Source organism: Vanellus vanellus (genome assembly GCF_965231255.1).
Source record: "Vanellus vanellus genome assembly, chromosome: Z".
In the NCBI taxonomy this organism is placed as follows: domain Eukaryota; kingdom Metazoa; phylum Chordata; class Aves; order Charadriiformes; family Charadriidae; genus Vanellus; species Vanellus vanellus.
The window spans coordinates 13317825-13462003 of record NC_138908.1 but is presented as its reverse complement, the minus strand read 5'-3'; the positions used below and the strand labels follow the sequence as shown (position 1 = coordinate 13462003).

Sequence of the window (144179 nt, the reverse complement as noted above, 5' to 3'; positions counted from 1 at the left end):
AGGGGAAGGGAGATGTCAGTTCCCCACTTTAGCCTACAAATGTGCTTATTTCAGTGTGAAAACGTTGCTCTGGTTTTGGTCAAGCTTTGTCTATTAGACATTGCAAGGGTTTCCAATACAATTTCCTATTTGTATCTGAAGGCTCATTCTTAGGGGAAAAATATTGAACTTCTGTTTGAAAAGAGCATGTTCTTTACTATTGCATGCCTAGCTTTTCTGGAATAGCTAGTGAATTAACTTCCCTATTGTTTAGTGTCTTTGTTTCAAATAATACTTCATCTCTAATCACTTCTGATTGTTCTGAGGTACGAGCATATAGTTTTTGCATATAAACTTTAATGTGTATCTTGTAATTTCAGTTGTGGGTGTTTTTTTGGAAGTACTAGGATATTTAAGTGCTCTTACATTTGTTCTAACAATGCTTAAGCTTTGTGTTTGTTTACTTTTAGGTTTGGGTGGTTGTTCGGTGTTTTCTAGCATTTACAGGTGGTGCTCTAAATGAACTTCTAAAAGATTATCTTCTGACTGAGGAAAAAATGAATGAAAATAACTTCCCTTGACCAAATCCCAGAAAAACTGGTAGTGCTATACTTACTGGGGTTGTAAAAAGTGCTAAATATGACGGTAAGTGCCTACTGTACTTGCAAAAAAATTGAATTTCAGTCAGTGGTTCACAGAACAGTAAAATACACGTGTCTAAAACTATACGTTACAGTAGTGTTCTGTATCTAGTGCCTGGACTACACGTGAATTCACAAGCTTTCATTGCTAAACCATGAAGCTTCATAGGTCTCCTTTGATTTATACTTCAACATATTAATTTAAGAAGTTGCTAGTAAACTTGAATTTCTTATTGTTCTATAGAGGAACTTGTTTGTTTTGCTAATCTTGGGAGGCTGCTTATGTATTGATACTCTGCTCTCGCAGTTACTCTTCATGTAGCTTTTTTTATACTTCAGCATGTTTTAACTTAATAGCAAGCCAGCTAGGAACTATGCTCTGTTATCATTTTTTTTTTAGCTTTCAAAAGCGTGTGCTGTAGGTGTGGCGAAGTATATGCTGTTACTTCTTCAGGGCAACATAGAGGTCATCTAGTTTCCTCCTCCTGGAAACCCTGCTGAGGCACATAGGAAACAAGGAGGTGATTGGTGACAGCCAGCATGGCTTCACCAAGGGCAAGTCATGCCTGACAAATTTGGTGGCCTTCTATGAAGGGGTTACAGCGGCAGTGGACAAGGGAAGGCCAACTGATGTCATCTACTTGGACTTGTGCAAAGAGTTTGACACTTGTCTCACATGATATCCTGGTCTCTAAATTGAAAAGACATGGATTTGACAAATGGACCACTTGGTGGATAAAGAACTGGCTGGACGGTCGCACTCACAGTTGCGATCAACGGCTCGATGTCCAAGTGGAGAGCAGTGACGAGTGGCGCTCCTCAGGGGTTGGTACTGGGACCTGTACTGTTCAATATCTTTGTCAGCGACATGGACAGTGGGGTTCAATACACCCTCAGTAAGTTTGCTGATGATACCAGGCTGTTTGGCGAGGTAGACTCGCTGGAGGGGAGGGATGCCATCCAGAGGGACCTGGACAGGCTGGAGAGGTGGGCCCAAGCCAACCTCATGCAGTTCAGCAAGGCCAAGTGCAAGGTCCTACATCTGGGTCAGGGCAATCCCAAGCACAAATAGAGGCTCGGCGGAGAATGGCTGGAGAGCAGTCCTGAGGAGAGGGACCTGGGGGTGCTGACTGACGAGAAGCTCAACATGAGCCAGCAATGTGCAATCACAGCCCAGAAGGCCGACTGTATCCTAGGCTGCATCAGCAGAAGTGTGGCCAGCAGGTCAAGGGAGGTGATTCTGCCCCTCTACTGCACCCTCGTGAGACCCCACCTGGAGTACTGCATCCAGCTCTGGAGTCCCCAACATAAGAAGGACATGGACCTGCTGGAGCATGTCCAGAGGAGAGCCACGAAGATGATCTGAGGGCTGGAGCACCTCTCCTGTGAGGACAGGGTGAGATAGTTGGGGCTGTTCAGCCTGGAGAAGGCTCCAGGGAGATCTTATTGCGGCCTTCCAGTACCTAAAGGGGGCCTACAGGAGAGCTGGGGAAGGACTTTTTCCTAGCGCATGTAGTGATAGGACAAGGGGGAATAGCTTTAAACTGGAAGAGGGCAGGTTCAGATTAATCATTAGGAAGAAGTTTTTCACTTTGAGGGTGGTAAGGCACTGGAAGAGGTTGCCCAGAGAGGTTGTTGAGGCCCCATGTCTGGAGCTGTTCAAGGCCAGGCTGGACATGGTCTTGGGCAACCTGGTCTAGTGGGAGGTGTCCCTGCCTGTGGCAGGGGCTTTGGAACTCTATGATCTTCAAGGTCCTTTCCAACCTAAACCATTCTATGATTCTATGAAAGAAGAATGCAACTATCACTCTAGTAGAGTCTTGGAACAAAGAGGTAGGTATCCTTGGCATTCAATCTTTGTGGAAGCTGTTAGAAGTTACAATGCCTCATGTCAAACATGGTCAGAGTATGAAACTTTTTGTACAAAGTTCAGCTGAGATGCATTCTGCCATACTTCTGGGAATGTGGATAATTAGTCAAGCCTGTTGTCTCTGAATATGTCATAACTTTACGAAAGCTGATGTTAATAAAACCGTGTGGGAAGAAGCTAGAAAAATGTTCATTGTGTGGCCTTTCACTGACTTCTAAGTGAACCTTGTCATCTTTTCTGAGAGACACTTGAATACTCAGAAGTTACATTAAATAGTTCCCTCAGGAGGAACCTTACAGACCGTACTACAACTTTCTCTCTTCCATTCATTGGTATTTCTTTTTTTTTTTTTTGATAAAAACCTTGTCTCAGGAGGGAATGAGGTACAGTTTGTCATTTTGGCATAGGTGGGACCTGTAGGTGGGGCTTCTTTCCATATTGCAGTCTCAGGAGAAAATGGAAAAGAAATTTGAGAGGAGTGAGGGTACTGATTTGTTTTTGCTATTGCTAGTTGCTGCAAAAACTGCTCAATTTTCAACTTTTCTTTTTGGCAGTTCCTGGTGGCATGGAAAAATGCTATAGCTGTTGTGAGAGAATAGTTGGGTCTGCTGGATGTCAGATTACAATGGTAGGAATAATGTTCTCAAAAGGTTTATATAATGTGGTGTCTTGAGTTTTGCTTTCTGTGTCTTTTTGACATAAAACTGGGTCATAGTTTTCTGTGAATGGTTTGGTATAAGTCTTTTAGGTTTACTTACTAGCATTTAGTAAATTATGCGGCAAATATTGACAAGAAGTATTATATATGCTCCTGAGTCTGTTAGAGAAACAAATTGTCTGGTAAGATATATCTAGCAAACTTGCACCTAAATATTGATAGAAATTTTGCAGCTTCAGGGTCATGATGGAAGAAGCAACAAATTGGAAGGCTTCATGAAGACATTAATTAAATCACTGCCTTTTGATGGAAATTATGGTGTATATGCTCTGAACTGCGAGACGATATAAGCAACCTAAAAAGTTTGGTTCAATTAATAGAAAACTATGTTGCTGTTTATGAAGCAATTTCCTAGCTGTAGTAGTTTGGAACTTGTCTCAGAGGTCTGCAGAACCCAAGTAGTAGCTCTACATGACTGGACCTTCAGTTTGACTAGGCACTCTATGTGACTAAACATCTAATGTTGAATATGCAGTAGAATCATAGGGTTGGAAGGGACCTCTGGAGATCATCTAGTCCAACCCCCCTCCCAGAGCAGGGTCACCTGAGAGCAGGTTGCACAGGAACATGTCCAGGCGGGTTTTGAATGTCTCCAGAGATGGAGACTCCACCACCTCCCTGGGCAGCCTGTTCCAGTGCTCTGCCGCCTTCAAGGTAAAGGAGTTCCTCCTTATGTTTAGGTGGAACTTCCTATACTCAAGTTTGTGCCCATTACCTCTTGTCCTGTCACTGGGCACCACCAAAAAGAGCCTGGCTCCATCCTCCTGGCACGCACCCTTTAAGTAGTTATAAGCATTGATCAGGTCCCCCCTCAACCATCTTTTTTCCAGACTAAAGAGACCCAATTCCCTCAGTCTTTCTTCATAAGAGAGGTGTTCCAGTCCCCTAATCATCTTGGTAGCCCTATGCTGCACCCTCTCCAGCAGTTCCCTGTCTCTGAGCTGGGGAGCCCAGAGCTGGACACAGTACTCCAGGTGCGGCCTCACCAAGGCAGAGTAGAGGAGGAGGATGACCTCCCTTGACCTGCTGGCCACACTCTTCTTGATGCACCCTAGGATGCCATTGGCCTTCTTGGCCACAAGGGCACGTTGCTGGCTCATGGTCATCCTGTTGTCCACCAGGACTCCCAGGTCTCTTTCTACAGAGCTGCTCTCTAGCAGGTCAGCCCCCAACCTGTACTGCTGCATGGGGTTATTCCTCCCCTGGTGCAGTACCCTACACTTGCCCTTATTGAATTTCATAAGGTTCCTCTCCACCCGACACTTCAGCCTGTCCAGGTCTCTCTGTATGGCAGCACAGCCTTCTGGTGTGTCAGCCACCCCTCCCAGCTTTGTGTCATCAGCAAACTTGCTGAGGGTGCACTCTATCCCCTCATCCAAGTCATTGATGAATATATTGAGCAGGACTGGACCCAGTACTGACCCCTGGGGAACACCACTCGTCACTAACCTCCAACTAGACTCTGCCCCTAACCACTGAGCTCTGTCTTGCAACCAGTTTTCTGTCTACCTTACTGTCCATTCATCTAACCCACTCTTCCTAAGCTTCCCTATGAGGATGCTGTGGGAGACTGTCGAATGCCTTGCTGAAGTCAAGGTAGACCACATCTACTGCTCTTCCCTCATCTATCCATCCAGTCACACCATCATAGAAGGCTATCAGATTAGTCAGGCATGATTTCCCCTTGGTGAATCCATGCTGAGTACTTCTGATAGCCTTCTTTTCCTCCACATGCCTTGAGATGACACCTAGAACAAGCTGTTCCATCATCTTTCCAGGGATGGAGGTGAGGCTGACTGGCCTGTAGTTCCCCAGGTCCTCCTTCTTGCCCTTTTTGTAGACTGGAGTGACACTGGCTTTCCTCCAGTCCTCAGGCACCTCGCCTGTTCTCCAGGACCTTTCAAAGATGATGGAGAGTGCCCCAGCAATGACTTCCACTAGCTCCTTCAGCACTCACGGGTGCATCCCATTAGGGCCCATGGACTTGTGAATATCTAATTGACCTAACTGGTCCCTCACTTGAGCCTCCTCAACCTAGGGGAAGTCTTCCTCTTTCCCCGTTACTTTCTCCAAGGCCTGGGACCCCTGAGGGCTCGGCTGGGTCATAAAGACTGGCGCAAAGAAGGCATTCAGTAACTCTGCCTTCTCCGCATCCTCCGTCACCATGGCTCCTGTCTCATTCAACAGTGGGCCCACAGCTTCTCTGGTCTTCCTTTTGCCTCCAATATACTTGAAGAAGCCCTTTCTGTTGAGCTTGACATCCCTTGCCAGGTTTAGTTCCAAGGCGGCCTTGGCTTTCCTTGTTTCATCCCTGCGCACTCTGGCAGCATTCTTGTAATCTTCCCAAGGGGTTAGGCCATTCTTCCACTGAGTGTAAACTTCCTTCTTCCACTTGAGCTTGTTCAGAAGCTCCCTGCTCAACCAGGCAGGCCTCCTGCGTCCCTTGGCCAATTTCTTGCTCTTCAGGATGCACCGATCTTGAGCTTGGAGGAAGTGGTCTTTGAATACCAACCAGCTTTCTTGAGCCCCTTTGCCTTCCAGAGCCCTAGTCCGCGGGATCTCCCCAAGCAGTTTCTTGAAGAGATCAAAGTTAGCCCTCCTGAAGTCTAAGGTTGTGATTTTGCTTCTTGTTGTTTTGTGTGTAGTACCCATGATCCTGAACTCTATCTTTTCATGATCGCTACAGCCTAGGGTGCCCCCAACCTTAATATCCTCCACCAGTCCCTCTGTGTTGGTTAACACTAGGTCCAGGAGTGCTCTTCTCCTTGTTGGCTCCTGCACCACCTGTGTGAAAAAGTTATCATCAATACACTGGAGGAGCCTCCTGGACATGACAGGCCGTGTGGTCTACCCAGCAGATGTCTGGGTGACTGAAGTCCCCCATAAGAACCAAGGCCTGCGATTGGGAGGCTATCTTTAGCTGTCTGTAGAAAGCCTCGTCAGCTACCTCATCCTAATCAGGTGGTCTGTAATAAACTCCCACAACAGTGTCCCTCAAATTTGCCTGGCCCTTAATCCTTACCCATAAGCTTTCAACCCTCTCTACATCTGCCCCCAGTGAGAGCTCGATGCATTCCAGTTGCTCTCTCACATAGACTGCAACTCCACCACCACATCTCATTGGCCTGTCATTCCTGAAAAGGACATAGCCATCCATGACGGTATTCCAGTCATGTAAGCTGTCCCACCACGTCTCAGTAATTGCAATGAGAGCGTGGCCTTGTGATCGTGCATAGATCTCCAGCTCCTCCTGCTTATTCCCCATGCTGCGTGCATTGGTGTATAAACATTTTAGAGCGGGAGTCGTGTGTGTGGTTTGGACCCTTGACATGTGGTGAGCCTTCTGGCTCTCAGGAATACTGGCAGACTTTGCCACAAGTGCCGAGCGACTACGCCCTGGCACCTCACCAGCTAGCCCAGTACCATCCCCACCCTCTGGTACCTCACCAGCTAGCCCAATACCATCCCCACCCCCCTTCAAATCTAAAGACCTGTTAATGAGCCCTGATAACACTTGTCCTAGGTCCCTTTTCCCCCTGCAAGACAAGGTATGTCCACCTGTTGCCGGCAGGCCTGGCACTTTGTAAATCGGGCCATGGTCAAAGAACCCGAAGTCCTGCCGGTGGCACCAGGCTCGAAGCCAGTCGTTGATCTGCTGGCTCCTCTTGTTCGCCCCCTCATCATTCTCCGCAGCTGGGGGGATAGGGGAGAACACAACTTGTGCTCCCGATCCCTTGACCAGCCGTCCCAGGTTCTTGAAGTCTTTCTTCATTACCCTTGGATTTCTTTTTGCTACCTCGTCGCTGCCTACCTGAAAGATCAAGAGTGGATAATAGTCTGAGGATCTTACCAGGGAAGGCAGCATCCTCTTCCCATCCCTGACCCGGGCCCCAGGGAGGCAGCAGACCTCCCTGTGCTCCGGGTCTGGCCTGCATATTGGGCCTTCTGCTCCCTTCAGTAGGGAGTCACCTATGACAATGACCCGTCTCTACTTTTTAACTGCAGAGGTTTTGATGCGCGGGGAGGTCTTACTAGACCTTGCTGGCACCTCCAAGGTAGAACTAACATGCCTGTCATTGTCCTGGTTCCCTTGTAGTGCACTGTACCTGTTACACAATGGCACCTGGGAAGATGGTGTTGCCACTAGGCATTTCAGAGTGTGGCACCTCTTGTGCCGGGCAGGAACTTCCTGCCATTGCCCCCTGTCCTTCAAGTCACCACCTTCAGTTGAGGTGAGAGAGGATAGGGAGTCCTCTACTGCAGGGGTGCTGTCTGCCTGCTGGGTTTCTGTCTCAGGATGTAGGATTCTACTCCAAGCATCTAATCTATCTCCCTCTCACATTCCCTGATGCTCCTCAACCTACTTACCTCCTCCCTGAGCTCCGTCACTAATCGGAGGAGATCCTCTACCTGGGCACATCTCCCACAGGTGTGCCCATCACTGCCAACCATTACCAGCATAAGAGCAGGGCACTCCCTGCAGTCTGATGTGTGTGTGGCTGCATTTTTCCACAGGAGCTCCCTCTGACAGGTTTCATCAGACCTAGTGGTTCTGGAGCTCATGGATGCCAAGGTCTTCTTGCGAGTAGCTACCATTGCTACCTGGCCGGGTTGGCAGTCTTTCCACACTCTTTTGTGTGAACTGCTGTGCGAACTGTTGGGGCCCGACTGGTGTATCAATCCCTGTTTGGCCGCCCTTTTCACCAGCTTTTCACAATTATATTTTGGGTAGAGGAGGGGGGCTGTGTTTGACTTTAAAGTTGTGTCAGGCACAGTCTGTCCACAGAGGAGTAAGAAATATTTCCATCATTTAAGACCAGATGTGTGCTTCCTTTGGGGTTACTGAGGAGTAGAAGTGCAGCCCTTGAGTGGATTAGCTGAATTCAGGTATCTCCAAGGGTTGTTATACCTTACTTTTCAGCCAATTTACTGAGGGTAAAGGTGCTTGTTTGGCATTTTTATTGCCCTTCCCCTCGTGATGGTGTCTGGTGAACCTTGCGTTACGCTAGCCAGTGCTGTCTGTTCTCAGATCATTTCTCAGCTTTCCTGCCAAGCGCACTGTGTTCTTATGTAGCTCTTGAGTTTTGCTTGGACATATTAAAGACTTTTTTGTTTTCTCTGCACCCAGATTGTTGAACAATCAGAGCTGCTGGACTAAATGGAAGTTGAGAATGGTGAGGGAGAAGACTTGGGGGAGAAGTTATGTGGAGGCTTTACCTATGTCTTTTTGTTCTTAAAGGCTCCACTCTGTCTGATTGGGTGTCTGATAATTTCTTTTTAAACTATAGATAATGGTTGACTTTAAGTAGTTACGTGCCATTCTGAGTCACATAATCCTCAAAGCATGGCCAACTGCACTTGTCTGAAATGCTGCTTTTCTTTCTCAGTTGTACTGAGTATGAGCATGATAACTGTATGTGAGAGAACATGGGAAAACTAATGGTGTGATATCAAAAAACAACATAGGGAATAGCTGAGGATACTCTAAGCTTGTGCATAGATGTCAGCAGGTGTAAATAGGTAGAGATGTATAAAGAATGTTAGGATGTGTGGTATTTGGAATAATGGAAGACTGCTGGCAGTGGTAGCATTATGCTTTTGACAGCAAAGAAACAAATAGAAGACACTTGGGAAAGAGGGGTCATGGGGTCTGACGTATTGCGCTGTGGAAGGCAGGACATACAACCTGCTAATGGTTAGGCTGAAAATCTTTATATGCTGCCTACTGTCATAAATAGGGCTTTCCAGCACTGAATAACAGACAGTAAAATCTAGCTATTGAACCTGGGATACCTCGTGCACATTGCGAGTATAGAAGCATTTCATCTATCTGAGACTCTGACACAACTAGTGGATGATTTTAATAGCTGTAGTTCTGTGAGGTGTTACCTGAATAGAGACATCTCAAGTTGTGTATTGGAGTTACTGATTTCTTTTGTGTATTTTTTAAAATGGCAATTAAAAAAAATAATTATAGCAGATTAGTAAGTTAATGCATGCCACAATGTTAAATGAAGGTGTGAAGAACATTTGTAAGACACATAAATGACCTTCAGCTAAATTTACGGTGAGACTTGCATGCTTAAAATGCAGAGAGTATTAAGACCTATTGGGTTGGCAAATGACTCTCTGATTCTTTCCTTATGTAGCATATTGATCCAAGTAAAAGCTTGCCACAGAAGAAGGAGTTCATATCGTATAGCAGGATAGTCAGTCATGTCTGCTTGTTATAGGTGTGTAAGACAATGAGCTGTCTTGGACCCATGAAAAGTCCTGTGCAGAAAGTGGAGCAGTTCCAGCAGAAGTAGTGAGCTAGCTTTGCCTGGCAGCCTAGAAAACCCCCATGGAGGTCCATTCCTGTTCACCTTGCTGACCTGTATGAGCCTGGCTGGACTGCAAAATGCAACACCGATGCTTCAAAAGTGCCCTGTTAAGTAGTCTTTTATGAAAAATACATTTTGGAGTTGTTCCTTGGTCCAGTGAATATATGCGCCCTTTGTAAACTCAGATTGTAGCACCTGTACTTACAGTGCAGGCTCTGTCTATCTCAAGGCCACACAAGTGATCTCAGCATCCTTGTTTGTTGTCTTATTCCCTTCTAACAAGGTTCTTGGTGCTTCTCTTATTTGAGTCAACCTGGTGTATGCCAGTAATGTTACTCCATACTTTGCTGTGATATCCCTGCCTTGTAACCAACCAAACACCCACCCACAAACTAAGTATCAGAAGGGGAAACCTTTTTCTCTTTCTCTCTCTAGCATCTTCCTCCAAGTCCTGGAGGAAGACCTGATCCACCCAGCTGGAAAGTCACTGCAGTCTGATGGTCAGTTATGAGCCGGGGGACCACGGGAGGATGAGGGGAACATATATGCAAAGCATGAGGTTAGCTGATGTGTGAAGTGTGAATAGGGTAAGTCCACAGGATCCCACATGGCTGACTTGATGCCAGAAGCTCAGGCCAATCCTGCCTCTATTTGTCTAGCCTAAGGACTAGAAGATCTTTCTGGCAGGCCAAATATCATCGTTTTGAAGCATTTCTGTACAGTATTTTTAAGAGGCCATACCACTACAGACTGCATAATGGATAAAATAAGCAAAAGTAAGTAAGCCCTGCTTGTATATGATAGGTAGTAATTTATAATTATGCAGGCAAATTATTAAATGAAATACAAATTGAATAAGCCTCATGTATATCCAGGCTAACTGTGAAAATGTGGTTTACAATACGTAGTATGTTCCTCAATCCTATGCTTCATGATAATTACTGTATGGCTGCCTCTGATAGCATGAAATACTTCAAAATATATGTGTATTTTGCATATAGGCAAACACTGACTATTAAACTGGACAAAGAAAGAGCAGTAGCATGCCTTATATTTTACAAGTGTCAGTAGAATTTTTGAATGGATTATTTCTATTAACTTACTTTTACATTCAAATAGAAGTCTTGCTTAATAGTTATCCTTGGTGAGCCTACTGGATTGACATCTACTTGTAACTCCCATTGTCACATTGAGCTTAGTTTTTTTGTTTTTAATCACAATGAAATGTCTATGAAGTACTGCTATAAGATACTGACTTTGCTATCAGTAGCTCTTGGAAAGTATCAAAAATATCTAAGATGGCAATACCTAATGCATTACAGTAATTATATGTATACACTATATCTACACGACTAGGAAAAAAGAAAACCCTGCATATGAAACAGCAGATTTCATTACTTCAGTCTATTCCTACTCTGAACAGTATATACACTTCTACAGCCTGTGGAGGCAGAGGTTACTGTGTGATATACACATACATATCTGTGGTAAAACAGTATTACTGTATTATATACAGTTAGAGCTATACACAGTTCTACACAGCAGATCACATTTTGGGCTCCAGCAGATTGAGTTTTGGTTTTCTTCAATACATCATTCATTTATGAAGAGTTCTCCTGTCCTAAGCAGCTTCTTCAGCGGAGCAATCAATGCCTGCGTAAGTAAACTTCTCATATAGGGTGGTATTCACATAGGTCTGGGAAGGAAATAAACAGAAAGAGCATGATGCAAGGTGTGTTACCCAAAGAATCCTAAACTATACTGGAATTATTCATGGCCTAATTATTTTCTAGGCATTCATTTTTACCTTCCTTTCTTCTAACATCCTGTTCAGTGACACCAGGATCTGGGCAAATGATGGTCTTTCATATGGTTTTTCTCTCCAGCACTGTCTCATTAGGTCATACCTTTAAAAATCAAACACCAACATCTGATGGTTTAGATACATAGCTTAAAACTACAAATTCATGTTTGCTGGAAGATCATGCACATTCTATTTTTCAAAGAAAATGGATTTATACACAGCCAGACTTACATTACCCACAGCTGGTTGCTGTCTGAAAAGAATTTTCTTTTTCCCTGGAATAATTAAAAAGCTCTCCTTGAGCTAAAGCCTGGCCATGTTGTGTAAAGAACAGGGTATTTGGCAGAAGCGAATGCCTGGGAAAGGGTTCATGGCAAATAACAGTGTATGCTGGGTACAAAAGGACTTAAGTAAATATTTCCAGTTGTGCACCCTTTTAAAAATGTTTTTGTTTTTTTTTTTAATGTAGTTTTTATGTTTTCCTGAAAAAAAAATTCTTTGCTTTATTAGTTTCTTGTAGACACTATATATTTCCTATAGCAGATGTTATTCTATTTCATTTTGTTTGCTGAGGCAGTTACTTACACTTCATCATCACAGTTGAGAGGCTTTTCCAGTCTGTACCCTTGAGGCAGTTTTTCGTAGAGTTCTGCACATGTCATTCCACAATATGGTGTTCCACCTAAAACAGAGTTTAACCACTGTCATGAACACCTGGTGGTTTTGGTAAAAGAAAGTTTAATTTCATAGCAGAAATGAAAAAGAATGACTGACTCAGTAACAGGTAAATTAGTCCAATATTAGGGAATATTTTGAAGCTACGTTTTTGTTGTTAATGTTTCCCTACTGCTTAATGCACGGTATTAAAGAGAAAAATAAAAGTTAGTATAAATTTTTATCATCTGTGGGCCTGGCCTGAATTCCTCTACAACTCTAAGGGTCTACATCTGCTTGTATTTGAACTGTTTTGGTAATACTCTTGATGGCAATAGGCAAGTCATTCCCTCATTAGCATGGTATTAATAAGATCCAGTATGGACTCATGGAGCTATTACTGTCAACCTGGTTTTGACCCTTTTTGCAGAAGTTTGGTTGCTTAGATTCTTGATTTTCCACACTGCAGTTTGTTAGTTCCCATCCATATCTAGGGCAAACCCACTAAGTGAGGAAAGCTGGGAACAAGTCAGAAAGCAAGAGTTCATGATTAGTCCAGTACACAACGTGCACCTCAGTCAGTAAACATGTCTTGGCCAGCAGACGATGGGGCACACTCTGAGGCACATCATAAAGTTATTTTGAATGGTTTGAGGCTGTATCACGTACATCATGAATAGAGGTGTGTACAGAAATGAACTCTATATTTTATTTGAAGATTAATGTTCAAAACTTTTCTTCAAGAATACTTGGAGTAAAAGATGTTTTCCTCTTACCAGCCCCAAGTTATTAAAATACAAGTCTTGATCAGGAAGACTGAGGAAAAGCCACCCATCAAACTCAAAACATATTGGATTGGGCGTATAATCATCTGATATCTGGATTTTATATTTAGATATGGCCTAGGTTTTATAGTGCAATGAAACCATGGTCATTATATTTTTCCCATTTAGAATGGTACCTGAATTGAAAATGTGACAATTCAATTTTCAAGCATACTAAAGCTAAGTAAAATTTAGTAAGTGAAACAGAAGAAATTGAAATAAGTTGTAAAGGAATAAATTTTGAACAGACTGAGTGAATAGGGCTGGCTTGGCTCAGATTGGTTTATTTGTGCAGTACAAAATTCAGATACTTACCTAAACTAACAATTTCCCATAATAGGACACCGTATGACCATCTGCAACAGAGGGATGTTATAGAGTGCAACAAGAATGCAACAAGGCTTCATATTTTAAACAGTAGATAGTTTTGCTAGTATTCAGATAACACAGAGAAGTATGATTCATTCTTTTAATTTTTTTAATTAATTTTTTTATAACGATAAGGTTTGTAGAATCAGAAGGCAGGAGTGAGATCTTTAGCAAAATTAATTCGCTGTGAGTCCATCAACCAGAGCCTTTACTAGACCGTGACCTCTAAGCAAATAGTGTTATTACAGAACTGCTTTGCAGTTATCACTTCCAGTTTCCTGACTAAAATACTGGGTTTCTCTGGGTCTCCCAAGGATTCATCAGGTTTCTGATTTCAAATGAGAAATATAGCTAAAGTGGTGGCCCAAATCCAATTAGCTTGTGAGCATGGAACTTTTTCAGATGCTGAAGAAGAAATAAAAGTACCTTTTTTTGTTGTGGGTTTGATTTTTTGCTTCCATTGCTCACTCATGCTGATACAGCTACTGAGTCTTTTGTTAGGGGTGGGTGTCTCATCCTGGCTGTCAAACTTTTCTTGATATTGACAAGTATTTATTAAAAAAAAGACCACTTGAAGACATACTTACACATCGCTGTTTGTGGTGTAAACACTGTAATTCAAAGATTCAATTGCCATCCATCGCACTGGAAGCCGTCCCTGGAAATTATTTCATGAAAGTTTATCTGTTGGTAGTTGGAATAGCAGTATTGCAACTTGTACCCCAACAATTGTTCTGCATGTTACCTTAATGAAAACTGACTTTATGCAAGTAAACTTTATCAAGTAAATAAACTTGAATAAGTTGTGCATTTACGTCATGGAATCACGGAATTTTCAGAGTTGGAAGGGACCTCTAGAGATCATCTAGTCCAACTCCCCTGCTAAAGCAGGAGTGCCCAGAGCACATTACTCAGGACTGCACCCAGGCGGGTCTTGAAAATCTCCAGAGAAGGGGACTCCACAACCTCCCTGGGCAGCCTGTGCCAGTGCTCTCTCACCCTCACCATAAAGAAGTGTTTCCGTGTATTTGAACGGAACTTCCTATGTTCTAACTTGTGCCCATCCCAAAGGGGCAGTTCACACTAAAGCTAATACAAAATTTATCCAACCAGCATCAAGAGGAAATGGGAGTAATATCTGAGCAATGTCTTATGATGCTTTTAACCAATCCTGTTCCCTTGACTACCCGGTGTTATTTCTGATCTATGACTACACGATGCTTATTACACAACTTCCTCTTTCAGATCTTCCAAAGCATTGGTTTTGCACAGCTGTTTTTTATTTTTGAGCTGACAGGTCCTGAAATGCCTCTGTTTACCATCTTGCTAACTTTGGCCCAGTTCAATACAATTAGACCAGCTTTCCTCAGCTGGACAAAATCTGGTACAAAAATATTGTTTTCATAGCTGTGCAGATCCACCTGCATGCATATATTGTCTTTATATGTCAAATGTATATTATATGGGTTTTTTATAATGCTTTTTTACTAAATTTCATAACTGGCTGCAAAATTGGTTATTTTACTGTCATCCATACTCATATAAATAATTTTCAATAATATTGTCTATTATAAGCATGGTATAGAATTGATTTGCAAGTAATGCATGTATATTAATACAGTATAAATATTTATACATGTTAATATATAGCATTTAAATAATCAGTGCTGTAGTACCGCTAACTTTGCATTTTTGTTTAGATGAAAACACAAAATAAGGGACAAGAAAACAAAAAATGAGGAAAACAGACTATATCAGTTTCTTTTGATCCTTACCATGGTCTTTTTAACGTAAACTTCTTGACCTCTTGATAAGCCAAAGTCAGCTATTTTTGCAACATAATTTTCTCCAACCAAGATGTTTCTTGCTGCCAAATCTCGATGAATAAACTGAAATTAAAAAAAAAAAAAAAAAGGAAATCACCACAGTATCCACAGTATCTATGAGCTTTACATGTATTATTTTAGTGCTATATTGAAAAATGTAAACATTCAGAATAAGAACAAAACCCAAATGAAATGGCTTGGTATGTCATTACCAAGAACATTTTAAACTTTATCTGAAGATAAAAGCAGTTAGTTATTTTGTCGTTTGCAAGCTTTAATGCCTCTTCCTTGATCCTCCATGGCATAGTGTTTGATCAGGTTAAATGAACACAACAAAATAAAACTCATCCAGGAGGTGCTACAGAAGCTCAAAATAAAACCGTATTTTGATTTCATTAAAAGGCATAGCCCCTGAAAAAATGAATTACCATGCTTTCAGTGGATAACGAGTTGAGGACTGACCTGTTTCTGGCTCAAGTAGTCCATCCCTCTAGCAACGTCTGCTGCAAAATGCAGAAGTTGCTGAGAGGAAAGCGTAGATGCAGTACTGTTGGCAATAGCAAATGCGGGGTCTGTCTCTAGCACTCTGCTTTTCCGAAGGAAGTCCAGTAAATTTCCATGGGGGGCATATTCGATAGCAAGGTAAAGATATCCTAATGAAACATCAGATAGTGAGCACATCACAAAGGAAAACACAGTGAGTAATAGTATTTGGACACTTACACTGCTTTGAGTGAAAAAGAAATAAATATAAAACAAGCTGGAGGGGAAATACCAAACAACACAATTCCTAGTACAGTGGAGAATTTAGAGCTATTGATGAGATCATTTCTGAAGGATTAATGTCGACTTGTAAGTCTAAAACCAAGTTTATTTGTCTTTTTAACAATTGTTGCGGAAAGACCTACTTATGAACTAGTGTTTCTATGGGCTGTAATTCAAGAGTATCTTACCCCGATGTTCACATGCTCCCAAAAGATTTATGATGTTGGGATGATGACCAAGTTTACAAAGAACTTCAAGTTCTCCAGCAAAGTCTCTGTGATCATCTTTTGAGGCGTACTCTGAAAATCAAATAAGCATGTGTTTATATTTTCCTTTGAACTGAATTTATGACCATATCATTGTTAATTATGAGGACTCTGGGCTGCCTGGGACACTACTGCTTCAGCCTCAATAAAAAGGGAAAAAATCTAAGATACATTAATATTTACTGAAAAAAGTAGGACTTTTCAATCCAAGAAAAATAAAAAAAGAACTTAATGTCTGTAGCAGCCACCTGCAGAGAAAGAAAGCATCTTACTATACCATACCACTTCCCTTATTGAGAACATAAGATGTCGTAGCAGACCATACAAAAACTAGCTGCCTAAAAATCCTTTCAGGTGTGTGCTGTTGACTAGTTCTACCTTCATGCAGACCTTGGCTCTTTTTTATATGATAGTCATCCTTAAGAATGTCTCCCAACTTTCCTAGAAAATGGTCTAGTGAATTTCGAGAAAATATGTACATTATTGCAGTATTCTACGTATTGCGGTTATACCTAATGAATACAAAGAAAATGGGTGACCCTCATAGTATGTGTGTGTGTGTATATATATATATATATATGCATGGATACAGTAGTCTCTGAATGGCTAAGGTAAAGCAAGGTGAGCGAATGCTGTGCCCCAAGGCTTGCTCTGTGTTCCTCACTCTATTAAACGCATCTTTTAATGGCTCCTTCTTTGCAGGTGAACTCACACATGAGGTTCATACTGACCTATGAATTGAAAAATACATAATAGTTAATTATATTAACAATTAGACATATAAACCAACTTGACTGCAGAAATATAGTCTTTTCCAGGTCACAAGTCTTTTCCTAGTGACAGCTGATACAATTTCACTAGCAACTTTGAATATTTATTTCAGCTTTAGGAGAGGACTACTAAGCATTTCTTATGACAGAGAAACACTTGGAACAACCAACCAAGAAAAGTCTTTAGTCTCAGAGTGTCTGATCTTTACTACCTTTCATCCTTTTAATTGCAGCATCCATGCGTAAGCCATCTTTCTTAATGCGTGCTTTCAGGACTTGCCCAAAGTTACCTTCCCCAATCACATCTTGAAATTTTATGTCATTCCACTCAAGAACTGGATAAATAGTGGGATCTGGGCTGTTTTTGGCTTTCCTGCTCAGGGTGAGAGTACCTGAGTTAAACTGTACGGCTGGCTCTTCCCTCTGTAACAAAGTTAAGCAAATGACATTAACTGTGATTTCTACTTTACTGAGCAATGCTCTGGTTACACTCCCCAAATACATGTGTGCTCACACATGTACACACACACAGAGCCTGATCCATCTCTTGCTTATGCATGAGCGAGTACAGTAGACAATTACACCTACTTTAGACACTAACTGCATCAAGCACTTCTCCCCAGATCCACGAAATTAATCAGGCTCCTAATTTATGCATATATACCTTTGTAGACCAAGGTCTCCAGAACAGTTTTGTAAGCATCTTGAAGATGAAGGAGCTAGGCAAAAAAGATTTGGTAAAACTGATCTCAAAACCAGTTTTAGGTCTTAGATTTGGGACTAATATTCTCAACTAGGCTTGACTAAATCCTGTGCTGATCAGGCTCAGGAAGACTGAAGAAAAAAAAAGTGAGGAAACAAAAAAGAGAGGAAATTCTGTTCCTCCAGGCTTGAGGAGACATCTCTACTTCAGTTACACATTCCCATGAAATACTTCTGTGGGAAAAGCTTCAGGACAAGGAGCAGGAGCTATTCTGTGTGGCCTGAGGACCGATCACATTTTTGGATGATCCCTTCCCCCTGTTTAGGAAACAACCTATGCAGAGCTGTATGGAGGAGCTCTTTGGCCTAGCTTCATTCTGCTTTGCAAGTTCCTCTCTAAAGTGAGAGAGAACAGCACCAGAAAGCAGAGTGATAAAGAGACTACAGCAGGATACAAATATATACATGAATGTGTATAGGGAGAGATTTCTCTACATGATGTCACAGCCTTCAGCAATGTCCTCACAGCCGGAACTATGATGCTGTTGACTGATCCTTGGCATGCTCTCCCCAGGTTGAAAAGCCACGATGGAGCAGTTGCTGATGCTCTGATGCTCAAAAGCAATGTTAAAAAATATTGTCGTTTTCAAAATCAGGCATAACTTCACAGGGGGAGAAAGGGCCATTCTGTCTGGCTTGGCAATTGTCATGTAAAGGTGTGACAAGGCAGAAAAGGGAGAAGGATTAAAAGTGCATCTTTTTTCTTCAAGTCATGTTGCCTACCTCACAGCCTATAACAGTAATTGCTTTAGCATTAGCAGAGGAGCTTTACGACAACAGTACTAATTGCACACATGAGGAGAAGACAATATTTGGGAAGGCCAAGGAAAAAGTGGGGCCAAAATTAATAACCACACTGACACAGGAAAGTTGGAAACCCACCACCACATTTTGGAAAGCCTGAGCCATTCGGCGCTGGAAATTGGCTCGCTTTAATTGCAGCATGATGAGAAAGGCCAGGAGAATTGTCACACAGGTCATCCCTGCAGAGCCAAGGATAGCAATAAGCAGCATTTTGCCTCCTTTTGATTCATACGGAGCTGTTGAGGAAGCACATAAAGAGTTCATCGTTATGTCCAGCTAATTCTGAAAAAGCCATGAACAAAGTAGAGCTAAATACTCCAGTCTTGTAAACTGTATAAAGACACAGGGACACGTCCCTTTGTTTTCCAAAAATGTCACAGATATTGGATGCTCTGATTTTCAAATGTATGAGCACCTGCAGGTCCTGCTGAATTCAGGCACAGCAGAGCTGAGGTCGTGTTCAGTGACCTAGTAGTCCTACTACGTGCAGCTCCTTTAATTTGAGAGCTGTTGGGCACTTTCTAGTGGATACAGACAAACTGTTGCATATTGTCACTTCACCAATGCCATGCAGTGAACTGAGAATTAAATTTTGGTGATGCTGTGTTGTGTGTCAAAATTAAGAGCAAAACCCCCCTAATATTAGAAAAAAAAAAAAAAAATTGGCTAACTAGTTCGTACCACTGGCCCTGGTTTGTGCAAGTCCAGCATGCTGGAATAACCAACCTTTAGTTTCTGAAAGAGTCTTCAGTTCAAACGATGTGTTTGGGTTGCTCAAGCCGATGTTGTTCTGAGCATTAATCTGAACCTGGTACACAGTGTTTGGCTCAAGACCCTTGAGATGATACTGAGTAATGCTGGTGTTCTTTATGATGATATCGATGTGGTTGTACTCAGCCTTGCCATAAATTTTGTAGCTGATGATGATGGAGGAGATGGAATGACCCTCAGCAGTTGTCCAAGAGATGACTGAGGATGTGTCTGTGGTGTTGGAAAACCTGATGTTGTATGGTGCCGGAGGGATTCCTGAGAACAAACACAAACACACACAAAGCATTGGAGTGTATGTCCACTTCTTTCTCCTTCCCACAGTGAGCCAAACACTCCTCGGTGCTTTTGCTATGCTAAACAGAAGCAGAACTTTGTTGATGAGCTATGGCAACTGAATGCAATAGTTCTATGAACCTGATGTGCTGTCACCCATATTGCAGTACTGCATACTTCCAGCAGAGGTTGGAGGGGCATTCAGTAAATTCCCGTCCTTGGATGAAGATACAAATTCCCTGAGCGGTACGCAAGGACAACATGATTGCTTTCAAATTAATGCAGAAACGGTTAATTTCCTTCTGTACTGAATCATCAACCCCATGTGATTCCCAGGTCCCATACTTTCACTGCTTCGGGGAGCAATTCCCTGCCAGGATACAGGCTGTTAGAAAGAAGGGAAATCGGTACCAGCATTTCCACAAACTTAATCAGAAAACCACCAGCAGGGGTCAGTGCCAGACTTGTGGACACACCCATGACTATCCAGTTAAGTACCATCTCCTGGAAAACAGTACCCTTGTGTTTTTCTTAGTGCAGTTTGGCATCAGAGCTCAGGAAACTGGAGCGTCCCGTGACAGCCGTTGATACATCTGTTAATACATGTAGGACCTCAGTGAGGGTCTCCTCACGTGACCTGTAAGGAGGAAGAAGCCCACCTTTCCAGTGTACGGTATGGGCAGTGGCAGCCATCAGCCATTCAGATGGACATCTGTTCAGGTGGTACTTCATTCAGATAGGGCATTTGTTGTGGCAGTGTGAAAGGACCCTACTCACACTCAGGGAATTCAAGCGCAGTCTCTTGGTTTTCAGTGTAACACACTTCACTTAATTACTCTTTGCTTACAGAGGTTTTACCTTGCATTGTGTCTTCCCTTCCTTCTTTAACTGCTGAGTATTTCTGTATTGACATACCTGAATTGCAGGGTCTGAGTGGGTTTTTTTTTGAGTAACAGAAGAGCTGGGAGTAGGGAACTCTGTGTTCATCATTATGAGAAGGAAAAAAAAAGCTACATGTGTCAGGAGCATGAATGGCACTGAGATGAAGAAGTGGATTACCAAGCTTTTAATTTTTTCCCCCCCTTTTTTTTTTTTAACTCATTAGTAGTTGCTGTTAATTTCCAGCATAATAATTTCTTTGCACACTGAGCTATCTTCATAATAATAGCAATAACAACCACAAGTGATCATCAGGATCTGAGTGTTACCAGAACAAAGGATTACATTTAATGTGGTCGTTAACTGACAATCAGTCTGATCACTGGGGGAAAGAGGAAGAATTAAACAGAAGGATGTGAATCAGCTACTTACTGTCACTGAAAGTCCATGCATAGAGATAGTTGCTCCATTCTCCTTGGGACCTGGTATTCACCCGTACCCTGCACATGTATTGCTGTCTAGGCTCAAGATCTTTAATGATCAGGGTGGACATATTTCCTGGCACTTGAGTAATAACACTGCTCTCATCACCGTTGTCATTCACACTCTTTCTTTCCACTTCAACACGAATGTCATCCTCTGTCCTCAGTGTTAACGGATGCCATGACAAGTTCAGTGATGTCATACTTTTTGGAAAAAGAGCGAGACCTTCTGGTGGAGGAAGACCTTGGAAAAACCACAGTGAGACAGGGAACAACATTTCAAGTCTGGTATGCAAGCTAAAAGAGAGGTACCAGTTATTCCCAACCACTTGCCCTAGCTTGGAGTGACAAAAGGTGATTCTCCCTGCCACTGCACCCAATTTGGCAGAAATTATATCTAAGAGATGTTGATAATCCCAAAGTATCTTATCAACAGCTGTTGTGTCAACAAAAAGATCTCTTTACTGAGCTGTTGTTGCAGATGAACCTTTTAGATGTGAGAAGTCATCTTTCTTGCTTTCTTGTTAGGTAGTTCCTGGTGTAATCCTCATTTATTTTGTATGTCTGTATTCAGTTTGGGCTGTATCCTCAGTGGGCTAAAGGCTGTTCTGCTTGTTCAGACATCTTCATTTTTGAAGTAAACCGACCTAATACTAAGAGGAAGGACTGATCTTGTATTAGGAGGAAGGACTGGCATGCAAAAGATAAGGTAAGATAGGTATCTTTAGAGAAGATATTTAGATAGGTATCTTTAGGTAACATATTTGTCTCACCAGAGGGCACAAGAGACATGTAGGAATATTGTATAGGCTCCAGGACGTCTCCATACTGCTTGCTACTTTTGAAAACCTGCTATTTACGTATAATGATTTCTGTCTCCAACTGCTGCACAGCCAGGCAAAATATGTAAATTTTCCTTTCCCAGATCCCCCATCTCTAACTAATAATAGCTCTGCCTTTTCCAGGTTTTCTTCATCTCTGATTTTTTTTTTCTTCTTTTTTTTTCTTTGCCTGAAATTATTTTGAAAGACTCTACATAGTTTTCATATGCAGCCTTCTTTGCTCAAATGGAAGTGCTCTGGCAGACATCAGGGAACAGACCACAAACAAAAACAGCTGAAACAGCCCTTTTGTGAAAAGCCAAGATGATGACTTACCAAGCGCGGCTGTTGTGAAGCTAGCCTGTGGTCCGGGATGGCCTTCCCCACCTTCCCCTTGCCGACTCAGCTGAACACAAAACTGATACTCTGTTTTTGGTTCCAGATTGTCCAGTCTTTTGGTTGTGCCTTTTACTGACAACGAAAGCAGAAAGTAAAGCTATAGCCCATGCTGAAAAATGTTAAGGAAGAAGGCTTGGAAAATGTTTCTGAACCACTAACCATGGAAGGTAAGATACTCGGGGCCTTCTTTTGTTCATTAATTGCTAAGGTAAACTATTTAGCAGTACAGAATACTTATTTCTAAGTTGAGCTCCAACCCAGCCCAAAGGATGTTTCCATCTGCCCGCCCTTCAGGACAGAACAGGACTGGTTGCTTAGGCAGTATGCATTGTGTATGCAGATCTTGAACTATCTTGAATTAATTGCAACAGTTGTTTGTTACCTGTTAAAGTTCCTTTAATGTTTCCTATAATATTTTAGGTCTTTCATAACACATTAAAAACAAGCAGGCTTCATTTTGCCTATACCATTCCTGTTAAGTATTTAGGTAAGATATTTGTCTCAACAGAGGGCACAGTAGAATAGTAGAATCATAGAATTATTGAGGTTGGAAGGGACCTTTAAGATCATCAAGTCCAACCTTTAACCTACCCTGACAAAACCACTTCTAAACCATGTCCCAAGTACCACGTGTACCCTTTTTTTAAACACCTCCAGGGATGGTGAATCCACCACCTCCCTGGGCAGCCTATTCCAATGTTTAATAACCCTTCCAGTGAAAAATTTTTTCCTAATATCCAGTCTAAACCTCCCCTGACATAACTTGAACCCATTTCCTCTCGTCCTATCACTTGTCAGCAGGGAGAAGAGGTCAGCCCCCACCTCTCTACAACCTCCTCTCAGGTACTTGTAGAGAGTGATAAGGTCTCCCCTCAGCCTCCTCTTCTCCAGTTTAAACCACCCCAGTTCCCTCAGCTGCTCCTCACAAGACTTGTCTGCCAGACCCCTCACCAGCTTTGTAGCCCTTCTCTGTACATGCTCCAACACCTCAATGTCCTTGTAGTGAGGGGCCCAAAACTGAGGGGACCTCACAGTACTTGAGGTGGGGTCTCACCAGTGCCGAGTACAGGGGGACAATCAGCAGACATGAGGGGAGGTTACAGATGCTCCAGGATATCTCCATAGTGCTCGCTGCTTTTGAAAACTTGATATTTACATGCGAGTTTTCAACAGCTGGACCCAACATTTAGCATTGTTTATCTTAAGGAAGGAGAGGGGGGGAACCCTTTGGTTACTGAAAACTGAATATACACTTTTGACTACTATTGATGTACCACATCCACATTAACATTATACATTATGATATACAAAGAGTCACACGTTCAGTCATAAAAGATTTAACTTTTATGTGTTGTAGACTATTTTGAGTCTAGTGAAGAGCAGACACCACATTATGTTTCAGCGTGCAGCTGAAGTTCATGTTAAAGGGAATTAAAGAATGTCCTCTTACCTTCCACAGACATCCAGGACTGATAACGTTTTGCTGGCTTGTACAGGAGTTTTGTTGACACAACAGGTCCATCTCCAAGATGTGACTCAGCATTGATATCAATTATGAGAAAATTATGTCCACTGTCTCTCAGCCTTGGAGCATACTGTGGCACAGGAGGAACTGAGCAAGAACACAAGTATTAAACCAGCCTTTTAATTCCCTGTATCAGTAAAACTCTGGTATCTTCCTAGACATACAGTAAAATTGGAGATCTTCAAAACTCTTAGAAAGCAGACAGCTTACAGTTTAGATATTTATAAAAAAAAAATCCTCGGATTTTCTTCTAATTCTTACCGTCACACTTTTTTTTTCAATACACATAATGGGTGTTTTGCTTATAAAGGGTTTCAGTTCACATTCTGACTATAGATATTTATCCAGACATTGTCCTGCAGTGCAGCAAACAGCAAGCTCTGCCACGTTAGAGTATAAAGCTGCCCTTAAGCAGAGGGGCAAAGACACTTGAAGAGATTCATGCTTTTACCTTTGACTGTAACTTGAAATGGTTTCTCTGCCATTCCCGCCACTGTCTGCACGCTGCAGACCCATGTTCCTGTATCACGGGGCTGGATTCGATTAATTGTGAACATGGCTTCGGAGCGATTGCTGGTAACAATCAGGGCAGGCTGAAATGACAAAAGACATACAGGGCCCGAAAAATGTGGGCATTTAGGAATATTCCCATGACTCTTTCTCATAATTTAGGAACTCATCTAGAGTTTAGTGATATCAATGGAAAGGGTCTACAATGGTAAATTCCATAGTTTTATATGTGCTCCAGTTCATGAGTTCATGAGGTATCTCAGAATATTGAAATTTCACATTATGCTTGAGAAACATAGTGTGCATTAGCTACAGATAAAGTCAATATGAACATTAGAAATAGTAGGAAGCAATTTATTTGGAGCCTACCCTTAGGACAGTTCCATCTTGCTTCAAAAGTTTAAATTCTTCAGATTTAGGAAGTGGCATCCCCGTTGCTATGCAAAAAGGCTTGAACTCGACACCAGAATTGAGTTCTACAGGATCTAGTAAGTTTTCTATCTGAGGTGAAAGATCTGCTGAACCTAGGGAAGATATATAGTATTTTAATGTCAGCCTTCAAAGACAACTTTAAAAAGGCAGCACCAAAACAGGTTTAGGTGTACAATGAGCACAGGCAGCAGAGGTCAGTGGTTCTCCCACCATCCATGTGGGCATACGCAAGGATCACGTTTACCAAAGCCAGCACTGTTACATCAATGTAAATGTCATGTGAGAAGGAACAAGCCCTGTGTCCACTCTTCTTTCTCTTCCTCCCCTCCCCTTCCCTCCCCTCCTCTCCCCTCTCTCTCTTGCTGGCACTGTAAGCACAGAGAGCCTAGCTGTGGCAAAATCATGCACACATTTTGTACTGGATGTACAGTATCTGTTTGCTCTCCATTTTGTCTGTTTACAAGAGCGGTCAGATCACAATAGTATAGTTTGGCTGGTTTGATCATGGTCTTCTTTCTCTGCTTGTTTTGCATTTAAAATCTTTCACAGGTTAACAGTGGGTTTGTCACTTTATTTGTCAAGCAGAAATAATAGATGCTGAGTGCATCTTATAAAATATTGTGTGTAAACCTTGTCTGAATCCAAAGAGAGTCTGAATGAAATGTATTCAGCTTTGGAAGCTTAAGTCTCAGAGAGACAGAGCTGTTCTAAATTCTGACCTTGTCTTGGTGTCTGTCATCAGTTTCAGATCACGAGGCACGTGGTATAGGAGTGTGTACAGGTGAATAAGAGGTAGGTAATGGTAAAGGATCATGAGCCTATCCAAAAGCTGATCATGCAGGTAGGATGTACAGCTTCTGTCAGTCATTGATATTAAGGTCAGTGTCAAATCGTCTAGACTGAGTTTTGCAAATCTACCTCTAGTGAAAGCAAAATCAGATGAAATGAGGCATACCGGCCTGCTAAATGCAGCATACAGGGCAAAGGCTTAAAAACACTGCATTGCAATAACATTATTGCAATGTACAGAAGTGCCTGGGCCCCTGGAATGTGATTGACAGAGCAAGGATACCAGCCCGGGGTGGAAATGTTGTACCAGCATGATCTGTTTCAGTTACACTGGGAAAAGCCATTTACTACCGTGTTACCTTGCTTTACCTTCTTTTTCACATTGCAGACCATGCCATCCGAGGGAGCAGATGCAGCCCTTAAATCTGTCACATGTCCCTCGATTGTGACAATTACATTTGAGTTTGCAATCCGACCCATAAAAACCAGGTTTGCATTCTGCAAGTACATATGTTTCCAGTTAGTGTAAAGGTACTAGAGAATGTCTTCCATTAGTTTTCAATCATCTCATGCGTCAATTCTCCAGTAGAGTTTAGTTCCCTTGGTTAGCTTTAGTTTGAAATTCTATGTATTAGCACCAAATCATCGACATAGCATCCTGAGAACACACTAACATCAAAAAAGAAGAGCATATGTGTATCCATGCCTGTCATTTGTAGACTAACGTTTCCAACGTGGAAACGTCTTCAATCTCCACTGTTTTTTCACTTGCACTGTGGCAGTGTCCAAAGGCTTCATCAGAGTTATGTCACCATTGAACAAGATGACCCATATTCATAAAGGAAGATGTGCTTTGTGTCCCAAAGAGATTGCAGTTTAATTGAAATGAACAAGGCTGATTATGCTCAGTATTGCTTAGCAATGGATGTACATGGAACTGCAGCTATTGGAGGATTTTTAACGTCTCAGTAGCACATCAATTAATTTTGCAGAATAATTTGAATAGTTTTCAGCTTTACTGTGTCCTTCTTCTGACAGTCTGGCATGGTCCTCTGAGATGGGTAAATATTATTATCCCTCTTTAACAGAATGTAACCCCCCCCCCCCCCCCCGTCTTTTACTCTCCTCTGTTAGTTCCCTTCTATATTTCCCATGTGCAGCACACTAAGGATTCTTCACCATTCCTCATATCCTTTACCTTTATCACATTCCAGTCCCATCCATCCTGTTGCACAAGAGCAACCATATGGATCTGGTAGACAGAACATGTAGTTTCTGCAGCCATAGTTTTCTTTACAGCTCTCTTCACATGTTTTGCCAAATGTATTGGCTCCACAAGCTGTTGAAGGGAGAGAGGGAAAGAGTAGCCCCAACGCATTAAGTCCATAAAAGAGCTAATGCTTCTAGACAACAGAAAACATGAATTAAAATAAAAAATAGCATTTTTACCCTTCGGATACCAGATACATTAACATCCATAGCAACTTAAGCCACAGCTGCACTAACGGGTAAATTTGGGCAGCAGAAACAAACGTCACTTTCTGCCATGTGAGGATCCATCAGCAAAGCACCCATTGCTTTGGATATGTGGGGACAGAGCTTCAGCAATAAACCATCTTTATAAGTCTTTTTAATATAAAGTGGACAAACAGTGCCATGAAAATCAAATATTCTTCTTAGAGGCCAGTACATATGAAACTTCCAAGCTCAAGATTTTGCTTTTCTGATATGATCAGTGCTTCATTAGTAGCAGATGTCAGCTGTTCACATTACATGTCGTATTAGTTCAGATGTCAACCATTCCAATAGCTTAGCTCTAGTATTTACAGCATTGCAATTCAGTTAAAATATTAGGATACATATTTAGCATTGGACCCAAAATGTGCTTGGAGAAATCAGATTAATGGTGTAATTATTTCAGAATCCAAACTAATTGTCACAGATACACACACACACACAGAGACACGTACTGTTGATATGCCCTTACAAAGACAAATCACCCTGTGAGCATGTTAGCAGCTTGTTCAGAAGTAGCTGGGGAATCTGTAGTGCAGGGCTTCATTTCCCAGTGCCAGTGTATCCTTAAGATCATATTTTGTTGTCAGTCAGTAGCTGTGAGCACACTGAATTTCAGGGTAATCATGTAACAGCCCAGGTTGGAAGGGACCCCTACAGATCATCTGTTCTGGCATCTCGTGGGAAGGGGAGCCTGGATGAGATTACCTAGCACACTTTCCAAGTGCATATTGATCAAGGAGAGTTGGAAACATTCATCTTCCCTGGCAATATAATCTCTACTAGGAGAAGAGAGGGCAAAGGTAAATCACAACTTCGAGAACAACCTTACTAATTCAGGGTTCATCTCGCCCAACACTGTCTTGTCTCCTGCATCAACAGTTAAGGCTATAGCTATGAAGAGCAGTCCAAAGCTACTCCATTTGATGCTTCCCTCAATAATCTGCCAACTTCTGCCACTGAGAACAAATAAATAAGAAATCTGTGAAAATAATATTTGCTTACCTTTCTCACATGTTTTTCCCATAAAACCTGGAGGACAGATGCATTCCCCAGTATCTTCATGACAAATGCCATTGTTTGTGCAGGAAGGGCAGTGGGAGCTACAGGAAGGGCCCCATTTCTGAGCTTCACATCCTTTTATGCAAAAATATAATGACATATTTGTTGTCTTCTTATTAAGTAACCAATCAACCAGTAAAATTCTTTTTAATTAAGACGAACAGTAAATACATAAAAAATATGGTCCATATGGACCTGCCAAAATCCCAGCCAACTGACCTAGTGTAAGGAATCACTTTTTTCATTGTGGAAGTGCCTCTATTTCTGGAGCAGAACTGCTGCGTAGTATGCAACTACTGTGTAACATCTTCAAGGAAGGATCTGAAAGTCTTCCATTTTTGAAACTAGATATAGATTTTTTTAGTTTGGAAGAGTAAGTTTGGAAGTTGACAGATGTTATATTTAAGATTTCTATTCTTGTAGCAGTAATCCGAGACCTACAAAAGGTCCAGGCTTCACCTGGAGCTGACTGTACTGGTAATAAGCCAGCAGGACCAAGCTTGTCATCGCTGGCATTGTTCCAGCATTTGGCAAGTCATGACTTTTTTCTGTAAAAATATTTTTCTTGAAAGTTCATTAGACTGGGTTCACATCACATCTGTTGTATCTTTACTGTCTTTACTGGGTCTTTATAAGAAGGATCAATCAACTGGTGACCTGTTTCTGGAATAAATGGACTAAGAGCAATTGGTTGTTTTAATGCCAGTAATGATTTTCTTTCCCACTTTATAACTTAAAAAATTACTGCTACCATTAATCCTGCCAGAGAGATTTCTGATACTCATTTCTTAGAAGCAGACCTCAAGCTCTAAACACATAAGTATGACTTCATCATGCAAATACCTTATCTATTCCTACAAGATGCAAAATTCTCTGAGCTGCTTTTGAAATCAGTGGGAGCTGAGAGGGCTTAATAATTTTCAGTATTCGATTTATAACAAAGTTTCTTACATCACAGAAACTGACCTTCACGACTTCTTATAGCGTAAATCTAGGACTGAGAAGGCAATAAACTGGAAGTCTCTTTATTGCCTGAGGTAGGCTCACTAAAACTGAGTAATACAGACTTGGATAAGCTTTTTCAGATTTCAGCAAGCATTTAATGAATCAACATGGCACTTGGAGCTCTGTCTTCTTCTCCCACTGTGAAATTGTTACATGCAAAAAAAAGCTTGCTAAAAATCATCAGCCTGTGTCTATAATGCTAATTCAAAGAAAGACAGGACATGTGTTTGAGCAGTAACACGTAATCATCCGCTCTCTTTATTGATAGTGCGCTCCCTACCACTGTCCCAGACTATGCCCTGGGAGTTTTCCCAGTGGGCAGGATGGGCAAGACAAAAACGTATTTCAAGGCAGGGGGCAGAATTTCTGGGTAAGTCTTCAGCTGTGCAGCTTGGTACTAGAGTAGAGAACAGATCTTGGACCATTTTCTTTAGAAAGGTGGCAATAGCTTCAAAATCCAAATTTGGGGCATTATATTCATTCATTTGTGACTCCTGGAAGTATCCCTTGAATGTTAGCAAGTAAAATACATTTTACCGTCAGAAACATTTTCTCCATATAGATATTTGAACAACTGTTTGTTTTCACATATCGGTTTTATATTTCTATCCAAATTAATAGAATATAATTTCATTTATAGCTGATGAAAATGGACATAGCAGCATAAGCTACAAGACATGTACAATACTTAATGGAAAGTATCTGCCTCCATTGTTAACTGGTCCTGTCATCCACTGGGGGGTAAACCTTAGGAGCTAACTAAGGCTGGGGGGGTAGTTTGTGAAATTACAATAACGTGTGCTAAAGATGAGAAATCTTAGGATAAATGGCATTTGGATATAGTCCACCATAGAGAACAGAGATATTTGAAAACTCCTATTTCGTGAGACCCACACCTCTTATTCATGGGAGACCCAGTGCTACCGTCTTTGTTCGTGCTTATTTGGTGTTTGAAAAGCTGAGAGGCTGAGAAAAGAGCTAGCTGTCCTGGCAGTAGCTAAGATGAATTCAACCTAAATCTGATTTTTTTCTCTGTCAGCTGATTAAATCAGTACCAGCTTGTACCAAAGATCCTTGGGAAAAAATTTTTTCTGACATAATCTGATGGCATCTTATGCCAAGAAAGATTTTGGCCCTTATTTGGGCACAGTATAAGTTTCATTTCAGATTCATTACAACTTTAAACAATTAATCGTCAGCACACATTAATGGAACTTACGTCTTACAATAAGCCTTGTGTAAGCAGAAGTAAAGAGGTTTCCTCCTATGTATCTGGCAGAGTAAACCCCTGCGTCCTGTGGTTGAACTTGAGGATAGGAGACTTCCAGCTCCCCCGGTACTTCATGCCTGGGCACAGAGTGGATGAAGGAACCTGGGGAAGAAGCACACGGATACAACAGACAGAAGCCATTCACTCTCTACAGACAGAAGTGAGTTTGCATTGATTACTGAGGAAGGACAGCTGGAATGAACGAAGGAGCAGAATCTGTTTATCAGTTATGAATTTGCTGACAGCTCTTTAGCTATAGTAGTTTTTGGTAACTGGAGAATTGCAAGAAGAAAGGAAGCCAAACCTTGAGGAGATTTAGTAGATGAATGGGACAAACAACTTTGAGTTCAACGTTGCCTTACAGGAATGTTGCTAAGAGTCTAGTGGTTAAAGCTGTTCATTGTGTTTCTTGGCCCTTCCTGAAGTGAGGGGTGACCATCTGTAAGGACTCTAGCGTGGCTGGAAGGACTCATAGAAAATGCCAGCCAGGTCCTATTTCATCTGATTAGCACAAAGATTTACTTAGCAGACCAAAGCAGGAAGAACACAGCACAGCTTTATCTTTTCTTCGCAGACTTAACATGTTTCTGTCTCTTCTGTTTTTTTCACCAAGGGAGCTTATCTATGTTATTTTAGGTTTGCTGTAGTTGGTCATACATGCTTGCTAGGTAGGGAAATAGCATTTGGTCTTCTCCCATCCCCCTGGATCACCATGTAACAGCGTTTGAACATTGGTTGTTGTCAAAGAGAAGCTGCATCCAGTGGCCTTCAGGACCCCCTTCCACTCCAATCTGTTAGAGCAAGGCTGCTATGGTCGGCAAGTGCCAGGTCCAGCCAGCTGTCACCAAAACACACATGCACATGCTCACACACACAGTACGGACAAAGCCACCCACCAACAGGCCCACACAGAAGAGCTATGCATTTACAGGTACATGTGTGCACACAGGACTCACGTACACGTGAGTAACCCAGACAGCCCAACCCTTGCCAGCTGGTCAGGCTTGCTAGCAGATCTCATACACTCAGACACCCAGAAAGGGGTCTTAGCTGGCCTGGGCCTACAGTCTCTCTAATAGCTGGCTCTCAGACCTCTTATCCGACTCACCGGTTAGCCTGGCTTAAAGTTTGCTGGTGTCACACACATTTACACACACGCACACAGGTCCCTGTCGTAACTGGCATTAGACAATCTCTACGGTTGCTGGCCCCAGAGAAGCCCCTTTGACCCCTGGCATGTGTTTCCAGTTACCAGGACTCAAACCTCTTGTGCCTTCTAGTCTGGCCTGAGGGTCACTAGCAGATTATACATACACGTACCAGGTGGAGGACACAATTATGTTGAAGAATCATTAAGAAAGGAGTTTAATAAGATTGGTCCAACTGTAGTGAAGAGCTTGGCCAGACCAGTGGCACTTTTTGCCTGCCTTGCACTCCATTTTCTCATGCTTCTTCCTTTCCCATTACTTTAACCCCTCCCATTCTTGTGTTTGGCTCTTTCTCTAAATATGCCATTATTTCACACGTGCTCACAGTCCCCCTCAGTCATGCCATAAGTTTTCTCTTTCCCCCTGAGACCCACAATAATCCTGCTCCCTGCTTCTTATACCTACAAAGCTCTGGCTGAAGCTGCTCAGGTCTTTGTGTTGTTCCTTCAGAGGCTCCCAGAACCTGGAGAGCTCTGCACTTTGATGTTTTCTCTATCATCTGCTACTCCTTAGGGCTTATGTGTCTGTCTATTTTTTACTTCTCTTGTTTCTTGTCTTAGTCTTTTATGCTGAATGGCTATTAACCAGATGATGCTCCCACAAATTTAATGTCCTTACCTCCTACACCCCCTTACAGTTACAGTGATAATGAAACAACTTTTTTTCACTTTGCTGAAATAATTTAGAATGTAAACAGTGTCAGGCAGGGCCTTTACTGTCTGTGATCATACATACTATCGTATTATCAATTTGACCATAGTCAAATTTCAGACAGCCTAGAAACATAAAACTTTGCAGAGAATCATAATCAAAACAGCAAAAAGATCTTGAGTCAGTTTAGTCCATGGCAACACATAACAGTTCTTCAAAAAAGAGCAAAGAATAAAAGGGATTAGTTCTGAAACTGGGGGGCTTTTTTTTGCATACCGTTTGAGTTACAAGCTGCAGAACAAACTTGGCAGCAAAGTATTAAGCAAGCTTTATGTTCACGGTCTGTCAGCAAGTTTCAGTTTTTGAGGTTTGTTTTACAAGATGGCACATGTTATTCCAATGTCTTAAAGCAATCTTACTTAGCAGAACAGTTTCATTCTCTAGACAGCCCTTGTGAAGGTCTGCAAGGAGGAAACAGTACTTTAAATGACTGAAGTGAAAGACTGCAACAGTTAAATATAACAGTACAAGTATTTTCCCTTCTTTGCCAGCTGCTGCGTCAGGAATCCTCAGGGATGCTATTTCAGCTGCAATCTCAGGTGGAGAACTTGACCTACTGTCCAGAGACATGGTTAATTTGAGGCTTTTTGCCAAATTTCCAGTTGGAATCCCAGCTAAGGCAGCACCATAATGTAAGCACTCCTGCTCCGACATATCGGCTGGTTCCTGTATAAGATGTCTTGTGTGTATGATGTCTTGTGTGTATGTACGTCTTGTATGGCAGGAGATCACAAAATTTCCCTGGGGACCCTGAAAGGACAAGTGATGGCAAACTTTCTCCACTGCACACTGCCATAGCTGAATCCCTGAAGAGCAAAGAAACAGGTCTTCAAGGAACTTGGCTTTGCATATTGCCTTTTTAAAAGATGTCTTTTGGTTATTTTTCTCTTCCAGCCTGTGGAGAAGTGCTCCAGCCATTCAATGACTGGGGTTTCCCCCCTGCATGCATGCTTTTGCAGTGTGCTGAAACTTCCTTACCTCATCCTGCTCTGTTTACTCCATGTTTTCTGGTAGCTCACTGTACTGTAAGCTAGACTATCAGTAGACAAAGATGGAGCAGTAGTACATCATGTGTGCTTTTGACAACTGTAGTTTGTTGGGGTCTAACATTCTGACTAAGTATGAAAACACTGTGAGTTTTAGTGACCAATATTTTCCTACATTTCTACAGGAGGCAGATAGCAAACTGCACGTGCTTCCAAGTGTCAAGCAGTAGCAACACACAGCTGAACAGCGGGTGACGAGACTTAGGTGCCACGTTAGATAGAAAAGTTGGTGTCATAAATTTTACAAACTAATTTTTGTAGTTGAATGAAATAAGGATTACGTTTTGTTGACAGTTTTGCCTTTCTAATAGCAGCTTACTAGTGCTTAATTTCTTAGCCTGAAGAACATCATAGAATCTAAATAGCCTCTAAAAGCCATTTGAAGAAGGGAAGGTACGCACTTGAAAAGCAGTAGAAATGCAAAGAAAGATGCAGCAATGAGGCCTTCACAGTGGCTTAGCAAAAAAAAAAAAAGATGCTAAAATTAGCCAGGCAAATATATGAGGGCAGATAGAAGGAAATCCAAAATGAAAATGAGAAACAAAGCAAAGGTATAAACAGAGAATTTGGTATTCTGGTAGAAGAGAAACAGGTCAGCTCAATACATTGGTTATGGCAAATGGCTCCTTTAGGGAACATTAAATGCATGAGGAATTACTTCTGCTCCAGTTGCACAGCATGGGCATCATCAGCAATCACTTTAAAACCGTTACATGGCATTTGGCTAAGACGATAGCAGGAAGAGAAAAGACAAGAGAGAAAGGTTAATTACCATTTTTGTAGATCACTGCATCTTCCTCTTTTGCTGCCATTCTGATGAAGGAAATATTCACATGCTCTCCCTTATTTGCTGTAACAGTTAGTGCCACCGGGTGGAATGAGGCTGAAAACAGAAAAGGACAGAATTATGGCATAAATAGCAGCAGTTGTTGTCTCTATCTGGTCTCTGGGACGAAAGCTGATCATGGTTTATAGCATGACCCTGACTCAGATTTTGACATTTAAATTTCTTTAGGACACACACTGACTCCTTATCGCCAGCAACGTCAACTCTATATTTTGGGAGAGACAAAGGACTCACCTATACCCTGAAAAAACAGACTGCTACTAGAAACAGGGGCATGAAATAAAAAAAATAAAAATAAAAAAAAAAAAAGGCTTTTGGCTGAGTAACTGGAAACACTCCCTGACTAGGAGCTCCAACTGGCTGTAAAACACTTTCCCAAGTTTCTTCATCCCCTGAAACATTTTTAAAGCAGACTGCATAAAGTACTGGAAAACGTATTGTAGGGAACAAACTGGCATTGGCAACCAAATACCCTGAGTGACTCAGTTCTCTTCTGTTTGAGCTTTATGATGCAGAACAGTCAAGGTAGTTCAGGAGACCACAGTCATGCAGGGTCTGGGGGAGATGTGGTACAACAGAGTGGGTCTGTGCTTGTGTTAGTTCACCATGCTCCCTGTAAGTACCCAGAGTGTTGGCTTGCACTAAGAGCAAAAGAAAAAAAAAACAACTATTGACAGCCAGTGGTAATTTTACTAAAATATACTCATCTGAAAATGTGGCTTAATTAAAATAAAAATTCTGTGGGAGGAACTGTCTAGATCGGTGATATTTTTCAATTTTCCAGTTGGGAAATTGAAATTCATTTTCCTGCTTAAACAGAAAAGTACTTTTATAAGATTGTTTATAGCTCTTGATTTTAGGAAAAGAAGAAAGTAGTAGATAGAGGTATTTTCACAATTTTTTTTCATTTTCTTTATCATTAATAGTGGGAAAAAAGATCAGAAGGTAATTAGGGAAGGGACAGAAAAATCTCAAGAAATATTACTCTTTGAAACCAGTGAAATGATAATTTAAATTGCAACATTACTTTGAAACAACTTTGAAGTTAAAGACACTTCCTTTCCTTTAGTTAGAAAATTCCGAGGGAAAGCTGTGAAGTTCTTTGAGGACAAATTCATGCTTTCTGACCATTTTTATCTTGGAGTTTTTATGCCATACTGTCATTGATACGTCATACGGCAAAAAAATTACAGAAACTCTTCTAAAATTAGGCAAACTTAACTTCCAAACTATTCAACTCGTTATCTGAGTGAGAAAGTCACACCTTTTTATTTTCCCTTCTAAATCACCCAGGGTAGTGAGGCATTGATTTTCACCAGTCCCTTTTCTTTTTCTGTTTTTGAGGCTCTCTAGCCCTAGAGTAGAAGTTCCTCTTGGGTAAGTCCATCCTGCATCTTGTTTTTGTTCAGCTCCTGGGAGCTTGGTTCTGTTGCCACCCACCTGCCTGCCCAGCAAGGTGAACGGGACCTTTCCACCAGAAAGACCCACCTGCTCAGATGGAAGGAATCCTTGAAGAGCCATTCATGCTCATAGTCGTTTCTGCATTTTCACAGGTTCCATTTCTATTAAAGTCACACTTATTTCACAGGGAATATTGTGTTTAAGGAACACATACACAAATTAGTATGAATGTTAGACAACTTATTCATAAAAAAATTCATTTATCTATCTATACTCATGCTTCTTTTTTTCAGTTCGTTTTTAGAAAACTGTCAATAAAGTATACTTTGGTTCATACCAATGGTGGCAGAAAACAAATTTGAAGGCTGTGGTTGAAATTTGGTGGCAAAGGAATACACAGAGATAGGGTCAGAAAGCAGAGAAAAAAATTATGAACTAACTTCATGTTATATCATATATATAATAGAGCTGTGAAAAACTAGCAGAGCAGATAGATGCTACATCAAAGTTTGTACGAGGCTGAAACCATGTTAGTATCTCCAAAATACGATTTTGTAAAATCTGAGGGGGAAAATGCAATATTTGAGGAAAGAACATTTTAATACTTCCATTTCAGATGGCATTTTAACTAAAAATCAAATTTTTTGTATTATGTTATGTGATGTAAAGAAAGAAAATTTGAGTAAAATTATCGATTATCATTTTATCAATCCAAGCCAACCTCTGTCCCAGAATTTTATTTCCTTGAGAATTTTAATGTTTTATTTCTGATTGGAAATAAGACAATTATTGAAAACTCACAATGTCTGCAGAATGGCCTTTCCATCCCCTGTGCAGTTCTAGTGTTTATGCTCTGAGCCTCTGCCACATGTTTTCATTCCTTTGTAAGTGCTATCCAGTTGATTTCAGCAGGACTTTTCCGGCACTAAGCACGTGTATGGGAATCTGCTGAGCATTTGCCATGTTACCTACACACTCGTATCTGAACTTATGTCTTAGAGAAACAGAGATTTCTAATATAGAATAATGGAATAAGATCTCGTTAGAAACAGGCAAACAAAAACTGAAAGCAGTCCCAACTTACTGTCAGCTCCCGACTTAGAAGTTATTTATGAATAACAAATGCATGGTGGAAATCATGATCTATTTAGGAAAAGAAAATTCAACAACTTTCCCCAAAATGAATTGCTAGTTATAAATGATCCTAAGTGGTTTAGTTGAAGTGTTTTTTGAACCAAATTTAGTGAGGCATTACTACATTGTTTTAACAAGATATTAGACTTTTGTATTCCCATTTTCTTTTCTTTGTATGTTGTTTAGCTTAACCACAAGACTTTTTCTTCAGAGTATGGTTGCAATGGAAAGGCATCCACACTCCCTGGTGGGCTCAGTTCCAACGTATTTTTAGATTGTGACTTGTATTTCATGATTTCACATCTCGAGTGTGCCAATTCCTTATAGAGACATAATGAACTGAGTTGCGGGGCAAGTGCCATAATACTCTGTTGCCAGCATTGCCATTATTGTCCCTTTGCCCACTCTAGAGAGTTTCTGTGGGGGAAACTCAATATTGTATATGAAAATACACATTTATTGTGTAGAGAAATTGCATAAATTATATTTGACTTGATGCACAACAGGCTATGTAGTGTTCTGTATTAGATATGTGTGCTGTATTCAGTATAAGCATCACTCTCTATACACATATAAAGCATAATCTATTCCCTCTCATTGCGTGTGTGAATATTACTTATGCAACCATAATGCTAAAATATAAAGAATTCAGAAGAATGGGCTTGTTACTTTCAGAATGGCACATCTGTAGAGTAAAATAGAAAAATGAACCTGTTATCTTTACATATTACTCAGCAAAAATCTTCACTGTATCTGCATATCTGATAATAGGTACATAATCAGGCAGATGAGAGTTCCCACTAAAGTCAGTGTGGCTACCCAAATGACTAACACTTAGTGGGTGTTTCACCAACTTCTTGCCCTGAGGCTGCAAAACATTGGCTGGATTTTCGGAAGTGCTGCTCCTTCCCGTGCCTTTTGTGTCCTCAATGGGAAACTGCACATTTCAACTCTTGCTCAATATTTGGTGTTGAAAAGCACACTCTGTCTTTAAAAATTATCCAGACAACAACAGTAAAGGGGAAAAAAGGCTTGTTTTCCAACTACAGATGCTTTGCCAAACCTCACAGTCCTTCACTGACCTCTTCTTCCTCTTTCTGTGCACTTTAATATCTTTGAGAATTTGTGTCGCGCCTCTTTCTCACCCAGCTAACCTGATTACATTATATGCCTTCACCGACAAATTGTTGTTAGTGCAAATTTCGTGAGTGAAAGCTTTTGCAGAGAAAATCTGAGAAATGCATTCAAACCCAGAAATGATTCAAGGAAACCTGCCTACTGCTGGCGTGAATGTTGTGTTATTTCTGGTTAGAACAACTACTGTCACATAGGAAGCTCTCAAAGTTTGATTACTTTAAATTCTCTGCTTTTAGGTCCACAGATACCAAGTGCAAAAAACTGATTGATTCAGAAGATGCTCTTCCACCCGTGGAGGCTGTTCTGCAGGACAGCCAGAGATGTGCTCAGCTCGCTGGCATGCTGCCACAGGCAGGGTCACATTGGCTTTGAACGGACTGTTATCTTATCTCCTCCTCATTGCAGCCTCCTTTGAAACAAGGGAGTTGTCACCCTGCATCTGCAGAGCTTTCTTGATGACCCACCCAACCCTTCAAAGACCGCATTTGGTCAGAGAAAACATAAGCCAAAGAAAAATACACTTGTCCTGCCCACCTTTCTTCTAACGTTCCCATACTAAAAGAAATAAATAGAGATTTATAATAAAAAATAGACATTTTTCTAAATTTGCTATATAATTTTAGGAGATACCAACAATGATAATTGCTCTTACTAAAACCTTATAAAGAAAGATTAAATCTGTTGAACCTCCTCACAGACCAGCTGCCATGGCACAAAGCATTAGCAATGCAGTGAAGTCTACTAAAAGTCTGCTAAAGTTTTGAAAACTTGATTTCCTGCAGAAAATTAGCCAAAATTTCTTACACTTTTTTGTAGTTTATTGTGATCTCTGATTTGGAACTTGTCCCAGAAGCTTAATGAGGTCCAGAGACAAATGAATTTTTGCACATAAGAAAAGGTAATTTAATGACTAGAGTGCTGGACCTTGGAAACCCCACCTTCTCATCCCACCAGCTCCCTGCCATATTTGCTTTTTCTGCTATGCGTAGCCTTAAAACCAAACCCGAGTCAATAGTGAAATCCATAGTGAGTTTTTGTGAATAACCTTCTGAGGTTTTGGGAAACTTCTCTGGAGTTTCTTTCCAGTGATGAGCGGGATTGTTTGCTTTTTTCATACTGACACAGACTGTGCAGATCCAATGTTGCTGATCTGTAGTTTTACTGAACCTTAGGCAAGGTAGTTATTTTCTAGGCTCAGGTTGCACGTTTATTAAAAAAAAGGATAGCGATGTTTAGGTATCTACATCTGAGACCTATAAAGACTTTAAAATGGAAGTTTGTTTAGAAATCAGGGGTCTGAGATGTGAAAACCCAGTGCAGGAGTCACCATATGTGTTTTTTCATGGGGTCAGTGAAGCCAGTACTTACCTTATTTGCCACCTGACTTTGTGTTCCTGGCAGTAGCCAGATACAGGCAGAATTCCTACAGATGTCTGACTAACTTCCACGAGGAAATGACTAGCAGCTAGCATCGACCATTTGTCTCTGAGCTTTAGGAAAAAAAACACGGGCTTGAGGCAGGTCTGGTTTTGTTGACTCCAGAGTCTGCCTCGCCTGCTCTGGAGACGCGTTTGTGCCCATTTGTGTCAATCAGGGATAACTGCCTGTCTGCAACCAGTGACATGCACAATTCAGATCTGACCACCATACAGTACCTCCCAGCGGCATCTTCATGGTATGTATCCTTGTCACCTCATCCTTGAGTTTCCCTTCACAGTAATACGCTCCAATAGTTTCACTGGCCTGTTCCCTCTTCCACACCACTGTTTTGGCTGTGGCTCTCTTTGAATCTTCATTAACTTCCAGAGGTTCCCGGTGCTGGTTTGTCACATCTTCCTGGTCTCGGTCTATTGTGATAGACTCACGGGAACGCCATTTGGAAGTGATACAGATAAGTGATGTCTCGGAATTGCCCACCAGAGGGAATGAATTGATCAGTATGAGGTCCAGTGCCGCTTCCACTTTACCTAAGGAAAAAAGCAGCAAGTGAAAAAATTTTACTGCAGAGTTTGAGTATGTGGCCAATCAAACCACCAGATAAGCTCTTTCACCCAGAACTCAGGGTTTCTCTGGCTGGTGTCCTGCACAGCTTTTGTGCAAAATAGGAAGGCTGTAGATAGCTAATAGTAATAGCTAACTATTCTGTTACACTGGTTTGTTTTTTATGTCATGTCGGATTTGCTTTTTATGTCATGAACAGATGGATTTTGTTCTTCTCAGAAGAGGAAATAAGCCTTGCAAACTTGTGGAGTTTCTTTTAGAAGTTGTTGCAGAAGCCCAAGGAAAAACATGACTTGCAGAAGCAGATAGGTCCTTGGATAGTTAGACATGTACATAAATGCCTCAAGTATGGTGCTTTGCTGGTAACAGGCTCAGTAGGTCATAAGGTTGTCAGTTTAATAGTGTTTGGTTTATGTCCTTTATGTGGATTTAATATGTATGAATTGATGTAAAGCAGATATGTCTTTCAGTTTATAGGAGTTTGTACTACTTTGAACACTTGGAGTATTTTTTTTTTAACTGTTTCATGAATTTGGCATAATGATTTCATAATAATTTCATGTCAACCATTCAAAGGCCTTTTTTTCTCAGCTGTTTTATGAATTTGGATTAATGATTTCATAACGATTACATGTTAAACTTTCAAAGCCCTAACAGACAGAGGCAAGAACCATGGCACAAGGAAGCTTTCTCAAAAACGAGGAGCAAGCTGGGGGCACTAGTAAAACCATTTTTTATGAGGTTAGGCTTAAATCAATCTAAATGGCTCCTGTGATAATGGAACTGCCAGAAATACACGGAGATGGAAATTCTTTGAAAATGATAGATACAAGCCTAATTAAAACAGTCTCTGGCAGAGCGCTACAGATTTAGTCGTTCAAATGCACGTAGCAGGAGGGAAATACAGCTCTCCTATAATAGAAAATTTGCGAATAACAGGCGTTTCCCTTTACTTTTGAAATTCAGGGTAAGGAGAAGGGAAACAGTAACATTTTTTCCAGCTGAAACAGGAAGAATAATTGGTTTCTTTTATTCATCACAACTATTTTCCTGCTTTGGACACGAGTGTATTTTGTATTTACACAGAAAGACCCAATATTTAGCGCCACTCAGCTTCCAAACATTTCTCTGAGTGGAAGGAAGGGGTATAGCCTTAGATAAAGGGGGTGAGAAGGTCTCAGTGCTGACTGCAGTCTTTGCGTGTGTCTCCGCAGTGCTCGGGGCCAAGGGAGGAGGTCCTCCTCTGCTTTCAATGCCAGCAACCGCTCTGGGGACTGAAGTATCTTGACAGCACACTGACAGTCACCACACCCAGCCCGGCTGCCACCGCTGCCACCCTTTAATGTGCCAGCACAGATAACTTGCAGTTACACAGCAGAGGAATGAAAGCTTCGGGAAAGGAAAGGACGCGGCGGGCTTTAAAGCAAACATTACACAAAGGTGCAGGTCAGTGAAGTCAATTCATCCTGCTGCGCGTTACAAAAATTCGAGCAAAGTTAAAGAAGTATGTGGCAGAAATGAGGCCAGACTTGCGCATTCATGTCATACGGCATTTACTGCGACATTTTTACTTCTGTATGAGGAACATTTGTGCTCTTTCTGTGGGTCTGAGGCAACAGCTGAAGGCAGAGGTAATTCAACCGTCACCAACATTGAAAGCAGAGGGCTTCAGTTTGTGTCAGCAACGATCACGTGCCAGGTAGAGATATTCTTAAAATCTTAAATTGCAAGATCCTAATTTCTGCAAACTTTTGTGAAACTGAGAACCAAACCTGGATCCAAACTCCGTGACCTGATGTGATTATCGGTGTTGAGGCCAGGCACAGTGCTGCAGATCAGAAATGAAATATTTTGACATTTCTGCCCACCATCCACAGGGCACAGAGCTGCAACTGCCTTTCTGACACAGAGGTATGGGCTCCTTCAGAGGATGGCTGCTTCTCCAGGGCTCCAGTTCCATTTCTCTACCATTTCTCTGTTCTTCTGACTTCCAACACAGATTCAAAGGTGAAAACAACACCTCTTTCCACCCCTGCATCTCAACCTTGTAATGCACTGAGAAAAGGCAGTACAAAAAGTCTGAGTTTTGAGGGCCAGCTTTCATGTTGCCTTTGATCCCTATGCAAGACACAGCAAAGCAATATCATATCAGGTTCAGGGCATTTGCTGCGTATTTCTCTGTTTCTTTGTAGTAATACAAATAGTGGAATCAAGGTATAGAACAAGCATAGCTCAGGCCTGCTGCTTATTTACACCTGTGATTATTCCCGATGAATCAAAATCTAGCCACTGGTGGATGGATAGTGTTCTGATTGTCTAAATATAGGTGTTTTTTTTGTTTTATTAGACACTGCAGAGTAATCCAGACATGCGTGAGGCAGATAGAGCACAGATTTTCACAGTGTTTCATGCCTTCCTGGAGAAACTCTGGAAGGCCTTTCTGCGTATCAAAGGGAGTAATATCTATGCATAAGTATGGAACCATACGCTGAGCATGACGTGGCAGCTAAGGTTTCACAGCTGGAAGATATTGCAAGCAGAAATCAAAATATATCCAACTGAAAGTTTTGCACTAAGAAAAGCTATGCTTTAGGTGTATTTTGAAAAAAAAAAATCATGCTAGCAGCACATTGACGTGAAGGCAGCTCAGTGGTTCACCTCAGAAGGTAGCATGACTGGTGTTTTAATGTCAGCCTAACGCCTCTGAGGTGATAGGAAGGCTTTCTTTGACTCTACGGGGAGTTACTGCCCTCAGATTTTGGAAAAAAAAAACAACACAAAAAAGTGTAAAATCCACGTATGCTTTATGCTTAGGTATTCCTACAGCATCTCTCTCTGGTAATGCAGCTTAAACTAACCCAACTGTCCTTGCTAAAAAGGAATTTACCTAGTCTGGCAAAAGTTAAGCAAATCCTACCCTTGATGTTAATGACGACTTTGAGTATGTAAGGACCAAACAAGGACAACAGGATTTAGCTCTCTGGGAAAAGCACAACAAATGCAGACAGGAAACGTCCTGTCTCCGTACCAGTGACAGTCCTCTGCGCTTCCTTGAAAATGTCCTTTGACTCCTGCCCTGGTCCTTGAAGAAGTGACCTTGTCAGGAAGGCAATTTGCTGCGTGTGCAAATAGACTTTGAGCAGAGAGAGCACTTGCAGAAGGCCGATGCTGGAAATCAGAGATGCCGTGCAGAGAGGATTCATTGCCCGGTGTTTCTGACACACACTTATTGTGGTGCAGTGCTTTGAGCCCTTCCAGAACAGGGAAAATAGCATCCTCTAGGGCAGCAAGTTTAAATAATGGCACACCTACTATAACACAGACACCAAAACGAATGTAGAGAGACCTTTGCAGTTCCTCTTGGCCCACTCCTAACTACAGGATTATGCTCTCTCTTGCTAGGAGGTGGCTGGCTGTATCTCTCACAGCTTCCCTAGTACATATTTGCCTGGGGAAATTGTGCAGAACAGATAATAAGTGTGTATCATACTGTCTCTGCAGCCCCTGTGTGTTGTAATTCCCTACCAAATTGCCTTTCATACAGGCACACAGTCATCACGTTTTCTGTGCTGTGTTGCACCTGCAAAACTCAGCCAGGACCAGCTGGAAGAAACAGCTCTCAAATCCCCTGGAACGCATCCCAGACACAGGTCTGCTCAAAGAGACAAAAGTCTCTGATAAAGTTTAAAACCTCACTTCCCTAGATTGGACGGTAGTTTGGGAATAAAACAATGTGGCCATCTTGAACTGAGATAATTTAATGCCATGGAACATGGAATCATAGAATCATAGAATAGTTTAGGTTGGAAGGGACCTTTAAAAATCATCTAGTCCAAATTCCCTGCAATAAGCAGGGACATCTTCAACTATATCAGATTGCTCAGAGCCCTGTCCAATCTGACCTTGAATGTCTCCAGGGATGGGGCATCCACAGCTTCCCTGGGAAACCTGTTCCAGTCTCTCACCACTGTCTTCCTTATATAGAGTCTGAATCTACATCTTTTAGTTTAAAACCATTATCCCCTGTCCTATCACAACAGGCCCTGCTAAAAAACTTGTCTCTTCTTTCTTAGAAGCCTTCTTTAAGTACTGAAAGTCCTCTATAAGGTCTCCCTGGAGCATTCTCTTCTCCAGGCTGAGCGACCCCAGCTCTCTCACCCAGTCCACACTGGAGAGGTGTTCCAGTCCTCTGATCATTTTTGTGGCCCTCCTCCAGACCTGCTCCAACAAGTCCATGTCCTTCTTATGTTGGAGGCTCCAGAGCTGGATGCAGTACTCCAGGTGGGGCCTCATCAGAGCAGAGTAGAGGGGCAGAATCACCTCCCTTGACCTGCTGGCCACGCTTCATTTGATGCAGCCCAGGATGTAGTTGGCTTTCTGAGCTGCAAGTGCACAGTGCTGCTCGTATCCAGCTTTCCAACCACCAGTACCCCCAAGTCCTTCTCAACAGGGCTGCTCTCAATCCCTTCATCCCCCAGTCTGTGTTGATATCAGGCGTTGCTCTGACCAACATGCAGAACCCTGGACTTAGCCTTGTTGAACCTCATGAGGTTCACATGGGCCTACTTCTCAAGCTTTTCCAGGTCTCTCTGGGTGGCATCCTGCCCTTCAGGCAAGTCAACCACATCACTCACGTTGGTGTCACCTACAAATTTGCTGGAGGTGCACTCTATACCACTGTCTGTGTTATTGATGAAGACATTGAACAGTACCAGTCCCAATACAGACCCCTGAGGGACACCACTTCTCACTGAGCTCCATCTAGACATTGAGCTGTTGACCACTACCCTCTGGATGAGCACACACAGCAACTCTTATGAGAAGAGAAAAGGGTTATGATTTGTCCTTTTGTCTCAGAAAGTCCCTGCCCAAATACTTCCAGTTTTACATTGTTAACCCTTGTCTGGTTCCCAGGAAATCACAGAAATGTTCAAGACAATTTGTACCTAATGTAAGGCCTTTGCACAATTGCCTGTTAATTGGAAAAGTGTTCATTACTGCGAGGTGGCTAACGCTCCTCTACCATAGCAAGCAGCCAGTGGTCAGTTCCACCCAGGTAAAGGACCACCATACTCCACTGGCCCCCAAAGACATTTATCAGTGGTGTATTTGCAAGGTGTATTGAGAATGCAAATTTCTGAGTAAATGTTTTAGCTATTAATTAATACTGAGTAGTAGTGGAAGGGCAGACATTCTTTAGACATTATAAATCTAGTGAGGTATTTATATTCCTTATATTTGTAGAGTTTTATTATTAATTGCTTGAAGTGACTATAAGCTGGAAGTCCTTCCCTTGGCATTTGGAGCTTAATATAGGAAAAAGAAGAGCTGTGGTAAAAGGTAAGTGGAAAGATTAATACTTTTAAAGTACTAATTATTTAAAAGAAGAGAGGAGGACAGAAAATTCCAGTAAATCCCACCCTTTTTTTTTTTTTCGTCAGATGAAGCAAGGGGAATAAAAGGTGCTGTAATTTGATATGCTTAGGCCATTCTTATTTTTTTGACTGTTACTTCTTGGAGCACAAATTATTTCTGCTAGTGACTGTCTGGGAATATGAATGTAAAACATATAGATACTATACAAGCAGGGAAAAAACAGAATCTGTGCTTAGCTTAGGTTTGGTGTTATGCTGAAAGTAAAACCATCAGTTGCATATGACACTCACTGCAGGATTTAAAAATCGTTTTGAGACTGAAGGAGGCATATATCCCAGTCTGTGAAGTCATCAACCCCTTCTCCTTCAAGTCTCTTAAAAAAACAATACCAAACACTCCCTTTGCTTGAAAGAATAAGGTTTTGATTTAGAACAAGCCTAATTTGCTAAATAGCCTGCACCTCAGTATTTCTCATTGAGTCTTGTTTTTTAGTTACAAGTTCAGCTGTACCCTCCTTGATTGTATTTTCTGTATAAAATCACACACACGATTAAAAGAATGTAATGAATGTGTTTAGGAATAAAAATGGCAATCATGTAAGCAATTTTGCTGAAAAAGTACAGCGTTTGATTAATTCTTATTGAAGTACTGAATAAATTACACCGATTTTTTTTTATTAACTAATTAGCTAATTTAGAAGATAATCAGAAAGAAAATAATGTAAGTGAAATATGAAGTTAACAAAATAGAGACCCAATCCCCATGTCTCCACTCCTTTTAAGAAAAAAAAAAGAAAAAGAAAAGGTAGAGTACCCCATACTTAATATTAAATCTAGTCAGAAACTAAGCCAAAACATTAGCTGTTTGGGGATATTTTTCATATGGGGAGTGGAACATATACCACTTTGACAATCTTTATTTCAACTTTTTCTGTGCATTCAACATTTCTCTCATCAATCTTGGTTATTTTTTATTCATTCTCTAAAAAAATAAATAATTTCGGGGGACTTTGAAATCACACATTCATTTTACGGGATCAGTAGTCTCTTAGTGTCCTGGACACTTCGTGTGGGATACAGGGATAGCAGCAGCTCAGGTAATTTCTCCCAGTGAGTCAAGTTCTCCTCTGACAGCTCAGTCCTCCACAGGAAAACAAGGCTGAAATTATTATTACCCAAACAGATTAAGATTCTCGGCCACATGGCAGCAGCAGCAGGGCAAAAAAAGAGAGAGACAGAAATGCTGCTGAAAAACAGATCATAAATGAGCAAAAAGTCAGCTTTGCCAATAAAACGTATCTTGTTGTCCATGGAAAGAATCTTAATGCTTCTATCTTACGTGATGCTATTGGGGGCCACTGTCCGACGACTCACAGCTCAAAGAATACTGAGACCTCTTGCACTTAGGAATAGGGCATTATTTGTGGAAGGAAGGTATTGTGAAACTAACAGGAGACAAAAAATTAGTGAAAGAACATCACTTTGCTACTCAGTAGTAGTGGGAAGACCAGAGCCCAAGTGGGAAAAATAAAATAGTCTGTCAAATCTGCTAGGGCCAATGGTTTCTTACGGGCCCTTGGGTACACCAGGAGCAGCTGAAGGAAATGCAAATGACTTCTTGTAAAATAGAGTTAAATTGTTTTCTCTGCATTTCAGTTGTTTCACAACCCATCAAAGCAATCTTTTAAGGTGAAAAAGCTAGAAGAGAAACACTGGTGCAGCTTGGGGGGGGGGGGGGTTCCCAGTGAGGGTGCCTAAATATGTGTGTGTGTGTGTATAAGTAATCAAAATGTAGAAAGACACTTTCTCATGACTTCTCCTTAGGCCTGGTTGACCATAAGGAAGTAAAGCAGAAAACAACATATCAGCAGAAATTTCCTGTTGAACAACGAGCTGACAATGTGCTAGGTAATGCTGAAAAAGGACGAGGAATGTGGGAAAGCTCGAGTAGGACAGGCTTGTAGCTCAGCTGCATCTGGCTGGATTTGCAGCTAGCCAAATACGGGTACTACTGTCAAGAAAGCTACTTGCAAGCCAGAATAAATATGTCCATAACACGGGCAGTTCTTGTAAGTTTCATTATGAATCTAGTATGTATACCGGATATGTCTACCATGTGTTGTTTGCGCGCATGTGCTGAGCTGAAGTATGGAAAATGACATAGGTAATCAGTTAATCTTCATAGGGTGTATCAACGCAGACGGAACTACATTGTCGAGAGGGACTTGTTGCACTCTGAAGGGGTAATTAACCAGGCCACTTCATTAGACAGGCTGACACAATGCAAAAATAAATAAATAACAGGCAAGCAAAATTTCTGAATACAGAAATGTCATTTGTGGACCTGTCTTTCAAAAATCCTTTCAGAACTTAGTAAAAGGCTAATATCTGCACACCCTAAATGTGCTTGCGTTTCCTAGTGATGAATTACAAAATGAATTTTGATGGTTGTTTTTACTTCCTTATGATATAACACTTGTTTAACATTATTAGTGCATGTTCTTTGTTTGGGTGTTAGTTGGAGAACAGTTATGAAATCTGTACCCTAAAAAACAATCAGCTTTTTAAACTCCTTACAGAAAAGTCTTCAGTTCAGACACAGGCTGGTTCTTTGCTATGTGTCTCCACTCAAACCACAGTGGAACATCATCCTAAATGCAATCTTGCCACTAGCACAGGGTACGCAGCATCTTTGGAGGACAGTTCTTCATTGCAATTTCTCTAAGATTTTCATCCCTCCAGTCCCAGATAGATTTTACATCACAGTGGGAGCTGACCATGGAACTATACCTCTGTCTCACACAAGTGGTAAGTGCATCCATTTTTGGTTCATTTCTTCTGTACCTACCCAACACCCTCCACACCACAATGACTTTCCAAGGTCTTCCATGGAAAGGTGAACAGGGGGGGTTGTGTGTTTAAGTGACAGGTCTGGGCCAAGCAGGCCCAAGTCTATGTGACCGATACAGAGCAGGTTTCCAACCCAGGTAGTTCTCACTGTGAGCATATGAAGGACCAAGTCCACATCTGCCCTGCCTTAAAGCCAGCTGCTCAGCTACCACCAGTTCCTCAGACTTCTATGCTCCCTGGGCTCCTAAAGTCTTCCTGATGAAATTCTTGTTGGTACCAGACCACCTCTGCAAAATGTTACAACTTTGATTTTTTTTCCTGAAATGAAATTTCAGCAAAAAAGTAATCCATCCAACCAGTTAATTATGACTGTATACACAAACAATCTACTATACATACATATATATATATGAAATCTGCGTCTAAAACAATAGCATATGTTAACAGTTGTGAATGTAGTGTGATTTCATTTCACCCTTTTATTTTGATTCCTTCGGGTCTGATGCAATGCCTTTTCACTCCTGACTATTCCCAGCTGCTGAAGTGGCCTTTGGGAACACAGGCTTCCTGAGAGCTACTCTACCTCTCACTAGGTCTGAACCAAAAGCAAATTCTAAAGCTAAAAAAATAAAAGAACTGGAGATTATCAGCCCACTTTTGTAATTCCACTTAGGGTAGGTGCACAGAGTTGTCTGCCCAGGCTGGAGCTGTTGTTTTTGGCTTCCAGCTGCAGAGTTAGGGAGCAATGAATTAGGTCACAGCGGGAACGTTTTTTCTTTGCAAACATATAGCCAACAATGTAACTAAACCAGAACAGCTCTCTTTCACCAATAAGACAAATCCATTGATTTTGTAGTCATAAGCATCCTAAGACAACTGTTCAGAAATACCAACATTCAGCAGGTCAGAGATTCAACCAGTGATTCCTGTGGCAGTCCCGTCATTTGTGGGTTAGGTGAAGGCTACATCTCAAGAAGAGTCTAAATTTCGTGTAAATTTCAGACTTATGAAAAAGGCACCAGGATACTGTTCCCTCTGGGTAGATAACCTAGGTGTGGCAGGCAGGTGCAATTGCTGGGTCTCACCAAAAAAATACACTTCAGGAACAGAGATGAAATTAATTTAAAAATTTGTCTTGCAATTCACCTTAGCAGTTTGATAATTTAGGTGTCCGAAAGGTTGTGTGTCAATGTGATATCCAGTCAGCATAGTTTTGAAATACCTGAAGTTAAAAGCTCAAATGTGGTTTATGTCCAGTGTTTGGCTGTGGGAGGCTGAAAACCCCAGCTCCGCAACCATAGGACAGACTATTTGAAGTTTAGGTGCCATTTTGGTCTGACAACAGCATATTTGAAGATACTCACACAGGCCTTACTCCTTTTAATTATGTGAAGAATGACACTTATGTTCACTGTCACAGGCATGTGTTAACCAGAGGTTTTCTTTAGGTTGTTAGGCTTCACAAGAGGAAAACAAATCTTGAAACAGAATTATTAGAACTTTCTAATCTAATTAAAAATAATGATTTCTTGTAATGTTGCAGAGCCTATGGCATTACCCAACCACACCCTGGGCTGCATCAGAAGTGTGGCCAGCAGGTCGAGGGAGGTGATTCTGTCCCCCTACTCCACTCTGTTGAGACCCCACCTGGAGTACTGCGTCTGGCTCTGGAGCCCCAACATAAGAAGAACATGGACCTGTTGGAGCGGGTCCAGAGCAGGGCTACAAAGATGATGAGAGGGCTGGAGACTCTCTCCTGTGAGGACAGGCTGAGAGAGTTGGGGCCGTTCAGCCTGGAGAAGAGAAAGCTCCGGGGAGACCTTATAGCCCCTTCCAGTAGCTAAAGGGGGCCTACAAGAAAGATGGAGAGGGACTCTTGATCAGGGAGTGTAGCAATAGGACAAGGGGTAATGGTTTTAAACTGAAAGGGGGCAGATTTAGATTAAATATCAAGAATAAATTCTTTACTGTGAGGGTGGTGAGACACTGGAAGAGGTTTCCCAGGGAAGCTGTGGATGTCCCATCCCTGGAGGCATTCAAGGCCAGGTTGGATGGGGCTCTGAGCAACCTGGTCTAGTGGGAGGTGTCCCATGGCAGGGAGGGTGGAACTCGATGATCTTTAAGGTCCCTTCCAATCTAAATCGTTCTATGAGTCTATGGTTATAATGGTGTTTGTGTGTCTGGTAATGTATGTTAAAAACTGCTTAACTTTCTAAATATGTAAATGAGTCACATATTGATGATAATATATACAATTTATGGTTTGGGTTTTTTTTTCATAACACCTACTGATCCCAAGGAAAATGCAAGGGATGAATGCCACTACACTGTTAGCTTCACTGTTACCCTTTTGTAAAAGGCTAATATAACCTTTTGAGTCTTTTACCATATATGGGTCCAACAGCTAAAACACACACACAAAAAAATCCAGTATTTTTAGAAACCCACTGGATATAAGATTATTGGTAGAGCAAAGCTATAGCACAGAAGACTCTGTCTTGGAGAATGAAGACATTTGACAATATATTTGTTTCCTGCCAGAAACAGTCAGAGAAATGTGCTTGAAACTGGTTTTAATTGTTGCTGGTTTCCACAAATCTCTTACTGACAGTGGCTATCTTGCTAAAATAAGGCTCACACATGAACATTTCTGAGAGTTAGCCCACTGTGTGAAGCTGCAAGCAACTTTCCAGACCATCTGAGGCTGTTAAGAGGCAAAGGGCAAGTCCTGATGTTCATTCCTTGCTTTGTCCTGAGCGTTCCAAGGGAATGGGTGAGTCTGTGGCTCTTCTTTGGTCAGGACTTAACATATTATACCTAGCCACAACCCTGGGGTCTGAATCCATACTTCAGGATGGATGCCAGGATCCTTTTGATTCTACAAAATGTTTTATGGGGTAGAATCAACCAAAAGAAAAACATGTGGTAATGCTCATTCTAGTTTCAAGAATCCTAACAGGATTAAATTCAACCCCTTGTCAATTTAATTGAACATTTGCTATGGCAAGGAGTGACTGTATACACAGTGCAAAAGCGAGCATTTTTGTGTATTTGAGGGTTACCTTCCAAATCAGTTCTTTAGCTCTAGCTGTGAATGGAGTACTGTTATTAAAAATGAAAAAAAAAAACAACACATTAAATCGAAGGCCATTTCTCGTAACGAGAGCCAAGCCTTCACCTTGGAAAAGGGTGGAGTGGATTTTGTGCCGACCCAGCAACACACCCAGAGTAGCCCACGCTCGCTGGGGACGAGGCTAAGCCAGTTCTCTGTCTGCGCTGAGTGTAATGCCTCCCCTGCTTGGGGAATGTCAGTCCTGCTTTCCTGAACTCCGCCTGCAGTATCTAGAGGAAAGCGGGCTCGCATTGTCTTCCACCGCTCGCCCCAGGAAACATGATATCATTCTCAAACAAAAGCGGGAAAGCTGACAGATCTATTGAGATGGGTGTGACTACAGCACACACCTCGCTGGTCAGCCCCTGTGGAAAAGGCAGTGACCGGCAGCTCGTCAGTACTGAGCTGTCGGCACTGTCCATGTTTATAGCTAATCTCTGCAGCCGACTTGTGACTTAATGATTGTTTCTGTGTCAATCAGGTACATGTCATCACGTAGAGAAATGGGAAAGAGGCAAAGAGTCGTGGTAACTGGGCTTTTTGTTCTTCTCCATCCATAACGCTTACAGCACCAAGTATCTCCTTAAAGCGAAAAGCTGGAAGTGATCTGAGTTTGAATCAGTGTGCAGCTAAGCAATCAAGTAACTTAAGCCACAAAAGAGGAATTGGTAAACAATACACAGCCTGTTACAGCAATGGCTAGATACGAATGCTTCCAGACACGCATTCAGCAGATTTTAAACACATTTTTTTTTGGCCTGTATTAATCTCTAGTATTTTAAAGATGCCAGAATTAACATCTCATACTCATCTGTTCATAATCTCGCTTAGCTATTAACGTGCTGGTAATCAGGAAGATCTGGAAATTGTAAAGCGAGTTACATCGCAGTGAAGACTCCTGCTTTTTCTTGCTACATTCTGGTTTTCATTGTGTTACAGCACATTACCTTTTTACTGTGAGATGGACTGTAACACCTTATGTATATCTCAATGAAATGGTTCGGAGTGACTTTAGAGTCTAAGATTATTCTGTGAGTTGTACTTCTCTTTCACAGATTTTCCTTGGTATTATCCTGAAGAAACTGTCTAGAAAATCAAAATATGGATGGTAAAAGCAATACTAAAATTCTGAGCAACTAAGAATCCGGTGGGAAGGGTGCAGGCTTCCTCAGGGCTCTGCTTGTGATAGTTTCAGCCAAGCACCTCTAACATTAATACTCTGAATACTGTAAACTAAATTTGCATTAGTATAATCTTACTGTATACCTTTCTGCAGATGTATCTTATGGCTAACTTCTGGCTTGCTGAACTAATGATATTTGCTCATAATACTGAATTATTCTTTAGCTATATTTGAAGTGTTATTAATTGATCTTATATAATGTACATTATTCTGCCCTTCTTGTCCACTGAATTTCATCTAGATACCAGTTGTGGAATCTTGTATAAAAACTTGTCTAAAATCAGATACGGGAATGCCTAGAAACGTCAACATTTCCCACTGCTCAGCCAGTTCATAAAGTCAGTCACAGAAAAAGTCAACATTTATTCTGTATTTAGAGCAGGTATTCTTGGGGAAAGACATCAATGTTTTTAAAGTAACGAGCTTTATGAAAAAGTTAGTACCACAAGGCAGAGGAGAAACCCTGTTGTGATGCGCGTATGTGTCAACAAATGACTTCAACAATTAACAAGAGGTAGCAGCAGATTCTACATGTAGCTAAAACCTTCCCAGTAGCTTGGCCACAGTCCTGTGAGAGCACTGCACAGAGATAAGTAGTCTCACTGAAACAAACACAAATACTCGAATCAATAAAGATAAGTGCTGGAGTAAGGAGTAGAGAGTCATGCGTTCTGCCTGCACATCATGTGAGAAACGAGAAAGACATGACAGGTCGACTACAGACATTAAAGCAAAGGCTTACCTGAAATCATCAGGCTGAATCCGTAGAGAACTAGATGTGCTAAAGGGTCCATGCTTTCCAAAATTTATCCATCCAGTTCCTACAGTCGCACATGGAGTAGCCTTTTCTCGGGGTAGACGTTTACTGGTTACTCCTCTGCATGGTACGCTGTTTACAAGTCACAGGCAAGAAATCACAGCGCTGGAGCAGGCTGGAACAGTCTCATTGCTGTCTGAGTACAGGGAGTTTAAGTTCCTTTTTCCTGTTTCCTTTGTAGATTAGGATGGGAAAGGCAGGATCTTAAAGGCATTTTTTGTATCAGCAGGACTGCAGGGCAGTGCAAATCCTGTCCATCCAGCAATACATCAAAACAGTTATCTGGAGCTGCTGGAGAAGCAGGGGACTGCTGTTGGTCACAGTCAGCAAAACAGGAACAATGATGGCATCCTCCAACAGGCGGGAGAGTGCAAGTAGAAAGTCCTCCACCTAGGTGGAAAGTGTCATCCCCTTCTCAAAGGGCAGATCTGCTAATTTCTCAGGGTGCTATCATCTTTTCCCTTATTTATTTGATCCACGTGTAAGCTGCTGGCTGCAATGCATCTCGGCGCACAGTAATAAAAATATGAAGTAAACAGTAACAAAACAACCAGCTGAATCCAGTATAGACCAAAGCCAGCCGCAATCCAGCTAACTACTCCATTAATACATGTGCCTTATTGGAAACAATTTTTCTCTACACTTGACAATTGGAAACAGGCTGAAAACTTGTTGCAATAATAAATCACACCCAGAGTTATTATGACTTCAGTGGGATCAAAATGCCACATCACTCAGGGGGGTCTCAAAACTCAGAAGCTAAAACAGAACATGAGGAAAAAAATACAAAAAACCCCACAAAAAATAATGAAATAGATGGAGAAGCAGCACTTAGATACATAAACAGAATTGCAAATAAAAGGCAATCTTATTTACCACTCGACTAAATATAACCCATGACAATGTAGCATTTGAAAGTCCTGTAGTCCTGCCAAGATGCTAACACCCACAATGACTTTTACGGAAGTATAGAAATGTTAATGTTCGGCATCATTTTGGAAATGGGGTATGGGTTGGTCTTACTTTGATTTAATTTTCTTAGGAAGAACTTTTAGCCTTTGACTGTTGTAGATTTTGCAGAGGAAGTCCTTTACACCTGAAACCTATTGCCATGTAGACAGAAAGAAGGGTGTCACCTACAGCATATTAACCCAGAGCAGCTCCTTCCATGCCACAGCCCCCCCCCCCCCCCCCCCCAAAAAAAAAAAAACAACCCCAAACTGAAAGTGAAACCAAGTAGGAACTTAAACTGAAAATACTCTATGAGTGCAAAATCACAGTGTGAGGTCCAAACACTACTAAAATTCCATTTTGAGGCTTAAAGAAAGCAGAGTATGAGATATTTACCTGGTCTGGCTCCAGATCAAAATACGTACATGTGTTTTGTCCATCTTTGTTTTTTGAGAAGATGTATTCGACTCTTAGACATGTAGAGGCAGTGATTATCCACACAGCACATTAGCCTTTATAAACCAGCTTGTATAGGGCCCTCCAATATCAGATTAGTTAGCGTTTTACCAGATACTGTTACCATAATTTCTCTCTAGTGGGTATCTCTGTGCAGTTGCTCATTTAACCTGCTTCTAACATGGCCTATCCTTAATTTTTTTACAGTGTCTTTGGATTTGCTGAGGGATGGGAGGTTAAACAACTTCACTCAAGGCTGCAGTTCTCCAGATTGTTATTGTGAGCTTAGAGGGTTTTTTAAACTTTTCACTTAAACCTTACTCCCTAGGGAATAAACAGGTCACTGAGGAGAAGTGCATCATGTCTCCATTTTTAATGCACCTAAACGCAAAGCAATGCATATTGCTTCTGATAAATAAATAAATGCTGCTGATACTGATTTTGCCATATGCATAATTAGCCAGGTCAGCTATTCATTAATTTGTGAAGAATCAACTTGTGCCTACTAATCATTTCATCTGCCATGATAAAGTAGCTACCTCCAGGATGAGACCTGGCAGCATAAATATGCAATACTCCACAACTACAAGAAGGTTGCAAAGACTTGCTGAAGCCCGAAGGGAGGAAACATGTGCTTACCCAAGTCAGGATTTGGTTGGGATAACAGCCTCAGCAGGTTCATGTATTTGTTTTGTGCTTCATGATATAATTTAATTTTTTGAAGAAATAAAGAATAGCATCTATGATTCAGCAAACATTTAAGTGCTTTTTAATGTGTAGTAAATGTTTAAGCATAGATCTATATCTATTTGGAAAGCGTTTAAGTGCCACAGTTTGATTACTGTTCCCACTGATTTCAAAATTAATCACATGGTAAGTTTTTGCTAGATTGTGGCATTTAAAGGATCTTACTGTTCTAGCTTATTCATATTTAAGTGTCTGCCAGCCCTACCTTCCATATTTTCATCCTTATATTTGATGTTATTAGAATATGAGCCTTCCTAAAAGTAAGTCATATCAATGTTCTGTTCTGTGAACTAAAAGCTGTATGATGTGATCATCCCTCTGATTCCCGAACACCTCAGAAGTGTGGTAGCATTGCCTGTCCCCTCCACCAAGCAGCAACAATATCATAGCAGAACCCCATGCGTGCGCCCGTCTCTTGCTACCCAGTCCTCAGCTTATATTGATGGATCTACAAACAAGAGGATCCTAAATCTCAGCCTGCATTCACAGGCACCGGAGAGTTGGAGATTAAAGCACCGGAGAGTTGGAGATAGACATCTGGCAAAACCAGATTGCCAGTGAAAGAAACTGGGCTAAAAGGATGGCAAGAAGAGTAAAACATCATACCGAGTTACTCTAGCTTTTGTTGCACGGGGGACTAATAGAGGCTGATGACTACTGGGCTGGCCAACGAGCATGCCCACGGCACGTCCTCAGGTGGGTATGTAGCTGTATTTGGGCCCTGTTGTCTACAACCTTTGTCTTTTCTAAAGGCACTCAGAAAGGCTGTCCAACCCCGTGCGATTTTTAAAGTGTTCCCCTCAGGAACATCAGTTTTGTTGGTGGCTACTGCTGATTAATGCATATCAGCGTTCACATCTAACTTGACACCCATCACAATGGCAAGCATGAGCTTTTAAATTAGTTACAGCAGGGAAACAAATTGTCTTTCAACATGTAAATATAACCCTAGCGCTAAACATGGCTTTTCATAACTCTGTTTGCCGGAGGCTAATTTTATGATACATCAAGTGCCCTGAACTCCTGACACCAGGCTTTCCTCTTTAGATAAGCAGCATGCTTGTCTCAAGGACAATCCATTCATACATGCCGTATTGCATGGAAATATGTGAGGAGGAAAAATAAACAATGCCACTCCGCACTTCTTTAATCAGGTAGATGTGTTAGCAGAAAGCACATATCCTCTTGCAGTGTCTGGCTGTATTATGCTTCTTTGGAAACAAGCCATTACTTTGGCCTTGACATGATGCTAATATGTGTTAGTAGGAGGCAGCAGAGGAACTTTAGGAATTATTAGGCGCCACAATCAGCTAATATAAAGCAGAGGCTCATAAATGATGGAGTTTAAGCGCTTTTCTTAAGCAGATCCTGTTCTCTCCTGCAGAACAGCCTGTGCCGCTGAGGCAAACCGCAGCCCCTAAGCCATCTATTTTGGATCACCTGGAAGTGAGAGGCTGCAGCCAGGTCGCCAGTGAGAGGACGCGTGCTGTTGCTGGTCTAAGTGCTCAGGATGAGGACTATCCCTACGCAGTGCAGTGGCAGCGTAGAAGCTGGAGGGAGATAAAGGTTTCTGCAGTACGTAGTTAAAGATAAGTCGTGTTAACATGGAAGGGAGAGGGTGGAGGAGTGGTGGTATTGTAATAGATGGTTGTGAGATACCTTAAGGTGGGGTAGAAAATGCCACAGTCTGTTTTTTGTTGCAGCTCATTCTCTTGACTTGACAGCCCACGCTGAGGAGGCGCAGTTACTCCGTGCTTTTTCTACTGCCTCTCCTGCATGTGCGTACTCAAAAGGTTACTCTGGATTGCAAACGTAGCTATGATCAGGTGTTTTGCGCAGTGTTTTTGTTTTCTTCTCAAAAAAAGAACTTCTCTTAGATTTTCAGGAGACCATAGCCTGGAAAATGGCTGAGTGTTGAGCATTCTACAGAACAACCTCAGCCAAAGGGAGCTGTTGCTTGCCTGTCTTCCTTGCTAGTGAAGTGAAAGGGAATTTACGAGCGTGGGATTAAACACAAGATCTTGTGAGAATCTCAGATTTCTTTCAAGGAGAAAGTCCAGCTGACGAAACATCACAGGAGTACTTTAGGGCCTCTGTATCAGTAAAGTCATTGTGAAGGACATCAGGCTGTTTGACTAAGGTCTATACTCTGGAAACTTTTACTTTGGAAGTCACTTGTATTTTGCTGAAATAGGCTTTATGTAGATTTTAGAAAGGACTGATAATCAGCAGAAGGACAAAAAATAATTTTTGTTTCCCAATTTTTTGCTGACAAAAGGGACTAAGACTATTTTAAAAAATGCTTGGAGAAAGAAAGTGTGAGAAGTGAAGAGCCAGCAATTGTGATGGCCACTGATGATGTCAAACGTATATGAAGCCACATGAGTGACAAGCGAGCAAGCTAGTTATATCCCACTTAGTTTGTATGAAAACCAACAGCATCCTGGCTTGTATCAGGAGTAGTGTGGTGAACAGAGAAGTGATTGTCCCCTTGTACTGGGCACTGGTGAGGCTGCACCTCGAATACTGTGTTCAGTTTTGGGCCTCTCCCTACAAGAAAGACATAGAGGTATTGGAGTGTGTCCAGAGAAGGGCTACAAAGCTGGTGAGGGGTCTGGAGCACAAGTCTTGTGAGGAGCAGCTGAGGGAACTGGGGTTGTTCAGCCTGGAGAAGAGGAGGCTGAGGGGAGATCTTGTCACTCTCTACAGCTACCTGAAAGGAGGGTGTAGTGAGGTGGGTGTCGGTCTCTTCTCCCAAGTAACAAGTGATAGGACAAGAGGAAATGGCGTTAAGCTACTCCAGGGGAGGTTTAGAAAATTTCTTCTCCAAAAGGGTCGTCAAGCATTGGAACAGGCCACCCAGGGAAGTGGTGGAATCACCATCCCTGGAAGTATTTCAAAGACGTGGTGCTTAGGGACATGGTTTAGTGGTGGTTTTGGCAGTGTTGGGTTGATGGTAGGACTCGATGATCTTAAAAGTCCCTTCTAACTTAGACAATTCTATGATTTTACGATAAAAGGGTAAAACTGCATCCTTGTTGTCATTGCTTTTTAAGTCCATTGTTTTCCTACTTTAGAGCATGTCTGCTCTGGTTTTTAAAAGATCTGCTAAAATGGGTGATTTTGAACATGTGCTAAATTAACCTCAAATCAAGTTTTTGCTTCTCCGCCAAGATTAGATCAGACTCAGGGAGCACAAATGTAAGTGATGTTAATACTCCCACTGCCCCAAAGTCAAAAGAAGTCTGAAGATGAATGAGATTCTCCAGCCTGAAATTGGAGTCATCCAACAGGAGGTAAGAAGAGCTCATACAGAAGTTACAGAGTTCACGATTTCTCTCCTGTTCTGTTACTGCCCTTTTGCTTATTTTTTCTACAATACATTTTGAAGGATGAGTGAGTCTGGGTATTTATGTTTAATGGTAACAACTGTATATCCAGGTGTCTTGAAGTTATTAACAATGAATCACCCCAAATGATGCGCAGCAATAAAATATGACTGCCTAAAGTAGCCCGGCATTAACGAGGCAAATTTCATATCTGTGCAGCTGGGAGAGCTAAAGACTAATTGCATGAGCCACTTAATGCACGTGAAGTTTGTATATCGGACTATTGCTCCCAAGGACCAGGAAATGGGTCATGCTAGTTAGATCTCGGGATTAGTGTTTTCACCCATTAAGGTTACAAAAATTCATTCTTTAAATCCTGTTTTCAGGACTCACTGTCTTCCACTCAATCAATCTCGCACCGCTAATGTGATTCAAATGGTAATTTTTATCTCATGACTGCATCATTTAACTTTATTTAACTGTAACCAGCATTCAAAAAGTGCAGCTTAGTGACAAATTGGCTATCTACCTGTCTCGGCTTCCATATTTATGTCACACTGGGATTGGCAAAAATCTGGATATGGGAGAGCCACATGTGCACTCTTGGTGAGCTGCAGTGTGACTGTTCCTTCCCTCAAACGCTCCAGCTTTGACTTCAGTCTTCTGTCTCTGTGAGAGAAAGATTTCTAAACGACAAAATTTTTTAAGAGTTTGAACAATATAATTTTAGCAGTTCTTGAAATACAGAAATGAGAAAGGCATGCACGTCTTATCTTAAGGTGAGAAGTTAAAATGTAGGTTTCCGTATAGGTAAAGGACTTCAGTAACTTTCAATTTAATAATCCTAAAAAATTATTAAATGCAGCAAACTTGAACACAAGTCCAAGCCATCAAACACCCTGTCTTCATTTAATTTGGAAGAAAAAGAAGGCACGGGAAGGATACTGAAAACCTGAAGGCTTCATTTGGAGTTTTGACTCTCATGCATAAGTGATAATTTTGGCTATAATCATTATTCCCTTTTTCTTTCTGATTTTCAGAGGTGCTGAGTCCTCCTCACCCCCACTTTAAATAGTATTTGTGAGCAAAATCATGTCGTGTGTTGGAGACAGAGGTCTTGCACCTTACTCATCCTTCACTGCACAGCAGAAATCTTGGGCCTGATCCAAAGCTACCAGTGCGCAGTGAATTGAGCTCAGTCACTTTAAATGAATGTAGCTTTCAAGGAATTAGCTTTACAGGAGGAAACAAGAGCGGATCATTTCACATTTCTGGCTCATTTTTTTTAAAAAATGTGGGAGGCTTCCTCCGTTTCACACATTTGGCATATTGTCCAGTTACTCCTCCTTCCTGCAAGCAGAACCTGCAAGTGTAGACCGCAAGTCAGGGCAAGGAACATTTCTTCCTCTGCTCCAAACCTCTGCCAATCCCAACGAACGATTGATCAAAGCTGGGCTTTGAATTCAGATCACCTCTGCAGTTATGAAATGCTCAAAAGGTTTCCTTCTGCTTTACTGCAGAAGAAAAAGACGGCCAACTCCTTTGTTTGGGAGTAATTCATTTCCCCTTCCCAGTGACTAACCTGCATTTCACAGCATTGCTCCGGCCGGAGGTGTCACCCTCAATACACACAGCGTTCGGTGTTCGGACAGTATTCATTGGGCGTGTGGTCAACTGAACTCTGATTTTTTGACCTCTTTCAGGATCCAAGCTGTTTTTTTTTGTCTTCTCTAGGCAACTGCCATGTCCACTTCACCCAGATGCCTTATCACTATGCGACATGTTTCCAAGGAGTTCACTCAAAGCAGATACTTCGCAGAATAGTTATAAATTAAGCATTTTAATATCCTTCTCCTCACAGTAAGGTGAGTCTTACGGCTAATGCCTCATCATAAGGTCTACCTTATGCCTTGTGTTCTTCTTTTACACTTGCAGCAGAAGAATAGAAGTGTAGTGAAAGACTTTACAACCACTGCACTTTGGAAACATATCCCTCCAGCTGTGAAACAGCACAAACCAGCACTAAGAAGCATCAACTAATGTCGACAGGCAGAAAAAAACTAAAAAGGAATTTCAGTGTTCTGCCTGGCTGGAATTGCTCACAGGAATGCTGTGTGTTGTCTTCTAAGCTCACAAATGCAAGGAAAAATATCAACTCGTTTTGAAAGAAAAATAAGTTTTTTTCATCACAATGAAAAGCAGTGAAGGTTAAGACCAAGCAGGAAGACCAACAAGAGGATTAACTCTTGCCTGCGGCAAAAAAATACCATTTTATTGGAGGTATGACATCATCATACCTCCAGGCAGGTTGTTGCAGTGTCCCATCATGTGCTGGGAATAGTGACAGTCATTCCTCATGCACACACAGAGCACAGAAATAACAGTCCCTTTGGCTGACGATTTCGAAACTGAAATGCTTCTTTCCATGCTGTGTGCCAGTGAATTGGGGTTTGGAGTGACACACGCTGTCAAACCTGGTCTCCTAATGCCTCAGTGGCACCTTCCCAGAGGAGAAGCAGGCTAGGGAACTTTTAAACAAACTGGACATACATAAATCGGTGGGGCTTGTTGGGATGTACCCACCTGATCAGAGGGAGCCGGGAGATGGCACTGAGGCCATTCTGAATTATCTTTTTTTTCATGGTGATAGGGAGAGGCTTCTGAAGACTGAAAGAAAGCAAATGCCACTCCCATCTTCAGCAAGAGCAAGAAGAATGAGCTGGGGAACTACAAGCTGGTCAGCCTCACCTCGCTCCCTGAGAAACTGATGCAACTTATGCTGTAAACCATTTCCAGAGACACAAAGGGTGGGAAGGAGATCGTGAGTAGATAGCATGGATTTATGAAAGGGTAATTATGCTTAACCAACCTGATAGCCTTCTACAATGAGGTAACTAACTCAGTGAGCCAGGAGAGAGGTGTGGATGTTGTTTACCTCAACATTAGCAAGGTGTTTGATGCGGTGTCCCATAAAATCCTCATAAATAAGCTGACAAAGTACGGTTTAGGTATGCAGCGAGGTGGACTGAAAACTGGCTTGGGGCTCACCATGTGGTCAGTGGCCCAAAGTCCAGCTGGAGGCCAGTCAGTAGTGGTGTACCCCAGGGGTGGACACACGTGCCAATACCGTTTAACCTTTCCACTAATGAGCTGGATGATGGGTCCGAGTGCACCCTCAACAAGTTTGCAGATGATACAAAGCCAGGATGAGTGGCTGATGACCAGATGGGCATGCTGCTGTTCAGGGGGACCTCAACAGGCTGAAGAAGTGGGCAGACAGGAATCTCATGAAGTTCCACAAAGGTAAATGCACAGTCCTGCCCCTGGGGAGGAACACCGCAGGCACCCATACACACTGGGGGTTGAGAGGCTGGAAAGCAACTCTGCTGGAAGAACCTGGGGGTCCTTCCTGGTGGACACCAAGCTGACCATGAGCCAACAATGTGTGGCAAAAAAGGCCAACAGTATGCTGGGGTGCATTAGCATTGCCAGCAGGCTGTAGGAGGTGATCCTTACCCCTAGTCAGCCCTGGTGAGACACATGAACAGAAAAAGTTTTAAATTTCTCCGCCCCATAGAAGGTGCCACTTAATTAACATCCTCTCAGTTTGAAGTCATAGCACAAAATGTGTAAAAGATTGCCTGGGTAGAGAGACCTGTGTTACTGAATTAGTGTCTTGATATACACACACGAGCTTTGGTGAAAAAATGACAAGTGTTTGGTACTTAAACTTGTATTAAAAAAAAAAAAAGAAAAAAGAGACTTTAGGAGCTAGATATGGATACCGTTTACTCAGCTCACTACTGGGAATGAGTTATTAATCCCCTGGAGGGAGATTAAAGGCCCGCTGCGTCACTGACCATTCAGCATCCATACAGTTCTTTTCAGTCACGGGTACTACGACCATGATGCAGGACCGTACGTATGAACTGTTAAAACAAGGAATGATTAGCAAGATTCTCAGACAAAACCAGGTAATCTGGAGATCCTTCAACAGAACAAGGATAAGAACAGCATGCTGGAGAGAGTGCTTTTAGGACAGGCATCTCCGAGGGAACACAACAAAATCCTGTGAAGTTTGCCATGCTATCTTACAGAATAACTACCAAGGAATAAAACCATCCCCTGCCCTTAGTAAAAGCAAATTTAAAGCGGTCTGTTTATTCAGTCTGCAGCTTTTTTCCATTGTTCATTAAAACCTGTTATTGTAGCACAAGTGGAATTCAGGAGGCAATCTCTCTGGGTGATGGTATGATTGGTGAGAATATTAGACTTCAACTTTATCTCAGCAAATAATGGGCTCTCTCTGGAATAGCTGAAACTTTGACAGGAAGGAAGAGACATTAGTGGGAATTTCCCCTAGATAACAGTCCTAGGTTTATAGAAATCCTGTTCCATTATCTCTAAATATTATACAGATGTAAATATACAGAGCAACTGCATTTACTGTGCTGAATTTGGAAACACAGTGCTCTCTGCAAGAATCTTCAATATTTTTGTTTTACGTAACTTTTAATACTCAAAATGACAATCATAGAATTTGACAAACTTAGAGACAAAAATACAGAACTTCTGCTTTAACGGACTCAGTGCATTTTCAATTCTTTGTCTACTCCAGTTCTATAAAGTGAAGCATATAGGCTACTTCTTTTTTCAGAAAACTTTTCTAAGAGAGCAGAACGCCTGTAAGTCCAGACCTCACTGTTTTTTATTATTTTTTGAAAAAGGCTAGATTACTGTCTGGCTAAGATTGCTATCTACAGTCAACTGTGCTTTTTTCTCTTTGATCAGGACTAGCTTACGACGTACCAGGTGGAGAAAATTAACAACAGGTACATGTAGAATGTGAGGGAAATATATACATGGAATTTTTGTTTTATGTAAATATTTTCTGAAATTCCAGTATCATAAAGCACATTGTTATTTCTGCATCAGTCCCGTTTTTGTTCTATATTGAATTTCTTTCTATGTATTTTTTTCAAAGTAGAGGTTGCATATGACACTGCAGCTTGAAACCTGAGGAAAAAAAACACTGCAGAAAATACAAATAATTTTCCGTTCTTTCCTTTATTGGTGAATACTACAAAAGTAAAATGCTCTGTACAAAGTCAGTATTAGCTATGTTTCACTACTTTTTATCACAGCTCTCTCCTTATAATTACATTTAAAAAAATATAAAATAAAGAATTTAATCCATTTGCCTTTGGGAAATGAAAATTTGCTCATAGATCCAAAGTACATTTGCTTTCATTATAAGACTTTATACTATGAAGCAATTCTGACTTACAAGGGTGGCTGCAATCCTTAGATTTTTTTCTTACTTTTTAAAAATTGCCATTTAAATAGGGACGGTGTGGTGATATTACCATTTATCTTATTATTATACTTCATTTAAGATAATGCATAGGAGGGCCTGTCAGGTAGTCCTTATCAGGGAAAAGTCCTATTCTGTTTGGCAGGGATAGGACTACAAGACAATTAGAGATTCATTGTGTAAAGCAAACTGAAGTTTCACATTTGAGATGCAATCCAGCAATGTGCCTCAATAAAATGTTCAGATGATTTTACATTCATTGTGCACCATTTCCTTTTTATTTCTACAAGTGTCTAAAATTCAGCAGTTTATTTCTAAAATTTTTAAATGTTACAAAAGGAGGGTTACTATTAAAACCCGTGACTTCTAAAAACCTGGAAAAATACTTTTAAGAATATCTGTCGCTGTAGCGGTGAGCAAATGAGCTCAGAGTCCAGCTTTCCATGCCGCCTGTGCACATCTCTCATTGTCGGTCCATTGGGGCAGGAAGGAAGTGCCTGAGTTCAGTTCTTGGTGTTCTGTAAAGCTTCTATGAGAGCTTTGTTGTATTCCGTGACCAGCTTTCTCACATTCTTCATTATTGGCTGGTAGTCACTCTCCTGACTTTTGGTTGCTATGACTGATTAAAAGAATGAAGGAAACAAACTGCCAGTATAAATATTAGCATAATTAGAGAGCATAAGGGAACCATAATACAGTAAGTTTCCTTCTGTGAAAACTCAAGGATTGCAAATAATGGAAAAAACTCAAATTGGGTCTAAAAGATTTACACCAATTTACTAGCTGCCATCTCATGCCAAGCATAGTAAAAAAAAAAGATTACATGCCTGAGTCAGTTTTGTTTTCACATATATAGGTAATAGGTCCCTCGTGGAAGACTCTGCCTATTGTTAAGTTGAAACAAAACCATTTCAAGACAGTTAGCTAGTTACAGCCATACAGCTTGGCACTTTAGAACCCTGGCCACAAAAGTTCCAGTCCAAAAAAGCAGGACCTTTCTTTCCACTAGTCCAAGCAGGCATAAAACTTGGATACTTAATGCACTGTAGCAACTTTTTCTCTTGGTTTGTTTTAGAGTTTTTTCTGTTAGAAAAAACAGGATCTAAGATTCTTGCCTTAATAAAATATTCCTGTAGAGCCTTCTTCATAGAGGAAGTGGCCCAACTTACATTATGTTGTCCAAGACTTTTTTCAGATTTTTTCTAAGAATTGAGAGCAGATACAAGAAATGGGATATTTAGTATATGAAAAAGATAACGCCATATGCAGATCTTACTTTTTTTTTTTTTTCCCCTGATGGCTAGGCTATTACAGAGTTGCCTGAAATATATTCCTGTGCCATTTTCTGAGTCATGTAGCAATGTCCATTGTGCAACACACAACACTGGATGATACAGTATAGTTTTGCTGTTACTTTTACCAATTACATTTGTACTATAATCATGTTACAGTGATTCAATGCATCTTTGAGATTCCAGACTGTTTGTTTCCTCAATCACTTTAAAGATGTGAACTTATTGCAGTGAATTCAAAGTCCCTAGAAAAAAAAATAAAAGTACAACTATGCCCTACGCAGATCTCTACAATAACTATGGAGAATAGTACAAGACAGAAAAAACATCAATTCTAATAAAAAAAACTTCAGTGTTTTTGCTAATTTCAAAAACTACCTTATGAAAGTCACTTGCAGCAAATAATATTTTGCAGATGTTTTGGAAGGTCTTATATGATTAGTGGAATGCAACTCTTTAATTAGCATCACATAATGGGAGGGCTATAATGCCGTTCCCCCGTCCCAGCCCATTTCGCATGTTCTTGTCATATCGTATTTACCTATCACATTTATCTGATTTTTTTCCCCTCTAATATGCAATTCCTCTTTTATTTGATAAGAAATACATTGAATACATAAAATTTGTAGTTTACTTTTTCATCATTGATATTTATCATGTTTTAAAACTGCAAAATACCATGCAAAGTCACCATGCTGTAGAGATTTTCAAACAATGCTGCACTTGCTGGATAATTTGTGAAGATGATCTTTGTATGAAACCTAATGGCAAAACTGACCCAACAGGAAAAACTCCAGACTGCAAGACAAATCCTATGTGTTAGGACCCCATAAAATTGTTTCAGACAACACATGCAAGTTTTGCTATATATAATATCTAGCAGCTAACAAGACATTTGCAAAGCATCACCTTTCCCCTCCTCCTGTCTGCTGCTCCCCATTCCGTCCTGTCTTATTCTGCTGGAGGAAACAGACTTCTTCCTCAATTAATACAGTGCACAAATTTTACTGTATTTCTTGAAGAAAAGGATACATTCCTTCATCATAAAGTTATTTTGCTCATGGTGCTGCCACTTCCTCTCCAAATTTGTAAGCTGAAAACAAAAAAAGAGCCAAAAATGAAAACAACAATTATTACACACATATTTTATACAAAGAATCTCCAAAAAATATTGTATCAATACCTTGTACTTAATCACCTGACAAGATCAAAGTTATCTTACAAAAAACCCACAGAAATGAGAAACAATGGCAAAATGATTTTTAAAACTGCCAATGATTAACTTGTAATTTAGCACTTCATACATCTATTTATATAAAAGCACTGCATGTAACTGCAGTAGTAGATGGAAAAAAAATCAGATGAGAATTCAAAACTTGTCACATAGGGAAATGTGTAAGCAAGTCAGAAGTAAGAAGGTGAATACTGCAGGGAGATACTAATTCTCATTATACTTCATATCATTTAAATGATCTCTTCTTAAAATCAGTAAGATCTAAAATCACCAAAGATACAATATTTCCTGACACTGTCTTGGACTTTGAGCTATACAGAAGAAACTTCCTTACTTCCATAGTTAAGTTTCCTGTCTGATGCCAGAAGCTGTGATAAGAACAGAGCTGCAGCACGAAGATTGTAGGAGTGGGTTAAGTGCTGGCACTTCTTCAATACTTTCAGCATCAACAGGAAACTAATGTGGACATTATATCGATGGCTGCTTCCTTACAATACAATTTTATAATATTTGTTTTTCTGATGCTACTGTTCAAGGTTCTGCATTTCAAGATATGCAGATGTTATTTTTAAATGCAAAAACTGAAAAACATTCTGAGACTGAACTTTCAGTGGAAACTAAGGTAATAAATTAGGAAAATATTGCAACATTTTACTTAAAAGCTTATTTTTAAGATAGAAGATACGAAAATAGTTGCTATATTACTCAAAATTAATCTTACAGTGAAGGATCAGCTATCTAGTGTACTGGTTCACAGCAAACATGGTAGTCACTTATTTCCAAGATACAATACTTCTGACCAATTATAATTTTTATTGCACCCTTTGTAGGTGTGTTGCTACATGCAATACAGCTGGTAAAGGTGCCTAGTTTAAAATACTGTTTGATACATACCAAAGGAAATGTCAATGCATTTTTATAGTAATTCCTCGAATGCCACAACTCATACAGTTCACTGCTTTCAAAATCGCCCAAGCCCTCAAGATATGTAAACCCTATTTGTACTTCAAGATGCCTGATGCATGTCAACTGATCAGCTATTTTAAGATATACCTTTATTCACCCTCATGACATTTACACTCATGACATAAAAAGCAAAGAAACAAATCCTTTTTGCACGCATTGAAATAGAACCGCCACAGCTTAATGAACTGAAGAAATGCTTTACAGCTACTACTTTATATAAAATTTTAGCATCATTATGCAAGTATCTTAACACTGGTTAGGTATCCATTTCTGATTTACATAATCTTTAGGAATAAGAATCCGATCTTGGCATAAAAATTATACAATATCTGAAGTCTTGCACACTTTAGCATGCAGCTTTGGGGACTTATATCATCACCCTAGAGTTAGCCCCCAAGGATCACATGCTAAAAATGTATCCGTACGCCTCTTCATTTAGAGCTATGGCCCTTTCATCAGCACCATAAAGTTCACTCCAGGAGAAAGTTAATTTAAACATGTATAAATATCTCCTTCAGCTTTTAACTGAATTAGAAAAAAGAAGCAGTTCTAAAGGACAAAAAACTCAACAACTTGAAACAATAAAAATCAGTGAAATGCAGAGAAAATAATCAATTTCCATTTTTCAGTTTATTTTGATGTTATTCATATTCCTTTTGTGTTTTCAAACCTATATGCCAGTAAAGTTCTGTTGCCAACATGACAGCAGTTTATGGACGTTCATACTGGAAGAAAGCAAGCTGCTCAGGCGTTTATAAACGTCATCTTTCCTGATTCACTTTTGAAATGTAAATGTAAATATACTCATATATCAAAGTTCCTTGGCTTTAAAGAAGTCTGAAAAAATCCTAAAACTTCAGTAGTCTGCAAGGAGCAGAAGGATTGGAAAAGGGGAAATGGAATTAATAGTACAGGTTGCAAGAAAAAACTTATCACTGTAACTTTAAAAGCAAAAGTGATCTTATCTAATTAGTAGTGACTTTTTTTCCTCTAGTTTCTTTCTAAGTTGGTCCTTGAAACTCCTCAAGCAAAGGAAGGGCAAAAGGCGGAGAGATCTGAGCAAGATTAATACAAACATTTAAACAAAGGATTTGCACAATTTTTAAGCTCAGAAAGACCTCTGCTTAGTAACTTTGAAATCCAAAGCTTATGAGAAATTTATTGGCATGATATTAACTTTTGTTTGGAAACAGAAAATATGGCTACGCATTTACAACATGTAACTTTGAAAACTCACTGAGAAGGAATAAACTGATTCTGTTCATACAATGCTTCATGTTTATGAGTAAACTGAAACTGCAAGAGAAACAACTGAAGAGATAATGTGAATACGTAGCTTAAGCCATACCTGAGAATGTGTCTCATTCTCTTGCAGTTCTTTCTTTAGTGTCTCATACTCTGTATTCAAGTGTTCCATTACTTTCTTGAAAGCATAGCTACGTTTTGTTAATTTTTCTTTGTCATCCTGGAGTCTCTAGTGGGAAAAAAAACAATACATGCTGATTAATGGATGAGTTCATTTGCTGTGGGCTACAGACAAAGTATTTTAATTCAGCTTTTAAGATGCTACTTTTTCTTCCTTTCAGAACAAGATCATACGCATAAAGAACTCGTAAGGCTTTTCTCCAGCAATGCATGCTCTATCCTAAAAATAATACTTAATCGTTATGACCAAGTTGTAGGCTTAGACAAAACTATACCAGCACAAGTGGGAATGCTGATGTTAAGAATTTGTAGGAAATTTATCACATGTGAAATGGGAAGTGCTCTAGATGGATTTTGTCTTCGAACAAATACATGCAGGGTAGATTTTTCTTTTCTGTTTGGGTTCTGTGGTTAGATTGCTACATTTGAACTTCTGGGTAGTCATAAGTTACAGCAGAAAAGTTCAGATGAATTACTAAAATAAATGGGAAATTTTGTGGAAGGAAGTTATAAAAAGGTATCCAGCTGTTAGCCTGCTACATGTACCCAGTTGACAAATCGCATGTATAAGCAGAGAAGGATTTGGATTCATTTGCACTGGTGTACAAACCCAGTTCTGAGCTATCAGTCAAGATTCCAGTCATAGATTCCCCTCCACTGGGGGACCAAAACCACACAAATTCTGTATAATCCAAGGTTTCATTCCTTTCATTACCTTTTTCTTCTCTTCTCCTGATGCTTTCAGAGCTGGCAAATTATTATAGACCTCCAACTCTGTTTTTGTTTGTTCAATTTTGTCTTTAAGAGAAGTCAGTTCATCAACCATCTTGCCCTCCAAGAGTTCCATCTTCTGTAGGTCCATCTGCAGTTTTTGACTCTCTAGATCACCAGATACACAATCTCTAATTAACAGTGTGCTATACTTACGCAATACAAACAGCTCATATATCTTTCTGATTTGATATTCATGGCAATGTTAATATGAATGAAAGGAAAAAAAACTGATCTTCACAAGCATCCCCTAAGTCAGACTCCTACATTGTAATTACTGCATTATACTCCATAAGTGCAGAGTAATGAAAATGTGGTGATCTTCTATATCACAGTGTGGTATTTCTATTGTTAAAGTTGTTTATAGTATCAGTCAATTTCAAGTCTTTAAGTGGTGGTGATACCTTACAGAAAGTTGACTGCAATAATGCAGACAATTAAAAAAATATTTTTGTTAGTCTTTTAGCATCATGTTGTTTTAATTTTGTTGCTTGTATATAGTAAGACCTAGTTTTATGAGAGTAAATAGCCAAATTTGCTTTAAACATTTGCTCTGTACAGGAAAACACTTCTATATCTCCACAAAATAAGAACTGTCAAACCTTAAAATATGAGCATGTGCTACAATATACAGCATTTACTTCTGACAATCCATCAAAAAGAAACAACAGAGATAAAGGTAATTAAAAGAGTTAGAAGTATGGATGGATTCTTACATGATGAGAGATGTAAAGACTGAAATTGTTCAGACATGAGATGCTTAAGAGAGGACACAAAAAAGACTCACAAAACAAAAAATATACTTCGGTCCAGTTTTGGCGATAAGTTATCCACACTGAGTGTGGCAGGACTAGATGTGGCTAGACTTGTTTTGGATGATTTTCTTACATGCAGCCTTGTCGTATTTTCTTCATGTTCTTGAACATTTAAATGCATGGCTACATAATCTTATGTTGAGAGCCGTGTCTAACGCAGAAGAATGATACACATAATGGAAGTTTTTTTTCTACGTTCTAAAATAGCAGGCAAAGTGGGCTATCGGGAGTGATGAGACAGTACAAAGAAACTTCTCTTAGCACAGAGTGTATATTCCGCTCACACACTCAGATTTGTGCTAATCACCTGGACAAAAGGTAGGAAATTCACCCCCCAACTTAACCAAGGCAGTAGAGATCTTTATGGCATAAGGGAATGGATGTGCATATGAGAGAGAGGGAGAGTTCACCTTTCCAAAAACTGTGGGTATGGTTTCCTTAGTGGAATTATTTGGGAAAATCTCATCTGATCAAAACCCTGTCATGGCAAGATTTTGGTACTCATCTCTCCTCCTGTGTATTTATGCCACATACTAATTTTTTTAGAGTGACATATTGGCTTTAATCAACATTTTTGGCTTATTACAGAGTGCTTTGGGGATTTCTATAGGAGCCTCAAGATTAAAAAAAAAAAAAAAGATTTTTGTGTACAATATACAATTATCCTGCAGAACACACTTCTATAAGGTAAGATTGAAAGGGTCCTGTGTGTGCAAGGAGCATTTCTATAAATACAAAAAACTTCCATACTGGTAAAAAGAAGGGTTGAAAAATTAAAGGTTTGGAACTGTATTGCATGTCTGTGATTCAGTGTTTATGCTGCCTTCCAACCTAAAGGGCTTAAGAAAACACTTTCCCTGTGTCTAGAATACTTGATGACTGCCCATAGTTTCACTTGGAAGTTCCTGGTATTGGTCAACGTCAGATCCTAAAACACAACTGAACAGACCACAGCTCTACTTCTCTTGTTCCTATTGCACTGTGGTTTAAAGATAGACAAATTCTTAAAGACCTCAAAAAATCAGGGCTTTAATATTAAGACCAGTAATAAATAGAATTATAAAATAAAAATAATTCAAATTAGAGAGAAATAGCAGAAAACAACTTCAGATTTTCTTAAAGATTTATTTAGGCCTAATCACAGCATTTTTGCTTTTTATATAGTTGTTCTAATATTTATATTTTGTTATTTTAAAATAATACATAGTTGACTAATTGGGATTTATTTTACATGTAAAGAGTAATAACAACATAAATGCCAAAAAGCCAGAAAAGATTCTGAGACTGTTCTATCCATATACTGATAAAAACTATGGTGAGACAGCAATGATCTATTCCTATCCATCCACATTTTTCTGGAGAAAAGGGAAGAAACTGGAAAGGATGAATTTTATCCTTATCCAGTGATAGCCTAAATGAAAAAAAAAACTCAAAACTCAAAAACCTCAAAACTTCTCTAGGGGAAGAGACAGGAAGAGGATGCAGCCCAGTTCCTTCTGATACGCCATGAAGTTGCAGCGTCTAGCAGGCAGTGCGTACGCAGCAGCAAACTCTCAGACCAAACTACAGTGACCCAGGGAAATGTTTTGGGGAAACTATGCCATCAGCACTTTTGTTTACTCTTTGTGGTTTCCTTTTTTTCCTTTTTTTTTTTTTCCCCTTCAGGGTTCTGCTGGTAGACTTTTTATAACTTTGTTACAACAAGAAAATATGGAATTCCAGACTCAATCACAACAAAAGAATTCTGAAGGTGACTGTGCTATAATTCAAGGGTTAGAAAGAACTTCAATGGTGCAAACTGAATAGTCACTGTATTTTGAAAGAATCTTGTTTATTACAGTATCTGTGAGTCCTTGCTTTCAGAAGTTTATTTATGAATCATTTAAACAATTTGCTGAAAATTATGTACTGTAACTTCCTTCTCTTCCCTTGGGAAGAAAGAAGTATGTCTTTCAATAATGTCTCTTTACTGCTATGTGCTTCCAGGACATCTTTTGTAATGTAATAAGAATTGATGCTTACACGGAAGAACAAAAGTCATATTTGAAGTTGTAATGTATGGTCCAGCTTTTTAAACTACACTAGAACTGAAAAATGAGTATTTGCAGACAAGCAATGTTCAAACACTCAACAGATCAATTTCTGTAACATTCTGTGCATAACAATTTCTTTATTGCACAGAACTACTTTGAAGTTACAACACAGGCTCCTATTTTGAAGATTACTACCAAGTACAGCATGTAATAGCCCTCTGAGAAAATGATTTATGGTTCTTAATTCCTGCCCCTTCCTTTCAGGCAAACAAACAAGGAAAGGCTTGCTGAACCAATAATGATATTGGCAAAGGCTTAGAATTATGAGAACAATTCTACTATAAACAGTGCAAATAAAGAACTAAATAGACACTTGTTATGGAAATGAAAGAAACATACTGTCTGCTTTTTTAAATTACAAGCAAGATCCTGCAGCTTCTTACACTTAATTTTAAGTATTTGAGTATTTCCAAAATGAAATCAAAATGAATATTTGCTTGGCAGAATCAAAGCCTGAGAATTTGAGAGCTATTCACTGTAGTTGCCAGTTATTCTCCCATGGTACATACCCCTTTAGAAAAGCACAAACCATAACTAAGTGACACTATGAACTACATTTACAAATAACACATGGTTAGATAACTGTAAAAGTCTCTACTTCAAAATATTAAACACTATATTAATATTGTGAAAAATGTTTATTTCAAGGTGAATATTAGTAAAGTCAAACCTACAGTTCAAAGAACTTTGTACTCCTGTATTAAAATACATCTGCTTAACATTTATCTGTGCAAGACAGCTCATCATTTACTGATAATAGTAAGTGAAATAATCCTGAGGAATATGAGCAACTTGTTACTCATAAGAGTTTCAATTTGTCAACTTGCCACTGTATTTGTATTTTAATATTTGGAGATCACTGATCTTGTTATTAGTGTAACAACTCAGGTGATTTTAATTTTTTTAAGGAAAGAAATTCATTGCTGATCTCACCTGTAAGCAGATTCTTAGCAGTACTCTGTGATTTCTGCATTTCATTTGATTTGAAAGTGAGGTCTTCCTGCATTATCTTCAGCTCTTGATTGCTAACAGATGAAATTTGTTTCATACGATTCACATTCTGTGTGTTACCAATAACAATAATGAGAACATGCTGTATCACTGAAAAAACGAATGGTAATTGGACAAGGAAAAAAGTCTCCTGTCCTAGTACATTGTCTATTATTCGGCTTTTCTACTAGTCTTCTACAAAGACTAGAAATAGTCTGAAGTGATTTAAATGTGAACAACTTTCATTCTGCCAGCTTTTGATAAAAGATGTACTGGTGGGCCAGTGAAGATGAAACAAAAATGCAGCAAGTATAAACTGTGTTGCCATATTGATCTCTGTAAAGTAAGTGACATTGCCTAAAGTATACCTTATAGTACACCATACTGAAAGAGTTAGAAAATGATTAAAGTGATGATATAATCAAAATGTTACTCAGCTGAAAGATTTCTACAAGAAAAAATTCCACAGGAACCAAAAATGTTAAAAGAAAAATTGTTCTGAAAGGGCAAAATATGGCAGAATGCAAATGGAACAGTTTCTAAAGTGATTATGTTAAATATTACACAGTGGGGTATTCCGGACATAATTTTAGTAGATCAGAGAGACGATTGGAATATTGTCAGTTACTTAATAGTAGTGACAGAATACCCATGAACTGAGATTTGCAGGTATTAGGTAAACAAAATATTGCAGTAGTTTTACTTGCAGTATTCTGCAATGTTTATCATGAACGAAATAATGTCCATTATAGCAATGATGATGAGTTACAGCAACTATGTAAACATTTCTTTTATTTTGGTCACAAGTATTAACTAATATTCAAATCTCTTTCTCTAGAAATAAAGAGAAATTACAATTTATTTTTTTTTTAACTACAGCTGTATATGGTTTAATCCTTTTCAGAGATTATTATGCAGATATTGACTGGATAATATATAAAACCCACCATCCTTCTTTATCCATTCATTCTCCTGTTCTGTGCTTCTAAATTCCTAGCTTGCCACATGAGGAAGGAAATGTACTTACCCTGCTTGAGTGCTCCAGGAGTGCAACAATGTTGGCTTCTATTTGGGCCTTTCGTTCCAATTCCTGATTCTTCACCTCTTCAAAAGTCTCAAGAAAATCTAGAAATCAACAGACATGATAAAGAAGGCTGCTATTTGCATGAGTACAGCACAAGCCCTTGCCGTTTCCAGTCAAAACTTTGTACTAAATTGATAAGCTGTACAATTTCAGAAAGGTTACTTTGAGATTAATGGTTTATTTAAAGAGACACGTGGTGGAGTCCTTGAAAACTGTCTGCTTATGGGTTGGAATGAAAAAGAGGACAATTTTTCCAGACACATATTTGACAGATTAATGACCTGAGGTCACCACGTTCTTGGATACTGTTAGGTGAGGGCTGCCACCCAATGAGAAAGGATTTTCATTACCATTATTTCTGACACCTTTCTGAATGCTTGTCCAGCAGCTGTTGGTCTTCATTTTTCTAAGAGCTATCAAAATGGGCTACTAAATAAAGGAAACAGATGACTTCACTATATCTAATGGCCTGGACTATAAGCCAAACACTGCTAAGGACCTGAGACCAATATTCACCTGGTATCATCTCTTTCTTTCTGCATGATGTCCCTTTGCTACATCTCTAATTTATGTTAATTCTAGTAAGTGTCCAAATGTATCTGACAAGACAGTTGTAATGGTAGTATTCACTCTTGTCCTGGTTCCGGCAAGGATGGGTTAATTTCCCCAAGGATCCGGCAGGGGAGGCAGGTATTCCATACCACGTGACCCATGCCCAGCTTTAAGAGGCGCTAGCCGGGGAGCGGGAGTCAGTCGCCACTCGGGGGCGGGCTGCGGTGGTGCGGGTCCGGTCGGTGCGCTTCGCGGCGGTACTGTAATCGCGTTCTTATATTCCTTTACCGGTGTTACTGTTTTTCTTTCTTCTTCCCTTTGTCTGTTCTTTTAAATTATAATATCTCAACCCACGAGTTTTGCCCTTTTCTGCTGATTTTTCCCACGGCTGTGGGAGTCGAGGGAGCGGCTGCGTGGTTCTCTGTTGCTGGCTGAGGCCAAACCACGACAACTCTGTATTTGTGTCTGAAGCATACTACATTGTATTCCTGGTGGCAGACATATTGAAAAAATGGTGCTGGACACACCACATGAAAGTCAGAGGTCCATCAAGATGCCACCCAGGGCGATAAGTTATGATCACCCCTCTTCTGTTGGGTGTCCTCCTGAAACACAGCTTATGTACACTCAGGAAAAACAAGAGAAAACTTTCTAGCTGGATGAAAAAGGGGAGAACTGCTTGCTTGAGCAAGAAGGATTATATAATAGTAAATTCAAGATGGATTATTTGGGAAGAGAGAAAGAAGACAGGAGGAATCAATGGAAATAAAACTGTGAAAGGATGAAGACTGACTAGAAATTGTGGATCCCAGAGCAACCAGGATTAAATTACTTATTAATAAAACACTTATGAATAAGAAAACTATTGTAATATCTGACATCATCTGCAATGCTGTCCATGAAAGAGTTAACAGAGATGCTTCACAGAGCCAGCTTCTAAAACTTTTAGAGGGGAAAATGGGCATTATTGGAGTCAGGGGACAATACTAAGATATCAAAAAGACTATCTCTGAGGCAGAGATTTCAGAATGAAAGACACTTGGAATTCTTGGAGGTCAATGAATGGCATTAGATAACACATTTATAATGTCAATAGCTGATTGCTACAAATAATGAGTAGTTCTGATGCAGATTCGGTTGGTTCAAAAAGTTGAAATAAAGTTTTGGTCCACCTGACACTGACTAGTTTTCCTCTAGTACCCAGACTGCAGATGAAGCTATCCTTAGAAAAGGAAGTTTTATTTTCTCTCTGTGATGTTATTTTTCTTCAGAATTACCTCTTCTTCTTTTATCTTAAAGATAATATACTTTAATAAGATAGCACACCTTAATAAGAGGAGTAACAATGACTGCTCCAAAAAAAGATCCTTCCTCATAGGGCATTCACTGGATAATTCATACCATCTGTTGCTGTGAAATACAGACAGGAATTTTCTACACCAAGAAAATACCTGAGCACAACAGAAGAAAGGGAAAGGCAGAAAGGAAAGAAATAGTATTGAAGTTCTCGCTTAATACTCTTGCTTAACATTTGAGCTACTCTTTCCTGTTTTTTTTGTTTAAAAAATTAAATGGGTAATTTTTAGAAAGAGAATCACTCAGATAACCTAACACACAGAAAACTTTCAATCACACGTAACTGTTTAGTGATCTAGTAGAGACTTCATTAACCTCTGCCTCGTGTGGGGGTCTGAGCTGCTTCTTTTCAATGTGACATATGATGCCACGGCCTTTGATGCATCTTAGCAAGAGGTCTTAAACAAGTTCATTGCAATACCTTGATAAACTTATTTATTTGCTTCCAAGGAAGCTATAGGCAATGAGGACATTGAGTCTTCCAAAGCATATACATAGGGAAGGCAGAGGAATGAAATAAAAGCACCTTCATGGAAGAAAAGGATATGAAACGAGAACAAACTAAAGCACTTTACATCCACAAATACACTGACTAGTGTACTCTCTCTCCCGTCATCCAACTGATTAATAAAAGTACTGACTAACCTGAACATCCAACACACTGAAAAAGTCTACTCAATGCATGCTTCCATCTTGGCAGTGAAGCCTTAACAATTTTTTAATCAAATGCACAGTATAGGTTAATAATGAACAATATTTCCTTAGGTTGCTTCTAAGAACACTATGGGACAACAGTAGAAGATGTACTGAAGTCAAAGTATACATCATCTGCTGCTCCTCTGTTATTCTGCAATGTTTTTCAGTCAAAGAAGGAAATTAGTTGTTTGCTCTTGACAAATTAATACAAGTATTATTCTTGTTTCTGTAACGTTTATCAATTATTTGCTTGCTTATTTTTTTCCACAATCTTTCTGGAAATTGATACCATGCTGACCATAGGTACCATGTTTGCACTTTTCCCATCCTTAAGATTCCTGCATGTTTCCCCAAATCTCTCAGTTAATCTCAAACATCTCTGGAACTACATAAATATCCTCTGAAGAAAGGCAGAAGCAGAACCAAACCCCAAAAAGTCAGAAGGATCATGAGGCCCCGCTTTCACTGTCTGTATTCATACTGAAAATGAAGATCAAGCAAGCTTTTGCCCTTCTGCTTCTCAGGAAATCAGGTAATTTCCACCTAAACATGAGGAGGAACTTCTTTACCTTGAGGGTGGTAGAGCACTGGAACAGGCTGCCCAGGGAGGCTGGAGACATTCAATACCCACCTGGACGCGTTCCTGTGCAACCTGCTCTAAGGTGTCCCTGCTCTGGCAGGGGGGTTGGACTAGATGATCTCCAGAGGTCCCTTCCAACCCTATGATTCTAATTTGAAAATGCAGAAACTCTCTAAGTACACTCTAATCTGTCCTTCCTTAATGTCAGCTGAGACCTTTCTTTTAGTATCATGCCATCAGTTATATTGAACGTTTATAGAGAATACTGTTACAAAAAGGTATTATCTACTTTGGCCTTCATGGCACAAAATTTTCCCTTTTTGCTGAGTAACAGGCCAATTTTTTTTGTAAGTTGCCTACAACAGTATACTAAAAACAGGGTATATTTTAAAAACAGTTCCGTTTTCATTCTCTGTTAGTTGCTGCTGAGCTCTCTACAACATCTGCGTCAGGGTAATCCCAAGCACAAATACAGGCTCAGCAGGGAATGACTGGAGAGCAGCCCAGAGGAGAAGGACCTGGGGGTGATGATTGACGAGAAGCTCAACATGAGCCAGCAGTGTGCGATCGCAGCCCTGAAGGCCAACCGTATCCTAGGCTGCATCAGAAGAAGTGTGGCCAGCAGGCCAAAGGAGGTGATTCTGCCCCTCTACTCTGCTCTCATGAGACCCCACCTGGAGTATTGCATCAAGCTCTGGAGTCCCCAACATAAGAAGGACGTGGGCCTGCTGGAGCATGTCCAGAGGAGAGCCATGAGGATGATCTGAGGGCTGGAGCACCTCTCCTATAAGGAAAGGCTGAGAGAGTTGGGGCTGTTCAGCCTGGAGAAGATAAGGCTCCGGGGAGATCTTATTGCGGCCTTCCAGTACCTAAAGGGGGCCTACAGAAGAGCTGGGGAAGGACTTTTTATGAGGGCATGTAGTGATCGGACGAGGGGGAATGGCTTTAAACACGAAGAGAGCAAGTTTAGATTAAATATAGGAAGAAATGTTTCACTTTGAGGGTGGTAAAGCACTGGAACAGGTTGCCCAGAGAAGTTGTTGAGGCCCCATCCCTGGAGGTGTTCAAGGCCAGGCTGAATGGGGCTTTGGGCAACCTGGTCTAGTGGGAGATGTCCCTGCCTATGGCAGGAGGGGTGGAACTCGATGATCTTCAAGGTCCCTTCCAACTCTAACCATTCTAGGATTCTATGATTACAAACTTTTAATATGGAAGAAAGCTTTAGTACCACTCATCTTGAATAAACAGATATGAGAAGCCTTAATTTTAAAGAATTACATGATGTCTCCGCTTGTCCGTTTTGAAGTTCTGCTTTTAATCAGACATGAACAGCTGGTTTTATATATATCTGTTATTTAAATTATTTTTAAATTAATTTCAGCCTTTGTTTCATAAAATTAAGCTGTGTTCCTAAGACCTCAAATGTTTGATGAAAAGCCTTGAAAGATGCTCCAAATATTTGCAACTGACCCGTAAGTCCTAAGACATCAATTATCTTGTACTAGGCAGATCACAGAAACTTTATGAGACGATTGGGACATCAGTTTTTTTCAGCTCTAAATTAACTGAGTGTTAAAAATAGAAGAAAACCTGTATTTTAGTGGAATTAGGCCTAATTAGCACATATTAGACAACTTACTGTCCATACTTTCTTCCCTCTTCTTCAGCTCCTTGTATTTCCAGTTTTCCTCTCCTGCAAGAGACGTAACATTGATTTAACTTTATACTGTCTCAGTCCTGGATTCCTTTAGGTACAGAAAATTTCAGTTTTAAAAATAAAAATTCTACATTTAATGTAGTCACTTCAACTGACTCTGTCATATACACTTTTATATAAAAAAATATAATTAGCTTAATAAATCGGCCTCAATACAATTTTTAGAACCTTTTAGAGGTTAGAATTTTTGATAAATGAGAGTGGGACAAATACGTGGTTTGATTACAGGAAGTTCATAGGATTTTTCTGAAGTCAGGTGAATTTCAATAATAGAGAACAAATGTGTCTTTGGGCACCATGATTACTTAAAACTTTCTGCAGCTCTGTTTAACATATGGGCAATTTCAATGGCACTTTCACATATTAGAATGGACTTTCATAAGGATACGCAACTTGTAAGCAACAGCGTGACAACCTCAGGGAAATAAACAGGAAAACTGTAGAAGCAATAGTATAGGAAAAAAAAATGCACAGAAAGCTTTCCACAATTAACATTAAAAGAACATTTCCATTCCCATTCTTTATAATAGTTTTATGAGTAATGAGTAACATACAATACAGAATTCATTCCATTTTTAAATCCAACTATAAATAGCTCTTAATTAAAATGTACTAGTAAAGTGGGAGACCTCACATATTCACCACAAGTTGAAAGAATGAGACAATTCAGCTCCTAAGAATAATTTTAAGTTTCAAACATGTAAATTTTTAATTTTTGAGTCTTTGTCACTGATTAATTTTCAGCATAATCTTGTAACTTTAAAGAACAGAAAGAAAAAGAATGATGTAGATACAGATATAGCTGAGCAAGCAAATTTGTCCAGGTCTCTTTACTTGTACACTCCCATGCTTTCCTTTTTATATAGGATATACAAACAATAAGAACACCCGTGGGCCCCTAAGGGACTGTGATTCTGCTTCAGTTTCCTTGCAGCTGTGGCTTTGTTCCTTGCTGGACTCTCTCTTTCATTTTGCAAGGCAAGTCTCCAATACTTAATAACTCAGTCTATTCTACTCTTAAAATGTCTAGTTACGATGAGTTATGAAACAGAAAGATACATGATGTGCCAAGTGTTTAAAGAAAAAAAATATTTTAAATAAAGACCACAAGCTTTAAAATGTCTTTCCAGAGAAGTTTTCTTTAAAACACGGCATGATTTCATCAATATCTTAGCCCTAGTGGGTGAATTTTTTACTTATTCAGACTTTCTTAAGTGTAAACTAAAACCAGTTATTTCTATTTATGGTCTGGGTTTTTTTTTTTCTCCTGCTCAAAATGTTCCTAGCACTGAAATATTTATCCTGAAACATTAAAAAAATACTTAGTTGTAAAGTTTATTTTTAACTAAAAAAACTTCAGGAGCTGAAGTTTTGGGAATGCTTTGTAATAAACAGTTTAAATACTGAGCCAGAAGGAAGCTGACTGGGGAGGGAGAGAGAACAGGAATCTCAAGGACACACCAAGATGCTGATTTAGAGCAGAAGTATGAATGGCCCTCTGGGATTCTCTCTCCATTCACTAGAGAAGAGGGCATTGAGAATTTAGACTGCTGTTTCTTAAAGCTACTCCTTATGAATATCTCCTTTATTCCCTCTATATTATACCAACAGGTATAATTCTCTCTACGTTATACCACAAGGAAACTTTATTCTGAATATCCTAACTGTTCCTGATATGTTGACAGAGAACATATGCTTTTTTCTTCTAAAACAGTTAAAGACATACTGTTCAGCAATGAATGACTGTGTGTGTAAACCTAACTATAAAATGCGAAAAGCAACTCACTTCTTACCTTCTGCATTTCTCCAAAGATACAAAAAAAGAGTTGCAAGCCAAACAAAAAGGAAAAATTAAAGCAGAATAGTGAAGTTGGCAATGATACTATCTGGAAACAAGAAAGCTAATAAAACAGTCTTAATAAATTATTTTCACAAAAACAATGAAATATCTAGAGAAATATGAAGTATCTTGTAATGCAAAAGATGCGAAACAGATGCGAAACAAATGTATTAAACATCTGTTCAGGGTCAATTTTAGAAATATTTGTTCACCCTTAAGAAATTTACAGCTAAACTTTACACTGTTCGTCTCAGAAAAGGTATAAAGTAAAAAGGACACAAAAGCATTAATTCAACAGTCCTATAGAATTTAAATAACTTGTTACAAAGCCTTCCAGAATTTACACACATATTTACGTAACTCCTATCCAAACAAGATTCCTTATAATTAGAAGAAGGTTTTCCATGCGATGATTTCTATTATAAGGAGACTCTTCCGCAGTTGTTGAGGGCCTATGCTCAATCTAAGTTACTTCCTCCAGAACCATAAATTCCAGTGCTAGGACAAATCCCAACCTAACTTAGCCTAATGTACTACAACAGGTGTCTGCCAGAGGTAAGTTTCTAAGCTAATGCCATTCCTAGGCAGCCCCCAAACTCTTCTCACAAACGTCAACCCAAGAAGTTTCAGACAGATAAAAATAGTACTGAATTCTGTCCGCTTTGCACATTACTATTAAACATTCTCAATTCCACATTCACTGAGAGTGTATCAGATCACGTAAAAGGTAAAATAAATAAAAGCTTTTCCAAAGCTGCTGCCAGTAAGAGAAACTTCTATTCCTCAAGTGGTCCTAAAAATAAAATTGGGACAGAGAACCAGACAGATGTACTCTTATTTTATACGGTAGCTTTAATAGTCCATATGAACCTGATGAATGTGCCACTAAAGGTAGCTACTCCCTATGTCTCTCATCTAAAAAGCGAAGCCTGCACACCTAGACACAAAACCTTCTTCTGATGGTGAATAATGGACATCTGCATAAGCCTAAAAGCTTCAAGCGACTAATGTCTGTAATAATATGGGTTATAATACAAACAGACACAGCACTGCATAGTCTGCTACAGCTCTAGTCACATTACCTTGATGATTCTCCAGATCCATATCAAGTCGTTGAATAACCTTTTTAAAATGGTTTGTTTTTTCTTTTACTTCTGTCAGCCTGACAAATAGATAACGAAATCCAAGGTTAAAAATGAGTTGTAAAATTTTTTTTTTTTGACAAAAAATGGAAAGAAAAATCAAGAATAAAAATAGCAAACCTAAGTTTATCAAAACCAAAAGCAATCAGAAGGATTGCTGTTATTATACAAGGTGTATATAAAGCACCTTTCACCTTAGTCCCTATACCTATTAAATATAAGTACTGCTGCTCTTTTCTATTAAAAACATTTTTTGTTGAGTCATCAGTAGTTCTTAACTTACTCAACTGGTCCCTCTGCTGGTTACTATACAGCTTTGCAGAAGTACAACATAATTGGTAAAATGCAACAAGGAACAGTAAGTATTCCTTAAAAATTACCTATGTGTTCACTAAAATCCATTACGAAATTGCCAAGTGAAACATAAAATCAATCCAAGTGAGAAAAGAAATTACCTTAAAAACTTTTATATGTAAATTCTCAAGAATAATCCTCTGCTAGTGTTTCTTTCAAAAAAAATCTGTTAAGCAACTTACTATCCTATCAAAGGTGTCAATACATTAAAAATTAACCAGTGATTACAGTTGGGAATACTGCTTAAAACAATTTAAAATTGTTTCTAGGAGATTTCAGGATTTATCTCAATTTTTCTGTACAGAAGAGAGAAATCAGATGGCTCAAAATCACAAAAAAAAAGTATTGTTTTATCTCTCCACCCCAATACATTACTACTTATTATTACCAGAGTCTCTGGCAAATCTTCAGAAAGGTCCAGTACCCAAGAATCAAGAAGCACTGCCCTGTTACCCTTTAGACTTGAACTCTCTGTAAGCAACTTTGTAACTCTTTGGTTTTAAAAACATATAACAAATGCAATGCAGTGTAATGTGGGCTCAACTTCACAGATGTCCCAGATCAGTAGCTCTTATGGACGAATGTCTTCTTCAGCCTTAAAGAAGTTCATGTCAGTGCTACTACCAATTTGTATTTTCAAGGCATGTTCATACGGATAGGAAGTATCTTCTTATGCAGATCTAAATGCCCTATCACTATAAAAGCTGTTTAGCTGAAACAGAAGGATATATTCTGTTCTCTGTGGAAGATTAACACTAGCAGAGGCTCCAAAGTGTGGTGATGTTCTAAAAGTCCATAGAAATATGTGATGGAATTCAACTATCTGTCTTTAGGGTCTAAATATAATTTGTAGCAACAGTGTAATGGGATTACTCACTGTCTTTCCATGCTTGCTATTTCTTGACTATCGTCCTTAACCTATAAAAAAAGTGCAACAACTTTAACATATGAAATGAAATCTACAAATGAAAAAAGGAAAATCAAAAAAGATTTCTTAATTCACTATACAGGGAATAGAAACTCAGCATACGAAATCACAAACTTGCTGTCACATTGTCCAACAATGGCTCTTCATTGAACAGAAGTGACATGATTTAAGTGTTATATCTTTCAAATGTTCTCCTGCTTTATCAACACACATTTAAAAATCAGACACACTTATCAGTGTTGTTCAGTCCAATAATCCATACAGTAGTATATATGGATAGTTACACAACACAGCATAGACCTTTGTAAACTAACTAAATTGTTCCTGGATTAGTACATCTGCTCAGTACCCCACAAGGATACCGTCTGGAGTTATGTTATAGAACTGTTCAATAGGATCAGTTTTCCCATATCAACATGACTGATCAATCACAACGAGTCAACCAGCCGAAAAACTGACTGCACCAATTTTGTTTTGGCTGAACCTAAAACATCCCATCCAGCCAATTCATTCTTAACTTCAGATGATTTGTGCTGCTTAAAGAGCAAGTAAAGGCAAGATTCAAACCCAAGTATTTTCAAATATTATCATATCTGAAAATACTGACTCAGAGAATCTTTTACATGATAACATTTTATGTTCTTGCCTGCTTTAGTAACCTCTCCCTTTCCTCCTGTGGAGATTCCATGTTCTTATCCTCAGCAATCATTTGATCTCGACGTTCCTCGAGCTCATGGAGCTTTTCATATAGCTGCACAGCCTCCTGTTTCACCTGGGAGTGTGCTATTTCCTGTTGGGAAAAGCAAATGCCGACTAGCTATTTTCAGATGGCAAGACAGCATTGCAGAACTTATGCTTCAGTTAAACAACACTTATGCATTGAAAGTGAAGCCTATTTGTTACAAACAGTACAGGGACAGTATAAACAACAAGCTTTATAGTCCACATTCTCAATACTGCACTTTCTGGAATGGAATATCCCAGTCAGGTACTTCTTGCTTCATGAGTTCACCCTTAGGCCAATTTTCTGAGTAGATTTACTATTTCATCATTTCTAGGGGATCACAAACCATATACAGTATTCAAAAGGACTGGAAAAATGTCTAGTAGTATTTGAAAATTATACTTTTTGAATATATATATGACTGTATGTTTCAGTTCATAGATCCTTTTACCCATGAAAGACCCACTGCTAGAAAATTCTCCTCAATCCAGCAATATGACAGTGTATTACAAGTTAGTGTTTATACATGTATGTGGGATAAAAAATATCTTAGCAGGTACCACTTTGTGCTTCAAATGCTTTTGCAAGGGAATGTGGAACAAGAAAATCATTCTCACACATCCTGAAAGTTGAAAATGTTGAAAAACTGGGTGTCACAAATCCTTAAGAAGAATGTGAATGATTATTTAATGTTTATCTTCAGAGAGTAATTCCAAATCAATCAAATGTCACACAAAACATTTGAAACCACACAAGTAACTAAAGTTAGGAAACTTCACTATTGCTATCGCAATTTTGTACTTGGCATCTAGCAAAAACAATTTTTACCCCAAACTGATTAGAAATTATTGGTGGAAAAGAGAGAGGCAGCTTTGCCTTCCCATTCTAGGGCATGATCCTATAGTACCTGAAACTTTAAGGAGAAAGATTATAGGTATTTTTTTACTGTATTATTTTTCACACTGGAGTTCAGCGAAGATTGGTACAGAGACCACTTGTTATCATACATACAGCTCTTAGAGCATCCTCCTTTACACTTAAAGCATCCAATTCCTGCTGTTGAACAATCAATTCCTAAAGAGGAAAAAAATACAAAATTCAGACAAAAATCACTACTTATGAGATTACTTTTTTGTTCTACAACTCAGTACTTATAAAATGCTGTAAACCATCTTATTGCTGCTTTTAAAAATCTAAAAGACAAGACTGTCCTCAGCTTCTCAAGTGACTCAGATACAGTATCCACCTACTTTCAGCATCCAACTTTTCCCATAAACTCTTATCATTGTTATTTGCAGTTGGGCTATAACCAAAGAACTGTTTGCCCTTTTTCCACTATTTTTCTTAAAATCAGTACAGAAGTTTAAAGTCAAATTTTAAAATGTGAACTAGCCACCACAGTTTCTTCATAGTCCAGAAAGAGACAGGTAGGCACTGACTAACGATTCAGCTCATCCTAAGACAGCTGGGAAGCACTGGGCTCAAGAGATGCCTCTCTTTCTGTACAGACTATACAGAGAAACTTTCTATAGTTCCACTGTATAGTGGAAGCTAGATGATCCCAGAGAACCTAGAAATCTTACTGCTTTTGTTAACATTAGGACTAGTGAAGTCACAAAAATTTTACAAAGCCCAGTTACGTTCAGACATACAACAAGAACAACAAAAAAACCCAGCCAGCTTCATTTTTGTACACAGAAGAAGACATTCTACTCAACTGAACTAAAAAATTGCTGGGGTTGTTTTTCCCATTTGCTTGCTTTCCACACATGATGAAACATCTGAACACTATAGTGGCTTTTAAAATTTGCATGTCAGTCTCCTAATTTAAAAGGAAAATGGTGAACCTCATTTGTTTTTAAAACAAGAAATGAAAAAAGATGAAATATTTGGGTTTAGTCAATTGTTCTCTTTATTTTTCAGGCACTTCTACAATTGATTAAGATACGAGAAAATTTTTAATTGTATTACTCCATTCTCAAGCTCTTTAATAATTAAACTGTATCTAGAACCAATGGAGCCAGATCAAGAAACATTTTAGGTAAGTACAATGAAACAAACCAACCTGGGAGAGTTTTTCATTTGCAGCTTTCATCTCCATATATTTAGCTTGATTTTCCTGCGACATATCTTTTATTATGTCATCTGCTACAACCTTTTCACGTTCGATATCTTCTTCTACAGCTTGAATTAACTTTTCTGTGCTGTAAAAATAGAACATTATTGTAACTTTTACTAACTGATGTTTATTTTAAGCACCCATTTCAAACTCTGGCATTCCTTCAGCCTCACTGAAATGATCCTTTAACACAAAAACTCCACAGGGTTTAAAAAAAAGGAGTTACCTCCTTGTATCTGATTTTCTTGGAGTTGGATTAGCTATATAAACATTACATCACAGAATGCAGTACCCACATAGTACTTTCCAACGCTCTCACCCTGTTCACCTGCATAGTCCCCAACACTGGCAAAAATATATTAGTCCATCTCAGTTGCTCTCAATCAAGTGAATTCCTGGAATAGAATGTAATGTCTAGTAATTTCTATGAAATTCCTAAAGCTAGAGAGTGAAACAATTTGAGAACATAGCTAAATAAAGTAAATTAACAAAAACTCCTGATATCCTGAAGAGCATACCTTCCCTTCACAGTTCATGAAAGATTGTTTAAACTGTTTGCTTGTTTGCAGAGTGACTTCTGCTATTAAGAATAACAAAATAGGCTGCATACCTTCCTTCAGGATTTACTTTTCTTCTATTTTTCATTAACTCTTTCTGAGTTGCAAGATGCCGAAATTTTTTAATTGTGTAACTGACACTATGAGATCAATGATTGCAGCCAAGAATCCTTCAGGCTTAAAAGACAATGCAAAATAGTGGATCTGAACAAGGATAATCTCAGGGTAACAGAATAATTAAAATTTCATAAAAGCAGAGTAGAGTTGATGGTGGAATGGACTTGTGAAGGTCATGTAGTCCAGCCTTACTACTCAAAGCACAGTCACCTAGAACAAGTTGCAGAGACCCCCGCGGCTCTTCTGGGTACATTTCAATGTTTGGCCACTCTTACATTAAAAAGAGCTTCTTCTCATATTTAAATGGCATTTCCTGTTCTCCAGTTTGTGGCCACTGTCTCTTGTCCTGCCCTTGGGCATCACTGAGAAGAGATCAGGTCCATTTTCTTTACTCCTGCCCATCAGGCATTTACTTCGATAAGGTACTCATCAAGACTTCTCTTCTAGAGATTAAACAATTCCAGCTCCCTCAGCCTGTCTTCATAGTTTTCACCACTTCCAAGGGATTCTCAAAAGAGATTAAAAAGTGTAACCAATCTTGCAAGTGGCTTCAAGAAAAAGCTATGATATCCAGGAATCTGAGGATCTTAAACAGGAATTCTGTCAGGTTAGCAACCCATGTTGCAAAGATACTTTGAAGCCTGATGATGAAGAAACAAACAAAAGTGATTTGCCACTTTCTGTTGCAAATTTGAAGTGCACTGGGACTGCCCAAAAATACTGGGTGGTCATAACATGACATCAAATGGAACACCCTCTTGAGAGTAAAAATGGTGTGTTCAGACCCAGTCCAAGGTACGAGGCCTTCACTGTAAGTACACTGGTTTGTGAATGAATAATTATGTTTTGCTTGGTAGTGGAAAGGAGTAATTTTTTAAGTGAAGCGTGTTCTTAAGCTATAGAAGTAGTTTGATTCAAGACCCTCTGGAAGGCAGGTGTTGGCAGGAAGCTTTCATGTTACTTTATTGTAGGCTCCTCATCCCTCAATCTGGGCCCATGAAAGCTGTTGCAAGGTCTCAGCAGTGACAGTTTCTCTCAAATCAAGCCCAACTGAAGACATGACAGAATGAAAACGGAGAAATTGCAATGAAGAATTCAAGAAAAAGTTAAGGTTGCTGATTTCCAGAATAAATCTCCACACTAGATGTAATTCACCTCAACAGACTGTCAGTACTGACCATAGGGAGCTTGTCTTGAAGTACCAACAGGGTGCCTTTTCCTGGAGATCACTGGGGCATTTAGGGAGGGAGAGAAGAATACCACTTCCTACATTTCTCCTGTGTTCCAAAACACCATGTAGAAGCAGCTGCCACCGTTGAGGCCAGTGGTGTCTCCAAACTACTAGATTTTTCTCATCTATGCCTGAGACTGCAAGTATGCATGGCAGAGTAAGGAAAGAAAGCCTACTTTTCCAACCCCACCAATGTAATTCCTAGGTTTCCTGGCTAAATACTTCAAGGTGATCCAGTAAGTCCTTGAGACTAGAAATGTCTGACTTAGCTGTGATGCATCTTTTCTGGTAGAAACCTTTTCAGAGAAGGTTTAAACTCAGTGTTTTTCTAAGAGGCAATGAAAATATCAGCAATGGCTGCCACAGGAAGACAACCCATTATAACAACTAATTTGAACACTGCTGATGAACCTGAATCAGGGATGAGGCTTGGAAAAGTTGCAGATTGTTCTGAGATATTAAACAAAAAATCAAAGTGACAATAACATCAAAGAGGGATAGTGAAATAAAATGGTTTCCACAGCCACATAGTCGAGAGGGATGGAGAATGAGAGGGGAGTGAACTGTCTTGTAGTTTGATGCTGTGCGTTGGACAGAATGAGGCTTAGAGAATAAGCACCAATGAAAGAAAAAATTTATTGGACACAGTGCTTGTATTTCAGTATAATCCCTCTTTCAACCTGCATATAGACATGCTCTCAAATCAGACCAAGTATATTTTGTTTTTGAAGTTCTTTCTGAAATATAGTCCGTACAACAGGTGTCCTTAAGTGCTTGTTATTCTTTGTAAATAATGAGCTTTATATATCACCCCCCGCAGCTCCTCTGATGCTTATGTTTCTAAAACACAAGACTAACACAGATTAACTAACTACTGGAGATCTTTACTTCAGTATTCAAATATCTTGAACTTTTCTTCATTTGATGACCAATAAAAAATATAAAAAACGTAAGTAATTTTCTGCCTCCAGCATGTCTTTAATTGATTATAACCCGACTTGCTTGTAAATTCCCAGTGGCATTTTACCTCAGTGCTTCCTATGTGATCTGGAACTTGACATTTGAGCATAGTACTATTAGACTTCCCTATTGGCTGCAGATCCAATTAAACCCAAGATGATTATAAGAAGTTGCTCAACCTAGTCAATCTTTTGCTAAGGATTTTCTAGGTTTAATTTTTTTTTTTTTTTTTTACACTGCCTGCTTATTCATCAGGTACAAAGGTTGAACAAAACCAAAGTGCTGTTGCACCATATTAATTCTTGTCAGTGCAGTGAAAAATCTACACGTGTATATATGCTGCCTCTAAGAAGCAACAGAAAGGTAAGACACTTGGCACATCTTTTTCAACATGTACGCAAAGATTTATTAGTATAACTTTGTTGCTAGACCTGAAACAAATACATCTTGGGTTACATTAAAAGTTCAGGAATTGCTATGAACCTTGGACATGTCAAGTTGTTAAGTAAATTGTACTTCAGTATAAAGTCAGGGAACAGTCTGTTTCTTCTCTGAAAAGCAGATTACCTGAATTTATGAACTCTGTTACCTCCATAAAACTGCCTTTTCAAATATAAGAAAAAGAACAGGAAATGCATTACTATTAAACAACAAAATCTTGAAAACTTTTTAAGAAAACCCTTCTAATTACAAGGAAATGTCAAGGTATCACCAGACTCAGTTTCTTTCCAAAGCAATTACTTTAAATAGCAATTCTTAAAGTCTGGTTCTAGTAAAAAGCTAAACTGCAATTAAAATTACAGACGCTTTCTGGTTCTATTGTTGATTATACAGGTTCCTACACACACAATGCATGAAATCAAACCTAAATAAGAAACCCCCTAACTTTTCAGTAGAACTAAAGTAAAAAAATAGGAACTATGTTTTTGACTTAGACATATGTATAGTGAATTTTTAGACAGGAAAAGGATTTTTCAAGTTAATTGCATCCCCTTCATTCACACACGTTATTTTTTCCTTGAAGTTGTGAAAAATTTTTAAATTAATTTTCATTTTCAACTTGACTGTTATTAACTTACAGACTCTTAAAATAATATTTTAATATATTTTTCACAATAAAGACTATTTTTCTTGAAATCTGCAAACTACAATAATACTATTAATCTGTGTTTCTAGATTGCCTGGTTAAGGAGCGCTCTGTTTCTGAACATCTTGGAAGTGATATTTTTAAAGTCCAAGTATGCCATGAGATCCAACTGTTAATACAGTTTATACCAGGTGTTCTCAAACTGCATCATGTTTTCCACTAGCAATATACAAACTGGCTCCAAAAAGTATGTGGGCCACCAGTACCATCACTGACAAGAACAATACCTAATACAGAACATAATACCACCATGGTTGCTGCTGCTAGTACCTCTTGTCCCTGCCACTGATAATACCGAACAAAAAGGTTTATGAACTCTTTTTGTATTTAATGTAAAATTCCAACAGCAGTAGAAATGCACAATAGATCAGAGCAGTATAAGTGGCACTTATCTTCTTTTTCTTCCTAAGAAGGTAGCAAGTTTCCAGGCTAATTCAGTTGGTTAAATGAGGTCAGTCCTCAGGCAAACAAATGTACAGAAGCAATCAATTAGACTTGACCAATTTGTTCTGTGACCTCATCTACTCCCTACTGATCAGCAAAGGCCTCCTGGCACACTTTTAAGGATTGGTGGAGTTTTTTAAAATCTGACTAGCTGCCTATATTTAGCAGTGTTCATGAAACTGAACTTCCTTATGTCATTTCCCCCACTCTTCTCAGTTAAATTCAGTGAATACTCTCTACAGCTCAAGATACAACAGGCACTTTAAACAAGTATCTTATACCTCATCTTTTGGGTCTTTTTTAATCTAGAAAACAGAAATCTGGGAAGGAGATCACAGAATCATAGAATGGTTTAGGTTGGAAGCGACCTTAAAGATCATCTAGTTCCACCCCCCCCGCCATGGGCAGGGACACCTTCCACTAGAGCAGGTTGCCCAAAGCCCCATCCAACCTGGCCTTGAACACTTCCAGGGATGGGGCATCTACAACTTCCCTGGGCTAAGATATTCCTCCACAACTTCCCTAAGATATTGAGGTTCACTTAGCCCACTATCTCTCTCTTAAAATGCTTAAGAAAAAGTGTAAAAATGGATAGCATACCTCTTACATAACATTTTAATTCAAGTCTGGCATAAACCGGGACTGATATAACATCTGACAGAGCTGCTTCATATTCTTGTTCAAAATGAGTAGATCTTGCAAATATCACCTGATTCAAAGGAGACGGATAAGTGACACTTTCTCTGAGAGAAGTTAATGTCACAGTGAGCACCATTTGCCAGAAAAATTTTGCTGAGTCTCAAAAAGTAAGATTCATATCCGTACAAAAACTCCAGCACAAGAGATTGAACCATGTTTACTTAGTTCCAAAGATCAGAGCAACAACTACACCTTCATAATACAGAGGTCCAGGTTTATGTCATATAATATATGTTATATTATGGATAATAAAGAGATTAGAAGATCAATCTACTAATTAAAAAAAAAAAACGACAAAAACTGCTTAATGACTTACATAAGAACATAACAGAAATTTGAGTGGATAAACCAACAACCCATCTAGTACAGTATTCTGCCTCTGTTAGTGGGAACATGAAAAATTATTCAGGTAGAGCATGCAAGCCTGAATACATTCTGCAGTTTACTCCTATCACAGTCTTCCAGTACCCATAATTACTTTAACAGGGATATTAATGAGTATATCCCCACCTATTTGTTTTATACATTTATGAAATCGTTGTCTACCAACTTGTCCAATCACTCCCTTTTCTATTTGCTGATACAGTCTGCTAACTTGATTTTAGGTCTGGGTCAATTAAGTGGAAGCTGAATGCATTAATTCTGATAACCTATATTTTTCCTCTTAACTTTACATTTCGTAGTATCTATGTAGAACAAAATTTATTAAATTACCATTGAAATAACTGTATCTATTAATTTGTTACACTACCACTACAGAAGACACTGGTATTCCGGTCCTGGTATACAAAAGTGTTGTTTTTTGCTAGGCTCTAAACATGAAACTCTCTTGGCTTGTGATCTGGGCTGGAACACTGTTTTTGAATCCAGTCACTGCTGACTGCAACATTACTTCTCAAACTGTAAGTTTTATATGTATGTAAATTACCGTTATTTCTGAAAGATACACTAGAAGCTAAAAGCATTTGAAAAACTCCCTTGTAAACATAAAATTCCTGAGGAACGAACCAGGTAGAGACAAATAAGAAGGCGTGGTTTTCTGCAAAATGGACAACTAGCTGCTGGTAGTCATTGTAAATGGGTGAATAACACTGAAACATATTTGAGATGGTTTTATATCTCAGACAAATCCCTCTGCAGACAACAGGAGTGCCTCATTAATCTTTTTGGAATAGACCTGCAAAGCAACAGTTGTTTGGACAAGGCCAACTACTGCTCAAGTCAAAGAGATTTACTGAGTTAGCACTTGCCCAAATAAGGTCCAAATGCATTTAAGAAATTTTTATAATTTTTTTTTCAGAGATTAATTTAATGGATTTTGTATTTATTGGGGAATGGAGGAGAAGGAAGAAGTCTTGATTAATAGTCAAGTGATAAAACTGGTATTGCACTATTTGCTCTGACTCACTGCCTACAGGTCTAGTACAGTATCTACTGCTTGTTCATCTTTGGGACAAACATGAAGAGCAAAAAAACCACGCAATGGGTATATGCAGTGTAGAAAAGGCACTCCACCTACATTTGTTTTTAAATAAACTATCTAGACTGAATCTGTTGACAACAGTAACAAACTGAACATAGGCTGCTTATTTAGGAAAAGTGATAACACAACCAATCTGTTTCCAGTACTTAGAATCTCCTTTAAATCCAGTTCTAGTATCTTGACTCTAAACTGTAGTCTGCAGTGATGCGTATGTATACATATAAAGAAATCTACTTTTTTTCAGAAAACAAAAGTGTTTCAAGGTATGAAGAGTAAACACTGTCAATCCTCATAAGACAGCAGCTATGCTAAACTTCAACGCAGAAAACCAGAATGAATTTAAGTGCTGTATTTGTAATAAAAATATATACTAAATGTTTTGTTGAAAGCCTGCTGTTTTAGAGTTTTAAAGATGATTTGAAGAGTAAACATAGCTGTTTTAAAAACAAAACAGTACATCTGAAAAAGCATATTTGAATTAATTTTGAGCCTTGAATCCAATTCCTCTATGACACCTTCTTTCCAGTTTATGTGGGAAAGGAATCCTTGTTCTATCCAGCCAACCTTCACATAGAATTCTAAACCAGACAGCCCTACTAGTTCCAAAATAGCATGCCAAACTGGTTATATTTCAGATGATCATCACATAAAGTGTTGCATCTCAAACAGAGTTTAAGCACTAAGTGACCTGGAACTTCAGGTCTGTATACACTAGGAGGATTCATTTCCCCTGTATCACCAGAACACGAGTATATTAGGAAAAAGATAAATGAAGAGAATGAATTTTTTTCTTTTCAAGTCCTGGCATTAAAAAATACAAGAAAGACTTTACATGCCCTTAATAGTCATCACTGAGACACCTTCATCACCAGACTTCCCTATAGCATTTAATTGTTGTCATTTTTTTTTTTTTTCAACAGGTCACTTGTGAGGAGTCTGGAAAGAACCTCCCTAACATCCCCGCTAAACTCTTCCAAAATGTTACTAAATTAAGCCTCAAAAATAATAAAATCACTTTAAAAGATAGTGACAAAGAGATTCTTCGAAGTTTTATCAACCTCACTGAACTTTATCTGAATGAAAATGTGATTTCTGTACTGTATAATAACAGCTTCTGCGATTTGACAAAACTTGTAATTCTGGATATCAGCAGCAATCTTATTAGCACAGTTCATACAGCAGCATTTGCAGGATTAAATCAACTGTCAGTGTTGAATCTATCCTACAACATGATTACTCAACTAGATTCAGATGTATTTACTTCTCTAAAAAGTCTGACAGTTCTAAATCTACAGTATAATTTTCTGAAATCTTTTCATATAAAATCATCTTTTAAATTGACTGAAATAATTTTAGCTGGAAACCCATGGACCTGCTCCTGTGACCTCCTTGATTTACAGATATGGCTAACTGCCTCCAGTGTGACAATGGGTAAGTTGTGGTAAGAACAGCATTTCATACTTGTTTACAACAAACAGCCTTATCTTGTTTTTTCCTGATCTAGATAATATCTACCATCAACTTACCTGTATTTTGGAGTAATACATTAGTTATCCGTTAATTTTTTTTTTTAGATTAGAGTGCCAATTAATTAACAATATCTCACAGCCTTTCCACTGCTCACATTCACAGCAAATGAAAACAACACTACATGTACATTCCCAAACACCACGGAAAAATTCTCCATCAAGACGGCAGCTATCCAACCAGCTGACTGCAAAATTGAAAACGCTTCTTTAGAAAACACTGTAACTTCTATTTTTGCCATTAAGTTTAAAAGCAGGGCCTTATTAACAGCTCTGACTCCAAACAACATCACTGGAAACAATGGAACACATGCAGGTAATACACTGATGTTTCACTTTACTGCTTACAAGCTGTTTGATTTGCTGCTCCATAATTTTATACTTTTTTGTATTTGTAGTACACTAATTCTTCCATAAAATCCAGGGCTATAGAACAAGCGTATTTCCAGGTTTTGGTAGACTGCACACACATTATAGTGAATGTTAAGCTCTACTGAATAAGTGTTCAAAATGGATAAACCACACTTGAATTCTCAAATGATCCAGATCTCCACCGAACAGAACAAGGGAAGCATCTTTAAAAAAATTTAATTACTTCTTCCAAACTAACTGCTTTCCAGACATAGCTGTCTTCTTAAAATGTGAAAGAGTGAGCCAATTAATTTTGCTGCTGCCCTCAACTGTGTTCAGTGTAAAGGACACGGATGTGCCCATCCCATATTCTTTGAAAATTTCAGTGATAGCCTCTTTACTTTTCTTCACCTTTTGATGTTAATTCAACCATCACTCTGTAACAGTCTAGCTTTTCTTTTGGTAATGTCAATTATTTTTTTTCTTACAAGCAAATTAATATTCTTCTCCACTCTTCCATATTGAAATGCTTTACTTCTTGCTTCTGGATAAAGTAGAATAAATATCAGTCTCCAAATATGTGCAAAATTGTAAGCCACCACTGCCACACGCACCTTTTGCTACTGAATTTTTTCACAGTATCACAGTATCACAGTATGCTAGGGATTGGAAGGGACCTCAAAAGATCATCTAGTCCAATCCCCCTGTCGGAGCAGGAACACCTAGATGAGGTTGCACAGGAAGGCGTCCAGGCGAGTTTTGAATGTCTCCAGAGAAGGAGACTCCACAACCTCCCTGGGCAGCCTGTTCCAGTGCTCTGTCACCCTCACTGAGAAGAAGTTTCTTCTCAAATTTAAGTGGAACCTCTTGTGTTCCAGCTTGAATCCATTACCCCTTGTCCTTTTTATTATAAAAGAATTGAAAGAATATGCAAAACAAAAAATGCAATATTTTAGGGTGCAGACATCATCACCATACAGAAATTTAAGCCTAGGAAATAGAATTTGAAGTCAATTACTGATTTTTTTTTTTTTATAAAGCCTATCTTGGAATTTAAATATTGAAAAAATGATTCTTCTATTATTTGTATGTCCCCAGAACTTTATCTGACTTTGAAACTATCATTTTTGATACATATGCATGGTGGATTCATATTGCTAGGAAACAGAGGAGATGTACAAGCATTTTTGGTCTGGTGATGCAACTGACTCCCTGATAACATAGCAATAACATTCTACTAAAGCTTTGGAGACACTCATTCCCTATCATTGTTTATTTTGTGAGTTCTCAGTTTAACTATGAAAAAAAACATACTAGAATTCTTGCTGGTATTCCTCATGAAGATGACTGTTTTTTTCTTCTCATCTGTTTAAAGATTTACCACTTCTTGGCAAAAGCTGGACCTTCCTAGCAGGTGTCCTAGGGTTTGTCCTAAGCACCACACTTCTGATTTTTACTGCTATAAAATGCCCAACATGGTATCGCTATTTGATCAGCTACAGTCACCGTCGTCTGGAAGAAAATGACTCACAGATGTTTGAACAGGAGTTCTCAGCTGACATGACTTCTTCTCCTACAGTATCGTGTACCAGCAATGAAGAGCCCATAGTAATATTTGAGAAAATTCATGCATTTGTGCCTGGGGAAGATGGATTTATTGAGGATAAATACATAGATTCTTATGTAACTGAGGAGAGTTAATGTCTTAAACAACGGATGATGAACTGACTTTTCAAAACTGTAGTATATTTGTACTTCCATATTATGCTACTTATGTACAATTCAAAATGAAGCTAAGCAGTCCATTTCCTTTTACCTTGTCAAATCCATAACAAGGTATTGCTTCATGAATCATCATGCCAAAAAATGTGGTGATGTGCATGCTGCACACTGTCACAACAAATATTTCAAAACATGCAAAAAATACTCATAATCTACCTTTTATAAAAACTTATTTGGTTATTCATGGCAGGGTGAGAGAGCTTACTGTATATTGCTTAACATGAACAAGTCTTTATGAAGTCGCTTGTGAAGCTGGCATAATTACTAATGCTTTATATGTGAAGAAGTCCAGAAAGAAAAAATAATTTCTCTAAAACACTGAAGCAGACCACAGCCAGACTAGGGACTGAATCCAAATCAATGGTGTCACAGATCAGTAGACTCTTACGCAAAACTAACACAATCAAAGAACAGAGCATTTGGGTTTTTTTACCCGAAGTAGCAGAACACGGAAGACCAACTGCTCCATTCCCTCAAATGTGTCTACATGCAGTACAATGATATATTATCATTACTGCATATCTAATGACTTTATGCCTTAGTTTGCTACTGAAACAAGTTTTTTCTCTTCATCTATTCTTAACACTTAAAAATGCATTCAGAGGTAGAGTAGACACATTTGCAAGCCATTGAAAACCATGGTATTATTTAGAAGTGACTTACTATTAAATGGTAAATTGTTTTTTAGAAGTGCTTATTTATACATAAAATCTCATCATTGAGATCGCTCTTACTGGAAACAAGCAGGATCACATCTCTTTCTCCTGCACATCTTCTGTCCCTAAATTAAACATCTCAGAAACTCACCCTTTCAACCAATCACTAGACAAGTCATTCGCATGGCTTACAAATTCTTACTGCAGGCATCTCACTGTCCTCATCTTCCCCTCCACACACCCTTACCTTACCAGACAGGAATCTCAATTCTAGTTCCCACTTCTGCTTGCTTTCCCCACTCTGCTACTCCACAACACAACCTCCAAAACTCAGGACCTTGACCGCAGGTTGCCAGAAGTCACGAGTCTGCACTGCCACCTAACTCCTCCTGGATGACATGGTAAGTATCTCTACAACAGTTACTCAGAAGAGTTTAAAGCTGGGAACTCCAGCTGCAGCCTGGCACTGATGCATCATCTTGAAATTGCTCAGGTATCACTTGTGGTATGCATTGCACTGTTAAGGAACTTCTGAATTAGATAACACCTCGGTTTTGCCAAGTTCAGTTATGATTTTCACAGCTTTGGAGAAGCATACACTTCCTGTACTTACGCTTGTCTTTCTGTGAAAATTTTATCCACGCTTTGAGTGTCTCGGTCATTCTGAACCTTTAACTTAAAAAAATAATAAATATTTTAATATAATACATAATAATAAAGATAGAAATTTTATACACAAATTCAAAGTTTCCTCTAAATGAGCAAGAAGCTGCTCAGAATTCAGTAGAGGAAGGAGCAGCAGAGGCTGCCTGCTCCAGAGGTTTTTCACATCTGATACTGAAGAAAGACCGGAAATTGCAGTCTTCCACTGGAAACCAAAGGAAGTAAGAAGGCATCTCCACGTTTGAAAAAGAAATACAATCAAGTTTGTAACAAATCACTTTACTTAATATTACTGTGGGATCTATTCCTGGAACACTTAGTAAACTACTATTTAAGCCTACAAACAAAATGAAAATGTAACACTTCCAAAGCTTTCTTCTCTTTATAACACAGTCATTGTGACTATTTTTCAACCAAATGCAGGGGGAAAAAATTGTTTTGACCAAGAAATGTCCAGGTGGTTTTTCAAGCTACCAAAACAACCTCTTCTAAAACTAGTTTCTTTTGCTTATGGAGAAGGTGGTCATAAGAAATGGAACATGCTTAATGCCAGTCATGCCTTAATACTTAGAGTAACACTCTAACTGTGTTAGAAAATAAAGAAAGTGAGTGAAGGAAGAACAACGCTCATTGATTTTGTGGTTGGCAATGTGAGAGACCTATTTAGTATTTATTACATTGGAGTCATTTAAAAGGCAGAAGACAAAAGAGAACTAAGTTTCCAGAAGACCAGGCAGCTTTACAAGGCAGTGCAGTCCAGTGAATTTGCCTTTCATAAGAAAAAGATTCAAATAAAGAATATATTTTAACACTCATAATTTGGGTTGAGATGACAGCCTTCTGAAATCTAAACCACAGAAAACTATCATGGGGCTGTTAATGCAACAGTTTAGACAATTGTCTCACTACAAACACTTCGCCAATATTATGGTTAATTTAACTGAAAAAATGGGTAAGTTTTAAATTAGTGCTATGCTTTTTTATCTATGTCGTATATTCGAAGCACCAAGAATGTAACACACACCATTTCACTGTTCAAACACAGCAAATACTCTAATTCTTACCATACTGTAATCTCGAATCACTTCTGCTATATCCGTATTGGTGTTAAGTATATCCACAACCTGAAATGAGACAGAATTTCAACCTGTTATTGCTCTCCTTTTTTTAATTACACACAAGAAAATCAGACAAATAGGTAGTAACTCAGCACTCATGAAAACACAGCAATTTTCTGTTATTGCAAATGGAAAAAAGCATAGTATGGGAATCTTAATAGATTATATGCAGTTTTTAGAAGTAATCACCATACATAACTGTACAAACCCCACAAATATTATGCACCAGTAATTTCTTAAATACATATGCAACTGCTTCTCCCAATGTATACTACACTTTCTTTGTTTTCCTTAGTTTCCACCTTTATCTTTTCCAGTAACTGAATAAAAAGCAGCATTAAGCAGTATATTCTTACAGAGAAACATCAATAAAAAAAAGATGCTGAAGTAAAGCAAATGCAGTACAAAGTAAATGACAGAAGGGAGAGCATTCAGTATCAAAAGCTGACAGCAGCATACCATGTTGTAGTCTGCTAGCTGACCTTGAAATTCTTTGATTTCACCAGCTAAAGCCTCTGCCCTAAACACAAAATAGAAAGCCAGACTTAATATGGGAAGATTTGTATATACTAAAACAAAATAATGAAGAAAACAATTATTTAATGGTTCCTTGAAGCCTGTAAAATACCAGACTAGTCTTGTGACTGAGAAAGTTAGCACTGCATTTGCTTCAATACATCTCACCTTTTTTCATATGACAAATAGACAGATTTCTCTTGCTTGTACATTTCTACTTCTTCCTGCAACTTGTTAATTTCTGTTGTGAGTTCATTTGTTTTGCTTCTGCAAAAAAATAAAAAAGAATCATTAACATTTTAATGTACAACTAAAACATAGAAAACCAGAAATTATATTTTGTAATAAATGTGCAATCAGTAGCTCTTTCTCACACTGTACCGTGTTTCAAATCAGTATTTCAAAGAAGAGCTGTATAAGTGAGGAAAAAAGCAGAGTGGTTGTACTAGATAAAATCACGAGTAGTTGTTAGAAAACCTGGATGTGAAATAAAATGCTTTAATTAGCTTTTTGTCTTTGCTGGTGAAACAGACGTGAATTATTCTCAAATGGACAGGAAAAAAATCATAGTATTATTTCACAGAATGTGGGTACCATCCATATTTAAAATGACATCTTTTAGGACTCACTATTTAACATTGCAGTATTATCAACTGACAAAGTAGCAATACAGTTTCCGCAAGGCCTTGCCTTTGTCAGTGCTAGCTCAATGTATAATCCAAGTAAATCACCTGGAACATACACTAAAAAGTGCTTAGTTTGTGATGCTACCTCTTACAAATGGAGCTATCAGACCTACCAAGCAGGTAGAAGTTCAAAATCACTGACCTTTCTTTTACTAATGCTGCGGGAGTGCATTTAACTTAGCAAGCCTAATAACAAAATGTCAAAGGAACCTACTTGTACTTGCACATAAGCATAAAATTCCTTTCCTCCTACAAACAATACGCAAAATGACCTTAACACTTATAACAGGACAGATTTTATTATAAGTGATCACCACTTATCCCACTGTATTGCTAAGCACAACAAACTTCATGTCAGAAAGGGAACAGAGCATTAAACCTTCTGCAGTTTGAATGTGCTCTTAAGACATACCTCAGCAGTCCAAGGTAATATGTTTTATCCATTATCTGTCTCTGAGGACCTGAAAAAGAAGAATAAGATAGCATTTTGTTAGAAAACAACTAATTTTGATGAATTGTAAATTATGAAAACAATCTGCAGAATCTGCAGGCAGAGAACTGCCATCTTCTCAGTGTTCTTAAATAGATTTTACCTCATTAAAACAAAGGCAGAAATTCATTTTAGAGTGTTGTGAAGATAAACACTACTTTTTCAGCTATATAAGGTTACTATATAACATAGTATTTTAATTATTCTGCAGTGATGGAATAAGACACAACTGATCCTGTTCTCTTCTTTCGAATGATATTTAAATACAGCTGAGGCACAGAAAAGCCTTTGTCTTCTCTGACCGTTTAAGGGTAAAGAAAATAAGAGAGACATGCTTTAATCTTCCTTTCCTTTCTCCTATTCCTATTAATCATAGCTATTCACTCTCCAATTCACACAGCAACAAAAAGTTTTCCTTTAAAAACCTAAATATTCCTTTAAAATGTTTGCAGGCACTTTGATAGCTATTTTCAGTCAAAAATACCTTTCATTGCAGTTTTCATTCCACTTAATCCCTGTTGAGTCACTGGACGGTCTGCAACTTTAATCTGAGATGATAAAACTCCTCCAGTAGTCGAAGAACCACCCCGAGAACCAGGTCTTGATGTACTAGGAGGCATCTATAAACAAAACAAAACAAAACACAAAACTCCCAATCCTGAATTATGAGTTTATGCAATTTCCAAAGCAATTAAAAACTTAAGTTAGCCTCTATACCGTTCCTATAAGAATCTTTTAGCATTTACATCTCTTCAGATAAACAAAGCTTCAGTCAAATATCTGCTGCGGAAGGGTAGGAGATTACCTTTGAGCACCTGTTCATTGTTCCCTCTGTCTGCAACATTACTGCTATTAAGGTCTCCCAGGTGAACTTGTGATGCAAGACCTCCTTGACCCCTTTCAGTCAAAATCAGAAAATAAAACTGTACAAAATCAAAATTGTAAAATTCTTCCTCAGAAACTATCACTCCAGTCATACTACTAAAAAAATTACAAAAAAAAAGGACAAAAATCTAAATATATCGAAGCTCATATTCAAATGTTTTAACATACCCCTGTTCCTATTCTGGTCGCTGATGGAGTCCTTGATGAAGAAGTAGGCCTTGCAGCGAGCCCTATTCCTGCTCTTGAAGAAGGACGAGCTATTGGAGGTCTGTGACTGCTGGCCATATTTGCTCCCTTTTGAACTTCTCCCTGGAAAGAGGGATAGAAATAGTCCTTTAATTTGCACAAGTTCTTTAAAACTACCAAAGATCAACTCTTTAAGGCTTAGTTTTTCCTCCTATTAGGAGTTTACTTTTCTTTGGAAACCTGTAAGCACTTCCTTACTGGAAAAGCATAGTACAAGACAGAAAGAGTACACAGAAAGGACCACAGAAGCTCCACCAGTAAGATCAGACAGCAGTCCCTCTTCAGTGCTTAGCCAGTCCTCAGTTTATACAGTTAAATAGATAACTCCTGCTAATTCTTGTGGCACTTACTGTTTCAGCATCTGCCCACAGAGTTCAAGTCTCTAATGAAACAACCTGGAAGCGAACAGCTGTTGTAAATACCCATTTGGGTTATGCGGAGACAGTCCTTCGGGCATTGCCAGTCACCAGTGCGCTATCCCTGATAAACCCTGGTGGTCTCTCCACCAGTCCCTTGAGGAGCACCACCCCCCCACCCCCCACCCCCCGCCGCAGCACACGGAGCCAGCGTTTCCATCGCTGAAGCCGCCAGGCAGTTAGTTGCTCGGCAGGCCCTGTGAGATGGAGGTATTCTCGGCCATGACCCAAACAGGCAGAAATACCCCTGCTCCCCCGGGGCGATAAAAACCCGCCCCCGGCCAGGCTGAGGGCCTCTGGAGCCAGGGAGGTCACAGCAGCAGCGGCCCCAGCTACAGAACCGGAGCCGCAGACAGGCGCCGACCCCGCCTCCCGGGCGGCAGCAGTCCCTTCCTCTCACCGGACTCGCAGGCAGCCATTCAGCCTCCGCAGACAACGGAGCCGGTATCGCAGCAACCACCTAGCCCGATGGCGCAGCTCGCGGCTCTCGCGAGATTCAGAAATCTCATTCCGGCAGCCGAGGGACTCCCTGCAAGGGGCAGTGGCCCGCGGAGACTACAACTCCCAGAGTGCCCCGCGACGGAAGCGCGGGCGCTCTGCCTCCGTTCTGCGGCGCGGTGCCTGCCGGGCGGTGGAGTCTCGCCGCCCGCCGCCGGCGTGCCCAGTCACAGGTCTTCCGGCGCGGCGCTCGGCGGTTTCCGGTAGCGGCGGTGGCCGCGGCGGCGGGGATAGTTGCTGTGTCAGGACACCTCGGCGGCCTCCCGCCATGGCGGGCGAGGGCGGCGCGTACCGGCTTCGCTGCTCCCTGGTGGGGCACGGGCAGGACGTGCGGGGCCTTACCCGCGGCCTTTTCCCTGAGGGCGCTTTCGTGTCCGTTTCCCGGGACCGAACTGCGCGGCTCTGGGTTCCTGACGGGTGAGTGCTGCGCCGTGGCCCTCGTCTGCGGAGCCGCCGGCGCGGGGCGGGCCTGGGGCAGCCGCTCCGGGTTGCGCTTGGCGGGAGGAAGGGCGCGGAGGTGCCGGCGCCCCGCCGGCCTGGTCTCCGCGGCCGTGTCCTGTGTTGGGGCCTAGGGAGGGGGCGGGCTGTGCGCGGCGGTGGGAGGCTGCTCGCTGGAGGCGCGTGGGTGAGCTTGCGAATGGCTGAGGCATTACCGCTTGCACGCCTGCTTTTGGAGAAGGTTGTATTTGCTCAAGCGGTTAACTGTATATCGATATTTTAGCGTGCTTTGCAGACGCTGACGACGTCTATAAATATGGGGGTCTTTTTTCCGCGTGGTGCTTGTGTTGTTTCCACCTCTTGGTAGTCAGTACCAAAGTAATCCTGCAAAGTCCCAAGGTTACATTTTTGGGCAATGCTCCACATTTTAAGGCTATGTGCTTTGAATATCTTTAAAAAACTCTTTTCTCGCCCTTGCTGAGCAGAATTCTTTAACCATAAAATGGAATACGAACCAAAAAACTACACAAAAAATCAAACAAAAGTATTGGAAAAGGAAAAAAAAAAAACCACAACATTATTTTCTCTGGTATTCACGTTGTACAGGGTTGTCTCCTACCGGATTTGTCTTGTTGAATTCACTTAGTGAATTTTTCAGCATATCGTTGTGATCAGAAGAGGTACTGCTAAAGAGGTACTGCTAAGCAGTGTGCATAGGAGATGGTGAAGATGTAGGGTATTGCAGGAAGCTACAGGACATGTCTCCTCACCTGTCTATAGTTCCAAATTGTGAACTGAATTCAGAAGTAGCTAGGCATGGATATTCTTTCCAATGCCTTCTAGTGAAACAGGGTTAATTGGTGAATTTGCCTGAATGCTCACACGTGTGTTTAAACTGATCTCTGTGGCTCTGCAATTGTGTGTGTGTGGGGAGAGTAATCTCATTAAGTGTGTCTTGTTAAAGCTCTCACCACAAGGGAAGGAACTTGTTAAATTGCACAGAAATTTATTGCAGGAAAGGAAGGCTAATTCTGACCCATAATTTTTGAGGGCTGTGTGAGGAAGACGTGAGTAACTTATGCAGAGTCATAGTGTTGGTAATGATTATATTTCTCTGTTTTGAAGAATCTGGGATTCCAGTAGGCAGGGTTCAGTGGGTAAGCAGACTGCTGTATGTTGTTTAAATTTTACAGGAAGATATGCTACCTTAATTTGTTCTCTGTACCTTCATCAGAGGAGACATTTTAGGATTTAAAAGTGTATCATGACTTCCCTACATATTCCAAGCTTCCCAAGCATTAGCGTATGAAGGATGACAGTGTGATATGATATGTTGTGGTTTTTGGGGTGGAGGGGAAACAAACATGGAAAGAAAAAAAACAAAACCAAACCAAACAACCACCACCACAACCCACACATTTATTATGTGAGGTTAACTAGCTTTTTCCAGTTAGTGCTATAATTATTGAGGCTGGATCATGATGAAGAAATAAGGGTGCTGCTTGAATAATTTATAATCTATTTAACTGTTAAGCCTCTACAGTGCTGCTAATTAAGAGCCAGTTAATAGATTTGGCAGGCAGTAAACTTCCTTCATTTACGTGCTCTATTATTTTAGGGTATATTGGGGTACATATTTGAGTCTTGAGACAGCAAAAGATTTCATAAAGGCAAACTACCTGCTGATCAAATTGAGCATAGGTTTTGCCAATGAGCAAGGAAAACCAAAACTAAGTCCTTCCAGGCCTACCTTTACTGAAAAATAAGTGGAAAACTGTAAATATTACTTGCGGGTTGGAATGGTGGGATATAGTTTTTCTGTTAAGTTTTTCATTCTTTCTAGTTCATCCATAGTATTTATTCAGCACAATGCAAACATAGTTATTAATTCAAGAGTTGGAGTATAAAACACATGTTGTAATTCAGTGCCTCAAATAACTACTGTTTCTGTCATGACTCTGAACTGATTATCATATATGTTTAGTCTTAACAGGGGTTTTACTGAAATGCACTGTATGAGTGGCCACTCAAATTTTGTATCTTGTGTGTGCATCATACCTCCAAGTGACCTCTATCCTCGTGGGCTGATTGCAACTGGTGGCAATGATCATAATATTTGCATTTTCACAGTTGACAACCCAGCTCCCCTTTACATCCTTAAGGGTCATAAGAACACAGGTATGTAGTAATTTTATTTTGGAGTTTGTTGCATAAAAGTTAATGTGATTTGTTAGAGAGGAAATTAAGTTGAAGTTATAAAACTCAATTTTGATTTCTTTGGTATTTCACATAAAAAACTATTTAATTATGGCCTCTGCAAATAGGATTTTATAATCTCAATTTGTGCAGTGACAGTTCATTGCAAGGACTTCCAAGTTTACACTGATGAATGCTTGAGCTTTTACTGTATATGTGAACACATGGCAATTTACAGAATGATTATCCTTTTCCCAAGAGTTGGATTTTTAAGCAGCAGTTAATTTAGTTCACCATATATTAAGCATATTTAATGCCAAAGTTGCTGGAAGTAGAAAAAGTCGGCTTCCTAAATAAACAAACTTTCTCTTCCCATTTTATTACCTAGATGGGGATCTAATATTAGTTGGTGCTTTAAATATGTAGTAAAGAGTAAAAGCTCATTATGGAAATTTCATCTTTCTTTAGTCAGGTCAGTGCAGCATGTGACCTATTAAACCAACTTTGTATATACCATTTCTTGAGCTATATAATAAGATCCAGCAATTTTCATATCGACATACTATTTTTTTCTTTTTGTGACTGTCCTGGTTTCAGCTGGGCTAGAGTTAATTTTTTTTTTCTAGTGGTGGCTGTGTTTCAGATTTGGTATGAAAGGAATGTCAATAACGCATATTGGTTTTAGTTGTTGCCAGGTGATGTTTATATTTTTCAAGGACTTCTTTCAGCTTCCCATAGAAGCTGATATGGAGCATAGATAGAACAATGGAATAGCCAGAGGAATATTCTGTACCATAGATGTTATGCTCAGTAAATAAATGTGGTTTGCTGGGTTGGGGGAGGGGGGGTTACTCATGATCGCTGCTTGGGAAGGTACCAATTCACTGAGTAGTGAGAGTGACTTATGTCATTATTATTTTCCTTTTCTGTTACTGTTCTATTAAACTGTCTTTATCTCAACCCACGAGTTCTTTTTTCCCTTTCCCCTCCTTTTCTCGTTCTTCTCCCAGCCCTTCGGGGGAAAGGAGAGAACTGCACGAGTGGCTGCATGGTCCTAGCTGCTGGCTGGGGTTAAACCACAACAGTGAGCTGATTTAGTATTTAATAGACCTTCGAAAAGTCTAATCATGTAATTATACAGTACTGAGAATAAACATTTCAAGTCTTGGAGGTTTTCGGGCTTTTTTTAACTGTGTTAAAGAATGATTGTAGAGACCAGTTTGAAAATACCCTGGACTGCTAAACAGCACCTAAATTTTATGTTTGTATTATAAAGCTCTTGTCTTTCTCTAAGAAAGAAAGAAAATATCACTGTGAAAGAGGCATGGAATAACTTACGTACTTTATCAGAAACCTGAGATACATGAGTAGTTAAAGTAAAATGCGACATGCTCCCACCAGAGTTGTAAAAAGGGATGAGGTGTTCTAGACAAGTTACAGATTTCCCTACAAAAAAGTATTGGTAGCAATTTTTACATTAATGTGAAACATCAAAAAATATAAAATTACACTAATTGTAAAATCTGTTTTAAAGTAGGGAAAAAGTAGGACATGAGAAGCCACGGGTAGAGTACTGGCTGGTTCTTACTGTGGAGTCACAGAAGCAAGACGCATCAGACCATAATTCCCTTTTATGAACTATTAGTCGGACAGGGTACTTTCTGTTTATGACTTAGGTCTTTTTGTAAACTTATTAGCAAACCTTATTAGAACCCTGTGTCTTTGGTTTTATACCTGTGTATTACTGGAGCATTTGCAGATTATCTTTTTGCTAAATCTTTAAATGCTACAATTTCTTGGTAGTAGTATTTTGCCTTCCAAGAAGATGAGCTATGTATTTTTTGTACAAAATCTTGCTTATTGAGGACATAAATTATACATATTGATTAAATCTTGGCTTTCTTTGTAATCTTAAAACAAAACCTTTGCATTAATTCTGTGTCTTGACTAGTTATTTAACCTGCTTGTCAACATATTCTAATCTGAGGAGAAGAGATCTGGTACTAAGAGAAATTTAAAAATATGAATGGCAAAAAGATGTGAAATTTTATCTAAAGTGAAGAAATTTTTAAGCAGCACCTTTCTAGGTTGCAGTGCAACTACAGTTCCACTTAACTCATCCCCAAACTCCTCAACACTAAATACACGACTAATACCAATTAAATCTCCTTAATTACTTTAAATTTCTGGCATAAGATTGGTGGCAATGCAGGAAACTTGTCAGTGCTGATTGGAATGTTCATTCCAGTTTGCAGCCTTTCGTCTGGGAAGTTCGGCACATTATTAAGTGGATCATGGGATACAACAGCCAAGGTCTGGTTGAATGACAGATGTATGATGACGTTACAGGTATGAAGTTCATGAATATAAAATAGGTACTCTCACTTTGATTCTGACAAGTCTAATAGTGTTGTTTTTTGCAGGGTCACACAGCTGCAATATGGGCAGTGAAAATACTACCTGAACAGGGATTAATGTTGACTGGTTCAGCTGACAAAACTATTAAACTGTGGAAGGCTGGCAGATGTGAGAGAACATTCACTGGTAAATGTTGCTGCAGTTGGTAATTTCATCAGGGTCATGTGTTCTTTTAAAAGGAGAAAAAAATTAAAACTCCACAAAACCATAGATAAATTGAACAATTTTTAGGCAGGATTTTTAAAGTCTCTCAAGTTGTATGCACAGAAATTGCATCACTTTTAAAAGAATTATATTTTTTTTCAGGTAATAATGAGCAATGAATTGCCTTTGTTGTTGGTTGTTTTTTTTTTTTTAAACAGCTCCCATAGTGAAGATTGGTTGCCATGATTTAGATGTGAGCTAAATAGAAATGGTATACTGCTGCTAATTGAAAGAAAAGTTGTATTAAAAGTCTTCCTTTCTTTTATAAAGGACATGAAGATTGTGTAAGAGGTTTAGCTATTCTCAGTGAAATGGAATTCCTTTCCTGTGCTAATGATGCTAGTGTTCGAAGATGGCAGATCTCTGGCGAGTGTCTGCAGGTGTATTATGGACATACAAATTATATATACAGCATCTCTGTCTTCCCTCAATGTAAAGGTAGGATTATTTTTGTGACTTTTAGTGAACATTCTTCCAAAATGAAATGACAAGGTAGGCATTCTGTAGTTCTCTGGAGCTCTTGCAACTAAAGAACTCAGGTAGCATCTAATTGACTTCTTTTTTTAGCATAAATAAATAGAAAAAAATAATTTGTGATTGACTCCAAATCACACCTCCAGCAGAATTACTCTGGCAGTAGGGGAGATGAAAGGTCCTGGGTTAGGCCTAATTGTAAGGCTTAAGTGAAACTTTGGCAAAGCAATAGACAAAACTATCATCTAGGTTGCCACCTGTATTTCAGCACTGTTGCAGAGTACTAAAATGGTAGTGTGTGGCTTACCAGTTTGAGATAATATAAATGCAGATACTTCCACAGAAAGTTTTCAAAATACATTATAAGTAGTTTAGGTTAACAATTTTATGTGTGGGGCTTAATTGCATTTGTTTTCAGAGTTAGAGGTTAGGAGGTTCAGAACTCACTGTTGCAGACAGTTGCAGAAGAAATTCCAAGTCAGTGACCTTTGTGTGGTGTATGGGACATTTGCACATTTGTTCAACAGGTAGATTGCATGTATATTAGTGGATGTGTGTGTTGTAACTCTCTTATACCTTAAAATTCCTCATTGAGGAGTTTATAGACTTTAGATAGTGCTTTATGCACGTTTCCTGAAAAAGCAGGCCTACCTTGCGAGTATAGTGTAAGATAATACAGCGATGGTTACAAAATTGTTCAACGTTTTTTGTTTAAACTCTTGAAAGGAGGAAGGAATCTTTTGTTTGTCTTGATTGTAATTTCATTTCCTGCCTGGCTGCTTAGTTAGTCCACAATTTATGCACTTTATTTTTTTTGAGAAGACAACTATGCGGTGGCTTTCTTTTAGCTCTCTTCTTGCAACTGAGAGGTATTAAATTGTAGAAAGGTTCTTCTTCTGTTCTAATTTTTAGATATCTGGTTGCAGAATGGCAGTATCCCAGTATCACAATACACTAAAAATATGCTTTAAAAATTTTTATTACTTTTTCTTTCAGGTTTTGTAACTACTGGAGAGGATAGATCTCTTAGAATCTGGAAACAAGGAGAATGTGCTCAAACTATAAGACTTCCAGCTCAGTCTGTATGGTGCTGCTGTGTGTTAGACAATGGTGACATCGTAGTTGGTGCAAGGTATTCAAGTTTTACTCTCAGTGTATTTTTATTTCTAAATCTCAAACCTGTGATGAAATTGCGAGCATCACTTTGGATATCAGTTTCATCTATATTTAAAAATATAGCCATCAAAGTGTGCCTCTGGATTAAATTTAAACATGTGCTATACTTAATCCAAAAAGTCATTCTTTTCTTACGTGAATCGCAGAGCTAGAGTGAGTTCTTTGAAAATGTGGTAAACCGTGAAGAGACTGAGAACGGACTTACAAGTACTGGAGAAAGAACCCTTTTGATAGCCATCTCCTACATTGGTTTTAAAATTTTACTACAGATAGGGTTACTTGTTATGTCATTCTCTGGTTATTTTTAGCATGAGAGCGAAATCCTTTCATAAAAATAATTGGGAGGGGTTGTTAGAAATAATAATGGTTTCTGATGAAATAAAAGTCACCATTAGAATGTATGTATTAATTTTGATGTTTAAAATAGCATTTCTGGTTTAATGTTTTCTCTCCATTCAGTGATGGAATTATAAGGGTATTTACAGAATCTTTGGAACGTACAGCAAGTGCTGAGGAGATTCAGGCTTTTGAAAATGAACTTTCCCAAGCATCCATTGACCCGAAAACTGGTGATTTAGGAGATATTAATGCTGATGATCTTCCTGGAAGAGAACATCTTAAGGATCCTGGTAGGTTACTGTTACTGTCAGGTTCGAGATAAAGAGGTATTAAAACTTTCCATAGTTTCCAAAATTAAAGCTTTGATCACTTTCAATAGAGTTACTGAAGAAAACAACTTAATTTTGCTCTAATATCCTTTCATTGATTCTTTTGAAGGCAATGCTCTAGTTTAAATATATATATTTTTTTCGTAGACTAAAATGGTAAAAAATATTTCTCTTACGAGAGTTTAGACAAAGGTGGAATTCAGGATGCTGCAGTCTGAGATATTTGAGATCTGTTACATCAGCTGTGCCAATAGTCTATGAGACAGTTATGTAATTTGTAAAAGGACTACTGAATGTGGAATTTTTTTCCTAAAAGAAAAATTGATGCAAATTTTCTGCTTTAGTTTTTGGCTTGAAAAAGTTTGTCTTGATTCGGTTTACACTTTTGAGGTACTTGGGAGATTACTGAGAATACAGTGGAAGCAGTGGTAGTTAAATAGACAAATACTTTTTCCCAAGGCGAAGTGACCTCAGCCCTTGGTTCTGATCAGCAAGCAGCATAAATCTTACAATCGTATGAAGCTTCCCATCTTGTTAGACCATGGGAGAATATCACCTTTCTTGATTGTCATCTCCCTGGGAAAATGGTAAACTTTTGAAATACTTAAGGATTGCTTTTGCAACTTAGTCTGGTGGCAGATACCATTACTATAATTGTAAAATGCTCTTGTCAAGATTTCTGCTATTCTTGTTGTGATATGTAGTATCTAGTTACTTCCTGTGCTGTGACTTGAAATGTTGGTGAAGGATCTTTTAATCTTTAAATGAGAGTGCTTTTTTCTCTCCTACTAAAGTGTATTCTTGAATTTGTTCAAACTCTTAAACGCTCCTGTCTACAGGAACAAGAGATGGACAGACACGGCTTATTAAAGATAATGGGAAAGTAGAAGCATATCAGTGGAGTGTTAGTGAAGGAAGATGGATAAAGATTGGCGATGTTGTTGGTTCTTCTGGAGCCACACAGCAAACATCTGGAAAGGTTTTATTTGAAGGAAAGGTATATGCAAACTTTAATTGTTTTTATTCCTCCCTAAGTAAAATGCTTAATTTGCCATTAAAAATTTATTCCAGTCTCTGCTCAGATAAAATATAATTTTAGAAAATAGGTATTTGTTGGTACTTTTTTGTCATCTTTGATCTTTTAAAACACAGAGGTAGAAGTATAAATAAGTACTACTTGCTTTATTACTTTTGAAACACACATTGTAAAATGAGCAAGTCAATGGAGACAAATTATTTTGGAGAAAAGTAAACTATTAGTAGAGAAATTATCAAGTTCTCTAGTATTTATTGCTAATACATTGAAAAGTTAGTTTGAATTTCCTTTCCAAAGGAAAGTTTATGGAGTTTATAATGCAAGGCTTACCTAAAATATTAGGTACCAGGCTTTTTGTACCCCTTTTCTATAGTAACTTTTGAACCTAAAGACAGGTAAGATGAAAAATACTTCCTTTACTAAATATGCACAGAAAAGTCTCTGTCTAGTGCCACCACAGAAGGAATGCCTTTGAGATACTAATTTTATCTCTCACATGCTTTAAAGAAACCTTAGGAGTTTGTTGGGGTTTTTTTTAGTATTAGAAGTGTGCTTTTAAGATTGAAGTTTTTTGAGGCAACTGACTGCCCTGCTTTACAGGCAGCCAGAGCTGTCCATGAGAGTTACCTGATGCATCTGTTATTCTATATTATATCTGTGCACACATTACTGTGATATGTTGTTTTAGCCTGCTCTTCTTGAGAGAGAGAATTCTGCAAAACACAGGATATGGTTTTAAGTATTTTTTACTTGCAGCCTGTGTAGGAGAATATTACCGATACAATTGGCAAGTAGCCGTATTAAAGTTTTTAGGCTTAGCCCTGGGCCATTATTAGTCTGCATTTCATACATCCTTATGTAAAAAGTGCTGACAAACCTCTAATTTGTTTTTATTTTTAATCTGCTTAAAGGAGTATGACTATGTTTTCACTATTGATGTAAATGAAAGTGGGCCTTCCTATAAACTGCCATATAACATCACTGAAGATCCTTGGCTGACTGCATACAACTTCCTGCAGAAGAATGATCTAAATCCTATGTTTCTGGATCAAGTGGCCAAGTTTATTATGGACAACACTAAGGGGCAAACACTGTTGAGTACAAGTGCTCAATTTTCAGATCCATTTACAGGTAAAAATTACAAACTTAAATGATGACATCAGTTGCTCCTCCCAGTTTTGTGTCATTAGCAAACTTGCTGAGGGTGCACCCTGACCCATCTTCCAGATTGTTAATGAAGATGTTGAAGAGGAGTGGATGCAGTACTGACCCCTGGTCTGTAGCTGGTCTCCAACTAGATGTTGTGCCACTGATCACCACCCTCTGGGCCTGACTGTTCAGCCAGTTTTCAATCCACCTCACTGTCTGCTCAGGCAGATTTCAGTGTTGTAGCTCCTGCATTTTGTAGGACGTTTGTGTCCTCAAACAACTGAGGGCAAGGAACAGATAGATCTGACAAAAAAAATATGAGAACTTGACAAACTTGTGAAGTATTTGTCAGAACAAATCTTCAACAAAATCTTAACCAAGCCAGCTGTATTTTTCAGTCTAGTCTTTTTTCCCAGTGGAAGAAAACTTAGTTTTCATATTACTGTAAGAGGTGGCCAGGTGTTGTTAAAGGAATTAATAAAATACAAACATTATCTAGTGAATGAACTGAAACTGAGTGAAATACAGAAATGGCCTTTTTTCAGGGAGGATATGGAACTAGAACAAGTTAATTGCTCATAAGCTGAACCATGTTAATCAATTACATCCTGCTTATCACATTTACAAAATAACCAATCGAATTTCAACTAGTTTCACAAATATGAAGTCAGTAATAAAATGTCATTAAAATAATTGGGATAAATTGTTTTCTTGTAATGAACTAAAAATGAAACTACAGGCTAATCAGGTTCAGATTTAACTCATGGAGCTGCAGTCACCTGAACTTATGCACATACTTTTGATTTGGCTGCGTCCAAATGTGTAATGCATATGCCCCAGAAAACAAGTTTCTGACCCTCAAATAAGGAGGAAGAATTTGTTCAGCATCAGGGGCCATTTGCATTTATAGGATCAGCTTTCTTATAATGCCACAATAAACAAGATGTATTTGATGTTTGGCTTTATTTTTGAGCTGCTTCTGTCTGAAAACTATTGACATTTTAATAACATCAAGCTACATATAGTAGTCATTGCTTTTTTTACTGTTTCACTAGGTGCTGGACGTTATGTTCCAGGTTCTTCATCTGGACCAAGTACAATACCTGCAGCAGATCCATTTACAGGTAATGTAAAATTCATAATCTGTCTTGCTGTCACTTAAGATGCATATTTTATCATGTTCAGTTGCATGCAGTGTTAGGCTCCAGACCACTGTTTCTTGCAGTTTTCCATTTGGGGCAGTAGTGTGGGACAGACTGATAAGGTGGACTCTGCCACTGTCAAAGCATTTCCAGATTTGTTTAAGAGAGCCCTCTGCTGTCTCATCTGCCTCATGTCACTCTGTCCTCTACAGCAGAGGAGTAAGGTCTTAAACCTTATGTTTTGTCAAACTCTGTCGTATGGCCAACACAGGAATGAGTATATTCATAGTAGTAGTTTTATTTTTTTCTTATTATTCCTTTTTTCTTATTACATAACCTTTATTGGTACCTTCCACCCTAAATTTTAGATTCTAACCCTCCCTGACATAGCTAGTTTAAAGTCCTCCTCACTAGACTAGCAAGCTCATTTGATAAGGCATTCCATTCCTGCTCTGTCAGACTTATCCCATCCCTGATCAGTAGCTCTTGCTCCTCAAAGAGGGTCCTGTAGTCATTGATGCTAAAGTCCTGCCTGCAAAACAGGCCATGCAGCAAGCTGCTGTCCTGCTTGATGAGCCCACTTCTACTCAAGAGTTTTTGCTTTGCTGGCAGCATCAAAGAAACACTACCTGGGCCCTTCATGCATGCCTCCAGAGCTCTCTAATCACTCTACTCTCTAGGACTTCCTTGGCAGTATCAGTGATGCCCATGTGGAAGAGTAGCAGGGTAATTATCTGAAGGCCTTTAGCCACAAACAGGGTCCACTTCCCACACGAGAGGCCTCTGCTGGCCCCAGGCACAGTGTGAAGCCAGCCCTGGGCAGTGGTGCTGTCCCCCTGTAGCTTGTCATGGATAAGGTATCTGATGTGCTGAGGGCCTTTGCATCAGTGTGTGCCAGAGACCATGCCAGAATGTCTCCCAGCTGTGTGCCACTGAGCTTGCAAATGCCATCATCATGAGCACCACCCTCACACATAGGCATAGATTTTAATCTTTAAATTTCAGGAAGTGTTGAAGACTTCTCTTTCATTCCTTTAGTGCAGAATAACACCTTTAATAGTGAAGTTTGAAAAATCGTAACTAAATACAGATATACATTACTTCTACCTAAATACAGGTATACATTACTTCTACCAGTGGTGGTGTTTAAAAAGCCTAATGTCTCCGTTCAGGTGCTGGTCGCTATGTTCCTGGTTCAGCATCAAATGCAATTGCTCCAGGGGGTGGGGTTGATCCATATACAGGTAAGAGATGATGTCTGCCAATGAAAAGCACCCCTGATCTTTTGCTTCAGTTTTTCCTTTGATCTGCATTCTATATCAATGCAAATTTATACTTAATTAAAAATAATGAGCAGATTTAAGCTGCTTATACTCTCGAAATTATTCAGAAAGTAGGGATAACAGTGCCTTCCTTTACATGCAGCAATTATGCACAGAAGTTTTAAAATACATGATAGTAATCTATTTTTCTAGAGGATTTTTGGTTTCCTACTAGTTATGTGTTGATCAAAGAAACTGATACATGTAGTTAATGGAAATTACACAATATCAGCTTCTGATTGTAGGAAATCATTAAAGGTCAGGATTAAAGCTTTTTATTACTCTCTTTTTAGAAAGATTCCAGGCTACTGTTGCATGTGACATAACTCGGTCCTATCTGCAAGTCTTCCTATATATAAAAAATTTGCCTATTCATTATGAAAATAATCCAAAGATAAGATTTCAGGGGCAGGAGGCATCTTTGTTCTAAAATGACTCTTGCCATTTTCATATCTTAACTGCAATATCCATTTTTACAAATGACTGTGTATTTAGTTCATGTAATTCAAAAACCACTGTTAATAATTTACACTTCTATAGTAATTTTTACATGGAAAGCAAGCAGTTTGTGAAAGAATTGCTTTAAGCTTTAACCCTTGAATGTAAAAATAATGTAAGAAATAACAGCTATTTGCATAAGCATTCAAGTTTTTAAAAAGTTTATTTTTCTGAGTAATGTTCAGCAGGGGAGACTTACTGGTAGGATACTGTTCTATCTCAGACACTTTTGGTACACTGTTGAACTTCTCGTATTTACTTTATATAGGAATGGGTGCCTACCAATCAGCTGCAGCTAAAGTTGAAAATATTTATTTTCCGAAGAAGGATGCAGTCACCTTTGACCAGGCCAATCCTACGCAGATACTTGGTCAGTTTAATTTCAGGGATGTTTTTATTTTTCATCTGTTTGAAGTAACTTCACTTTTGATCTTTTCAAAAACCTAAGTGATTTCCCATAGCTTTCTTACTGTTTCTTGGTTTTGACCTTTTAAAATTGCATGTCACTTTAATGGTGCATGTATTTAAAGGCTTAGGAGTATGAGCAAATTTCACAAGAACTCTATCCAATACAGGATAGCCATTGTTTTTTTTTTTTTTCCTCCTTGGCTTACACCTGCTGTAGTTCAGCATCTTTTTTTTACCAAGCTGGTATATTTGAATGCTGTACTTTTTTTTTTTTTTTTTTTTTTTCTCTCACCTAGCTGCTGGGTATGCAGGTCATGTGCAACCTCTTTCTGATCTTGCTCGCGAAAGTTTTAGTTCACCAAACTGCCTTACTTTAAAACTTCATCAATTACATTGTATGGCTTTCTGCAATTTCATAGGTTGCAATGGTCTCATATATTTAAACAGAACACTCTGAATAACGGAAAAAGAAAACAGTGTACAACATATAGTAATTACACGCTTTTTTTGTAAACGTTATTATTGGCTTGTTTTTCCCTCTCTTTTCCCATGCTTCATTCCTATTCTGCTGTATATTCCTCTATATTTTCTGTAAACGTTCCACAGAATCTCTACCCTATTTGTCACCAGTTCATTTCAGTATGTTTCTGTAGAGTGTCTTAGTACATTTAAGGGTTTTGTAAAACTAGTTCACAATGTACCTGCCTTGAAGCTCTCCAAATTAAAATTCTCTTGCTTCCTTCCCTCCCCTTTATATACAGAACTTGAAAATCTAGTTGTCTAGATAGGCTGATGAGGAAACTTGAAATGAGATTCTGCTTTTTGGAAAAAGTGTACCTTCATCTTTATTCAGCTTCTTGAAGGGGGCAAGCTCCTGGCCTTACAGTCTGGATTAGAAGGGACCTTTAAAGACCATTTAGTCCAACTCCCCTGCAATGGGCAGGGACACCTTCCACTACGTCAGCTTGCTGAAAGCCCCATCCAACCTGACCTCAAAGATTTCCAGGGATAGGGCATCCACAACTTCTCTGGGCAACCTGTTCCAGTGTCTTACCACCCTCACAGTAAAGAATTTCTTCCTAATATCTAATCTAAATCTACCCTCTATCAGTTTATAACTGTTACCCCTCATCCTATCACTACACTCCCTGATCAAGAGTCCCTCCCCATCTTTCCTGAAGGCACCCTTTGGGTACAGAAAGGCCGTTATAAGGGCTCCCTGGAGGCTTCCGTTCTTCAGGCTAAACAAACCCAAGTCTCTCAGCCTGTCTTCGCAGGAGAGGTGCTCCAGCCCTCTCATCATCTTTGTGGCCCTCCTCTGGACTTGCTCCAACAGGTCCATGTCTTTTCCTGTGCTGAGGGCTCCAGAGCTGGATGCAGTACTCCAGGTGGGGTCTTGTGACAGCAGAATGGAGGGACAGAATCACCTCCCTTGACCAGCAGGCCACACTTCTTTTGATGCAGCCCAGGGTGTGGTTGGCTTTCTGGGCTGCAAGCGCACATTACAGAATCACAGAATGGTCAGGGTTGGTAGGGTCCTCTGGAGATCGTCTAGTCCAACCCCCATTTCCTGGTCAGGTTTTGTTGATCGTTAACCAGCAACACCAAGCCCTTTTACTCAGGGCTGTTCTCAATCCATTCTCCACCCAGCCTGTATTTGTGCTTGGGATTGCCCTGAGCAAGGTGCAGGACCTTTCACTTGGCATTATTGAACTTCATGACGTTGGCATGGGCCCACCTCTCAAGCCTGTCCAGGTCCCTCTGGATGGCATCCCTTCCCTCCAGCGTGTCGACCGCTCCACGCATCTTGGTGTCATTGGCAAACTTGCTGAGGGTGCCCTCAATCCCACTGTCCATGTCACCAAAAAAGATGTTAAACAGCACTGGTGCCATCACCGACCCCTGAGGAACACCACTCTTCTACCTATTGCTCAGGTTTCATTTTCTGTTTAAAAACATCAGTCAGAATCTTCAGTCAGCCTCATCCTGTTTCCCTGAATTTTCTTGCACTCTAGTACTTGTTCAGGGAGAAGACAAGGGATTCGCAGACTAGATATTTTTTTTCCTGGAAGTTGTCGCTAGTAAACAGGTTTAGCCTCCTCTTAGTTTTCCACCGATTTTGTAGTAAAATTTTGTCCAAAACATCCTAAGAGTGAGAACAGCAAGACTGGCTGACTTTCATTCTGCTATGTTATAGCAAACCAGATACTTTACTTTGTCTTAAAAACATACTGCATCAGTTTATCTTTGTCAAATATTCTTGAAGGGTAACCATATTAGCAACAGGTTTAGTGGGTTGTTCGGTTTGTTGAAGCTTAGAATCTGAAAACTAGGTTCACTGAGTTTCCTGCAGTTTTGTAACAGCACATGGTTAAATATATTTGTAAATATTATGGCTGGACTGGGATAGATTTAATAGCGATATGTTTGGTTTTTGTTCATAGGAGGCCCACAGTTGATTTTTGTGCATATTATAAAACTCATAAAGGTGTACTAGTATAATGCTGCCTGCTTGTGTGTTTATTGACACGGCCCTCATGAATTCTGGAATAACCATGATCGGCAGGTGCTTCATGCTAGATCCATTTTAAGCAAAATCCTGTACACTAAAATAATTTTTCCAATACTTTTTATTTTTAAATTACATTGAAATTTGGATATAGGACATGATGCAATCATATTTTGCTTATGGTACTTCAATAGGTAAAAATACAAAAACTGTGATCACACTAAGAGCATACAGTTTCTGTATTGCTTCTACTACCTAATAGTAGAAAAAAGCAAAAAAGGAGTTGTATTTCAGTTATGAATACTAATAGTCTTGTTATTCTTTTCTGCATTTTTGCCTGTATGTAGGCTAAGATGTGAACCCTGAATCTTTGTGTTGGAGTATTAGAGGGTGCTTAATAGTACCAACCATTGTGATGATTAAAACCTTAAAATAGAACACTATGAAACTGGGGAAAGTAATGTTTAAAAATCTAATTTCCCTCAAAAACATTTACAATAGTTGTAACCTGTTTATACAGTGCTTTTGTAGTATTTCATTCAAGATCTGGATTTGTGAAGTTCTAATATCAGAAAGCCATGCCTCTTCTATTGGTCTTACAGGTAAATTAAAGGAACTTAATGGCACTGCAACGGAAGAACATAAGCTTACAGAAGATGACTTGATAATCCTAGAAAAGTTATTGTCTGCAACATGCAACACCTCTGCAGAAACACCTACAGCACAGCAACTTGAGACTTTATGGAGAGCAGTTAACTGGCCAGAAGGTAGACACTTGCAATTATTTTTTTTGTACTGTCATCTCATCAATACTTCACCATGAACTGAAAGTCTTGTTATGCTGGCTGTTATGCAGTCTGTCCCAAAGAGTTGGTAACACAAGTAGAGACCAGAAGATGATAAACAGATGCTAATAGCACTGATCAGTAGCAAGGGCAGGAGCATGAATGGCCAAATTGGTAATTGGTTGTCAAATTTTGTTGTTGAGACAACAGTAAATATAAAGGAGAAACTTGATATGAACATCAGTCATGGTTATTTCATTAGCAGGAGCATCCTCAAGACAGAAGTGTGAGGCTTGTTTGGAAATGGAGCAAAGTGTGAGATTGGAGTCCTAAGTTGTTACCAAATGAGAGATGAAATTATGGAGATAAATTATTTAAAAAATCTCAAAAGTAGCTTCTTTTTAATATGGTAGCAAAGAAGTTACTGAAGCTAGGTTATGTGGTCAGAACTGCATTAGTGAAATGACATTCTGAATTAATGCAAGTGAAGCTGATATTATTTCAATTGATAATGTAGTGTCATCAGCCCTGATGGATTGGAAAGGCTGTTTTGGTTGTTACTGAACAACATTCTGGAAAAAATGGATACATTGCATACATAAATACCTAAACATGAAGCAAAAATGAACTGCTTTCTTGAAATTGCAGTTAAAGATTTATTAACAGGAAAAATATTTTGGCGTAAAAAATTTATGTTCAGTATATAATGTCACTTAAACTGTGTTTTGCACAGCTGGGAGCTGGTGATGGCTAATGTCTTCATTCATACCTTTCAGACTCATCATATTGTACAAAGCATTAATTCTCAAGTTTCTGCACATTTGCAGGAAAAACTGCTGAATAAGTAGCTAAACAAGTTCAGCTTTGATTTGGTTATAAGCATGGGATACTGACAGTAGATTTAAGGAGCCAGATACATGTGAAATTTGGGAAAGTGCGGGGGAAGACTTTCAAATGAACAAACTCTTCCATTCAGTTTCTTTACAATGATTTCCAGCTGATCAGTTGAGGACCTCTGTTGTGTTTTTCTTTTTTTTGTCCCCATGCAAATTAGTCTGAGAGTTGAAGGTAGAGTAGAAATTTTTTTCTCATTTTTCTTTCTGTAAGCAGTTTTGTAGCTATACTAGACTGTAAGATACGGAGTGAGGACAAAGGGATATGCTGCCTGTGTAAGGGTGTTCAGTCACTGAGACGTTTTCAGAGACCTTTTTGGATTAGTCACCATATTTTGTGCTTGTCTTCAGTGTTATCAATTAAAACTTTTGGGAAAGACTTTAAGATTTTTTGCAAAGCACTGTGTTTATCCTAAATTAAGGAGCATGGTTTTTGTGATTAGCTGAAGTGTTACTAGCATGGGTTTGTCAGTACTTGTCTTTATGAATTTCAAACAACTTGTGCTTTACCTGAATCTCTTTCTGCATAAAACTTACTGTCTCTTCCCAAAGCGAGGGGTTTAAGAATGTCTGTATCTGAAAGAAACTCACCAGCATGTTTGCACGTAATGACATATTAATACTAAAATATTTTTTTGTTTTGTTTTTTAGATATTGTCTTTCCAGCCCTAGACATTCTTAGATTGTCTGTCAGGCATCCCACTGTGAATGAGAACTTCTGCAGTGAAAAGGATCATGTACAATTTATCATCCTCCTCCTTAAATTCCTGAACCCTAACGGAAAGCAAGCAAACCAGCTGTTGGCACTTAGAGCTCTTTGCAATTGTTTTGTCAGCCAGGCAGGCCAGAAGCTCATGATGGAACAGAGGGGTGAAATCATGACACAAGCAATAGAAATGAAATCGGGCAATAATAAGAACATCCACATTGCGCTTGCCACGCTGACGTTGAACTATGCTGTGTGTTTACATAAAGTCAACAACATTGAGGGCAAAGCTCAATGTTTATCAGTAATCAGCACAATTATGGAAGTTGTTAAAGATCTTGAAGCCATTTTTAGACTGCTTGTGGCTCTTGGGACGCTAATCAGTGATGATACAAATGCTGTGCAATTAGCTAAGTCTCTTGGAGTTGACTCTCAAATAAAAAAGTATGCCTCTGTGTCAGAACCAGCTAAAGTAAAAGAATGCTGTAGGTTTGTTCTTAATCTGCTATAATTGTTTTTCTTAGTACTTGGGAGACATGGTGTATGCACGACAAAAATGCTTTTGTTCATATTTTGTGACAGGCTATAATTGAGAAAATACTGTGGATGAATTACACTTGATTTGTTGCAAGACACAGAGCAAATAAAACTTTTTACACTCTTTGTTATTTGACTGCTTTTCTGAAGTCTATAGTGCACAGGATCATTGCAAGAAGTCCTTCTGACATAGCTCATATCAAAACAGATTGCCCAGAAGTCAAACCATCTCAGTACTTAAAGGTCATCTAGATGGACATATTTTTAGGAAATGGCTGTGATTCAGTGACTGTCAACTCTGACACCCACCCCAACCATATTTCTATGTTTCAGCACAATGAGTCTGTTTCTTGACCATGCTTTTTGTCAGCAGACAAGGGGCCCTGAGAACTGTTAAGTTCCACAGTGCTTTTCACAAGCTTATTTGTTAACAGTGGTTAATATTAACCCTTGTCAAATATCCTGGTAAGGAAATGGCATTTACCTAATTTTTCATCAGCTTTTTCCACTTACTTTTTGAAACCTAGGTCTTTTATGGCTGTTACTGTTTTTAACCTAGAGCTAGGTGACTTTTTGAGAGGTAGACTCTTTAACTGCTGTATAGATGTCATGCTTCACTCATAAGTGAATATCTTCTAGCTTGTAAAATGGCTTGAACCTCTATAAAAGCTTTTACATTACTTTTAATGACAGGAATATTCTACCAGTTGATAGCAAGTGTCTTACTCTATGTTGTAAAATATTAGATGATCTAAAAAAAAAAAAGTCATCCTGAAGATTGGGAGAGAAACTTAGGTGCAGAGAACAGATTGAGGAGCAGAAACTGAAGAGGCTTCCTGGAGAGGTGGTTGATGCCCCAAGCCTGTCAGTGGACAATGCCCTTAATAATTTGCTTTAACTTCTGGTCAGCCCTGAAGTGGTCAGGCAGTTGACTAGATGATCATTGTCAGTCCCTTACAACTGAACTATTCTATTTTAAACTGTACAAATGTAAAGTCAAGTTTTATGAAGTAGCTTTAACATAATAACTGTGGTGACTGTGAAAAGGGAAAATAATATTTTACAGCTATTCCAGCAGATCCAAGATGTTGAGCTCAAAAGGGGAATTTTATTTCCTATTTCTCCTGTAAATGTTACACTTTGATTTAGAATTAAGATGAAGTCTAGATGTCAATGTTCAAAGTTATGTTTTCCATTAGACTAATAGAATGGAAAACATGAAAAAAAAAAATGGGCAGGCTTTTCTGGCATGTGAGCTTTTCATCATATGATACCTGTCTGCCTCATCAGTGCCGGATGGTAAGAGTTTTATGACCAAGAGCTCTATTTGTTTTTTTTTTTTTCTCCATCTAACTGAACTGTCTAAATCGCTACATTACTTCCAGCAAACCCTTTTTTTCTCAGATCCTTAGTTGCACACGTACTGTTCCACTAATGATGAATTTCCATATCTTCAGAGTCTTGATTGTGGCTTAGGCACAGGTTTTCTTATTTTATCCATTGCAGGTTGATGTATAAAGCAATCCAAGAGATTATTGGGGATTTACAGTGCTTAACAATAGATCAGTCCCTTCCTGGGAAAACATCTAAGAAGCTACCTTTAGGAAACATGTCTGTGAAATAATGTGCCTGTCTGTTGAATTTTGGTTGCCTACTATAAAATTGTTCTTGAAGCTTTAGGTCTTTAATGTTGTGCTTTTTAACTGTGTTTGTACATGCGCTATTTTAAGAAATCTATACTCATCTAACATTTTGGTTTTGTTATTGTGGGATTGCTCTGTTACATATTACCTCTTTACGTGAAAATTGTCATTAATTTCCTAGACCAAAAATTAATGTTTATATTAATAAACATATTCTGGCAACTCCAAAAAAAATGGTATATTAAGAGATATTACAAAATTCACTTAAATTTGCAGGGAAATGATGTGGCACAGCAAAAAATCCTTCATCTTGGGGCTGCAGCACTACATATTAGGCAAGATATACAAAGTAGGCTAGGAATATTTGCATAGAAGGACAGCTGCTGCTACCAGGGTACTGTGATACCTGACCATTCCATGATTTAGCATTGTCTGAGGGAACAAAGGGAGTGGGGGACATTTGATTTCATCCCCACTGGGATTTTCCCTGAGTGGTCTGTCCCCATAGAGACATACAGTGGTAGCACAGGCAGTGGAGGTAAAGTGTAAAGGAGGTAATGAAAAAACAAAGTTACAACACACAGCAAGATCTTACACTATGTTGTAAGATCTTACAAGGTATTTTTTTTTATTTGATGCAGAAGCCTGTTGGCGTTCTTACACCTTCATGCATTTGTGCAGTAACTTTCAGTGAGGATTTTCCCAAGCTAGCAAAACTTATGCGTTTACACAGGTTGAGTGCAAAAAGGGTATAAACTTGTATCTTTTACAAAGCAGTGGACGTTTTTTTTCTGTCTTCCAACATACAACAACAAAATATCCTGTTTATGCTGGTATTATCTTCAAAATGAATAACTGCTATTGCTCTTGTTTTAAATTACACTGTTCTAAAACTTGTGTGGTACAGTAAGCATGCATGTACACAAATACATGTAGGTGTGCTACAACATCTGTCACTGAGAGCACCAACAATCAGAAAACCTTAAGGATGTCACCTGAAGTTTCTGTTTCAGTGAAAGGATGTTAAATCTATTCCTAGAAAACGCATCAGACAGGAGGTCCACGGTGTACAATCTTTTGAGACAACAGGATATTGAAAACATACAAGTATGTGTCTAGCACAGAACTCAGAGCTGCCTTGCTATCTACAGTGTCGCTGTCGGGATGGCCAGGAAAGAAAACATACTCCATGTAATAATCAAAGGAAGCGACATTTTTTATTCATTACATAGCTCTTTTTATATCTTTTTTTCCTGTCCATGTGAACAACACGCGCATGACTCTTGCTTATGATTGGTAGCAAGGTAAATGTATACGCGAACAAAGCTGCTTTCTCATTGGATGGTAATAATCCCAACTCTTTTACTGAAGTTCTTTTTGTTCCAAGTTCCTCTTTGGCCACTGTCTCTGTTCCTCCTTTTTGTTACATTGTCCTCACATGATGCAACTCACGGCCTTCTTATGGGTACACTGCAATTTCTATATCTTCTGTCAAGGAGTCTACAGACCTGCCCTATCCCCCAACACTACAGCAGTAAACCTCAAGTAACTTGATCTGTGTGCTAAGTGCTCCCAATTTGATTCATCAGGGGAATAGTAAAAGTATGTCTGAGAGATTTCAGGAGCCCCTTGAAGAGAAATAGTGTCTTCAGCTAAGAATCTGAAGTTTCTCAGTAGAAGATATAATTCTGCTGGCATCTTTTTCTAAGCTAGAATGGAAGCTCTTGGAAGAGCAAACAGCACCTCCATCGTTAGGCCAGCCTTGGGTTTTATAAAGTGGAAGTACTTCAGGATCTACTTAGACCAGAACTCAGCACATAATATAAAATGCCTTACTAGGGAACTGAATGAGGAATCAAAACCGACTTAGGTCAGCACCTACTGGTGTACTTGCCAAGACAAATGGAGACTAGAGTCACATAACCTGAGATATATGAATCAAAAGACTTCTGCAACGATTCTGCTTCTAGGGAAGTGGTCGTTCCCCTGTACTGGGCACTGGTGAGGCCACACCTCGAATACTGTGTTCAGTGTTAGGCCCCTCGCTACAACAAAGACATTGAGGTGCTGGAGAGTGTCCAAAGAAGGGCAGCAAAGCTGGTGAGGGGTCTGAAGCACATGCCTTTTGAGGAGCAGCTGAGGGAACTGGGGTTTAGTCTGAGGGGAGACCTTATCAGTCTCTACAACCACCTGAATGGAGGATGCAGCGAGGGGGGGGTCAGTCTCTTCTCCCAAGTAAGAAGCAATAGGGCAAGAGGCACAGTCTCAAGTTGTGCCAGGGGAGGTTTAGATTGGATATTAAGAAACATTTCTTCACCGAAAGGGCTGTCAAGCTTTGGAACAGGCCGCCCAGGGAAGTGGTTGAGTCACCATCCCTGGAAGTATGTAAAAGACGTGCAGACGTGGTGCTGAGGGACATGGTTTAGTGGTGGACTTGGCAGTGCTGGGTTGATGGTTGGACTCGATGACCTTTAAGGCCCCTTCCAGCCCAGACGGCTCTATGATTCTGCGACTCCATGACTATAGGGAAGACCAGAACCAGACCAGACAAACCAACATTGAAGACTCCCCGCCCCTCCTTCGCTCCCCCCACCTCCCCGCCCCCAGCAGAACATCTTGCAAACCTCCTCAGACGTTGTGCGGGTGCTGCTGAGCACAAAGGCGGTGTTGCCCGGATGACGCAGTTTCCTTGGATTCTACGTCACCTATATAGGCTCCCACAAGGCTTCAGACGGGACCTTCGGTTCGGGGGAGGGGGCGATGGACGAATCCAGAAGCCGCACACCCTCCGCCATCGCCACCGGGGGCGGCGGAGGTACCCCGGCAGCGGAGGTTCCCCGGCTCCGGGCCGGTCCCGTCCCCCCCCCCGGAAGGGTGGGATGACGTCTTGCGAGGCGGCCTATCAGGGCTCTGCCGGAAGCAGGCCTCGCCCTGGGCGCGCGGATGTGGAGCGCGGCGGGGAGCGGCGGGCCCCGGCGGGGCGATGCCGGGCAGGCGATCCGCTAAGGAGAAGAAGCGGCGCCGCTCGCGTTCCTGCTGCCCGGAGGGAGCCTCGGGACCGGGTGGCAGTGAGAGGAAGCGGCGGAGCACCGAGTCCAGCCACGGTGCCCTGGAGGTGGGGAGGGGAGGGGACGGGAGGAGGGGCGGGCGGCTCTGGCCGCCGCTGTCCCCGCTCCGCTGGGGAGTGATGGGGCTCGCGCCCGCCCCGGCCGGCGAGGCCTGGCCGTTGTCGCTGCTGGGAGCTGGCGGCGGGAAGGGTCGGGGGTAGACGGCACTACCCTCTTCTCGGCCGGCTGGTTGCGGCTGGCGCCTCTCTGGAGCTGTGGCAACAGCACAAGGCCCATTACCTTCATAGAGTGGTTTAGGTTGGAAGGGAACTTAACGATCATGTCGTTCCAGCCCCTCTGCCATGCGCAGGGACTCCTTCCTTCAGTCAGAATTTGTCAGCGTGCAGCTGCAGGGAGGAGAAAACTGGGACGGAGGCGGCGGAGGGGTGTGCAGCAAAGGCGGCCCGGGCGAGGGCGGGCAGCGCCGTCCGTGGTGCTCCCCGTGCGCCTGCAGGGGAGGCCGCCCTGCCTTTGCCCCGGCTCTAAGAGATGTGCGACACAAGCTCAGGGGTGACCCCGGTGGCGGTGCTTGTGCTTGCCGGATTGTGGGTCTGTTCGAGGAGGTGTTGGTGCGCGAGTACAAAAATTTTGCGTGGCATGCACTCCTGAGTGGATCGTGCGGCTGTCAAAATATATCTCTAGCTGTTTTGTTTTGTTCTTTTTTTTTTTTTTTTTTTTTTTTTAAACTGTAGAGGTTTCCCACTGATATAGGGAAGATGCGTTTTCTGATGCAAAGCCCACTTTTACTCTCAGAAGACTGTGCCACACAAGGAATTTTATGCCAATTTCCTTCTTAGCAGGGTAGCTGTAAATTATGAGATTAGTGATTTAATTGCACAGCAAATCATAGAGGCAGATTTCTTCTGCCTTAAAGCATGCTTTCATGTATAAGCTAGAATATTTGCAGATAACATTTTCCAGTTAATATTTAAAAGCAGAAGAATGGTTTCAGTAACCAAAAATGTAACTTCTGTAATGCAGTCACTTTGCAAACTAGAACACTGCTTGGAAATTCAGAAGTCTTCCTTAAGATGTCCCATGCAATTATGAAGGGGAAACTATTGCAAGCACAAATGAAGCTATAAGTTTCCTTCTTCTCTAGTTCACTAGAAAATGTGAAAATTGTACTTGCCCTCCTTGATTCTTTTAGGAAGCAAAATGCAATGTACCATCTGGAGAAAAAGTGGAAGAAGCCGAACCACCCAGTGATATAGAAGAAGGAGGATTAGATCTCAGTGTGTCACTCAAACCAGTCAGCTTCTACATTGCAGACAAAAAAGAAATGCTTCAACAGTGTTTCTGTATCATAGGGGAGAAAAAACTACAGAAGATGCTGCCTGATATTTTAAAGGTACTGAAATACACTTACCTTTTATATATTTTTTATGAGCTTGAGTGCTTGTGTAAAAAAAGCACATTTATCTTTCAAGTCTAGTGGACTTCCAGCTTAAAAGCTGCCTGTATATTTCTTAAATAAGGATTGTATCACATCTCTGAAAGTGAGACTTTGTAAAGATTTGATATAATTATTCCAGCTTACTCATTTTTCAACTGCTCAGCCATTGCTGAAATACAGGCTGCTAATTTTTTATATCATCTGTCTGTACTGTTTAGTTAGATACAAAAAGAGTTTTGTAATTGCATGGAGTAAATTCAGTAGTTGTTCACTAATAAATATGCTGATTTATTAATAAAAGTTTGATTTCTGTTTGTGTCAGCTGACTGTCTTTGTATGGTATTAAATTAATGGCTGAGATAAGGCAATAAAACCCCTTCTTGATAAACAGCTTCTGAAGCTGTAACTTCTGTGGACTTTAGTGGTAGTATTGCTAGAGTTTTACTGGCTTAGAACATATGCTTTTTGAGTCTTGTGAGCTGCAAGACTTGGTAAAAATAAATTAGACTAGCAACCTGTATAGAAGAAGAGGCTGCAGGTGAAATGCCATTTGTGTGATGTTTGTTAATAGTTTTAAAATTTTTGTCTTTAATTTTGTCTTTATGAGTCATATTATTAATACAAGTAAGGCAGGATTTCTTCATTTTAAACACGTAGTGAATTGCGTATAGTGTCATCCATTTCTCATCTCTGGGAGAAGAAAAGAAGTCTGGAGGAGCTGTAGGTAAAGGTGTTACTGAGTTTGAAAAGAAGTTGCCTGGTGGTGTAGAACTAGACGTACGTTACAGTCATGAATCTTACAATATGCTCAGTGCTTTCTAATTTTGGTACTTGTATGTGGTATCATAATTCATTTGAAAATGTGAAATTATCACTTTATTTCACCAGGAGGACACCAAGTAGTAGGAAAGATGTGAAGGTAACTGGAATACCCATAAAATCTATCGCAGTGTGTAGTATGTATCAGGCATCAGAAATGGATCACAATTTACCTATTTCTCTTGTTTTCTTTATTGTGGTGTACAACTGTTGGTGTATTGTCAATAGCAGTGTTTGCTTCAGTTTGTAAACTTGGATTCAGCAATTGGCTCTGGCTTTGCAGGCTTAATTAGGTAATCCACCTGCTCCCAAGTGATGGAGAATTATAGTAATCAGGACTACAGTTGTTTCCTGTTTGATGTTTCACACATATGACCCAGTATTTCTACTGCTCGGTGTTACAGCTGCAGTGAAAACTCCAAGCCATAGGTCAAGTAACTGATAGTGTGTATTGCTTAACTTTTCAGACACGCTCACACAGACCCCCCTCCCATGTTTGATAGTTGTCAAAACTGAAACACCTACCTGGTGTTCTTCAATAGTTTCATCAATGCAGGACAGAATAGGGAAGGGACTTGCAGTCTGAGTTAGCCCTTCATTCAGTACAGTTGGAGTACTACTTACTGTTCATAATTACTTTGTCCTCAAAAATTTTTAGTAGCTCGTGGTCTGTCTTATCTGTCTTCTTAGAACTGTTCCATGGATGAAATCAAAAGGCTTTGCTTGGAGCAGTTGGAGCTGTTATCTGAAAAAAAACTGTTGAAGATACTTGAAGGTATGAATGAAATTTCCAGGCACCACTGTACACCAGAGAATAGTCTGCCCCTACACTGGATTTTCACTCTGCTTTTAGCTACCTTTTATATATATATATATATATATGCACACTAATAAGTATATATTAGTGTATATATATGTGTATATAAGTATACATATATATTAGTATTACATATATATATACATGCTAATAGCATATATATATAGTGCGTGTATATATATATATATATGCTGGTTTTGATCTTTTAAGTTTGGATGAAATCATCTGTTGATTTAGAAGCTATACGTTCAGAAAACATTAATATAAGCTTCTTTTCCTTAGAACCCAAACTAAGAACAAAGCATTTAACTTGGTGGGAAAAATGAGGCTAGGAGTGTAGAAATATTGTTTGAAATCCATTATTTTAGGTAAACTGACAGTAAGTTGCCTCCTGGTTCTCTGCACGGGAAATCTGACATCCTGCAATACCAGTTCAACTGTATCAGCAATTGCACTAGAGTGTTTGGTGTAGTTAAAGTGATTCTTGGTTTATTCCCCTCCTCTGCTGAGACACACAGTTCATGTACTTTCATTAAGGATATGACTTTCCAGCTTTTCCAGCTTCTATTGATTCTGTCTCCTGTGCTTTTTTTTTTTTTTTAGTGCCTGTAGTATTGTACTAGCAATAGCTGTTCTGTTTCTTTTTTTTTTTTTGTGTAATACAGTGTAACTGAAAAATACCAGCCATGTGTTTAGCAGAAAACTAACAAATAAGGTTTTTAGTTTTGAGTAAGTCTAATTTTAGAACATCTGCTTTAATTGGGCAAAACCATCCTCTTCTGCTGATTGCAATAGAGTTAATCATTAAGATTAAGCCTAAATATATAGTATTAATTATATACCTGTCTAAATTTTCATGTTTGAAACTGTGTATATCTAGGCAAGATTGGAGCTGATTCTGATACTGACGAGGAGGCAGATGGAGCAGACAAGACTGGAGGTGAATCAGTCAGTCAGTGAGTAAAAGACAAAACACTTAAAAACTTAATTTAAGAATACTGAACAATACAGGGATTTTTCATGAGAAATGATCAAAAGTAAGGTTGAAAGACCCAATCGCTGTCCTTAATTATGTGATTACTTTAGTTGAATGACAATGAGCTGTGACTGCTAGCAAGCACTAAACGTACGGCTTTGTCACTTTATAACATTAAATGTGTCTTGAGCACCTAACTGACTTTCATAGTAATGTTACCACCCATAAGCTGAGTTGCGGTAATTGAACATGTGTGTGCTCCTAGCCTGCAGCAGAAGTGAGCTAATATGATTTTGGTTAATCCTCTTTGAGTGAGCGAAAGGAGGTCAAGTAACCCCTTCCCACTTAAGTCAGTGAACTGTGTTAACTGTATTTTCAATTCAGCTGAGTTGTATCCCTTCTCTTCCACCCTTCTTTCTGGTCTTTCATTCCTGCCCCAGTGGAAGCAATACTGACACCTGTTCCTATGTTCTCTGTTAGGGTGTTGTAGAATGTCTAGATTTTTCAAGAGCAGAGGCTTCTGTTTTCTTATTCTTAGATTGCCATTTGTCAGTTTTGTAAAGACCAACACTTTTTAACCTTTTCTTAAAATATTTTTTTTTTTATAAACAAGTCTTGTGTAGTATATTACTAAGTCTATTGAACAGGTGAGGTCTTTCTTACAGTTTCTATGGAAGTAAAGGGGAAAAGGAAGTTACTAGTTATCACCCACAATGGGTCAAATTTTGAGTCTTGCTTGTAGAAGATGTGATAAAAAGCTCTTCTGTTTTCATTGCTGACCTGATTACAGCTGATCCACAGATTCAGCGTACAAACTTAATAAACCTCTGAGACAATCCAAGACAATACATCAGTATTGGGCATATTCAAGTACCTCTTAGTTGCTGGTTTGGTTACTTCATTTAGACTTACTAAATAGGAACAAATGGATGGGAAAGGTAATGATAGTAGTCCAAGTTCACATTCTGGTCAGTATTTTTGATTTAACAGAGACCTGGTTTCTGATCCTGTCTTTAATTAGAACAAGTTAAGAAGTTACTTCAATAACTTTCTTTGATCACATCTCATGATACATCATACAAATATACTAGAAAATGGAGTAATGCCAAGTTAAGTGGTATTTCAGTTTTCTCGTGATGCAGTTTTAATACACTCTGGTGCTGTTCCTTCTTGGTTTCCGTTTGGAACTGATTTGTGACTATATCCCCACCTTTGCTATTTCTTGCTTACATGGTCTGTGAATGGTGTCAGTACATCCATCTACGTGCACTAATTTTCTTATGGCGGATGTTGCCCTCTGGAGTCAATTTAGAAAAGCAAAATAAAAAAGTAAAAAATGACAAAATACACTAAATAGCAGGTCTCTGTAAAGGAATCTCTGTTAAGTGATTGATGTTTTGCCAGTGAACTTCTGAACAGAATGAGATGACAAAACTTGTTGGCTAAGGAAATGATGAAAAATGCCCCAGGATTTTGGTCTGGAGAAATTGTATGATTTTTCAAGGCCTAATTCACAAGCTCTTTATTATTGCAAAATATATTAAATGTTCTTCATCCTAAAGAAGTATGGCAGGATTAGTGCTGCTAGGTTTCAGAAAGGTAGTTCTATGGCTGTAAGGTGTTTCAAAGCTACTGTTGAGACATGTATTTATGACCCCCAGCTGCAGTGGATTGAGTAAAGTCTTGCTTATATGCAAATAAAGTAATGATTTGAGCTGGTAAAAACCTGAAGAGGGGAAATTGTTACTGTCAATTAATGAATAAAACAACAAAATAAGGAAAGCAAGCAGGATAATTTACCATTTTTTAACTAGCAGGTATCTGAAGACACTTAACAACCTATTTACCCATGGCAAGTAGGAAAGTTTCAGGAAAACAACATCTATAGGACTTAAATTGCAGTTTAGAAGTCTGCTGTTTTTACAATGTACAGATGATATTTCAGGCATAAGCAGTGAGTAAACCAAAGTTGTTGTCTAGCTTTTCTTACAGCTGTGGTGAACTACAGCAGAATTTAAACTGACCAAGTTCCTAAACCATTGCTGCCTTTACCAAAAACTGACAAAGCTAGGTCACCTTACATCACTGATGAGAAAGATGTGAGCGGTAAATGACAGCAAAATCAAGAAGAAATTGTGTTTTTAAAAAAGTAAAAGAAACCAAGAGATGTTGATCAAAGTTATAGAGCAGATTGCTTCCTTTGATGGAATGGTTGAGGTGCCCCTGTTTTTTGTATATCTGTCTCCATCCTGATAGTTCAATATTTTGGACCTCTCCAAACTGGCCAGGCAAAGTATTTTGGCGTAGGATTTGTGACTTTTTTTTCTTCTTTTGGTGAAGTGGGCTAAAAACCAGTATGCTACACACAAGGGTTCTATCTCAGAACCTTGGCTCAAAGGTTCAGCTGTGTGCTAGCTTGAACAAGAAACAGAAAGGGAAAGCTGTTTGGATGACAGAGAAATAAAAGGATAGGAAAAATTAGGTGAAACAAGGAAAATTAAGATTTTATATTAATCATTAAGTCTGGTGCTCAGTAACTAGAACAATATTATGCTTTTACAACTGTAAAATGTCACAAGCCCTTTTTACTAAATAGATGTAATCTCTGGGCATTTAGGTTAAGTTTTTTGCAACCTGTATATAAATAAATACAAGTGCAAGTTTGAAAAACTTTAGAAAACTGTGTTTCAGCCAGAACAGCAACAGGTCAGTTGGTGGGCAGGGAGGCTAAAGATGCAACAGTGAAGAAATAGTCAAAACTGCATTGATGAGCTACATTTTGGTTGTTTGTAATCATTAATATGTTTTTAGTTATCACCTGAATTTAAATGGTTGAATTTGCTCTGGGAAGAGAAAAGACTTTTCAGAATGAAAATAGACAGTTTCTTTGTTGATATTCTCACTGTTGGTTCTTCATAGTTTGTCTTCGTTACTTGTGGCTTTCTTGTAAATGACTACTTTTTTCTGCATTTTATTAATAATGCAACATTAAAGCTTTTTTGTTTTAAATCTGACTTGTCTTAGTTGTTTTCATAGACATGTAAAAGTAGGAAAGGAAAATGTGAATAGCAAATCTTAATCTAGTCAAAAATTTGTTAAATGATTGGAAACATTAGTTTGGTTTTTTCATCCTTGTTCATTAAAACAAATGAATTCAACAAACAAAGTATAGTTTGCACTACGTCTTTTTTTCCCCCAAATATGCAAATACTTATCTGTCTCTAAAGGCCTGCTTCTTGTCTGTATGTCTAAAAGTAGCGGAGATTTAGCAAAGTTTTTCCAGGTACAGGGATGATTGCAAAATTCAGATCTTTATCTGAAACTTTTGGATAGTATTGCATCTGTAATTGTAAATTGAACCTTCCTTTTTCTGATGCACTTAGGAAGTTCTCATTTGCCAGAAGCAGAAGTTCTGGGGCTTTTCCTAAATTTCAGCTCCATAAAAGCTTCAGTTGCTTTCATTAGCGTGTAAAACACTTGCTCTGCTATTTTGTCACCAGCTTCTTCTGGGTTAAACCGTAGAAATCCTGGAATAAGCATGCAGAAGATCTGAAAAAGCAAGGCCTATGAATGCCAATAGCTGGAAATTGGTGTTACAATAGATAGGCTCCATTACTTGTTAGTTCTGTTTAGGTTTTAACTATGCAGTTGTCAGATGTTTGTTATTGTTTCTATGTTACTGTCTGCAATAGAACACTGTTAAACCAAGAGAATTGCTGTATACCAAGCTTGCAACTAAATGACAGATATTTAATTGAAAGTAGGTAGCCACTTAATGTCCTGCAAAACAAAGTAGGCATTCTTTCAATTTCATTTAAAAGGTATTAGCATGTTCTTGAGCTATTTCTTTCCTGTTTCCTGAATTGACATTTTAAATACCCTCCAACAGAAGGACTGAAAGTGAATTATGTGCTCTAGTAATAAAACATGTACTAAAAGAACAGGCATGCTAAGATCATTACGGTGATCATATGTTCGTGTGTATGATGTGAGTAAATGATCTTTTGCTTTAAAAAAATCCAAAGTACTTATTTTTCTCATTATGTCAAAATTTGCAGTTTAATATTTGCCTGTTAAGATTTATAGCCTTTTTACTACCTTGCAGTAATAAGCACAGTTTTTGCTTGTTTGGTTTTAGAGAGGCTAGCAATTTAAAAGCTGACCTTGTTTTAACATGTTTTGCTCCTGGGTACTGGCTGTTCACAAACATGCAATTGCCATCTGATATTTACACCTCTAGGACAATTTGGTTATCTTCACCATTTGGAATCACTGAAAGAATAGGCTACATGAGTCACTGAACAGATACATTAGCCCTTGGCATCTGTTCACTGTCTTCTGTTCTGGTGTCCTCAAACGTCACCTGTAATTGGACTGATGGACCTTTCATAGCACCCTAAACTATTTGATTAGTATCTGTCATTTGGGGTACCTTTCCTGAGGAGCATTACTTCATATGGATTTTTTTTTTTTAAATTGCTTGCTCCTAATTATTTTAGTTTTCATTTGTCATGGAAAACTACCCTTGGAACAAAAATTTTCAGGAAGTTTTAAGAGTATTTGGGACTTCTAGAAATATTTTTTTAGACTTGGAATGGCAAAGGCAAATTTTAATTTAGTGTTGTGGTTTGGGCTGGACCGGACACTGGGACAGATGCTGTCTTTGGCCTCTCTCTGTTCAGAGAAGGAAGAGCATCTTCCTTCAGAGGAGAAGAGAGAGAATGAGAATGGGTTGAAAAAGAAACTAAACTACTTTAATGAAATACTAATAATAAAAATAATGAAAAGATCATAATATGAATAAGAAAATAATGAAATATATACAAAACCATATCAAACTCCCAGGCTGACATCACTGGTAGGCACTGGGAAAGTCCCAGACTGGACTCAGTGGAGAATGGCAACTGGATTCCAGATCTGGATTCAGGAATGCACGGATTGGGATCAAAGGTAGGTGAACAGAGTCCTCCTTGGACACCAGCCATTGAAGAAAGAGCCTGACCCTTTGATCCCTCAGCTTTTATACTGAGCATGAGGCAGATGTGATGGAATACCCTGTTGGTCAGTTTTGGGTCACCTGTCCTGTCCAATCCTCCCTGCAGGTGAGACCCCTCTGCACTTTTCTGCTTCCAACTCTCCAACAGGGCAAGTAACCAAGTTAGCTGCCCTTGGGTGTTACAGCAGTAAGTATAAGCAAGAGCTTCTCTGCATACTTTTCCTTGGCATCAACTATAAACATCAGGCCTTATCACTGTGGTAATCAGGCACTGTGTAAGGAATATGCTGTTAATTTTTGAGAGGTAGAAGAGGCTTAGCTTCAAAGTAAAATTACCAAACAGAAAATTGGTTCTGTTTTACCTCAAACCAGGACATTTGGGAAGGTACATCATCTTTGTCAGAGTAGCAGAGGTACTGGTCTCAAGTCTCGCTCCAGAGATTTAGGTGAATGTTTCTTAACAACAATTAAAAGGTCTGTAAGGAAAGTATCAGCATGACTGGATCTCATGTTGTCGGACTGTCTCCTAGTCCAGCATTAAGGTATTTTTTTCTGTCACATAACTTTTCCTGCTGGTTTCCAACCCCAAGCTGATGCTTGGAATCCCAGCCACCAGTATTGCAGTGCTATTGCCTTAGTCCTTAGCCACTCACTCCACTGACCCTAGTACCCCTTTGCTTAATCTGGGCTGCTCTCTTACTGCACTCTGCATATCTGCTGGATTTCTGGTACCAAATGACCCTCAAAGCCAGGTTTCTTTGATAGCTATGCAGGTCCCTGAAAGTATTAGGTTCTGTACAGAACCCACGTGTGTGAGCCCAGGTAAGCATTGTGCTACTGTGGAGCATGCCAACATGAAAAGCTAGCATCAGGCAAATTTGTCACCAACAAATTGTAATAGTTAGCTCCTTTCTGCTGAAAAGAACGTACTGTGCCAATGTTATTCTATTAAAAAAAAAAAAAGCTGAGTTTATCTCTTGGAAGAGTGTCTTTGAACTTAACTGTCATCCTGAGGGAGAAGTATATTTAAAGATGATAGAAAGAGGGAGTTCCAAATTACTGTGGTCACTTACTAGCATGGCGTGAAAGAAGAGGGTATTAAACTTACATACTGTGCCTTAATTTTAGATTACCATATCTTCTGCTCCCATTGTTTGGAGATGTGATGTTGTGCTACCCTTCGTAAATCTATACTGCAATACAGATAAGTAAGAAAAATATCTTTTACTAACACACAAATTAAACAAGGTTAATAAGTTGAGAGCAAAACTGAACTGTGAACTGAGATGCTTCTGCTTGGCCACAAGATGGTGCAAAATGCTTGCCTAGTAAATGGAAGTAATGAAGGTTCACCAGCAGCACAGTCCAAACCAATCAATTCTGACAGTAAAACGTGCTGTAAAAGTACTTTTGGGTTCTAAAAATTCTTTTGCTCACAGCGGGTAGTCTTTAAAGGGACATGGTTTTGCTGTAATCAGTGATAGTGCCAAGACAACAGGAGAAAACTTTACAACAAGTTTTGATGTGTGATTTTTTTCAATTGATACTTTCTTTTTACGTGGCTGTTAGGATGGCTGTAGGTAATTTCACAGCCAGTGTTTGAACCATAGAGGTCACTCTGAATTTTCTGTCAAGGGGGTGATTGTAATTCCTAAGTGAAATTTGGCATCAGAGTTTAGGGTGATACCAGAGATGTGAAGTTTCTTGCCTGGACCCTACTTGTGCAAGGTCAGACTTCCCCAAGTGACACATTGCTGTCCAGTGCAGAGATGATTACTCAGTTCAAAATGATGAAGCATGTGTGTGAGGGAGCATGGGGTAGGGGCAGCCTAAGCAGGTTTTGCTCTTAGCAATGAGCAGGGTATATCACAACCTTATTTTGGTCAAGATTTGAGTGACTAAGTATAACAAATCATTAGGAGTTGCTTAAAAAAAAAAAATTAAAAAAAAAAAAAAGTGGATTCTTTCAGATCCATTGACCAGTAGCTGGCCCCAGATCCACTGCTCTTCCCAGTTGCTGGCAGTTGGACATAAAAGCCCACAAGGTTTGCATCCCCACTCCAGTTGCTGCTCAGGCCTCCTTGTGAACACAGGCTGCTGTAGACCTATGATCATTCCTTGACCCTCAGACTGTTGATCTCTTGGGTATCTAATGGAACTATGGTTTCTCAATCTGCCTTCTTGCAGACTCTGGTCTCTTTCAGGAATTTGGCCTCTGATATTATGGTCTGTCTGGTACCTGGCTCCCAGATGCCTCCTACTTGCTGGCTAGACTAGTCTGAGGTTTGCTGGTGAATGACAAGTGTCTGCATATACACTGATGGATGACATTGAATTTCCCCTAGGAAATGTGCACAGTTTTCATTCTGTCTAGTTCCTGGCAGCACAGTCCTGCAGGCCCCTATGACCTGTGGTCCCCTTTGTGGTTCCTGGCACTTAGACACACACCTGTGCATATAGAGAGAGAATGGTGTCCTATCATTTGGAAAAATAGTTAGTATAGCAATGAAGTTCAATAAGAAGGCAGGACAGACTGCGGTGATCAGGTCTGGGGCTTAACCTGACAAGTGTACTGACCAGCAAAAAGTTTCTGCTCTTCTGGCTCTTTATCTTCTTTATTCTCTTTTTTCCACCATGCTTGTTCTTGCTCAGTCTCCCTTGGTCTCTCCCTTTTCCCACCTTTGGTTCTTCCTCTAAACATCCTGTGCTGCCTTATGCATTTGTATGCTCCCTTGCGAAACATACTCCAGTAGTTTTATGCAGTCCTGTGATGCTCTTCCCTGGCATCCTATACAGACCCCCTTGCTTCTTTAGACTAACACCCTTTACCCTGTAAGGTGGTTTCTTAAGCTGAGTGCTCTTACTAGGTTTCATTCCCAGAAAATGGGCTGGTTGCTCTCCTTTTACAGCCCTAGGACTAACTCTGGTGGGGTGATGCTGCTGCACTGATGAAGTTACTAGGGTTCCTCTGCTTGCAGTTTTTCTCTTCTCTTCACTGGGCCCTTGAGCTTATAGTGACTCACCATTAAATGCATAACCTAATGGACAGGGCAATACAGTGGAGAACTGAGTGTGATCAGCCTTGGCAAGTGACGGGAGAGCAAAACCTGAACTTTCTGTCAAGATGTGCTATGACAGCATCATGGACAGATTTATCTGGTGGTCTGTGCTGTATTCTGCCCTAATCCCACCCAGTAATGGAGGTGGGTGGTCACATGTTGCTAGCCGAGAGTCTGGCACTGTCTCAAAGCAGAGGACCAGTTAGGCTTTGGTCCTAAGCTGTGGCCTGGAGCCTGGCACTGAGTGGTGAGGTGCTTCCCTGGGCTAGGTTGTGCAGGCTCACGGGGGGGTAATCGGGGTGGGTCTCAGTGAACTCTGACATTACAGGTGTGTGTATGAGTGCAAAACTTCCTCACAGCCTGTTCTCTGCTCAACCCACTTAAAAAATTGAACATGGTACCGTCATGTTGTCTGGTTTTCCCACCCCATCCCCACCCCGCCCCAATAGCGGGAAGATTGAGACCCTGCTTAACTTGTCTACACCATCACATGCAGCAGACCTAATTTTATTTATTGAATTCCTGGGCTTATTTTACATCTAACAGGTGAGGGCTGTAATCCGTCTTGCAACACCTCTGGCCTTTGTAGTATAAGACTGATGACTGGAATAGAAAATAAATGAGCAGACTCTTGGTCTGTGAAGAGGCAAAGTTTAAATAATTTTCTGAAGGGGTTAGCCATATACACAGAAGTTCCCATTCAGTGTAGCTATTTGAACATCGAGTTTGTATCCATTCCTTCTCTTTCATCCCTGCCTGGGAATGGAAAGTCCAACAGAAGTTAAAAGGTTGGGAGAATACTTCTTGAGTTGACCAAGTAGGAAAGCAAACTGAAAGGATATGTACCACTGAGTTCTGAGAAAAATGCATCACAGTAAATAATCTACTCCTAGTTTATTACACTGGCATTGGACAGTACATTTCTCTTGGGGTTTCCTCACTTAAGGTGCAGAACATTTAAAATCTTTTTTTCAGGTGCTGTGTGCGCATGAACCAGCTACATGCTCTCCTTAATCAATTACTGCATGCTAGCATACACATTTATGTTGCGACGGGTACAAAAAGTGTGAGAAACAGAAGAGTCTATTGACTTCTAACTTTTGCTACTACAGAAAAGGAAATAGCAAAGTAACTTGGCCTCCCAGACCAAGATGGCTGGAAGTCTTACGGTGTTCTCCCTCGTGACATAGCCATTCGACACCTGAAAAAAAATTTATCTTTGAGAGCATGGGGAAAATAGATCTGTATTCAATTTTAGGAAAAGCCTTCAGGCAATTACTGAAAAACAAGTTGTTAAAGTCATTGTATTTACATCTGTGACACCAGAATACTGCTATCCTTTATATAGTGCTGTTTGGCTCCCACAGGCAGGATAGTTGCATTGATTCCATATTAATGTGTATGAAACCAATGCCACACCAACATTCAGGGTAGGAAATTGGCAATTCTGCTGTCACAATGCTCACTAAACATGGCAATTGCACTCTTACTGTGATTCTGGGTCCTCTGCCTCCCTTCTTCCTGTATATTTCACAGTATTTCACAGTTTGTATAACTAGTATGTGCAAAATGTCTGAAGGACATGAATATTTCACAGAAGTATCTCTTCCTTATCTCTTGTATAAAGCAGTTGAAACTTTACAGATTGAGAATAGATATCTTTAAATAGAAGAAATAGAGAAATGTAGATACTGAATACAATTTAACAGTTGTGTTTTGTTTTATAAAATGGCCCTTTGTGAAACTATGAGATTGTGGTGTAGGAGAGGTGGATGGTGGTGGGCTGATGGTAGCTTCTTAATTTCAAAAGGAAACAATAAATAGTACTTGAACGCAACTGAAACTGTAGTTTTTTTCAAATCGTTTAACTGTGTGACAATTTATTCTGAATTTTAGAGAAAAGCTCTTAATACTAGAGAGAGGCTACCGGTGAGGATTGTTATTCTGAAAGGCTAGGGTGTAGTGGAAATAGTTGCTTTATCCTTATGTATTGCTAGGCAAAGCAAAAAAAAAAAGTTCATTCTCAAGTGCTTAGATCAGCACTCTGCATTTCTTCTGCCTTTATTCATACTGAAGCTGTCCTGTTGGCCTACCAGCACATAATTTCTTTAGTTAAAGTTTCTTAGAAAAGTTCTCTTAAATTATAGAAGATGTAGGTTAAAATGTCTCCTTATTTGTTTCCAGACAGGACAACAGCATAGACTCTACTTCTTCTCTGAGAGAAGACAACAAGCTGGAAGGTCAGGAATCAAAACAAGGTATGTAGTGCAGAAAGCTGAAATTTTGTGTTCTTGATGTTGGGCAGTGACTAATTCCAATTAACTGATAGCTCTCTTTTACAGTAGCTGTAATCACAGCGAATCATCCTCTTAGAACTCAGCTGGTGATGGGCTACAACCTTTCCCTTAGGCCCAGTTCCAGAAAAGGAGAGGGGAACATTGAAAAAGACATTGTAGGAACTTTGACTTCTTAATTCTGTGAGACTGGAGAGCTTTTTGTGGCTAGAAGCAAATTGCAGCCCTTCAAAGTTTGTGGTTTAGCTTCTGGAACATGACTGAAGTTCTTGCAAGGTTCATTCGGCTCTTCATATCTAGTTTTGCAGCTGAAGAGGAACTTCAGTCATTTCAGTTTCTTGGTATATAGATGATTGCTAGTACTGCTATTACCGTTTGCTGAATTCTTCGGGACTCAGTTTTACTTTCTGTTAAGGTGATCATAAGAGTCTACAGTACTCTGTTTTGACATTCATAGAAATCCATTATAATAATTGTTTGCCAAAGGACTGCTTGTAGTTTAGTCATTTTGTTCACTCTTTTGATTGTGCAGAGCTGAGGTCCAATGGAATAGTGCTTAACACCCACCAGTTCTGATAACTGGCTTATTTTACTTATTTTACTATAAGTCAGTACCAGTGGAAGTATACATTCAAATCTTAGAATCTCTGAGGACGAACGTTTTGTTGTGGATATTTTCTCTTTTTAAATGCAAAAAGGGTTAGACATTCAGGTACTACAGTGACTGGCAGAATAGAAAATGCAAAAGCAAGTAAGTTAGTGCTACACATTTGAGCACCTGCTGCGTAAGGAAACAGTTTTCTTAACCTGGAGCAGTATTTGTTTTATTCCAATCATTAAATCAGCACCATATAACAACTGCCAGTATTATTTTGTACATGAAGCAGTAGAATTGTAGTTGTTCTGTCTCAGTCTATTTATTTTCATTTGGACTAGCTGTATGCAGTAACATCAGAAATAGCTTTTCCAATCAAAGTATGTTGCAAATTCTTATAAGCTATATTTCTTTTCTGTGAAGACTTAACATTATTTGCTTCCTGCAACTCCTATTTCACAATTCAAAATGTTGTCTAAAAGATGAATCATGTTTTTTTTCTGAAGTAATTAGTGAGGGGAATTAAACAGAGAAGTGAACAGTCATAATAAAAGCATGAAAACTTTTAGAAGCAGGTTGCTCTAATTTTGTGAGGAATGCTTTAAATATGGAATAACCTCAGAACTGACAGATTTCTTGCAGATCTCTTTGACTTTTGTATTATCAAAGGGAATTGATGACTGTTGCAGGTGATTGCTTCATTGTTGTTTTTTATGACTTAATCAACCAGAGTATCATGATGGCTTTGGGCTATAACAGTGGCTCCACTCAAGATGTTAGCTTTAAAGAGCTTTTGAGAATACTGATATAAATTTAAAAATATAACTCTAATCATTCTGCTGATCTGCAGCCTGTGATGCTATGGGAAGAAAAGAGAGGAGAGAATAAGCGAAAGTGGATAAAATAAAATTATGAAACAAAATTAAATGTGCTAAAATGAATTTCACAACTGTAGCTGAAGGAGAAAGTAAAAGTTATCAAAATGAAAAAGATAATGAGAAATGCCAACCATGATCTTTATTACTGGGTAGAATTGCAACTGCAAAAGAGGGAAATAAAGCCCATCAGCTAATTAAATGTCTATAGGCCAATAAGCTTTTATAAGCACTGTGTTATAGTTTTGGAGGCTCTGGATTCTGAATGAAACTCAGGGTGGCTTTGCCCAGCTTCATGGTCCATACTAATTCTGGGACAGACAGGAATGACTGTTAATATTTTGTTTCTGCTTAATATGTGACCAATACTGAAAGGGATCCTGTGGTGGATTGATGCCAGCCAGGAGTAGGTGCCCACCAGCCAGTTACTTCTCCCCTGTGGGGTGGAGGGGACAATCAGAAGAGCAAAAGCAAGAAAAACTTATGGGTCAAGATAAAGACAGTTTAATAAGTGAACCAAAAGCTGTGCACTGAAACAAAGCAAAATAAGGGATTTATTCACTGTTTCCCATTGGCAGCCAGATTTTTAGCCACTTCCTGGAAAGCAGAGCCTCAGCTTGCATAATAGTTATGTGGGAAGACATGCCATAACCATGAACATCCTTCTTTCCTCCACCTTTCCTTGTGTTTTTATTGATGAGCACAATGTCATATGGTATGGAATATCCCTTTGGTCAGCTGGGATCAGCTGTCCCGGCTGTGTATCCCTCCCAACCTCTCTCCCACCCCCAGCCTACTTGCTATGAGGTCAGAGCAAGAAACAGAGAATGCCCTGAGGCTATGCAAGCACTGCTCAGCAGTAGCCAAAACACTGCTGTGTTACCAGTACTCTTTCAGAAACAAATCCAAAACACAGCACCAAAACTAGCAATTAAAAAAAAGAAAATGAACAGTTCGAGAAAGAGAACCTTTTAAAGCATGGTGTCAATGTACTAATTTTAAGAATAAGATCATTCCAGAATTTTTTAGGTTAGAAGGGCTGTTATGAGATCATTGAACCCATTCCCCTTGCTTAAGCAGGTCAGCTAGAGCAGGTTGCTTAGGACCACATGCTGTCGAGTTTTGAATATGTGCAAGGATGGAGACTCCACAACCTGCTCCAGCGTTCGGCCACTCTCACAGTAGAAAAGCTTTTACATGTGTTCAGGTGTTTTAATTTTTGACCGTTACCACTAGTTCTGTCAGTGTGCAGTGCTGAGAAGAGCTTGGCTTCCTTGTCTTCATGCTCTCCCATATTTTTAAAGGAGAATTAAAAAAAAATTAAATAAACAGGTTTGCAATACTGTCTGAATACATATTAAATAAGAATATCTTTTATACAGAGAGGGTCATTATAGACTAAAATAGCTTACATAGGAATATAAACTTTCTTTGAATCTTCATGGTAAGAAATTGTATTTGTTTCAAAACCACAGATCTTTAGCTCTAAACCCTCATTATTAACTAACAGGCGACACAACCATACCTTTGGATATTGGTACTACCAAAAGCAATTATAAAGCCTTTAGTATTAGTAACTTTACCATCTGACTATAAATCGTTCATTTTAAGCAAGATCCAATCTTAATGTAAGATTCCACAGATACAAATGTTGGTGAAGGACTAATGATTTCTGAGGCCAGTGTGTCAAAAGCAGTAGCCTCTCTGTAGCGAAATTGTGAGAACAGTTACTCAGGTTCTGTTAGGGTTTTGCTTTTATTTTATTGCACTGCCTCTTCTAGTTTTGTTTTTTGGTTTTTTTTTTTTTAAATAAATTCCAACTTTTAGCCATTAGAACATTAAAAGCCAATGCTGTAATTTTCCCCATGTTTTTACTGAGTTAAATACATCTGAAATATTTGTGATAGATTATAAATAGTTGCACTTTAAGTGGTTTTTCTATTAATTTTTAGTATTGTGCCTGACTATTGTGTCCCACTTCTTTTAAAATACATAAAATAGTTTTAAAGTGTTGTTTTTAAAATTGCATTTTGAAAACTAAGTTTACTTTAAAGATAATAAACAATAATCAATTTTGCACTGCAGAGACTTCCTTATGATATAAAACCTTTTGACATTTTAATTAGGAAAATAGATCATGTAACTCCATAGGATGGAATAAATTTTC

At 39.5% G+C, this 144179-nt stretch overlaps 5 protein-coding genes across 7 annotated transcripts in view; 3 read left to right on the top strand and 2 right to left on the bottom strand.

Moving 5' to 3' along the window:
* Positions 1-10342: 10342 nt before the first annotated feature.
* On the bottom strand, positions 10343-53029 carry TEK (TEK receptor tyrosine kinase). 2 transcript variants are annotated; one of them, XM_082497241.1, is made up of 23 exons: positions 52856-53029; positions 39248-39559; positions 33846-33956; positions 30058-30210; positions 27777-27908; positions 26455-26595; positions 25626-25754; positions 24405-24559; positions 23977-24118; positions 23451-23612; positions 21938-22072; positions 20731-21024; positions 19102-19401; positions 18454-18611; positions 17022-17232; positions 15962-16072; positions 15471-15661; positions 14958-15071; positions 13770-13840; positions 13129-13169; positions 11921-12017; positions 11339-11438; positions 10343-11227 (listed from the first exon to the last, which is right to left on the bottom strand). In XM_082497241.1, the coding sequence occupies exons 1-23, from the start codon at positions 52905-52907 to the stop codon at positions 11153-11155; spliced, it is 3387 nt and encodes a 1128-aa protein (XP_082353367.1). In that variant the 5' UTR covers positions 52908-53029; the 3' UTR covers positions 10343-11152. The 2 variants fall into 2 exon arrangements, with proteins under 2 accessions (XP_082353367.1, XP_082353368.1); XM_082497242.1 differs by lacking the exons at positions 39248-39559; positions 52856-53029 and adding an exon at positions 35409-35520.
* A 10460-nt stretch (positions 53030-63489) lies between these two features.
* Positions 63490-102803, bottom strand: IFT74 (intraflagellar transport 74). Its single transcript, XM_082497569.1, has 20 exons — positions 102779-102803; positions 101885-102025; positions 101316-101451; positions 100754-100802; positions 99824-99922; positions 99599-99659; positions 99086-99145; positions 97972-98033; positions 86352-86490; positions 85298-85360; positions 84209-84352; positions 83512-83552; positions 82221-82300; positions 79221-79274; positions 74341-74438; positions 73257-73383; positions 69360-69523; positions 68568-68693; positions 66052-66112; positions 63490-64346 (listed from the first exon to the last, which is right to left on the bottom strand). The coding sequence occupies exons 2-20, from the start codon at positions 101999-102001 to the stop codon at positions 64231-64233; spliced, it is 1797 nt and encodes a 598-aa protein (XP_082353695.1). The 5' UTR covers positions 102002-102025; positions 102779-102803; the 3' UTR covers positions 63490-64230.
* LRRC19 (leucine rich repeat containing 19) lies at positions 89607-96621 on the top strand (the record flags this gene model as incomplete). The annotated part of the gene is made up of 5 exons (XM_082497571.1): positions 89607-89633; positions 92370-92462; positions 93964-94474; positions 94676-94885; positions 96296-96621. 5 exons carry the CDS (start codon positions 89607-89609, stop codon positions 96619-96621), a joined length of 1167 nt encoding a protein of 388 aa, XP_082353697.1.
* Positions 102804-103093: 290 nt separating the features above from the next.
* On the top strand, positions 103094-121561 carry PLAA (phospholipase A2 activating protein). 2 transcript variants are annotated; one of them, XM_082497014.1, is made up of 14 exons: positions 103094-103293; positions 105299-105492; positions 107759-107859; positions 107934-108054; positions 108403-108570; positions 109603-109738; positions 110242-110411; positions 111290-111447; positions 112398-112617; positions 113691-113759; positions 114950-115021; positions 115866-115967; positions 119117-119281; positions 120844-121561. In XM_082497014.1, the coding sequence occupies exons 1-14, from the start codon at positions 103145-103147 to the stop codon at positions 121407-121409; spliced, it is 2391 nt and encodes a 796-aa protein (XP_082353140.1). In that variant the 5' UTR covers positions 103094-103144; the 3' UTR covers positions 121410-121561. The 2 variants fall into 2 exon arrangements, with proteins under 2 accessions (XP_082353140.1, XP_082353141.1); XM_082497015.1 differs by lacking the exon at positions 115866-115967.
* A 4448-nt stretch (positions 121562-126009) lies between these two features.
* CAAP1 (caspase activity and apoptosis inhibitor 1) overlaps positions 126010-144179 on the top strand; it is a 19968-nt gene continuing 1798 nt past the window's right edge. The window contains exons 1-5 of the mRNA XM_082497030.1: positions 126010-126193; positions 127336-127536; positions 129091-129175; positions 130098-130173; positions 140433-140506. Of these exons, the coding sequence (XP_082353156.1) occupies positions 126062-126193; positions 127336-127536; positions 129091-129175; positions 130098-130173; positions 140433-140506 (568 nt within the window). The 5' untranslated portion in view covers positions 126010-126061. The remainder of the gene's footprint in view (positions 126194-127335; positions 127537-129090; positions 129176-130097; positions 130174-140432; positions 140507-144179) is intronic.

Coding starts and splice junctions, on each gene's coding strand:
- TEK (XM_082497241.1), bottom strand. CDS start 52,907: ATGGACCCTTTAGCACATCTAGTTCTCTACGGATTCAGCCTGATGATT. Junction 25,755..26,454: donor GGGACTGGAATGTGATAAAG/GTAAAGGATATG, acceptor ATGTACTTGCAG/AATGCAAACCTGGTTTTTAT. Junction 24,119..24,404: donor AAGATGGAACTGTCCTAAGG/GTAGGCTCCAAA, acceptor TTGTCATTTCAG/CCTGCCCTGATTGTTACCAG.
- IFT74 (XM_082497569.1), bottom strand. CDS start 102,001: ATGGCCAGCAGTCACAGACCTCCAATAGCTCGTCCTTCTTCAAGAGCA. Junction 86,491..97,971: donor ATTTTCACAGAAAGACAAGC/GTAAGTACAGGA, acceptor CTATTTTTACAG/CACAGAAAAGTTAATTCAAG. Junction 79,275..82,220: donor GGATCTGGAGAATCATCAAG/GTAATGTGACTA, acceptor CGTCTCTTGCAG/GAGAGGAAAACTGGAAATAC.
- PLAA (XM_082497014.1), top strand. CDS start 103,145: ATGGCGGGCGAGGGCGGCGCGTACCGGCTTCGCTGCTCCCTGGTGGGG. Junction 111,448..112,397: donor AGGTTTTATTTGAAGGAAAG/GTATATGCAAAC, acceptor ATCTGCTTAAAG/GAGTATGACTATGTTTTCAC. Junction 112,618..113,690: donor ATTTTCAGATCCATTTACAG/GTAAAAATTACA, acceptor CTGTTTCACTAG/GTGCTGGACGTTATGTTCCA.